This window comes from Stylophora pistillata, chromosome 13 (assembly GCF_964205215.1).
Source record: "Stylophora pistillata chromosome 13, jaStyPist1.2, whole genome shotgun sequence".
NCBI lineage: Eukaryota > Metazoa > Cnidaria > Anthozoa > Scleractinia > Pocilloporidae > Stylophora > Stylophora pistillata.
The window spans coordinates 8,628,635-8,771,218 of NC_142531.1; the positions used below are offsets into that span (position 1 = coordinate 8,628,635).

A 142,584-nucleotide genomic window follows, 5' to 3' on the forward strand; every position below is an offset into this window, starting at 1 on the left:
ATATCCTGAAATTAACTTTCCACCAATCTTCCACGAAATCTCCTTGCAAAAGGCTCTCAAACCAGAACTGATTTCGCGGCCATGCCCACGCGCGTCTAGCTCGTGTGGTATTTTTTAAAGCAATTTGGAGTAAAACCATCCGTTTTCGCCTCGAGCTCTTGAGGTGTTTTAACATCAGCATCTTACGAAATCTTGACGTTTCTGTTTGCAACTCTTGAATTAAGAAATAAAAAGCAATGGCCACGAAAGCCACCACCTTACTTAAGCTTCTTGAAGCGAGCATGGTTTTAGAATTTCCCGCCAGTTCGATTTCATGACGTAGATAATGCAGATAGCGGGAGTGTTGACAGATCAACTTGAGTTATTTGAGCAAATGTAAACACTGGACGAATGTACCAAGGTCAAGTAACTTGACCTTAGTAAATTTTTACCTTGGTAAAAGCTCAAATGTAAACACAGGGTGAGTGGTTGTGAGGGTGAAACGTGAGAGTGAATGGAATGCGCTCGGAATCTTCCTTTTGTGGCGTTTGTAGTGCTGAATGTCGATCAATAAGTTGGGCGCGGTGGTAACCCGCTTGGACGACTGAATCAGGGTAACCACGTTTATCGAGAAACTGGCACATTGACTCTGATTTTGTGGTGAAAATTGCATCATCCAATGATCCAGTTTTTAATAAATAAATAGATGTAAAAATCTGAATCCCTCACGTGGAGTCGAAGCTCCGTGACCTTCGGATGTAGGACATGTAGCGCTCAAATGCTCAACCACTAAACTACAAATGCTCTTCAGTGAGCTTTAAGGCATTTACTATAGTTCTGTTCAAAGCTCCCTGCTGATAGTGATAACAGAACAACTAATTGCAGCAATTAAAGCTGAATTACGAGTTGTTTTACAAAACTGTGCGGGGGACCTTACCAGACTGCTAGTAGCAGTTTACAATCATTAAAAGCACATCTAACAGTTGCCCCCTCCCCCCAATATTCCCAGTAAACAGGCCAGACCACAACACAGTAATCTCGTGAGTGGGTTCTTTAATGTCTCCTGCCTAACCAAATTAACTAATTAATAGATGCAGGAGACGGGACCTACGGTTTATTCGTCCTTATCCAAGAAGACTAGAATTTCTATCCGTTTCTTGATATCATAGAAAGGTAGCACATTCTCCTCAGTTATTTTTTTAAGACCTTGAGTGTTGGTCCGGCCGGGGCTCGAACCCTCGACCTCCCGCACAACAGTCCGGCGCTCTAACCAATATTGAGCATACCGCTTGGTTGTCTCAAACTATCCAAACTTAAATCCTTTTGTTTCAAAATGAAGTAAAGAAATACGGCCCTAAAGGTACTCTCTATTGACTGTAACCGAGAACATGGGTTACCACTGACGTGCAATTAGTTAGGAAATTACCATTTGTTATATTTTTTCATGTTATGCCATGGTCGTCAAAATTCAATATTAAGCTGACATTATTTTGTTTTGACATTGATTATGGGTGACTCGACACACTAAGTTGATAATTAAACAATGAAACTAGCTTAAGGATTGTCAAACCGGTGTCATTGTCTCCATGACTATCTATCTTATCTCGGCATGTCGTGTCCCGGCTATTATCACGTACATGAATATTGTATATTGCTGTTAAAAACAACGTATCACGTTGACATGTTTTGAAAGACGCGGTTGAATTAACCTCAGCTATCGCAGCCCTGCCATCCTTCGTCGAACTGTAAAACAGTTACCTGACTCGATCCAAATCTGCAATTGCGATAGGTTTGTCATTCAGCTCAGTGAAGGCGACAAAACAAGTTCAGGCAAACATGAACAGTGATGTTAACGAGGTTATGCTAAAGAGTGATCCCAAACACCGCGAAAGGTGAGTCAAAACAAATTACCCTTGGCGAAATTTAAAACATGCAAACGGAAATTTACAGGAGCTTGAGCTACAAAAGCGAGTCTGTGAAGACGCGAAGACGTGCATTTTAAAATAAAGGAAACTTCAAGGGTTCCGAAAAGGGGAGGGCGGTAAAATTTCTCATCGGTAAAATTTCGTTTCGTGTCAGATGGAGACAGGAGTACTGTTTGCCTTCTAAAATAGTGTCAAGGCGGCTTTTTTCAGCGCGGTCCTAGTGGTAACAAACATTTTCGTTTGGTTGATTTAATTACGCCTGTTTACACAGTAAGCAGAGGACTTTGGACCAAATTATTTACAATAGCCAGGACTTGTCTGATAAAGCTATGCAGGTGATTCCGTAATACAGTAAATGAACTGTTAGTTATAAAACATTATTACCTAACCACTCTGAAGATGGAAATTCGAGCCGATTTCTATCATCGCTAACCTGCTAACAGTGATAGTTGATCGACAGGGAATTAAATTGTTCTGGGAAACCGTGCACAATTACCAACAGATAAAGTGCCTAATAACAATACAAATTGAATTGCAAATTTTGTTTCAAAGTAAATGGCGACAAGGTTCTTTTGTACTCGAAAATATTCCTGCTTCGTGTGTTCACTTCAGCAAAGAGGAACAAACAATTGTGTTATCAATAAAGATTTAGAAATGCAAAGACTAGCAAAAACTAACGATAAAAACCAACGTTTCGGTGTCATCATGACGCCATTGTCAAGGAGAAATAAAAAATAAAGTTTGTGGCAAGGTGTAACACTAAATTAGCATAAATATGTTACGAGCTAATTAAACAAATACTTTTGCGCGAATTGAATCGCTTTGCACGTTCAGAGTGGGTTTTAAGTCTCTGATGAAAAGCATTTCGTTCACCAAACAATCGAACTTGTTACTACACTTTTTCAGAATGCTAAAACGTTTCAGTAGGTCTTTCGGGACTTCGCTGTGCCGTTCGTGGTAGTGTTTATATATTGAAGATGCCTTTCGTTTATGTCCACCCACACGTGTGTGTAAGTGTCCACACAGACGCCCAAAGAACCAATATCCATTGTTCGTGTGGTCACACCTTTCAAAGATCAGGAATCAGCAAATTATGTTTAGAAAGAGCTCAAGAATCTTAGCATGAAGGTGCAGACAGCTGTCCAGCCAGTAAAGTTGGCCAAGATCTTAAAGTACGAGAAATCAAGCCACAGATTGTCAACCAACAACGCGTCGTTTATCAATTTCAATGTGACCTGTGTGATGCGGGTTATGTGGGCTATACACGCGAACACTTACACACAGGCGTGGATGGACATAAACGAAAGGCATCTTCAATATATAAACACTACCACGAACGGCACAGCGAAGTCCCGAAAGACCTACTGAAACGTTTTAGCATTCTGAAAAAGTGTAGTAACAAGTTCGATTGTTTGGTGAACGAAATGCTTTTCATCAGAGACTTAAAACCCACTCTGAACGTGCAAAGCGATTCAATTCGCGCAAAAGTATTTGTTTAATTAGCTCGTAACATATTTATGCTAATTTAGTGTTACACCTTGCCACAAACTTTATTTTTTATTTCTCCTTGACAATGGCGTCATGATGACACCAAAACGTTGGTTTTTATCGTTAGTTTTTGCTAGTCTTAACAATTGTGTTGACAAAAAAATGGATTTAAGACCTGATGAACCATGGAATGTTATGTTTGAAGAGAACTGTGTTAATTTAAGATAGGATTTGTCCATGGTCGTTAAGATCAGAGTTTTTCGTTTGTTTCAGTATCATTAAGAGCACAAATCTTGAAGAACCCCTCTATGGAGGGGAATACTGGACAAAATTGTTATTAGATCGTGTGCGGTGAGGCATTATTCTTCGTTTTCACGTTACGTCACCGCTAATTATGCAATGGCCTGTGAACCGGAAGTTGGCCATGCTGGTGGACAAGCGGCCAGTGGCGTAGTGTCAAAACAAAGGAGCTTTAGGTCAATTTCAGGTCACGGTTGTTGAAGGTCTTTGTGTTTTAAGCACTTAATCAATGGGTTACATTTGTGCAGTGAAGAATTGCGGACATAACAGTGCAAGAGATAAAGGAAGATTTAAATTTTACCGGTTTCCGGCGATAATATTGAACAAGGGAGAAGAAATTCGCAAATTGAGTGAAGCCAGAAGAAGACAGTGGTTCGCGAGTATTCTTCGTTTTCAGCCACGTGACCAAATTTTGTAAGGTAAGTCGCGACCGCCATGCTGGTGGACATCTGTTAAAGTAAAGTAAATATGGCTTCGGCAGACGCGCCTTCGAGCGAAAGTGTTCCTTTTTCGGAAAATTATGGCAGTCTTACCAGTTGTGCTAAGGCCAGGTATCGAGTAAAAGTTCTTATCTGTGGATTTGATCCATACACGTTAAAAAATCTGAGTGTAGCGAGGATGTAGTGGATTATCCTAGCGTGGAATATCCTGACATTGTGAATTATCCGGTACTCCAGACCCCGTGGATAACCGGGCAGCAAATGAAGCGTATAAGTCATGTGTGGGGCCAAGAACAGAGCCTGACGGAGAATGGATTTGCCCTTCATGTGCACCATGAAACTGATGTGCAAAAATTTGGAATTGTTGGTATAAAGAAATGTTGTTGTTGATGATGTCCAAAGTTATTCAGTTCTTGCATTTATTTGTTATGATACCTTTTGATTACAACAGGAACATTTTTTAAGCTACCTATACAAAAAATGTTAACCCCTTCATTAGCCACTTTAGGCATTTTTATCGTTGGTTGAATGTTTTATTAGTATTAGGTGTGACGATATTGCATTGTCTTAGCGTCCAATCAGATTTCAGTATTTACACGTGCGCGCCAACTTGTTTTGTCTCTCTCTGGTTTTCCTCGCCATGGCCGCTTGTAAGTTGTTTGTGAGTTCACAACGTTCTAATTAAACGAGTTGAAGTTTGAGAACGTGAGCCAATTCTTTATATTAGGAACCACCATAATTATTAATAACTACACAAATTTAATTCAATTCCGTTGACTGTAAGGTATAGTCTCCCTCGCAGCCGTTTTTTTGGATGTCACGCAACGCTTCCCAAAAGAACGGCTGCTGACAACCGAACTACATTCCTTTCTCATTGTCCTTGCGGTTTGCTCGCGGTCTATTGAACAGACCAATCACATACCAGAAAATCTGAATGACGTAAGGTTTCACGCGAAAATGTGGATGTTGGGAGAAACACTGAAGAAATTTGGCGATGAGAGCTCGAAATGTTTCACATGTTCATCGTTGTGCCCTGGTAAAGATAGAGTATATATTTTTGGGAAACCTTCTCACAATTTCGTTGAAATTATAGAATCTACGTTTAACATAGACGTCAACTGCTACGCCAACGACACGAACGCTAGATTGTTTGAGCGGTTGTTAAAGTTTCAGCGAGCAACTTAGAAAGTAGAAGAACCTAAAAACTGAACTGAAACTCTTTATTCGCACTATTTCAAGAGGTTACTACAGAATATAAAAGTCAGAATATATAAGAAACAGTAAATTACATCAATAATCAAAAGGAAATACAAGACGCCTTTCAATCTAGGCCAAGGGTTAAACGCTTGCTTCGACCTACAGATGGAGATCAGGAGGAAAAAAACGCGTGCTTGCCGTCAACAAACCAGGCGATGCTTCGAGAACACTGCAATTTAGGTCGGCCAACGTCTCCTACACTACTTGTACTTCTTCATTTGCCAGTCGGCTGCTAGCTGGAGCGAACCCGATTAGTTATGTCATGGTTATGTTCGTGGCTTCTTATCGTGGCCTGAATTATCGAGTGTTTCCGCACTTTGGTACAACGCAACAACAATAACAATAATATGACCACTTTCATCGGTAACATGGTCAAACACGAGCGGGAGTGCTTGATATTAACGATTTCCCGGATCCTGTAGGCAACTTAACAAAAACATCTTCTTTCTCGACTAAAACGTTTTTAATTGCAAGCTTCTGGTGAGCTTTAAGCTTGAAAATTTTGAACTTTGACGACGCTTTGCGAAAAGCTCCTTCCAGCACCGCCATTTGTCTTGTGTTTTCCACATGAGGATCGCGATAGAAAACGAATCTGATTGGACGAGTCTCAAAAGGTGAGTCTGGCGCGAAAAGGTTCCTGAAAATGGAATCCGAGCTATGATTGGCCAATTCGGAGAAAGGAATGTAGTTCGGTTGTCAGCAGCCGTTCTTTTGGGGGAGCGTTGCGTGACATCTAAAAAAAGCGGCTGCGAGGGAGACTATGTAAGGTATGGATTAGGCCTAAAAGTTATATTTCTAAACTTAGAAACTCCTTGAAGAAGAAATTGTTCCTGAATTAAACATCATATTTTCCCAATGATACCTGATAAAATATTGATACTCCCACAAAGGGTCTAAATACTCTAATTAAAAGGCATAGACACTCTGATATATTAGTAAGGGCACAGCAAGTTACTGCAATTTTGTCTATTGGAGCCAAGTCATCACCTTGCCGAGCTGTCACCAGCTGAATAGGGAGTATTTCTTGCAATATAGTGTACTTTCTGCAGACAAGACCAATCACCCTTTCCACGTGGATTTGGACATAAGCAATTTTTCTGGTTTGCTCCACTTCCTCAGCTGACAACTGTTTCTTACCTCTAGTAAATTTTGGTATATGAAGGTGAGCTTGATAAAGACTAACACAGTCAGCAATATCAAAGCCCCTGCCAGCAAGCACTATGTCCCCAGGTAAAAGCTTTCTCTACAAACCAGACTTTTCTGTGAGATATTTGTCACTCACTCTCCCACCCCATGCCTTTGAAATGAATGAGATAACACCTTGTAGTGTTACACCAATAAGAAACTTTATAGTATTGTGATGTTTATAATTAGACCAGGTCATTGCCCTAGCAATTAGTGTTAAATCCAATATTAATCAAACCAAGAAAGTTATTGACTGTAAAATCCTTAAACATCGATTCGAAAATGTTTTTCTTCAAAAACCTATTTCTACCCGAAAAGCCACGTGGGACAAAGCCACCGCCAGGCAGTTCCCAGATGGTCACAACAATTAGGCTCGATGGTCTTTCCATAAAGATCTCAAAGCAGTTAATGATGACTGCCACTCTTGCAAAAATTGTGTTGGAAAACTGCAGGCATGGTGGCTTGCAGTTCCTCATGCTTTTGCCACTGGATTAAAAACTTTAGTCTGAGGGACACTACATGTGTCCCCTTGTCAAAAATTCTTGATGTGGTTGGCACAGATATATTGGAACGAAAAGCTAAATCCTACAATGGAGAATTGAGTTTAAGTCTAATTAAAACTAAGAGAAACTCTTGAAACTGGCTAAGTGCATCTTGGGTGGTTATTTTTATGCGAGGAGCAATAATATTAAAAACATGCATTAAAAGGGAAATGTGGGGACTCCTGTATAAAACTTGGCTTTTTCATCATTATTTGTAAAGCTTTCCATAGTTAACCGAAGAGACAGTAGTTGTCCCTTTGTACTGCTTAGCTCATCAGTGATGTGTTGCAAGTAGATCTGCTGTCTGTCCAGTTGAGCCATATCAAGGTCAGTTTGGTAGCATCCCTCTGACAAAACCTTTTCTTTAGTCTGGCAAAATTGGTCATGTTTATCATTATCATTACAATCACTGTTGTCAGCAAGGTTAATGGCATCATCAATTGGACATGAACCTGAAGTGCCATAATCAATGGGACATGACCCTGAAGTGCCATCCTCAATGGGACATGACCCTGAAGTGAAATCGCTTGTGCGTGCTGCCATAAAAAATATAAATGCATCATATGTCAAGTGTTTAATTTTATTTAGTAATGGCTGTATAAATATTCCAACATAGGCTTGTAGGTGGCACGAATGAAAGGCCAAAAACAGGGTTGCTGTTGGGTTTCACCAACATCTCTGTCTTATTAAATACAATACTGTCTACAATTTGAATTAATTGAAATGAAAGGGATAATATTATTCCATACAATATTTCCGCTTGATTTCATTCTTCTTTCGAGCACGAGCATTTCGATCAACTGCAAGGGAAACATTTTTAATTTTGTCGTGACCAAGATTTATGGTAGGTGCCCAGTAATGGTTGGTGGTGTCCAGGAGCTCAGCACGTTCTCCTACAAGTAAACATTTACGTATGATGCACGATCCTCACAGTAGAATTATACGTATCTAATACCGCAGTTCAAAATATATGAACTTCATATATACATTGTATCTGAAGTAAACATTTATTAATGTCCTATTTCTTTCACAAAATTTCTGTGTAACGATAACAAATCGTTAATTTAGGTCATTTTGTCGGACAATTCGTAAGAAATAACTTGGTTATCTCCTGATAATTCACGCAAATTCAAAGGTGAAAGACCATACGTGCGAACATGTGCTCGAGGTGATTCGCTATCATTTGGTTCGGTCGACAATTTTACTCCTTGTGGAAGTGAAGACTGATTCCCGAGAAGAGATTAAAAATTTTACCAAAGTATTTCACATTATTTACTGACCAGAAATAAAATGATTGCTACAAACGCGAGAGTTTTCAGCTTTCTCAGTTGTCGTCAAACTCCTTTCTGTAAATACTCGCGAAACACTGTCTTCTTCGGGCTTCCCTCAATTTGCGAATTTCTTCTCCCTTGTTCAATATTATCGATGGAAACCGGTAAAATTTAAATCCTCCTTTATCTCTTGCACTGTTATGTCCGCAATTCTTCACTGCACGAATGTAACCCATTGATTAAGTGCTTAAAACACAAAGACCTTCGACAAGCGTAACCTGAATTGACCTAGATCCCCTTTGTTTTGACACCACTCGATCGGCCGCTTGTCCACCAGCATGGCCGACTTCCGGTTCACAGGCCATAATTAGCCGTGACGTAACGTGAAAACGAAGAATTTACAGAAAGGAGTTTGACGACAAGTAAGTTGAAAACTCTCGCGTTTGTAGCAATCATTTTATTTCTGGTAAGTAGATAATGTGAAATACTTTGGTAAAATTTTTAATCTCTTCTCGGGGATCAGTCCTCACCTCCACAAGGAATAAAATTGTCTACCGAACCAAATGGTAGCGAATCACCTCGCGCACATGTTCGCACGTATGGTCTGTCATCTTTTTGAATTTGCGTGAATTATCAGGAGATAACCAAGTTATTTCTTACAAATTGTCCGACAAAATGACCTAAATTAACGATTTGTTATCATTACGTAGAACTTTTGTCAAAGAAATAGGACATTTTGCACGTTACGTCCTTGCCGCCATGTTGGTAGACGTAAACAATAGATATCTCATCAGCTTCTTTTGTTCGTCCAGCAGCATTTGTTCCTTTCACCATTGTTACCTTTGTCTCTAGAAATTGGTTGCAAACCAACTATAAATGTTTACTTGTAGGAGAACGTGCTGAGCTCCTGGAAACCACCAACCCTGACTGGGCACCTACCATAAATCTTGGTCACGACAAAATTAAAAATGTTTCCCTGGCAGTTGCTCGAAATGCTCGTGCTCGAAGGAGGAATGAAATCAAGCGGAAATATGCTGAGATAACTTCCTCTAGTACTACCCAAGACACTGGTGTGGAGGAGGTTATACAAAGCAGCGAGTTTGTCGAGACTGAAACACCTTGTAAGTGTACTTTGTCATGACCCAAAGGCGGTCCTAAAATCGCACACTTGCTTTCATTTCAATTAATTCAAATTGTAGACAGTATTGTATTTAGTAAGACAAATATGTTGGTAAAACCCAACAGCAACCCTGTTTTTGGCCTTTCATTCGTACCACCTACAAGCCTATGTTGGAATATTTATACAGCCATCACTAAATAAAATTATACAGTTGACATATGATGCATTTATATTTTTCATTGAAGCAAGCACATGCAATTTCACTTCAGGGTTATGTCCCATTGAGGATGGCACTTCAGGGTCATGTCCCATTGATGATGGCACTTCAGGTTCATGTCCAAATGATGATGCCATTAACCTTGCTGACAACAGTGATTGTAACGATAATGATAATGATAAACATGACCGATTTTGCCAGACTGAAGAAAAGGTTTTGTCAGAGGGATGCTACCAGACTGACCTTGATATGGCTCAACTGGACAGACAGCAGATCCACTTGCAACACATCACGGATGAGCTAAGCAGTACAAAGAGACAACTACTGTCTCTTCAGTTAACTATGGAAGGCTTTACAAATAATGACGAAAAAACCAAGTTTTATACAGGAGTCCCTACATTTTCCCTTTTAATGCATGTTTTTAGTATTATTGCTCCTGACGTAAAAATAACCACCCAAAATGCACTTGGCCAGTTTCAAGAGTTTCTCTTAGTTTTAACTAGACTTAAACTCAATTCTCCATTGCGGGATTTAGCTTCTCGTTTCAATATATCTGTGCCAACTGCATCAAGAATTTTTGACAGGTGGACACATGTAATGTCTATCAGACTTAAGTTTTTGATCCAGTGGCCAAAGCATGAGGAACTGCAAGCCACCATGCCTGCAGTTTTCCAATGCAATTTTGGCAAGAGAGTTGCAGTCATCATTGACTGCTTTGAGATCTTTATGGAAAGATCATCTAGCCTAGTTGCAAGGGCAATGACCTGGTCTAATTATAAACATCACAATACTATAAAGTTTCTTATTGGTGTAACACCACAAGGTGTTATCTCATTCATTTCAAAGGCATGGGGTGGGAGAGTGAGTGACAAATATCTCACAGAAAAGTCTGGTTTGTAGAGAAAGCTTTTACCTGGGGACATAGTGCTTGCTGACAGGGGCTTTGATATTGCTGACTCTGTTGGTCTTTATCAAGCTCACCTTCAGATACCAGCATTTACTAGAGGTAAGAAACAGTTGTCTGCAGAGGAAGTGGAGCAAACCAGAAAAATTGCTAATGTCCGAATCCACATGGAAAGGGTGATTGGTCTTGTCTGCAGAAAGTACACTATATTGCAAGAAATACTCCCTATTCAGCTGGTGACAGCGCGGCAAGGTGATGATCTGGCTCCAATAGACAAAATTGCATTAATTTGTTGTGCCCTTACTAATTTATCAGAGTCTATTGTGCCTTTTAATTAGAGTATTTAGACCCTCTCTGGGTGTATCTATATTTCATCATGTATCATGGGGAAAATATGATGTTTAATTCAGAAACAATTTCCGGTGCAAGCAGTTTCAAAGTTAAGAAAGATAACTTTTATGCCTAATCCATACATTACAGTCAATGGAATTGAATTAAATTTGTGAAGTTATTGAAAATTATGGTGATTTCTGATGCTACTAATACCTTCAACCAACAATAAAAATGCCAAAAGTGGCTTATGTAGGGGTTAATTATAAAAGTTCCTTTTGTAATCAACAGGTGTCATAACAAATAAATGCAAGAACTGAACAACTTTGGATATCAATTTCATGGTTCACATGAAGGGCAAATCCATTCTTCCTCAGGCTCTGTTCTAAGTCCCACACATGACATGTGAAACCACTGGATTTCCCATTCAGGTTTGTCACAACCAATTAGCTGACTTTCTTCGAGAAACTGCTTGCAATAGCACCAGACACCATCTTCATCACTGTCTGTTACTGGTGATGCTGTGGGTTGTGGTGGAGCATTTGAACATGTAAACCATCTCCCTAACAGTTCTGGGAGTACCCCCTTCTTGTAGAAAAGTATTACCTTGGGAAGTACCCTGTTCCAAAATTTTGTATCAGGTAATACTCTCTGGATAAACAAGTCCCATTCAGTCCAGACAACAAAATCACCATACTCTAAACCAGTAACAAACAACTGACACTGTACTTAGTAGTAATATGGGTGACCCATAACCAAGTTCAAACCACCTCCATTTTCATTACAACTGAGACGAAAACTGCTGTCTCTTACAGCAATACCTGGTGTAGTGTTCTTATACTTGTAAGGACATTTGATTTCACAGAGTCCTTTGCCACAACACTCACAATAAACCAGCCCATCAGGCGAAGCCCCTGAAAAAGCCCATTTTTGGTTTGCATGAAGTCCACAGTCTGCCACAGACAAGTAGAGATGGTGATTGGCAATTGAAAATTCATAAGCTTCTCGGGCTTTACTTTCATTTGATATGCCCCATTTAGTTGCTGCATTAGAGAAACCGTGTGAACTGGGATAGCATATTGTCTTCATGAGGCTCTTTGATGGTTTCTCTGGATTCGTCGAGCAAGCAGCCTTAAACTTTGAAGCAGTCACTCGTCCTGCCCTCTGCTCAAACCAGACTTTACTGTTTGACTGGCCTCTTGTAGATTCTTCTATGTTTTCTGCTTCCTCTGCACTTAGTGTTAGCTCTTCAAATGCACTTTTTGACTTTTGGAGCAATTCCTGAAAGTCATTCTCCAAATTCTCATTTTTGAATAGCTCTGTTAGGGGTTTTGGGAGGGATCTGGTCTCAGGAACAAATGCAGCATTATGAGGTGCAATTAGTGAGAGAATAGCAGGTTTGATCCCGCATTTGGAGATGTCAAAAAAAGTGAGCTTGTTCATCAGACGTTTCTGGAACGTTCTCTCTAGTACGGTCGGGGGTGGCATATGCCTGTTCTCCCAGAGTAGCGTGCCGCTTCTTAGCGGAGGAAAGATCCATCTCACAAAGTAGGAGGTAAGGAATTTCCTTCACATATGAAGGCAGTAGCCATTTGCTTTTTTCCTGCGTACACGTAACTGAATCTCGCATTCTAACTCCTGCATCAACAGCAAAAAGAAGAGCCCCTACATGTGAGCAGGCCTCACAAAGTCCTGCCATGCAATTACAGTGCGCCATGCACACGTTTCCGTCCTTTTCAGCTAGGAACCATGTCTTCAGTGGGGTTTCTCTGGCTCGTTGTGAGTGATTTACTCTCGCCATAATAACAACTTTTTCCGCTCCAGCTACTGGTTTGCTGAGTATTGTGTTGACCCAACCAGAGATGAAAAAGTTGTACGCGTCCATAGACTTATACGCTTTCATTTGCTGCCCGGTAATCCACGAGGTCTGGAGCACCAGATAGTTAACAACTATTCACCGAAGTGGAGGTGGTTAGTGGTGGATATTTACCGAGCCGCGAAGCGGCGAGGTAAATATCCACCGCTAACCACCGACACTGAGGTGAATAGTTGTTTTAGTAGATACTAAAACAGTGAGATAATATACACCACCGTCGTTAATTTGAGTGATTTCTTCGCTTGTCACGGATGCAAACCGGGGCGCCATTTTTTCCCGAGTTGCTCGGAGGTAAATGCGCAAAGGATGTTCGGAGTTTGACTAGCCAATCAGAGCACGCCTTCAACGCTATCCACTGTTTTAGTATATACTAATTCACAATGTCAGGATATTCCACGCTAGGATAATCCTCAAAATCCTCGCTACACTCCGATTTCTTTAACATATATGGATCAAATCCACAGATAAGAACTTTTTCTCGATACCTCGCCTTAGCAGAACCGGTTAGACTTTCATGATACTCCGAAAAAGGAACACTTTCGCTCGAAGGCGCATCTGCCGAAGCCATATTTACTTACATTGTAAGTATAGATGTCCACCAGCATGGCGGACGTGACTTACGTCGCAAAATTTGGTCACGTGGCTGAAAACGAAGAATATCGTACTGCATGGTTATGCAGCCGGAGGTACTATATCGTACCCGATATGTTGTCTTATCGTAATGGCGATGCCATTATGTCGTACCACATGCTGCTATATCGTGCCCGATAAGAGTTTGGGTTTTGGTCGAGGGTCGAGGGTAAAATGTCGAGGGTCCGAGAAAAATGTCGAGGGTCCATAAAAAACTAAAAATCGTAAATTTTAAAAAAATTAAATGTCAGAGGAAACTCTGACATGTTGTGACTTATTGTTTTTGTATCCTTTCACGCTTCATTTACACAGCTTCCACAAATGCACCCGCAACCGCAAATAAATAGATGCCGGCTGATCGGGGTCAAGGTTCACTTTGTGGAAAGCGTGACTAAGCAATTCGTCCAGGTTAACTTTGTGGAACGCGTGACTAAGACATGGGTCGCACTTAGCAAAGTTTGGTGTGAATGTGGTCAATTTGGTGTAAAAATCTGTCATCGGGGCACATTGCCTAATGTGACCCTAACTTTTCCAGTTCGCAAAAACTTTGAAAACCGGCCAAAACATCAAAGACGCTGTAGTGCTTGGGTGGGGCAGGTCACGATAGATTTCGGAAAACTCGGGCTAAACAATAGCTATCACAGCGGTAACTGTCATCGCTTGTCAGTAAACAGCAAACGACTCGACTGGTCGCGGAACTGACCAGGCATATGGCGCTCGAAGTAATCTTCGCTGACGTCGATTTCTCGCTCTCATCATAGCGGCAGTCAAAACAGTTAAACAGGCGTCAACCCATCTTTCATAGATCATACGAAAGACAAAAAAGTGCTCGTGATTTAACTGAATAAGAAGAATAAGCATCACCGTGATCGTTATTAACAATGCTTCAACGGGACGCATTTTTTTAACGTTTTTTTTCCTTTTTCAGCTCACTGAAAAGTTTCTCAAACATGACATAACATCGAAAAGATATGTTCCTGTCGTGCGCTAATGGAGAGGCTTTTGGCAACGTCTGACAAAAGATTGACAAGAAAAACAAATGCTTGATTTTTTGTGATTTTTATCGTTTGTGTGTTTGAGGATTTGTGTTTGTGTTTGTAGTTTACTTCTCTAGTAAGCGCTTGAGGTTGACAGACGTTTTGCCAAACGTTTCTCTTTGGTATTATTTATGCCAGAAGGCACACTTGATTATGAAAACAAGCTGTTTTTAATACAAGCCATAGTCGAAAAGAGAAGTAAAACTGGAGAAGCTTTAAAAGTAGAGATTGAACGACATATTTTAACGATTACTTCCCAACTGACCGACTAAGATCAATGTAGGAAATGTACTGCAAAGGCTATTTTAGTAATACATTTAACTGAAACGAATCCAGTACTTGATAACAAGGCGTGTGCAGACTTAAAGAAAACAAGCTCTTGTCAATCAAAGTGGTGTAAAAACAAGAACCTTCTACGGAGTTCCAAGATCAATATGCTAAATCTCCTTACTCACTAGCATTCATTTCTTGGAAGGTTAGTTCTGAGAGTTTTAAGTCAGATTGAAATCCCCGAGTTCATTATGATGTCAGGAGAAAGAAGATTCATAACACTCCGAGTATGGGGTGAAATCATGACAAATTCGACTAAAACTACAGTAACAGCAGCAGTAAAAACTTCAGTTTCGGTTATGTGCAAAACGTTTTACAGGATCAGAGGGAACAAATGTTAAAACATACCATCGATCAAAATGAAGAAAAAGTGAACTCAAACAACAAAATTTGTACGTTTTTCTTGTCAATCTTTTGTCAGACTTTGCTAAAAGCGCCTCCATTAGCGCATCTCTGGTTGCGAAATCATTTTTTATTTGCTGTTACTCAGTTGGAGTTTTTTTGCTTATGACTTCACGGTGGATGAAAACCCAGAAACTGCGAGATTTAGGCGCTTAAGAGAAAACCATATTTCGATGGACGAATTGCTTGGTCATGCTTTCCACAAAGTTAACCTTGACCTCGATCAGCCGGCATCTATTTATTTCCTGTTGCGGGTGCATTTGTGGAAGCTGTGTACATGAAGCGTGAAAGGATACAAAAACAATAAGTCACGACATGTCAGAGTTTCCTCTGACATTCAATTTTTTTAAAATTTACGATTTTTAGTTTTTTATGGACCCTCGACATTTTTCTCGGACCCTCGACATTTTACCCTCGACCCTCGACATTTTACCCTCGACCCTCGACCCTCGACCAAAACCCAAACTCGCCCGATAATGCTACATCGTATCCGGTGTGTCGTTGTATCGCAGCGCAGATGCCGTCTCATCGTACCTGATAATGCTATATCGTAGTCGATAATGCTATATCGTACCCGGTGTATTGTTACGTCGTAGCAGTGATGCCGTTTCATTGTACCATATGCTGCTATGTCGTACCCTGTAATGCTACATCGTAACAGGCGATGCTTTATCGTACGTCTAACTGGTCAGCGGCTTACGGTGAAATTGGCGCGAAACTGACATCACGTGTTCTAGAACGCGATCGTTCTCGATTTTTACTTCTCTTGAAACGCGGTATTGGACAAGTAGAGATTTTTAGCTTAGGTGTGTGTTTCTTTCCTCTAATCTATTGATATGTCAGATCAAGATCTCATAGCAAGAACCACATCTATATTAAGAGACGCATTAAACGAGCAATTTAAGAAGGTTCTTTCATTTGGAGGGGTTCTAGATGTTCTTCAGCGATTTCCATTAGAGGCCTTTAAAGAATTAACATACAGTAAAGAGGCTGTCATCACCCCTGAAGACTTTGAAGGTGTCTTTGAAGCAAATCTTTCTACCTAGGGTTTAAATGTAAGGGTAGCAGAAGAAGACATCTTGCATAACTGGGAAAATTTTATTACCAATGTGTTCAGGGGAAAGGTTTCCAAAACTAGTATAATACATTTCTGGAGACTGAGAGTACAAGGTGATTACCACAGGGTCGTATCACTTGCCAGTTATGGGATTAGAACATAAAGTACAAATTGAATTTGAACATGAACCCTAAGAGGGCGAGAGTTACAGCAAACACTTGTGGGCCAGTTCTAACTTTTCCAGTGTCACCTAGATACAGCTGTGATTTGAAAACATTTTGTAAAAACTTGGCAGTAGATATTACCTCATCACCAGGCTTTGGATTTGTTTAGCCAGTTTTCATTGGACAATCTTGATTGGCCATCGTCAGAGTGAAAGACAAAATGTTAAGTAGGGTATTGAAAAGGTAAAGGGAGTAATAAGACAGGCAACAACATTTTATTTCTGTTATTGCTATCAACCAACATGCATTAATGGAAATTGGATAACAATATTCAAAAACGTTGAAAGCTTTAAATACCGGCTCATTGCCTTTATGATGTACGAGAGTTGGTGTGTGATAATACTGTTTTTAAGTTGAGAGAATAGTTTATCAACAACAAGGCACTTTTGAACTTTCTGTTGTGCTGCATTTAAAATAGTGTTATGATGTTTTATTTTCACTAAGTTCTGGTTACTTTACTCTGTGTATAAGTTTCATTACGCTAGAAGTTTCTGTGTTGCAAATGGTAGCTGGGCCACACCCACTGACAGCTTTTACAACCTTAATAGACTGCTTGTTACCTGGCAGTTACAAGACAGGCTTACAAAATTGCAACTGTAAAATTCAGGTACCCTACTTGCTATGGTTTGGACCTTTTAATTGATTGCTGTGATAATGGGTGCATGCATGACTATTTATGAAGAGAGAACAGCCAAATAGGTGTAAATAACAGTCATTCTATCACAGTGTTACGACCATATGCGTAGTAACGTTTTGTGTGTTTATTATCCAATCCTTTAACATTGGATCAGTTTACTTGTCACAATTGCTGAAGTTTATGACTGGACCCTTTCAGCCACAAATGTACAGGCACATATGTAAAGATCTATCCCATACCCTTCATCATGGTCAAGTGGGTTTACATGCTCCAGTAAGTCTTGAAAATCCCTGTCTGATAACGGATTTGCAATGTCTGGCACAACAAGTTCTTCATTGGAATCTCCTTGTGGCAGTGGTCCTTCCCATTCAATTCCATATTGACTCCAGTCCTGGTATATGGAAGTATTCGAGCTGTTCACGAGGTATGTCAAATTTTGGTCTCCCCTTAAATCCTGTTTTCATTACTGGAAGCGAGCTTGAGCAACAAATTTCCTCATCCTTGTCAAATTATAGAAAGCATCCGTTGAGCCTCAAGTAAATACCTGAGAAGTGAATATTCTAAATTGCCACCTACTCTCAAGAGCAGAGCACCAAGCCAGTCAATCTTGTACCTTGCAAAGTCGATGTTTACGATGTAATCCCTGCTCTGCAACTTGTTTATGACATCATTCAAGACTGCACTGATATTCGTGGAGACCAATTCAAACGGAGACTGGTGTTGGCCTTCCATATCATTGAATAAAGGCTGATGGTTTCGAAAGAAACTGTTTGGGGCTGCGTCGGTGGGGGTAACGAAATAACTTCGCTATATAAACAAAGTTGAAATGGTAAATTGGCCATCGTAACGATTACAAAAGCTGACGTTTCGAGCGTTAGCACCGACGAAGGGCTAACGCTCGAAACGTCAGCTTTTGTAATCGTTACGGTGGCCAATTTACCATTTCAACTTTGTTGATATATCCAAATTACTTCCATATCATTACCTTTTTCACCATTTACAAGAATAAGTCTTTCCCAGAAAAAGCACGGTAAGCCACTCCACGAGCCTAAAATAACAACCGCTGACCTTTTTATCCTAGTGGTCACGTGACGTCACTTCAAGTGTAAACCGCTGACTAGTTAGACGTACGATAAAGCATCACCGGTTACGATATAGCGTTATTGGGTACATAGCAGCATATGGTACGATGAAAGGGCATCACTGCTACGACGTAACAATACACCGGGTACGATATAGCATTATCAGGTACGATGAGACGGCATCTGTGCTACGATACAACAACACACCGGATACGATGTAGCATTATCGGGCACGATATAGCAGCATGTGATACGACATAATGGCATTGCCATGACGATAAGACAATATACCGGGTACGATATAGTACCTCCGGCTACGTAACCATGCAGTACGATATAATGCCTCACCCGCACACGATCTAATAACAATTTTGTCCAGTATTCCCCTCCATACCCCTCCTTCAAGTAAAATCAAGTGTATCCCCCATCGCGTGACAATTGAAATATCTTTTTTGTGTCTGTTTCTTTCTTTATTTTATTTTTGAAGAAGGGTTTTTCTCCTGTTGCTTCAATGTTTGAGGGCCTGACTGTAAACATGATCGGCTGAATTACACCTTCACCGACGCTTTGGTTATTTTTTCAGTTTTAATCGCAAATTTTGCAATTGATACTACCAGTACGCCAAGAGTATGAGTCACATGCTGTGGAAATAGGGTTAAAGATGTCGATAACAAGATAGAGAAGCGAAAACCATGCCACTGTAGATTATTGTCACGGTAGCGTGATTTTAAAATAACGCAAACATTGGTTTCTTGAATAAATAAACGAAAAAATAATTATTCATAAAAAAAAAAACCCGTCACATTTTGTTTGCGGTCATCCACATTTGGAAACACAGCCAAGGTCATTCGTGTCGATGACAAGATTAAGAATTACCGAAGCGCCTCAAAGATGTGTTCGGTCTAGGTTTTTTAAATATTTTATTTAATCTTAACTAATTAAATTTTAAAAAGAAAACAAAGCTTGAAACTCATCCAAAAGTTATTGGGGACATTATGCAAGGACAAATTATTTGATTTTTGCCGGCAACCAAACAACTGTCATAGTTTATTTGTTCACTCGAGCATCACGGTCAATTAACCTGTGTGCTTCTGCGCCCTACCCCTCCACTACATAGGCTATTTAGCAGAATACTACAAATCGTAGTCTAGAAAGATGCTATGGTGCCTTTTCAGGGTCAATAAATTTTACAATTAAAAATTCGGACATCGCTTGTGTATCATTCATCACGACGAATGCGCAGTGGGGGGAGGGGCGGGACACCTATTCGATGAAGGCGAAAATGCGAAGATTCGTGACATTAAAAAATAGTTTCAACTGCTCGTGAAAACATCTCGCCACGCTTCGTCTCGGCCCAGAGACTCATCAGATAACTTTCGAAAGTTTTTTTTCGCCCACTCTTAAAGCATCATGGTCAAAGTTTTGTAGCTCCAACCACGAACTACTTTTCTAATCTCACTAGTGATCACACGTTACTTTTATCAACAGATCGTCCAAGCGACGAATGATTATCATCCTCGTAGTCCTACTTCTTGTCGTGCTGGCCATCGTCGTCACACTTGCAATAGTTTTCACAAGAGATAAAGACTCCAAGCCGGACATTTCAACCTCGAAGCCCATCCTTCCCCCTCCTACTGCACCCCCGGGGGCAGATGGCCCCTACAAACATGCCGTAGTTGCATCGGATGCTGGTCCTTGCTCAGAGCTGGGCCGTGACATTCTTAAAAGAGGAGGAACGGCAGTGGATTCGGCAGTCGCTTCCTTGTTTTGCATCGGAGTATATAACATGCATTCTGCTGGAGTTGGCGGCGGTGGGTTTATGGTTGTGTACAAAAAGGAAACAAGGTCTGTGGAAGTGATCGACTTTCGTGAAGAAGCACCAGGGAAAGCCAACAGAACGATGTATGTAGGAGGGAAATTGAAATCTAGAATCGGTAAGCTACGCTTGTACAAGAAATTTTCCTTATTCTCTTCCCTTTCAATTTCGTCTTATTTCTTTAATCTCCTTCACAACCATTGTTTGACCTCGTCACACAACTTGCTCTCTACCCTACCAGAGAGCGCGTTGCGTGACGAAACCAAAGAACGGCTGAGAAGGAGATTGTACCTCTTCAGTGCCAAGTAGATGATTATAGGAGATTTTAAGAGCAGTACTAACCGTACATACCACCTGCCTCTTTCTCCATCCAGGCGGAGCAGCTGCTGGTGTACCAGGTGAGGTGAAAGGTTTTTATGAAGCTTGGAAGAAATACGGCGGTAAAATACCATGGAAAGACTTAGTACAACCAAGTATCGACATGGCCAGGGACGGATTTCCTTTTGGGTCTTCTGCTTACTATGGTGCAACGCGGTCAAGTGTACAGCCGCTCCTCAAGGCAGATCCTGGGTTCAGGTTAGTTGGAGGAACAAAGAACATCTATCAATATCTTTTTTTTTTTTACGTGGGATAAGCTTCTGTAGAATTAGGGTTTTTCGTGAGTGGGTTGATAGAGGAGACTGAGTATCCTGTTAATGGTGGATTCCTTGCAATTACAAGAAGCTTTAACACCATTCCTTAGAAACCCACTGCCTTTTACAATCTTAATAGTTTTCAGTGGTAATTGTATGGATGGGACAATGTCGCACTCTTGTCCTTCCGCATGATCTGTGCTCTTTTAGAACCTAAAGTCTAGGATGAAATAAGAGTGCGTCTCTTGATGACGTTAGAACCGGAAGCTATACACCAGAGGACTGGGCTGCGTACGTCTTTGTAATTAGTATGGTAATCTGGCTCTGATTGTTCCATGGCGAGATATCGCTTTCCAGTGGATATGTGTGACATAAAAATTTTTATCTGATGTATTGTTCCTGATGTCCTGTTGGTTTGAATTTTGTATCTTTTACCTGATCTTCGATCTTCAAAAGAAATTTTCACCATCGACCTTGAATATGGGCAACTCGTCTCTTAATAAGGACAACAATAATATACCGTCGAAATTCGTTTTCAATTTTCTTTTTTTGTTGAAGGCAACTCCTATTCAATAAAGATGGCGAGCTAAAGAAACTTGGAGAGATTTTATACATGCCGAAATTTGCACGAACCTTGGAACGAATCCGAGATAATCCGGAAGATTTTTATTTCGGCGAACTAGCTAAAGATGTTGTACAAGACGTCAAAGATGGTGGTGGTATTTTCACTCTGAACGACTTGAAGAACTACAAAGTGAAATTCAGGAAACCCATGGAAGGAGTATTTGGAGAATACTCATGGTATTCTACTCCACCCCCGGGGAGTGGTGTGGTGTTAAGTTTTATCCTCAATATCTTAAAAGGTGTGTCAAGGCATGGCAGGGGAAGGGTGAGGAACTGTTTGTAACAAAAAAAAAAAAAAATCTGAGATCGTTACTGCTTAAGTTTTTCTTTCATATACACATGTTACAGTTTGAAGTCTGTGCCTCTATCCCGTGTTTCTTCAAGCTTTCCCAAGGTTTTTGTTTTTACCCAGGATTGTAACTCTCCCCCGCCAACAACGTCCATAACCAAACGTTTTGAGAAAGATTCAAGCTTCCCCATCACTTTTTCTTCTTTTTCTAGGATACAATATGAAACCTGGGGATCGGAATGGAATAAAAAACTCGACCTTGACATATCACAGAATTGTGGAGGCTTTCAAGTTTGCTTACGCTTACCGAGCATTACTGGGTGACCAGGACTTTGCAAATGTTACGGAGGTAGGACAGTTCTGTGACTCATCTGAGACAGGTACCTCGCGTTGCCTTGCTTAAAATCATTAATCAGCTCTCTTTATAGTTCCGATGAGTCCAAAGAACAAATCTGGTAGATCTGAGATCTCCTTTGGATGCTCTACCAACTGAGTTACCGATAATCCTCTGGCGAACCTGCCATGTGCTAGTTCCTGATATTAACTCTGAATTTCTATCCCACATCTCGCAGATCGTCAAAAACATGACAAATCCCGACTTTGCTGAGTCCATCCGCCAGCAGATTTGGGACAACCAGACATTCTCCAATTATAGACATTACGGTGACTTTTATCACAATTCAAGTCATCAAGGAACTTCACATTTATCTGTTATTGCAGAAAACGGCGATGCTGTCTCTGCCACCACTACGATAAATCTTTTGTGAGTATCCGATGTAGTGGAGGTTTCGAATATTCAACGGGGGGGAGTGGAAGGTGGGGAAAGGTAACAATATGCTTAGGCTGGTAGCCTGGCCTCTTATTCCTATCTGTCCTATCAACGAAACGGAGGTGGGGATTCTTTTGTTAACGTCCGGTGCCTCTCGTAATTCGTCATGAGAAGGTCCATTGGAACTCAGATGGAACATTTCATTAAACACCATAGATAGTTGTCTCTTCGTAACGCAAGCGTCATGATGTTCAAATATCTTCTTTTTCTCTCTCTTTTTGTCCTTCTTTTCATTCTCTTTCTCTGTTTCTATCTTTCTTTCTTTCTTCTGTTAAATTCTAACTCACAGCTTTGGGGCAAGATATCGTTCAACTCGCACAGGCATCATTTACAACAACGAAATGGACGACTTTTCCACTCCTGGTAAGAAAAACGCGTACGGCGTTGAACCGTCCGAGTCCAACATGATTGTGCCCGGGAAACGGCCCCAGTCCTCGACCGCGCCTTCGCTATTTTTAGATAAGAACGGAACTGCTCGTTTGGCGATTGGAGCGTCTGGTGGAACTAAAATAACAACTGCCATCTCTTTGGTAAGGTAATAACTAGTTACCTTTGTGTGATTCTCTACTCTATAGTGTTACTGATATCAAGTCATGTAAAAAGACAAAGAAACAGAATCGCTCCTGAGCTCGTTGCCCATGGTCTATAACAGTGAAATGTTGCGGCTGATGTCACACAGAAATTGTATTTTCTGACTTGGAGCAAATTTTTGAAAATAAAAAAATTTGGCTGCTAACTAATTCTTGTGATTTTCTGCTAAACATTAACAATATTGAAGGACATGAATTTTTTTTAAAACTTAAGTAATCGTTGAGCAATACACGGAAATTAAATGATGAGTAGATGATATTTCAGTGAATCCTGCGAAAAAATGTTTGAATTGACACTTTGCTCGGAGTGTTCATTTGACGGTTCATTTCACTTTTTCCGGTTTGTTCTTTGTGCGAGTTTTTTTCTTCCTGCGAGAACATATCTTTGCAGATCGAACACGATCCGAAAAACCAGATCATGAGAGTTAAAGCTTTGATTAACCCTTGAATTCCCAGTAGTGACCAAATATAAATTTCTCCTTACAATATCAATACAGTTTCAAGCAGGTAGGTAAGGAGAGGTGAGAAAAATATCAACCAAGGGAAATTCTTTGACTTAACACTAAGTTCTCTTATCTAAAATTCTAAGAAATGTGAAGCAAACCGTTTGGAGAATCGATATTGAAATTTTGGGAGTGAAAGGATCAATACGTCACCATAGCTGTGTAATTCGCTACCAGGTCATGATGAATTACCTCTGGTTCAATCGTACCCTGCCCCAAGCTGTGGTCGATCCCAGGCTCCATCATCAGCTAATGCCGATGTATATCCGCATCGATAAGGACTTTCAGATGCCCCTCGCCATTCAGGAAGGACTACAGAAGCTTGGGCATGAAGTCAGGAATATCAGTGGTTACGCAGTAGTGCAGGCGGCGGCCACAAATGATGATGGGACACTGACAGGAAAATCTGACCCAAGGAAGAGTGGGTGGGCTGCTGGATACTGACAGTCTACTGTCACGTGACTGTATATATTAGTGTGAGTTAAGACTGAGTTTTCACGCTCGCTTTGTAAAAGGTCGCTTTTTTTTTATAGATGTGATCATTCAACCTCTTTTTTTGCTAGATAAACAAAGGTTTAAGGGGCAAACGTCTCATAGTTGTGATATCTTACTCATTTTTTCTTTTAATCTCGCTTGCATTTAGCGTGTAGATAACTACTGTTTTCAAATAGCCTTGATACAGATTTTTAGAAATTCGCACTCACAATTACCTCTTTTATATTCCTACTCAAGCACACTGTGTATTAAAGCTGATGGAATTCCTGTGGTATTTTCAACACACTGTATATAGCGGTCAGATTGAAGCTTCCGCGTTAACTTCAATTTAAGTCTTACTTATTTTGAAGGATTCGTTTGGTGTTCATTTAACCCATTGCCATCCAGTGCGTTGTTGACGAAACGCTCTTTTGGCTACATAAGTGCAAGTTTGTTATTTCCTCTCTTTTAAATGACATCGCACCACTTGAAATTGTCTCTATGTTCATAGTTCAAATAAATGGGATTTAGAAATGCATATTCCACCAGATGGCTCTTTTTGTCCACTGTTTCATAGTTTCATGAAAAAGTTTGAGAACAATTGAATGTGATAAAAACAATCTTGAATATCACCTGATATCTTCCTAAGTGTAATGTGGTAAGAAACGCACCCCTTAAAAGTGAATGGCAAATTGGCTGGCAATTCTCAGGATGGAAAGTGTTTTGTGAAATAAATACAGTTAATGGAAGAGCAAAGTGTCAAGGAAGGGGTCGGGGGAATGATTTTGAAAGTGCAAGTTGAAAGGAGAGTAATCTTTTTCTTGAGTGAGAAAATTTTTTTACCCAAGTAGCATTATGCAGATCGTATGATCCTCCGATGTATGAGCAAGTTTGAAGGCTGCTTTGAAACCTTTTGTGAATTTAAAGTATACTCAGAAATGTGGCACGGGTTTTAATTGAAGACGAGAAGAAATCAAGTGTACAAACTGGAGAAGATAAAAGAAGTGAGGTGTTCTGTTCTTTTTCGTCGCAGATTTGTTTCCTTGAAATACTGACTTGTAACGGTCTCTTAGAAGTGCAAATCATGCCGTTTACATATACTTTTTAGTTGGGCAATAACAAATTTAACTGTGTTCCAATTATTTACGTATTTTCTCATGCATTAATGAGAAATCGGTTTCAGGGATAAAACCGCTTCCTATCTGGGAAAAACCAGCAAAAGAGGGCCTTGATTGGTAGACAAATCTCCTTTTTCAGTTCCTGTAAAAGTGTAAAGAGAACAGTATGGAGAATATGCATACTGATATTAGGAAGTAAAGGGTTAGAGAAAGTTAAGCGACTTTCATTAACTGACCTGATGGTATTTTGAGGGAGGGAACTAAATTGGCAGGGCCATCCGACTCTTCCATTTAGCATTTGGAGCTAGCTTCTTGCGTATGCTTGTCAGACAGATCATCATGCAAAACATATACATACCTGACTGAGTTGGAAAGTTGGAATTTTTTCTTTTATGTATCATCATACAGTCGAATGAAACAAAAATCCCCACATTGCCACTCCACTCAGGATGCAGGACAGGTCAGAACTTTTATAAGCCTAATACAAACATATAATTTGATTGATTTTTTATGGAGGTTAAGTTTGGTTCCTTGTAAAAGTTAAATATCTTAACAAGTAAGGCACCTAGTTAGCGAATAGTTGTGCGCTTATTTATTCGTACAAGCCCCGCTGACCTGGAATAGTGATGAAAGCAGAACACAGCAGTACGTCAGTACAGTTGCGCACAATGCAGAAAAGCCGTGCTTTCAAGCTGTCAGGACCAAGTTGTCGTACAATAGCTATAAGAAAACCGTACAAGCGAGTAAGACGCAATGTTTGTAAACCTTTCGACGTTTTTGACAAAACTGTAAAAAATATGCTAAATCAATATGAAAGCTGTTATTAGATAAGTTTAGTGCACAAAATGTCTCAAGTTCTCTTTTTCACTATTTCCGTTCCCTTTCATGGATTTTCTACGAACTCTACTTTTTCTTCGCATATTTTTCGTTCCCTTTCAGGAATTTCAACGAACTCTACTTTTTCTTCGCATATGAAAATCAATCCTCTTGCGCACACCCTACATTTGACCGCTGTTTAGGAACCAAACGTTTTTTTTTTACTTGTGTTGAAACACAAACTTCTAGCAAGCGATTTGCCCATGGATATTTGAGTTGTGAAATAGCTGTGTAACGGGAAAATGCGGCAGTTTGGCGTTTACGAGGGGGGTATAAGCAACTCTATGCAAAGCGTTGAACAAGAAATAGACTGTAGATGCAAACGCAAGGTGAGTTGAATTCATTCAGAAATGTCGCACTGTTTATTTAGTTTTCAGATTGACTAATCACTGGTAGCATGGTACCAAAAATAACTGTACTTATTACACGACTCGGGCAGTCAGAGGGCCAATAACTAAGATCAACCAATCAAAATGCTCTGCTGCCGGTCCAATATTCTCTAAGTATTGGACCGGGCACTGTCCCGAATGGTCCCGAATGATACCGCACTTGTGTCCCTTTGAACTTCAGTCGTATAATAAATCTCTTATTAACCAAGCTTGCTCGGGACCGTACTGGAAGAATATCGGCCCTCGGTCTTTTTTGTACGGACCGAGCGCAGCACTCTCAAGACCTCGGGCCGATATTCTCCCAGTACGGCCCTCGCGCTCGGTTAATAAGATATATATACAGTTCTTCTAACCTTTCTATATTTTCTTGCTAATTCTGTCTGGAAACAAAGTCCCCATTTTCATGCTGTGATTTTTGTTCGGAGGGTTTTTCAGTGAATATTGTCGCTCAACACAGTTCTTTCGAAATTACACCAGCAACAAATGTTTTTTAACGGTGCTTCTAAGATTTCTGAGCTTTTATTCCTCTGCCTTTCCCAAGCGGCTATAAATGGCTAGTAATCTTTGCCGTGATTTGTCAGATTTCCATCGAAGAACAGATCGACCACTTTAGTAGTCACACATTCTCGCGAGTCGAGATGTCACGAAACGTGACATCTCGAGAACAGTTGCTAAGGAAACTGTGGTGAAGTGCGCCAAAATACACGCAAAATCCCTTGACTGTATTGATTTCAGTCAATAACAATCGGTATGTTATTGATTGTTATTAGTAAGGTGAACTTATGAATACCGCCACATCGTAAAAACACTAAAAAAATAATAATAATACAACTAAACAAATAAGATCTTAAATTGAAACTAACGCATCACCGCACAATACAGATGCTTCATTCACACATGAATTACATTCAGAACTGAAAACATACACTCGCTTGTGTCAAGTCGGTTTACCGTTCGCGTTAGCTACCGTTATATATCTAGGCCTGATGGATCTTTGATTGCCTATCATTGCATATGTTTTTCTGATTAATATCCTTGACAGAGTTTATTGATTTCAGTCAATAACGGTAGGTATGTCATTGATTGTTATCAATTAAGGTGAACTTATCAATTAAAAAAAAATCAAAAATCACTGGGCAAGATTTCTTAATGTCACAGTATTTACTATTTTATACATTCTAACATGTATTAAGCGGTCGGTTGTCAAACTCCCGAAGTTGTTTCCCCTAATCACAGTAATTTTCTACTTCTATAAGTAGTTGTGGCCTAACGTAACACAACGATTTACCCTTGACACATGACTGTAAGAAGTAATCATTTAAGTGTAAATCTAGAATTAGAAGTATCTCGACAATACTAATCAATCAACTTTAACGTAACGAATTTTAAAAAAACAGCTTGAAAGAAAACAACATTCTACGCAATAATTAGGCGCGGTAGCTAACCGCTGGCTGGAAAATTAGAGGCCGCCCCACCCATCGATAACAAGTACAACACTTTGGAGGGCAGTGGAAGTTTACTTGAGTCGAGACAGCGAGGTAAGGCTGATCTTCGTCGTGACTCAGTTATATCTGGATATTTTCGAGGACAGGGAGAGGTGTACACAGTGGAATTTTTACAAATGATTTGTCAGTCAAGAACAGATGTGAATTGTTGGCAACGAAAAAAGTTTCGAGCCATCTGATCACTTTTGAGACACCCGCCAATGGCGAGTTGACTGTGGTGTTCTGAATAGCGCTACATCGTAGAAACACTCTCAAAAAATACAACTAAGCAAATAAGATCTAAAAGTAACGCATTACCGCACAACACGCAGACGCTTTATACACGCATGAATTACATTCAGAACTGAAAACATACACTCGCCTGTGTCAAGTTGGTTTACCGTTCGCGTTAGCTACCGTTGCATATCTAGGCCTGATGGATCCTTGATTGCATATCATTGCATATGTTTTGCTGATTACTATCAATCTTAAATCCCTAATACCGTTGATTAAGTTTGACTCTCTGTTTCAAATACTCATCGGCTCATTGTGGAATTTTGTGACAAAGATGTGATACTTTGATTGTTGGAACGAATAGGGTCGGCAATTATTTTAACAAGGGTTCATTAACCAAGAAACCACAACAACAAACATAGTCACGTTATGCCACAGATGGGAATATTGACACAAAAACATTGCATTTCACAGTACTTACATCACTGCAATACTGCAAAGAGGGATTTTATTCTAGAAACTGCGGAATAGACTGAGCAACACCGCGAATCCAATGTCCTCCATCCGCCGTTAATGGTAACCGGACTCAGTTGGCTGGTGGTTGTTCATGACGCTCAATGAAAATAGAGGTGGCGGAGCCGCTAAAATGAGGAGTAGAGCATGGGTCTCTACTGTTATTCTGTCTCAAACTTTATGCGGCCTCACCACGTAAAGCTTGAAAGTGTAAACGAAACCGCTAGCTACACAGGCTGTCCATCAGTTTTTGAAGCAGGGCATGATTTCGAAATTCCAGTTAGTTTCTCTCTTGCATGTTGATTTTTTTCTAATTATTTTGATTTGGTATCTGAAGTTTGAAGTTTATTAATTCGTAAATACATGGCAGTTCTGAAACTGAATTGTGTATTTACGTTACAAAAATTAAATTATCTATCTTAATTGAAAGAATAAAAACAACAAACAGGGCATGAGACGCTAAAAAGGTTATCGAAATACGAAATTCAATAACTCTAACCTATAAGTTACCTGCTTTAATTAGAGTTAATGCGCTTCCTTATTGCATAAATAGGAAAGTTGCCATTACTCAAAATATAGTAATCGTAGTTCAGTCGGAAAGCTTCAAACCACTCCCCCTTTTTTTCTTGTTCATCAAATAATTACTGTACAGCAAACTTTTGAAAAAGTTGCAACAACATTTACTGACACATTTCTACCTTTCAATAATTTACTAATTTCAATAACATACTCTTTAACTCAATTACAAAATTTACTGCTATAATTTTCAGTAAATTGTCCAAACACTCCTCTACTTAAACTCAGGAGTAGATTCGTAACTCAGCGATGAGGTTCAAAATTCATAACGTTGGAAATATTTTGGGGAGTGATAATAGCTATAACTCTACCTTTGATGGAGCACTAGTACTTGGTGTTAGATGTCTAAACATTTTTATTGATTTGTAGCTCTTTCATCATTTTAACTTTAACATCAAAGTGTTAAGTTTCTTTAATCATGTCCCCCAATAGAGGTCATTAATAAGTCAAACTGAAAAATAAAACTTTTAAAATCTAATGCAGATTCTCTGACATTCCCAATCAGATAGGGTTGTGTTGTAGTTTCACTGACCATTCAGAAGGTTCTTGCCATGAATATGAATAGGTATCAGTTGCCTAAGTAGCTACATGCATAAATGTTGGATAAAGTAGATTCAAATATGGTAAAGCATAGTAATGTTATTTCTATTCAAATATCTGAATGCGATGGTTTCTAGAGTCGGACACAATTATTCGACCATCGCCGAACACTGCAGTAGAGACGGGAACATTAAATTCCCCCTTACTGTTTCCTTGGGATCCAAACTTTGTTAGAAACCTCCCGCTTAGCTCAAATACTCGTGCCCTGTGATTAGATGAATCACAGACCATCAGGTGTCCTGCCTTGTTAACTAACAAACAATAGGGTTTTTGGAACTCCCATCCCTCTCTCCCTTTTTTCCAATTTTGTACTGAAAATTACCATTTCTATCAAACACTTTGATAAAATGTTTATCTGAGTCTGACACTATGAGATATTTGTCATATTGTACATACTGCCAGGGTTTGTTGAAAGAATCCTTACCCCCGAATTTACTTCAATAATGGCCATCAGAAGAAAAACTCTTAATTAACTTGTTACCTGAATCAGCAACAATGATATTGCCATCATTATCTACAGATAAACCAAGGGGAAATTTCAGCTGATGTTCAAGATTTCCTTTAGCACCATACTGACTCAGGTACTCACACTGCTCACTGAACAATTGAACGCGATGTTTAATACCATCCACCACTACAAAGTTATTTTTCTTATCCCACGCTATCCCAGTACAAAAGTTAAACCCTCCCTATTTATTACCGTGGCTACCAAAGGATCTCAAGTAAGTTCCATCCGGCTACTGGATACCCGAAACATGTGGTTATTGACATCAGTGACTGCAATTTCATCGGGTTCATTCACTGCCGCTCTCCATGGAAAGTTGAACGAACCTAGTGGGTCAAAAGATAACACGGGTCTGAATTGTCTGGGTTTAACTTGAACCGGAAAGGGACTGTCTCGAACTTGTTCTTTTCGTTTACTTTGACTACTGCCCTGCATCTTCCTGTTTCTTTGGCAAAATAGCTGATCTTGTAGCTTCGTCACTCAGGACATGCTATGACTTCATGGCGGCCACTCGTCCTTTGAAATCCTTTTAAACAGTGAAGGCAGAAACTGTGAAAACATGGCAGCTATTTTGGTTCTATAAATTTGAGTACTACAAAATACCATTTTAGCGAATGATTTGTTTATGATTTCGCCGGATGATATGTTTAACTGAGTTGTCGCACTTTTCGTCTATTTAAGTGTTGCTTATAACGAAAACGTATAAAATATTTGTTAGATTTTGATGCAATCTTTTTATCCTCTGTAATCAAATGTTCATTATCTTTGATATACAGCTCTTTTTCAAATTCACCAGAAAAGAATAATCTGATGTCTTAGTTTCTTTAGTGAAGTATATTTGGGAAACGGCAGGCGATGCAGATGTTGCATCTCATTTATCGGAAATTTTCGATGTACGTTTATTCAGCAAGTCTGGCTACGTTTACCAATCGTAAAATATCATGTATTACAGAACAGTTATCTCTGAAAAAGTTGTGGCTACCGCTAGTTTATTCTGGATTCCAAAAGCTTTTGCGTGAGTCTATTTCTCATCGGAAATCTTCAAGTCCAAGCTGCGAAAAAAATACTTTGTCACTAACACTATCATTTGTGTCTATCATTTCTTTACTGACTGAACACTCTCTCAGGAAGCCCATTTAAAAGTTTTTGAAAGTCAAATTAGAGTAGTTCAGTAGTAACCGGAAGACTTGACTTAAATAGAAGTGGAACATTCAGCTTCCGTTTTCAAAGCTTTATTTTATTGCAGGTCTTACATTTCCAAGACTTGTTAGATTCTACAGCCCAGGGTGTTATGTTAACACACTTAAGGTGCCACCAGTCATTGCAGTGGTGACATTGTACATAGGCGTCACCAGTAGGAGGAGTAGAGGAGGGGATATGATTGATCTGGCGCGCGGCAGAAAATTCAGTGGTAAACAATAAAGACAATAGAGTTTTTATGTCTCGGAACTATCGGTCTGATAGTTGGCCCTTGGAAATTTGATGTTCTTAAATCTGGCATATTTGTTTTAAGAACATCAAATTTCCGCGGGGCAGCTATCAGCCGATAGTTCCACGACAGAAACACTCTATTGTTTAAATATCCTCCAACCAGACCATAGAAGAGGTATAGAACAGAACTTTGACATACCAAACCCTCTATAGAATGAAGCAATTTCGAAAGGAGCACTTTGAGAGTTCCACTCTGCTCTGAATTTTCTACTTGAGGAGATGTATTGATATGTTAACATCAGTTCTTGTTTTTTTCAACTTGTTTACTCTTAGTGCCACAAAATAAGTGTTTTAAATTATTTTTAAATATTCCTTTTTGGATTTTAGTGTTCCTTGCACAAGAACAACTTACAAATAATGACATATGAATTAGAACAAGAACAAATGACACTTGAATAAAGTATTCACATACTGTTTACTTGTCAATGATTATGTCTTGTTTTATTTCTGTTTAAATGAAGATGGGTGTTGTTTATCACCCCCTCCTCCCCTTCCCCCCAAAAAAACTTGAAAAATTTGCGGGAAATTTTATCCTGATCAATGATTACTGAGTAACCCATACCTGCAGTTTCATTTCTTATCTCTTTTGTTTCGCAAGCATTCTTCCTGTCTTTTCCATTTCGACAGTCAAAAATTTTTTGCCCCAAAACAAAATATGGTATGGCATCAGATTTCAATTTTTGATCTTCCTATATGACTTTGTGTGTTGTAGTTGATGGGTCTAACACAGAACTATAATTTAATGTCTGCCAACAAGTGATTTTGTCACTGGGTATTCTTAACACTCATAACGTGAATTCTAACCCAGTCTTGTAAAAATCATATTGGAGAGTTTGTTGAAACATACACTATACAAGGTCTGTTAAGCCCACAGGGGCTTATGGAACTTCAGACCTCATTGATGGGGGGTCTATTTGAAGGGGAGTAATAGAGAGGGGAGGAGCATAGAGGGGAGGGGGGGTGGGTGCTTCCATTGTAACCTAAAAACTCGCAATTCATCTTAAAATAATGAAATATCTTTGTTTGCTGAAAGAAAATTTAAATATAACAAATTGATTGGTGATGTATTGTGCAGTTCCTTCTCCCAGTGCCTTTGTAGCACTAGACCAACTGAGGATTTAGTTGGTTCCCTTTTATAGTAAATAGATGGGAGAATAACACAGAATTTGGCTTATTTGCACCGTCAGACTAACCGATACTCCCAAAGTTGTCATCCACCACCCAAAGAGTGAACGATGAGTTTGTAAACAACTCCCATTCTTTGACAATTTCGTCGATCTTGTAAGATTGGTAAACGTAGCCGGACTTGCTGGATAAACGTACACGAAAATTTCCGATAAATGAGATGAAACATCTGTATCGCCTACCATTGCCCAAATAAAGAAACTAAGACATCAGATTATTTTTTTCTGGCGAATTCGAAAAAGGGCGCGAAACATTTTTTTCAATACCGGAACCGGAAACCGATTTCGGAAGGGCACATTAGGGCGGTTTGAGCTATGGAAACAACGCAAATCCGACGTGCAGCTACTCGTTTCCATAGCTGAAACCGCCCTTGAGGTTTAGTGTCTTTGATTTCTTTTTTATCGGCAAAAATAAACCTTAAGCGACAGAACTATGCTGGATTTATGTTTACTAAGCCAGATGTTTTCTCTTGACTCAAAACACATACCAAGTCGACTTAAAATTTGTGCACAGCAAGAACATGGAACGTTCGGAGTCGTAAATCGTCGGTAGTTCGGCGCTAATTATGTTCCAGTGATTTAATTTCATTCCCAGGCACCTCACGTCCAAGGACACTTTGAGATATGGAAACAAGTCTGTACCCACGTTTCTATGACTCGTGGCCGCCATCTTGTTTAAAAAATTTGATTTATACAAAATGCATAAATTAGTAATGGACGTCACCGGACGACATTATAATCTCTCTCCCGCGCTCCCCTTGGGCTAAAGGGAAGAGACGGCTGAAATTCATACTAGGTATTTAACCGTTACAAGTAACAAAATGTTCAGCATAAACAAACCTTGCTAAGTGCAACAAAATTATGTAATAAAAAGATTTATCACCCTTAGCTCAGCATTCCTTTTACTGTCCCCTACCTTTCCAAACTACTTTCTTTTCTGTCTTCTCCTCTCCTTAGTATCACCACCCTCCTTCCCTTCCTCCCTCCTGACGTACTTACCATTCACTTTAATACCGCATCGATGAACGAAGAGTTAATGAGCAACCGACACCGCGCAATGTCACTATTACCTTACTTGAATTACATGCACAACTGCACACATTCCAAAGCCATCTATCACTCACGGTGTACTTTTCAAGTCGATATACTACAGATTGTCTCGGTCAAATGGGTCCTTGCTGGCACATCGTATGTTTCTTTAACAATATGTTCTCGTTTTACCTTCTACCCAAATCTTCTCATGCATTTTAAGGAAGTTTTGCTACTAAGAAGCGATAAATTTAACTTTGATAACGACGAGAAGGGTCGACGATCAAGGTTCAGTAAACTTGAAACCAAAACAACGTGATTTATTACGTAACGCCACACACTGGAGCTTTAACAAAACAAACAAGGCGCTTCGATCAGCACGATATCACAGTCACGGTTGGATTTAATACGAAAAATCACCAAAACAACTGAACATCAGTAGATATCACCACCATCAAAAGGATAACGGGACTAGTTGGTGGTTGTTCATGTCGCTCGATGAAAATGCATGAAGATGACGGAGCCGCTAAATCGAGGCGCAGAGCGTGGACTTCTTCCATCAATCCGTATCAAACCTTATGCAGTCTCACAGCTTAACGCTTCAAAGTGCACACAAACCCCCCGCTTCGCAGGCTATCAATCAGTTTTTGAGGTTGAGCATTATTGCGCTACGAACTTTCCATAGTGTGTTGGAAGAACATCCGGCTGGCTCAGTTGCATCTGCTAGGAGTGAAATACTACTTCTGGCGAGTAAATTTGGCTATTTGTTGAGGTTTTTAACATCTTACCTTCCCCTTCGAATAAATGTGGTGGATGCGCAGCTTCTCCAAACAAATTGGTCGCAAACGGAGAGTTTCAAAGCACTCCTCTTTGTTTTTGACAAGCAATTACTACAGAGCAATTACACAACGATTTTAATAACACATTTCTACCTTTTGATTATTTACAAGTTTGCATGATATCGTGAATTATGTAATAACATAATTTACTACTATTGTCATAAAACAGTCCATTCACCGTACTGGTTTAACTAAGGAGTAGGCTCCCAACTCAGCATAGTGTTGAAAATATTTCAGGAAATAATTATGGCAGCTGTAACAAAATCTTTTTCTTGGATGTAGCATTTATTGAAGCTAAATCCCTTTGTGTGATTAATGAGGAAGTAGAACTGAATTTTGTAGCCCTTTTGACGAATTGAACTTGATATCAAACAAAAGTTTTAAAACTTGTTTAATTAGTGACCTAATAGAGGTTACTGACTGGGCTGACTGACAAATCACATTTAGTTTTATGCACAATCCCTGAAATTCGCAATTTAATAGGTTGTGTTGTAGTTTCAGTGACCTTTCAAAGATTGTTACAGAGAATATGATTAAATTCCATTGAAAGCAGTTTCAAGTTTAAGGTTTTGTTAAAATCAATTCAAATCTTGTAAGGCATAGTGATGTTAAGGCTACTCAAATATCTGAATACGATGGTTATAAAAGTCCGACACAACTATTCGACCATCACTGAGCACTGCAGTAGAGGTAGGAACATTAAATTCTCCTTTATTCTCTCCTTTTGATCCAAATTTGGCTACAAACTTTCCAGTCAGCTCAAATACCTGAACTCTGTGATTGTTTCTATCACAGACCATCAGGTGTCCTGCCTTGTTAACTGACAAACAAAAGGGGTGATTGAACTCCCCATCTCCCTTCCCCTTCTTTCCAAATCTGTACAGAAAATGACCATTCCTATCAAACACTTTGATACAGTCATCACCACAGTCTGACACCATGAGATATTTGTCATATTGCACACAGTGCAGGGGACGCGTAATAGAGCCGTCACCCCCTATTTTATTTAAATAATGGCCATCACGAGAAAAGATCTTAATTGATTTGTTTTCTCTATCAGCAACAATAATATTGCCTTCATTATCTACAGATAAACCATGGGGTAAGTTCAGCTGGTGATCAAGATTTCCTCTACCACCGAGCTGGCTAAGGTACTCGCCCTGCTCACTGAACAATTGAACACGGTGGTTAGCAGTGTCCACCACTATAATGTTATTATTCTTATTACATGCTATTCCCCTAGGGCGGGTGAATTCTCCCTGGTTATCACCATTTCTACCAAAAGATCTCAAGTAAGTTCCATTACTACTGTATACCTGAACCCTGTCGTTACTGATTTCAGTGACCGCAATTTCATCGCGTTCATTCACTGCCACTCCAAATGGTTGTTTGAACGTTCCAGCAGACGAACCTTGTTGGCCAAAAGATAACACGGGTCTGAATTGTCTGGGTCTCACTTGAACCGGAAAGGGACTGTCTCGAACTTGTTCTTCGTTTACTTTGACTACTGCCCTGCATGCTCCGGTTTCCTTGGCAAAATAGCTGATCTTGTAGTTGCCAGTTTTGTTATCTTGGACTCGCACTTCCGTCGCACAGTCATGGCCTTGTTGATTTTCGATTTCCACCGTTACTCGGTCACGGTTTTGATAGCATTGTTTTCCTTCAGCGTTTCTAGTTGTTAACACAAAGTTGGCTTCAATTCCAACAATCGCTTCAGTGAGTCCCGTTCCTTCAGCAACTGATTGATCCGCTTTCGTCTCACTGAGAATCGTTTTTATTAATCCTATCCCTTCAGCGATTGCTTTTGTCTTCAAGGCTTCGTTTTCCTCGAAAATAAGTTCACTTAAATCTTCAAATTCGTAGTCGATCTCATCTCTCTCATCGCTAACTCTTTCTGGGAGTGATGTATCTTGTGATTCATTTAACTGTGCAAGCTCTGCGTTTGTGCTTCGCTTTATTAGTGTTTCAGTTTTTCCTACTGCTGTTTCGATCGTTTTCACTTTGTTTTCAATCTCGTTTCTTCGTATTCGTAAACTTTCCAAGGATTGGTGCGCTTGATGGTCCGCCTCATGAAAGATTTCCTGTTTCTTCGCTTCGATGACAACGATTATGCTCTCTGCAAACTGTTGCGCACTTCTTTTTACTCTGGCGAGTCGTGTCTGGATTTTATCACAGCTTTCGTCAAGTTTGGAAATTTTGTTTCTCATCTTTTGCGCTTTTTTCTTCTTGGAGTCAATCGCAGACATGACTTGCGATTTCTTTTCATTTGCCGCTTCTTCTAAGAGTATCTTAACATGTCCATCGTGAGTGGTTGCAACGCAAGAACTGCAAATGGCTTGTTTACATTTCTTACAAAAGAATTCCAATTCTTTCTCTCCGTGGCCCGGTCGTGGGCAAAATGCTGGTCGTTTTAACACATTCGTGATGTCTTGATCTTGAAAATCCTTAAGCGCAAGAACTCGATGGCCTTTATTGGCTTTGATTAAGTTATGCGCATTGATACACATGTCACACCAGAACGCACAACACTGAAAACAGTACGAACTGTGTCTGCTACTTTTGTCGCAGTTTCCACACTTCACTCCAGCACTATTACAATCTCTGATGGCCAACACATCCAGTAAACTGTTGATGCGAAAATTGGTGGGCAGATCGTGAAGATTTCCTCCAGGGACTTGACTTTCCCTTCGACATTCAGGACATGTTATGACGTCATGGCGGCCACTCGTCCTTTGAATTCCTTGTAAACAGTGAAGGCAGAAACTGTGCAAACATGGCAACTGTTTTGGTTCAGTAAATGTGACCATACACACAGAACAGGAAACTTCATCATGAAGATTGTCAAGCAAGGTTTTGATATCCATGATTAATGGCTAGAAACGAAGGCTTTCGCTACGCGTATCAAAAACGCCTAAAACCTTTTTCTTCTGAATGAAATGCTATTAACATTGACCAATAACATGCGATACCTGAAACTATACTTGATATGCAAGATTTCTAAGAATTGTGAAAGATCAGTTTGACCTCACACATTTAAAAGCTTAATGTTCAGCTGTAGACAGATATGTTTTCAGTCAGATGATGGACAGTTTTTCGTAAGAGTTGCTGACCTTCGGTATGGCTTTGACCGATCGTGAAGCTTAATTGACGGTGTTTGGGAAGAGCGTGATTTTAAAAATAAAAATTTTACCATGAATTTTAAGGTCGTATCTGTATTTATATGTGCTTTGTTTTGCGCAGAAGATAGGTAGTTACACGGGCAATGTAAAGAGCTACTCTGTAGGAGTTTATCTGTGGAGAGTTCACTCTATAGGGTTTTTTTTTTCGTTAAGCTATGACGTTGGACAGAATGAGCAGGATTTATTTACCCCCATCCTCTTTCAAAGCAGTAGGGAAGTTAGGCAGAGACATATTTTCAAGAAACCGACGGCGACAAGGAGAAGAATGCAACTTCCCGACATTGGTGTACCCGGATATCTACTAATCTACTAGAATACTTACATGTTATTAGAATTTTAAATCGATCAATTGATGCATATGAAAACTACCGTGAAATTTTACCGTGCGAAACGCCAAGGAAAAGACCTCTAAACTTCCGGTTTTCGTCTGCGAGAAAAAATAATATTTGAGTATATCCGGCTTCCATTCTCATGATGCTGCGATATCAAACAGAAAGAAAAGGACTTATTTACCCTTATCCTCCCTCAAAGCATTAGGGAACAAAGAGACACAGATAGGCGATGGTCCTAGATTGTAGTTCTCGTCTCACTGGAAATTTTTTTCAGCTGGGAATTAAAAGACACATAGCCGTCGTAGTGGTTTACATCATGACATTTCATATTTCAAGGTAAACCTGTCGATTTATCTTGGCTTATCCATCACTTCAATTATGTCATTGCTGTCCGGCGGTTTTAATTGAACAAGAAACGTAAGAGTTGCCCGGGACGTCGCCAGGAGAATCTCTATTATTTATCAAAGTTTAATTTCTTTCTAGAAACAATTAATGTGGTGAATAGATTATTCATCCACCAATCTCTCTAAAAAGTTGCGAAGGGGTTGTCACTTCACTGCGCATGTATGTAGTTGGATTATTTCAATTTGTATCACCTGAGGACGGGGAGAGGGTAGGCCGAGGAATGTTTGGGGGAGTCAAATGGTTTTTGGGAAAAAGATGGGGGATCAGTCGACGCAGAGTGTAAAGTGGTAGTTACTTTATCCGAAATTGAAATTCGCGTCTCGTTGTGAAATTTCAGCCCGCAGCTAGAAGGTACTCAGTGGTCTTCAAGGTTTTTACATTTACATGCTATTAGGTCGGTAAAATCATCAAGATATCACACCAACTGCAAAAATAAAGCAAATAAATAAAGAAAGAAAATAAGTAAATGAATAAAATACAATTATGTCAATGTTGAAAATAAAAATTAAATTACGAAAAATCATAAGCTATGTACAACTATCATTCAAGAAGGCTGATAACCTATGTTTAAAAATTTCTAAGGAAGTTGACGAAACAATGGTCTCAGGGAGGCAGTTCCAGTCTGTTATAGTTCTTGAGAAGAAGGAAAATTTAAAAACGTCTTTACTCGCATATGGCATGCGAAATTTAAATTGATGGCTTTCCCTCGTGCGACTCTCGGAGTGCGGTACTAAATATTCTCGATTATCTACAGACCACGAGTTAGCTTTTACATAAGTATTAACCGAGATTGCCTTCTTCTCGTTTCCAACGTGGTCCATCCTAAATCTTTGATCATGTCAGTAACACTAGCATACATTGATATTTCCTTTATAAAACTAACTAACTTCGCTTATTTGTTACGACTCGATTAAACAATAGCGGTCCAGCAGTGTCAAATAGATCTGACGTGAACGTGCGATACGATATTATCGAGTCGTTTACATGTAACTTACTTCTAGGCGTACATTCAATTTCTCTCTTTAGGTTTTTAAGGTATTTGATGGTTACAAGTAACAAAATATTCAGCATAAACAAACCTTGCCAAGTGCAACATATTTAAGTCGTGAGAGGATTTTTTCTCCCAGCCCTCAGCATCCCTTTCTTGCCGCCTTGCCTTCCCCCCCCCCCAGCAACCTTTTCTTTCTTCTCCTCTCCTTAATATTGCCTTCCTCCTTCCATTCCTCCCTCCTTACGTACTTACCATTCACTATTGACACCGCATCACTGAAAGAAGAGTTGATGAACAACTGACACCGCACTACGTTTTATTATCTTACTTGAATTACATACACGAGTGAACAAATCACAAAGCCATATATTACTCACAGTGTACTTTTGATCAAGTCGATTTACTACTGATTGTCTCAGTCAAGTGAGTCCTTGCTAGGACACTGCATGTTTCTTTATCAATTTGTTAATTTTCTACTCAATATACTCTGGCATTTTAAGAGAGTTTGGTTACTAAGAAGCGATAAATTTAACTTTGACAGTGACGAAGGTCGACGATTAAGGTTCATTAAACAGGAAACCAAAACAACGCGATTTATTACGTAACGCCACACATTAGAGCTTAAACAAAACAAACAACGCGCTTGGATCACTACAATATCTCAGTCACGGTAGGAGTTAATGCAACAAATTACCAAAAACTGAGCATCAATGCGAATCCCACTTCTCCATCCACCCTCAATCGGTTAACGGGCCTATTTGGTGGTTGTTCATGTCGCTCGATGAAAATAAAGATGACGGAGTCGCTAATTCGAACCGCAGAGCGTGGATTTCTTCCATCAATCCGTATCAAACCTAATGCAGCCTCGCAGCTTAACGCTTCTAAGTACACACAAATCGACAGCTTCGTAAGCTATCCATCAGTTTTTGAGGTTGAGCACTATTGCGCTACGAACTTTCCAGGGTGTGCTGAAAAAACTACCGGTTGGCTCACAGGCAGCCCAAGCTCACTACTAGAAAAGCGGACGTGACTCTTACCGTGTTGCGCAACGTTTTATATTTATGAAGGTTTGTATGGGATGTTATCGGTTTGCCTTAAAAGAGAGCAAAAAATGTCTTGTTTTGAAATAAAATGGGCTTACCTGCTAAAAGAAAGCAGTTTGACACCAACATAGCGCTAACTCGCCGAAAACGCTTCAAAATGGTCGGAGACGCTAGGAATCAACAAAGAAAACAACAAGGCAATAAGGTAAGCCCATTTTATTTCAAAACAAGACATTTTTCCTCTCTTTTAAGGCAAACCGATAACATCCCATACAAACCTTTATAAATATAAAACGTTGCGCAACACGTTAAGAGTCACGTCCGCTTTTCTAGTAGTGAGCTTGGGCTGCCTGTGGTTGGCTCAGTTGCATCTGCCAGGAGTGAATTACTACTTTTGAAATCGTTTTCAGAACGACCCGGTTCTGATAAGGAACTCGACCGGCGCCGTGTAAACGAAAGGCGTAATCGCATCGCAACCGATGCGCTTACAAATGAAACCGTGTCCGTGTAAACAGTGCCTTATTGAGCTTTTGTAATATCTTAGCTTCCTCTTTGGATCAACATGGTGGATGGGAAATTCTCCAAACAAATTGATCGTAAAATCAGTAGGAAAGTCTCAAATCACTCCTCTTTCTTTTTGAAAAGCAATTAACATAGAACAAAGTTTGAAAACAGTGACAACAACTTTAATAAAACATTTCTACCTTTTGATTTTTTACAAATTTTTATGACATTGTGAATTAGGCAATAACATAATTTAGTATTATTGTCATAAAACAGTCAATTCACTCTACTGGTTTAAAAAGGAATAGGCTACCAAGCTTGTAACAAATTCTTTTTTTTGGATGTAGTTCAAATTGAAGCTAAATCCCTTAGTGTGATTAATGAGGAAGTAGTACAAAAATTTGTAGCCTTTTCATCGTATTGAACTTGATATCAAAGGAAGTTTTAAAACTTGTTTAGTAAGTGACCAAGTAGAGGTCACTGACTGGGCTGAATGGCAGACCACACTTGGTTTTATGCGCAATCTCGGAAAATCGCAATGTAATAGGTTATGTTGTAGCTTCAATTGCCATTCAAAGAGAATATGTTTAGATCGCTTGTCGAAAGTAGTTTCATGTTAAAAGGTTTGATACAACTAATTCAAATCTTGTAAGGCATAGTGATGTTGAGTCTATTCAAATATCTGAATACGATGGTTTGAATAGTCAGACACAACTGTTCGACCATCGCTGAGCACTGCAGTAGAGATTGGAACATTAAGTTCTCCTTTACTCTCTCCTTTTGATCCAAATTTAGTCATAAACTTCCCACTTAACTCAAATACCTGAACTCTGTGATTTTCTTTGTCACAGACCATCAGGTGTCCTGCTTTGTTAACTGACAAACAAAAGGGGTGATTGAACTCCCCATCTCCCTTCCCCTTCTTTCCAAATCTGTACAGAAAATGACCATTCCTATCAAACACTTTGATACAGTCATCACCACAGTCTGACACCATGAGATATTTGTCATATTGCACACAGTGAAGGGGACGGGTAAAAGAACCCTTACCCCCTATTTTACTTAAATAATGGCCATCAGGAGAAAATATCTTAATTGATTTGTTACCAGTATCAGCAACGACAATATTGCCTTCGTTATCTACAGACAAACCATGGGGTAAGTTCAGCTGGTGATCAAGATTTCCTCTACCACCGAACTGGCTCAGGTACTCGCCCTGCTCACTGAACAATTGAACACGGTGGTTAGCAGTATCCACCACTATAATGTTATTATTCTTATTACATGCTATTCCTCTAGGGCGGATGAATTCTCCCTGGTTATCACCATTTCTACCAAAAGATCTCAAGTAAGTTCCATTACTACTGAATACCTGAACCCTGTCGTTACCGGTTTCGGTGACCGCAATTTCATCGCGTTCATTCACTGCCACTCCAAATGGTTGTTTGAACGTTCCAGCAGACGAACCTTGTTGGCCAAAAGATAACACGGGTCTGAATTGTCTGGGTCTCACTTGAACCGGAAAGGGACTGTCTCGAACTTGTTCTTCGTTTACTTTGACTACTGCCCTGCATGCTCCGGTTTCCTTGGCAAAATAGCTGATCTTGTAGTTGCCAGTTTTGTTATCTTGGACTCGCACTTCCGTCGCACAGTCATGGCCTTGTTGATTTTCGATTTCCACCGTTACTCGGTCACGGTTTTGATAGCATTGTTTTCCTTCAGCGTTTCTAGTTGTTAACACAAAGTTGGCTTCAATTCCAACAATCGCTTCAGTGAGTCCCGTTCCTTCAGCAACTGATTGATCCGCTTTCGTCTCACTGAGAATCGTTTTTATTAATCCTATCCCTTCAGCGATTGCTTTTGTCTTCAAGGCTTCGTTTTCCTCGAAAATAAGTTCACTTAAATCTTCAAATTCGTAGTCGATCTCATCTCTCTCATCGCTAACTCTTTCTGGGAGTGATGTATCTTGTGATTCATCTAACTGTGCAAGCTCTGCGTTTGTGCTTCGCTTTATTAGTGTTTCAGTTTTTCCTACTGCTGTTTCGATCGTTTTCACTTTGTTTTCAATCTCGTTTCTTCGTATTCGTAAACTTTCCAAGGATTGGTGCGCTTGATGGTCCGCCTCATGAAAGATTTCCTGTTTCTTCGCTTCGATGACAACGATTATGCTCTCTGCAAACTGTTGCGCACTTCTTTTTACTCTGGCGAGTCGTGTCTGGATTTCATCACAGCTTTCGTCAAGTTTGGAAATTTTGTTTCTCATCTTTTGCGCTTTTTTCTTCTTGGAGTCAATCGCAGACATGACTTGCGATTTCTTTTCATTTGCCGCTTCTTCTAAGAGTATCTTAACATGTCCATCGTGAGTGGTTGCAACGCAAGAACTGCAAATGGCTTGTTTACATTTCTTACAAAAGAATTCCAATTCTTTCTTTTCGTGGCCCGGTCGTGGGCAAAATGCTGGTCGTTTCAACACATCCGCGATGTCTTGATCTTGAAAATCCTTAAGCGCAAGAACTCGATGGCCTTTATTGGCTTTGATTAAGTTATGCGCATTGATACACATGTCACACCAGAACGCACAACACTGAAAACAGTACGAACTGTGTCTGCTACTTTTGTCGCAGTTTCCACATTTCACTCCAGCAGTATTGCAATCTCTGATGGCCAACACATCCAGTAAACTGTTGATGCGAAAATTGGTGGGCAGATCGTGAAGATTTCCTCCAGGGACTTGACTTTCCCTTCGACATTCAGGACATGTTATGACGTCATGGCGGCCACTCGTCCTTTGAATTCCTTGTAGACAGTGAAGGCAGAAACTGTGCAAACATGGCAGCTGTTTAGGTTCAGTAAATGTGACCATACACACAGAACAGGATAGTTCGTCGTGAAGATTGTGAAGTAAGGTTTTGATATCCATGATTAGTGTTTTTAAAGGAAGGCTAGAGCTGGAGCTTCATGTATATAACAGGCCTCAAACAAAGTTGTCTCAGTGTAGCTAAAAAGCTATTAATATTGACCAATTACATGAGATGCCTGAAGGCATATTTGATATGCAAGATTTCTGAGAACTGTCAGTGTAAGATTAGCTTGACTTTATACACTCAAAGGCTTGAGCAGCTGTAGACAGACATGTTCTTTATCAGGGGATGGACAGTGTGTCACGGATGACCTTTCTTATAACTCTTACCAATCCCGAAGTTTTTTTTAGGTGTTTTGAAAGAGCGTGACTTTTAAGAAAAGTTGCGTTAAGCTCTGAGGTCAAATCTGTGATTTATTAGAATTATATGCCGGCGCAATTTGGAATTAGCCATGTAGAGAGAAATTGGTATTTGACTTTATCAAGCGTCGTTTTTATGTAGCTACGGTGTTGGAACATTGAATCTGAAATTTTTATTCTCATCTTTCTCTAAAGCAGTAGGGGCAAAATTCCCGAACGTATTTAGATATCACCAGCCCGATTTGAGCACTAACAAATACCATTTTTATCGAATGATTTATTTATGATTTCGCCGGGATTATGACATGTTTACTTGAGCGCGCTGTTGTCGCACGTTTCGTCGATTTAAGTGTTGTTTATAACGAAAACGTATAAACGATGGCTATTTTGTTTCTCAAAGTGTTGATAACTTGGTAACACGACTTTGTTTTGTCCAGTTTCGTCATAAATCATGCTCGTAATTAACAAACTGGACTCCCCCTTTGCGGTCGTCCGATTTTTTGAATGACAAGTATGATTCCGAACCGAATTGGACTCTACTCACTCCCTTTACTTGTAGTGAGAAGATACGATTTCAACGGGGACGGCGACTAGAGAACGCCAGATAAAAAGAAAACCTTTTCTCTTTCGGTTTTCTTCACCACCTTAAAAATGCGACGATGGCATTTTCCATATTGAAATTAAGGAATCAGTATGGAAATGCCATAGTTACTTTATCTAAGACTGAAATTCGCGTCTCAACATATGAAATTTCAGCCAACAATTTATAGGCACCCAGTGGTCTTGAAGGTTTACTCATACATTAATATTTCCTATATAAAACTAACTTACTTCGCTTATTTGTTAGGACTCGATTAAGCAATAGCGGTCCAGCAAATAGATCTGACGTGGACGTGCGATACGATTATCGGGTTGTTTACAAGTAAGTTACTTCTAAGCGTACATTAAATTTACCTTATAGATTTATAAGGTATTTAACCGCTACAAGTAACCAAATGATTAGCATGAACAAACCTTGCCAAGTGTAACAAATTTGTGCAATGAGAAGATTTATTCTCCCTTACCTCAGTATTCCTTTTACTGCCCCCCTGCCTCCCCCACCTCAAGCTACCTTCTTTTCTTTCTCCTCCTCTCTTTTATATCACACCCCTTCCATTCCTCCCTCCTAAGCTTGACGTACCTACCACCCACTATTAGCATTGCATCACTGAACGAAGAGTTGCTGGAACACCGACATCGCGCAATGTTTTATTATCGTACTTGATTCACATACAGTACTGAACACATTACAAAGCCATATATCACTCACGGTAATCAAGTGGATCAAGTCGATTTACTTGTATTTACTGCTGATTATCTCAGTCAAATGCGTCCATGCTTGCACATCGTACGTTTCTTATCAATATGTTCTCGTTTTACCTTCTAACCAAATTTTCTCAGGCATTTCAAGGAAGAGTTTTGCTGCTAAGAAGCGATAAATTTAACTTTGACAAGGACGAGAAGGGTCGACGATTATCAAGGTTCATTAAACTTGAACCCAAAATAACGCTATTTATTACGTAACGCCACACACTGTAGCTTTAACAAAACAAACAAAGTACTTCGATCAGGATAATCTCACAATCACGGTTGAATTTAACACAAAAAAATCACCAGACAAAGTGAGCAGTAGTAGAAATCACCACCATCAACCGGTTAACAGGCCTAGTTAGTGGTTGTTAATGTCGCCCGATGAAAACAAAGACGACAGAGCCGTTAATTTGAGCCGTAGAGCGTGAATTTCTTCCCTCAGTCCCTATCAACCTTCTTCAACCTCGCAGATTAACGCTTCAAAGTGCACGCAAACTGCCAGCTTCGTAAGCAATCAATCAGTTTTTGAGATTGAGCATTATATTGCGCTTGGAACTTTCCAGCGTGCGCTGAGAGAACTTCCGGTTGGATCAATTGCATCTGCCAGGAGTCAAATAGTACTTCCGGTAGGTAAATTTGGCTATTTCCTGAGGTATTTAGTATCCTAGCTTCCTCTTCGAAAAAGTGAGGTGGATGTGGAACTTCTCCAAACAAATTGGTCACAAATCAATCGGAGAGTTTCAAATCACTCCTTTTTGATAAGCAATTACTAAAGGACAAAGTTTGAAAACAATCACAACAACTTTGACAACACATTTTTACATTTTGATTATTTATAAATTTTAATGACATTACAAATTAAATAGTAACATAATTTACTACTATTGTGAGTGATAACTGGCTAATTTACTACTATTGTCATAAAACAGTCCATGCACTCTACTGGTTTAACAAAGGAATAGGCTCCCAACTCAGCAAAGTGTTGGAAATATTTCAGGAAATAATTATGGCTGTAACAAAATCTCCATCTTGGATGAGGCATTGAAGTTAAATCCCTTGGTGTAATTGATGAGGAAGTAGAACTGAATTTTGTGGCCTTTTTAATGTATTGAACTTGATATCAAACAAAAATTTTAAACTTGTTTAATAAGGAACCTAATCATGAGAGATTATTGACTTGTCTGACTGACAGATCACACTTGGTTTTATGCACAATCTCTGAAATTTGCCATGTAATAAGTTGTGTTGTAGTTTCGGTGACCATTTAAAGATTCTTACAGGGAATAAAATTAAATCTCTTGTCAAAAGTAGTTTTATGTTTAAAGGTTTGATAAAATTAATTGAAATATTGTAAGGCATAGCGATGTTAAGGCTACTCAAATATTTGAATTAATACGATTGTTACGATAGTGAGGCACAACTATTCGACCATCGCTGAGCACTGCAGTAGAGAAAGGAGCATTCATCTCTCCTCTATTCTTTCCTTTTGATCCAAATTTGGTTATAAACTTTCCAGTCAGCTCAAATACCTGAACTCTGTGATTGTCTCTGTCACAGACCATCAGGTGTCCTGCCTTGTTAAAACAAACAACCGGAGGTAATTGAACTCCCCATCCCCCTCCCCCTTCTTTCCAAATTTGTACAAAAAAATTACCATTTCTATCAAACACTGTGATACAGTGATCAACATCAGGTCTGACACCATAAGATATTTACCACATTGAATGCAGTGAAAGGGGAAGGTAAAAGTACCCTCATTCCCGAGTTTACTTAAATAATGGCCATCAGGCGAAAATATCTTAATTGATTTGTTATCTCTATCAGCAACTATGATATTGCATACCAAATGATCTTAAGTAAGTTCCATCACTACTGAATACCTGATCCCTGTTGTTACAGACACCAGATACTAAAATTTAATCGCGTTCATTCGTTGCCACACCCCATGGACCTTTGAACGTTCCAGCAGACGAACCTTGTTGGCTAAAAGATAACACGGGTGTGAATTGTCTGGGTTTAACTTGAACCGGAAAGGGACTGTCTCGAACTTGTTCTTCGTTTACTTTGACTACTGCCCCTGCATCTTCCCGTTTCTTTGGCAAAATAGCTGATCTAGTAGCTGCCATCTTTTATATTTTGGACTCGCACTTCCGTGGCACGGTCATGGCCTTGTTGACTTTCGATTTCCACTGTTACTCAGTCACGGTTTTGATGGTATTTTTTTCCTTCAGCGTTTCTTGTTGTTAACACTAGGTTGGCTTGAATTCCAACAATTGCTTCCGTGAGTCCTTTTCCTTCAGCAGTTGATTGATCCGCTTTGGTCTCAGTTGTAAATACGCGGCCGATCCCTTCTTGTATTGTTTTTGGCTCTAAGGCCTCGTTTTCCTCGTAAATAATTTGACGCAGAGCTTGAAGGTCACAGTCCAGTTCTTCACGCTCATTCTCGACTTCTCTCGGGATTATTGTGTCTAGTGTCTCGTCTAACTTTGCATGCTCTGTATTTGTACCTCGTGTTCTAAAAGTGTTTCAGACTTTTCTGCAACTGTTTCGATGATTTTGACTTTGTGTTCAATATCGATCCTTTGTTTTCGAAAATGTTCCAGAGACTGTTGCGTCTGATGCTCCGCTTGACTAAAGATTTCCTGTTTCTTGTCTTCGATAACAGCGATCATGGTTTCAGCAAACTGTTGCGCGCTTTGTTTTACTTTGGCCACTTGTGTTTGGATTTGACCACAGCTGTCGCCGATTTTAATTAAAGATTTTTTGTCTCATCCTCTGCGCTTTTGCTTTCCTGGACTCAATGGAGGACAGGATGTGCAATTTCTTTTCATTTACCGCTTCTTCCAATAGCCAATAGTACCTTAACATGCCCATCGTGAGGGGTTGCAACGCATGAAATGCAAACAGCTTCCTCGCATCTCTTACAAAAGAATTCCAGTTAATTGTTTTCGTGGCCCAGTCGTGGACAGAATGCTGGTTGCTTTAACATACCTTCTAAGTCTTGATCTTCAAAATATTTTAGCGCTAGAACTCGATGATCCTTATTTGCGCGGAATACTTTGCACGGTGATACACTCGTCACACAAGAATGCATGCACAGCACTGGAAACAGTAGCCAAACTTTTCACTTTTCGTTTGTCACGCAGTTTCCACATCATTGACTCCAATAGAACTGCACTCCCTTATAGCCAATACATCAAGTAAGCTGTTGATGCGAAAATTTGTGGGCAGATCGCGAAGATTTCCTCTAGGGACTTGACTTTCCCTTCGACACTCAGGACATGTTATGACAGCATGGTGGCCACTCGTCCTTTGAATTCCTTCTAAACAGTGAAGGCAGTAACTGTGCAAACATGGCAGCTTTTTTGGTTGAGTAAATGTGACCATACACACAGAACAGGAAACTTCATCATGAAGATTGTCAAACAAGGTCTTGATATTCATGATTAATAGCTATAAACGGAGGCTTTCGCTACACGTATCAAAAACGACTGAAATCGTTTTCTTCTGATTGAAATGCTATTGATATTAACCAATTACATGCGACGCTTGTAGGTATATTTCTAGGAATTCTGTAAGATTAGGTTGAACTCACACAGCCAAGGCTTAATGTTTAGCTTTAGATAGGTATGTTTTCAGTCAGATGACGGACAGTTTTTGGCAAGAGTGGCTGACCTTCGGTATGGCTTTGACTGATCGTGAAGATTAATTGACGGTGTTTGGAAAGAGCGTGATTTTAAAAAGGAATTACAGGCATGATTTTTATGGTCAAATCTGTATTTAAGAGTGTTTTGTTTTGCGCAGAATATAGGTAGTTAAAGGGGCAATGGAAAGAGCTACTCTGTAGGAGTCCATGTATAGAGAGTCTAGCATTTCATTCTCTGCGTTTCTGTTTTCGTTAAGCTACGATGTTGGACAGAATGAGCAGGATTTATTTACCCCCATCCGGCATCCTCCTCCAAAGAAGTAGGGAAGCTAGGCAGAGACATATTTTTAAGACAACGGTGGCGACTATGAGAAGAATGCAACTTCCTGACATTGATGTACCCAGATATCTACTAATCTACTAGAATAACTTGTTATTAGAATTTTAAATCGATCCGATTGGTGGAAATTACCGTGGATGAAAAAATCCGTGCGAAACGCCAAGGAAAAGGCTCCTTAACTTCCTGCTTTTGTCTGTGAGCGAAACTGGTCAGAGCGTAATTAAGACGCTCTGACGAGGGACTAACGTTCGAAACGTCAGCTGTTTAACTCTTTACGGTGGCTAATTTACAATTTAAACTTAGTTTATAAAATTATACCAAATTACCTTGTTACCCCCACCGACGCAGCACGACTGTTTCTTTAGAAACATACCCTCTTTATTCATTGGTATTTGATAGGCGATTGTCCAATATGGTAGCTCTCGTCTCAATATAAATTATTTCAGCTGGGGATGAAAGGGCACACAGCAGTCGCGTGGTTTACTTTCTTACACAGATTAATCCACTTATGTATCTAAAAAATTGCGAAGGGTTTGTCACTTCACTACGCCTATGTTTAGGGGACGGAAGTAAGGCACCAGCTATTGTTTCAATTTGTATCGCCTGGGGGCGGGGAGGGGGTGTGCGGAGGAATTTTTGGGGGAATCAGGTGGTTTTAAGAGGGAAAGATGGGTGATCGATCAGTCTATGCAGAGTGCAAAGGAGGTGGACTATAGAAAATTGGCTGTCAATTAACAGGGGAGGATCATAAGGATATTACAGAGCCTCAGGGGGGGATCAGTTTAATTTTATCGGGACACAACCAAAATTGGTCCCCTCCCCAGGGGATGAATTATGACCGGCTCCTAAGTCTTCTCTCGCTGGCTACCAATCTCGTTTCCCTCTGACTCCTTTGCACTCATATTCTATGCCCCTTCCCCATTTCTTCCTGCCCTCTTTTCCTTTTCTTTGCCTACTTTTGCACTACCTCCTTTAGCTCTCTCTCTCTCTCCCATTTTTTCCCCTGCTCTTTCTTTTCTGGTTTTATCTCCCATACTGTCTAGATTCTTTCTTTAAACCATTCTCCCATTTACCCTCCCTCAGTCCTTGCATCTTTACCTCATCCTTCCTTTGTTCTTCTCACTTCGTTTCCCCCTCTCCTTTTACCTCAAGTCTCTACATCCCCTCCTCCCTCTCCTCCTCCTTCTCATCCTACCCCCTCCTCCCTTAACCCTCCGCAGCGCCTAGACCCTACCCATTTCCTTCTTTCCTCTTTCTGTTCCTTCCATTCTCACAACATCGATCCCCTTTCCCTTCCTTCCCTTGTCTGCTTCGCTCTTCCAGCCAATTGCCTTTAAGTGTATTTATTGTCAGGTAAGGAGTCAGAGACTCGTCTTTTTTAAAGTTTGGTAGAAAATTAAAACAAGATGGTCATCATTGTGATCGTTGTCGTTGGATTATTTTAACAATGTCAAGTTTTAGAGAAGGAGGGAGGGGTACCAGCGGCCTTAGTTACCAGTTCTTTCACGCTTGATTGCGAAACTGAACGGTGCGTCAGATCGGAACAAAACGGAACTGTGACCTGTGGCAGCGAACAATTCATCAAATTGCTTCTTATGGACGTCATCCTTTTCTTTTTCAAGGAGTCCACTTGTGTTTAGTGTGAAATTGAATCACTCTCGTAGGGAATACAAAGCAAAAAACTCGCAGATCAGCGTTTCGATCGACAATCGCGGCTTATAGTAACTTCGCCATTATTTGTTTTGCAATTTTCACTTTGACTGTACTGAACTTGACAAGATATCTCGACTTCTTCTGTCCTGAATTCGTGGAAGAAGTTTTCCCTCGTGAAAGGTGAGTCATTTTAAAACTTAGGAAACATACGGATTAAGTAGCTACACAAAGTGGTTACAAGGTGAAATGTAAACTTTTATCTTAACATATTTGCCGACAAAAACAATGCAATGTTCTGTCTGTGGGGTTTTTGGATATGTACATATTCATTTAGAATATTGTTCCCCAGTTTACGTTAGCATTTACACGTAAGTGTAAGGTTTACTTTGTAAAATACACTTTTTATTGAAGATATGGTGGCAAACTCACTGCGATTAAATGTTCGAATTATCGCCGTGGATTAATCCCTTATTTTGATCAGGTGTCATGGCAACTTTACCCGCAGTTTTACAAGAAACATTTCAATAATTGTTGTTTTACTTGACGAATATATCGAAGGTAATCGACTAATTTTTATGTAAGGAAAAAGTATGCAAAAGATTAGCAAACAAAGTTATCCAGTCATTTTAATATACAAGAATTCCTGGCAGATGCCATTTGATATGAGTGAAATTTTTGAGAAGAAAGAGTTTTTCTTAAAACTTCAAAGGAATGAATGCCTATTTTTCTTTGGAAATTACGTTGGTTTTCAAGATCCAGAGAGAGAGATGAACAGGAGTCACCAATATTTATTTAACATTTAGTTGTAGATCATCAAGGGGACCTAGTTGTGTTCCTTGCTTGAGGTCCCATCTGGCTAGGGTCAGACAAATATCTATGCGCATTTTTGTGCCAAATGGAGGCTACTGTTGATGAAGATGTTTGGACGTGTAATATTGCTGAGTTGTGCCTATTTGATGAGCCTGTAGGCCAAGTCAGAGTACTAGCAATGGGTAAAAACACTCAGCGATACTATACAGCAAAGTGTATAATAAGTTACTTATTATCAAACTGCTCTATTTTATGTCCATTTCTTATTAGCCAGGAGATGCAAAACAATTCTGTCAAAGAGGGCTTTTCACAACACCAAATAACCAACAGTCCAAGTGACTGTACACCATCACAGGATATTTGTACCTAATTCATGTTTTTTTTGTACTCTTGTTAGCGCAATTGGATGATAAAATGATAAACCATTCAGTCTGTGTCAAATTCTCAAGCTGCTTACTCCAAAATTTTGTACAGATTGTTTTCGTTGGCTTGATATTTATCAGTCAATTATTGTTTTTTGTTTTTTGGACACCAGAGAAAATTAAAGGTTGGCCTAGTTGAATTTGGAGGCTGTGATTGGAAATATTGTTTTAAGTGACTTGAAACTATATTTAATAGTCTTTGTTATTTCCATAAGGTCGTAGTAGTAGTCTTTGTTATCCTATAATTTGTCACATGAACCCAAAGTTTAGATAAAAAATTAGCATGAACCACTTTTGAGAGGGTAAAGTGAAGGCCTTTATTTGAGTTTTCTTTTAAGGTGATTCCTCAGTATTGCTTTGCACATCCTGCACTGCACATAAAAATCATGTTATCAGGCGATTAAGTATGCATGCATTCCAGGAACTTAGTATTTTTCAATCAACGAATTAAGTAAAGAGGTACAATGGTCTTTAGCTCTTGAACAAGCATAGTGACTTATATTTTTATTGCATAATTTTGGGGTACAAGTTACCCCCTTTAAGTTGGAGAAATTAGAAACAAATCCATCAAAGGGAAAAAAAAGATTGCTTAAAGTGTGCATGAATCCTATTATATACTTGATGATGCAAATTATGACCTCGAAAGCAACAACTTGAGGAATGTTTTGAGTCGATTTTGTTTAAAATGTGTACTTTTTCCTCAAATTATATATCAAGCTGTTTGATACACTCAAGGCTTTCTACCTTTTAAGTTTTTTTTTAAGTGTTACAATAACTTTAAAACCCTTGCTTCCACATACAGTAAAATGTACTGTGAACTGATGACATGACCTACATGCTAAGTGCTAGTACAGGCATAAATGGCTTAGGATTGGCCCTTTGTATCTTTTAAATGAGCATGGTGTCCTAACTTTTTCATTGTTTTTTTCAAACATGGAAATTGGAAGGGAACATTTAAGGATTTAACTTTAAAAAATTTGTTTGATAACTTTTTTTTCTGAGGAATCATCTAATAACTTCCTGGGTTATGTATTTGGATATGTGTGCTGAAAGTTCAAAGAATATACAACAAGAAAAAAAGAAAGACTGATTGCCAGAGCCTAATTATTTTCCTGCACAGTAATTTACGATGAAACTACTCTGTTGTTGATTTATATGCTCATCTTTACTTTTGTGATAAGTTTTTGAATATTCAAATTAGAAAGAGCACCACAACTTTGACTTTTCAGTAGAGTTCTTTTAAGGGGCAAATTTAGCAAATTGCATAAATTTCAAAAGAAACATACAGGAATTTTGTTAACGCTCTGTGAAAAATGCATGGAAAACATTTTAAAACTTTACAGGAAAAGATAGGGAGCATTGGGAAAAAAGTCAACATTTCATGAGCCCCAATGGAAGACATCTTTTGTTTTATTCATTCTTAAAATTTAGAGAGTTGTTGCTTTTAATGTTTTTTTTTTTCACAAAAACACAGTATATTAAGTAAACATGATTAGGTTTTTGGACATCTGAAACACTGATAGGGACCCCTCTATGTGGGTATGAAGGAACAAAGTATTGGAAACTAAATTTTTGCACTGACAGTACGTAGAACCTCACTGAGTTGTTGAAACTTCAAATTAAGGGAACTGAGAACTAGTCAGGATACTTGGGAATTTGAATTAGGTGCTAAGAACTGACTGAAAAATGTAGATGTCTACCTTCAAGGGAAATGCTATCATGCTTGATTTACATTCTGGTGGGAAGGTTGAGTCCAGGAGGCCTCAAAATTATACCAAAGGAGTTCTCAGACTGGTAATGTGTTTAATTACTAGATTATCCAGGGATACGTGTAGCATCAAATTCAATGACATTGTTTTCTCTTACTTTAGCCCAGCCTGATAAACACAGTCCTGAACAGTCAGCTTAACCTTGCTTATGGGTTGTGGCTCTTCACAAGCTACCACGACAGGTAGGCTAACTCTCCTTTTTCTGAAAGAAACAATTATTCTGGCCTGAGTCTCATTATCATTATGTGTTCAGAGGTGGATACCCTCTATCTATGGAGGATCTTGCATTTTCTAGAAGAGTGGTAACTTGTTGATGAGGGCACTTGAGAAGTTAGATGTGATACATTCCCAAAATCTTAAACTTAGCTCTTGTCATGGCCTAATCACGATGGGTTTTTGAGTCTTTGATTTAGTTGCAAACGTCTTTCATGACAGTGTGATAGTGTTTTAAGTATCTAGGCTAGTGCAACTACAGTCTCCATTTCTACAAAACAATGGCTTTTTGTTAAAGTTCTGTTTTTTGTTTTTGTGCAGCATTGATGGGCCAACTTGTAATTTTGAACTACCTGAAATCAGCTAATAAATTTTTAATGATATTGGCCCAATTAGGAAACGTACTGAAATTTTTATTAATTAATTATTTTTTAATCCTTGAACTCCCTGTAGTGATTAACATGTAATGTCTCCGCATAATATCCAGCAAACAGGTAATGAGAATACTCAAGCAATCAATGAATCAAGTTTGTCTTTACATGAGGCATGGTTACCCAGATGCCAGAGCCAGAGGCACATGTATGAAACATAAGACACACCCACCCCAGGGGAGGACATCCACCACACAGTAATCTCATGCGTGGGAAATTAATGTCTCCTACCCCTAACCCTGCAGGAGACGGGGCCTGTGGTTTATTCATCCTTATCCGAGAAGACTAGAATATCTATCCATTTCTTGATATTCTAGAAATGTAGCAAATTCTCCTCATTTATGTTAAGACCATGAGTATTGGTCTGGCTGGAGCTTGAACCCTCGACCACCTGCATAACACAATCCAGCGCTCTAACCAATTGAGCTAACCAGGGGGCGGTTCAAACGGTTCGAACCTATCAGGTAGAAGTTGTTATCTTGATCTAACACCAAATTCTTGTAATTTATTTACAATGAAATGTGTAGCAGCTAGAGGGGAGAATTAACAATCAGATCTTGGGAGTTAAAGGGTTAACTGATTATTTGAGTTAATGATTATAAATGAACATGTATCTCATTAAAAAAAAAAAACAACAACAACAACAACAAAAAACAAAGTGTTTACAGCTGTTGACTTGTTGGCGAGCAACCTTGATAATTCTCATTTTGGAATCAGGTACCAACCCTGATTTAGTGGATTGAGTTGTCATCAGTAACAGAAAATAATTTCTTAATATTCTGTATATTAATTTTTTTCCAACTGGATTTTATATAAATGGAATGTTGACTGTTTGATTTAACACAAACTAATGAAATTTCTGCAATATGAAGGGAATTGGAATAAAGTTCCTGAAGTCCTGCGTGAATTTTTAGCCCATTGCAGGTCTTATACCCGCAATGCTTCGTCATATCTCCCAAACAGTTTGCCAATTACAACAACTTGTATTCGTCTGGGTGGAGAGAAGCACTGTATGCTGTAGGGGTCTTGTCCAAGAATAAAGCCCTGTAGCCATTAACCCCTAAGAGTGATTGTTATCTAATTTCTCCACACAGTATTATTGCTGAATCAAAAGTAAAGGTCACGAGAATAAAGGAAACGATTGCCATCAAATTCTCCTTGTCAACACCATAAGAAATGGTGGAGAACATAGATACCCATGTTAGGGTGCAAAAGGTTATTAGACTGGTGAGGGTGTCAACCCAAATCTCATCTTTTCTTTGCCTGCCTGAAATTGGTTAAAATTGGATATTTTAGTAGTAGTTTTTGTCTTTTGGAAGAAGTGGCAGTGAGCGCATTCAACTTCTGATAGACAGGTGCAAGTTCAAGACCTGGTCAGGTCATTTTGTTGTGTTGTTGGGAAAGACACTTTACTTTCACAGTCCCTCTCTCCACCCAGGGATATAAATGAGTACTAGCAGACTGTTAGGGAAGCCTGATCAAATGCTGAGGGAAAGGAGGGTAGGGGGGAGGTACCTTACAATGTACTGGCATCCCATCCAGGGGAAGTAGCAATACCACTTGTTGTTGTAAACAGGATAAGCTCCAGCTGCATGGATCACTTGACCTCTCTCCACCAAGGGGCCTAGATGAGTATGAGCAGACTGTTAGGGCCGGGGAAGCCTGATCAAATGCTGAGGGGAAAGAGGGGGGATACCAATGCTACAGAAAACAGGGATAAGCTCTGGTTGCATGGAAGACTTGGCTCGAATGTAGACTTATTCTTTTATCTTATATCTTTGTCCTGCAGTTTCTCCGCAGCCTGCTCCAAAATTGAAGAGAATCAAAGAAGAGGATGAAAATGGTTGGTCAAAATAAGAGCACTTGCTTTCAAACTTTCAGCTCAACATTGTACAGATATAACCAGTCCTTTTACAGCACTAGGATTTTAAATCCCTAAAGTTAAGAGCTTTATTTATCCTCTAACAGAGCTTGTTTTTAATTAATTTTTCCAGCTCTTCAGTCGATTTCTAAACGAAGTTCATCCTCCCGCTCTTCAATAAAGGAGAGCAATGGGCATGCTCAGAGGATAACAGAAAATGGTGGACACGGTAAGGAAAAAACGTTTAAAATCAGCCCGCTAACAAGAAGTGCTACTATGCGTAACGCGTTCAACATGCGTCCAACAAGCGTCCATTTCGCGGTTTTCCAGGCACTCGGTCAGAGGAAACGTGCGAAAAAGCGGAGCGTGAAGAATTGACACCTTTAATCGCCTGCTTCTATTTCGCTCGTCTGCACTGACGGAGAGCTTAGAACAGGCTACGGTTTTCTTGAACCGTCCAAAACTGCTTCCTAAAAGGTGCAGTCATTAAATCAATTTATTATATAGCTGAGAGCGCACGTGGGCAATATGAAACGAATCCTGTGTTGTGATTGGCTACCCGAGCGAGCAAAATGGGCCCATCTTGCCCGCTCGGGATTGCCCGCTTTGATCCCGCGCAAGAAAAAAGGTACATGGAGCGGACTTGCAAAGTTCGTAACTGGACGATGTCGGTGATGAAGTTGCAAAAAGCGGCAGAAGAAAGTCAAAGCAACGCAAACACAAACGACCCTCGTAGATTTATTGTGCCAGAAACACAGGTGGCTTTCTTTTTTAGCATTTTTATGGATCTCGACCTCGTCTCGGTCCATAAAAATGCAAAAAGGAACTTGGCCGCCATCCAGTTATCTTGACCTCAAGCTTGGTCAATAACGCGTATGTATAGACTGACACAGAGTAGGAGTGTGATCTGCGCATGGGACGCGAAACTGTATGTTTACTCACCAAACTTGCCACTCAATCAGCAGAGATGCGCTCCTTTGGATCTCCTAGTTAACAATTATTCCACGAGCGCGCGGTGGATATGAGATGAGCGCCGATTTGGCTATAATCATCTCATATCCAACAAGCGTGAGTGGAATAATTGTTTTATTAAAAACGTTAAATTAAATTATTAAATTTTATTAAATTTTTAGCTCCCTTTTAATTTTAAGCTGACACGTACGCTTACCATATTTGTAGATTATGGTATATTGGCTGATATACCATGATGGCTAAGCCAATAAAAAGTCTTGAATTGCATTATCCAATAATCTAGTTTTTAATAAATGGTGTTATTCTACCTTTTTTCCCATTTTACACCATCGATTCGCTTGAGTAATGCCTTACCTCCTAGTGGTGAAGCTGTAAATTTGAAAACGGATTTCAATAGTTTTTAAAAAAATTAACATGGCTGATTTGAAAGATTTTAATAAACCCTTACATTTTCGTTGTAGGAAAAGAGTCCTCTATTAAGCAGATGCTTAAATCTGCGTCTCCGCCATCCTCTGCCAATGGTCATGTTTCTCGTAGTGATTCTCCAAAGGGAAGTGCGAACAACAATAGAGACTCGGAGAGCACAAGTAGCGAAGAAGTTCATGAAAATGGTGGCACTGATGGTCCCGATAATACTGAACTATCCCCTGCTGAAGGAAATACCGGGTTGGATACAACAGATGCCACAGACAATGTGACTCAGTCTAAAAATAGTGTTAGTTCCGTTCAAGAAAACCAATGTATTAAGGAAGAGCCACAGAAGGAAGGGTCGCCTACTTCGGATGGTGACGCGTCTCAAAGCAAAGTTACTGTAAATGAGGAGAAAGCTACCGAGAACCAAAGTACAGGTGTTGGTGAGAGAGGTGTTCTTACTGATAGAGGAAACGAAGATTCACCTGAAGTTGTTAAAGACACCGTCGATGAAACCGGAGACGTTTCAGCAAGGGACGAAGTTGGTGAAGGGGTTGCTCAGATCGACTCAACGCAACAAAGTGAAGCGCAACAGAGAGTCATCAGTGAAGTCAGCATATCTGGCAAGAACGAAGAGGATCCCTCACAGGATGAGACTCAGGGTGTGAATGGAAAATTTGCTAACGAGGATAAAGAGGCTGCGGAGACTGACTTAATTCAGCAAAGGGTTGCCAGTGATGCTAGTTTACCTGTCGAGGTGGACAATACCGTCGCAACTAGTCAAACCAAGCGTTCCAGTATAGCCTCAAGTCACCACTCCACCTTACCTTCGGATAGCGAAGTAAATGCTTTAATTCAGGAGTTAGATTCCGTATTACCTACTCCGGCAGATAACACAAAACACTCTGATGCGAGTGAAGTCACAAAAGAGGATCCTTCATCGCCCGGCGGAGAAGACAGCTCAGGTGATAACAACCTTGGGCACGACTCTATGTCCGCCCCTGTCGAAGCTACGGAAGCAACAGAACCTTCTAAAGAGGATTCCGTGCTTGAAAATAAAGAAAGTGCAGCCCCTCTTGCCGAATCAATCGACGATTTTACGTTGGAGAGTAACAGTCCGATTTTTGGACGTATATGCACCTTGAGCGCGAGTGTCCTTGTAGGCTCCCTAGATAATCCACAAGGGGAACAAAATGTTACACTAACCGGATCTGTGTACCGTGTGCCCAGAATAGACGGGGGTGCGACCGCACCTAAACCGGGGGAAAAAATCGGGATCATTAAGGGGGACGTCACCTCAACACCTACCGATGATGAATCCAGTGTCCAATTAGCTACCCTTCGAGGAGATCTTCTGGCCGTTTCTGGAGAGGCAGCGTCGCAAGGACATGTCGCTACGGCCTCAATAGATGTTTTGTCTAGTGCGACTGGAGAAATAATAGCAACCATAACGGCGGATGTTGCTCCAAATGATGATGCAGACAGTCCGTCGGGTGTCATCTCTGGAGAGGTCCTCGGCGCTTCGGAAAATGGATCTTACGACGAGAAAATTGGAACCTTGGCGGGAAAAGTTGTGGCGTTGACATTTGATGATGATACCGTTTCATTGTCGAGTGCAGATGAAGAACTTCTGAAACTCCGGCGAGAGAGTTGCTTTATCTGATTCGATTGGGTAGAAGTAAGATTCAAGAAAAATCATGCTTCGTCTTTTCCGCGTAAACTCGGAAATCAGAACGGTTTTATTTTTGTCCTTTAAAATGATAATATTTGACGTTTCTCCCGAAATATTAAATTATTCTCTTGTAAACTTGGGATCATACGTGCAAAGTTACTTTTTCCTAGTCTCCGCGGAGTAATTAATTTTATCATTAAGATAACCGTTTAATTAATTTTGGAAAAGTTAAGAAGTGTTTCAAATTAGTTTTTATCGTAGGCGAGTAGCACTAAATGCGCGAGGAATATCCACACACGACATTCAAGAATGTCTGTGAATTATGTTCTATTATTGCAACTTATCGTTATATTTATTATTTCCAACCACGAGCGGAATACGAATCGAGTCAGGTTGGAATTGTACTTATTAAATACAATATCGACCGAGATGGTTCTGAATTTTGTTTTAATTGATTGCCGTGCCAAAAAATTTGGAAATTGAATTGAATGAAATAAAGAAATGAATTTCTCAAATTCTTCTAATCATTAGAGAGTTTCTCTTGGAATGATTTTCACACTGGGCTCTAGTTCCCCAACTTTTACTTTCATTGTCACTGTAGATGGAGTGTCCAGTCATATCCAAAATGTTAAAACGGATTCGAAAAAGAGGATGGGATTGTGGCCTACCATTGTCAATTTTCATAGGTTCACGATTCAATGCAGTTTGGGATAAATAATAATAATAATAATAATAAAGACTTTATTTTACGAGGGTAACACATAATAGCATAGCTAATAAACTTGTGGCCCTCACTCAGAAATAATTACAATATAAAAACTAGTATAATACAATATGAAAATAGAAACTAATATAATATAATATAATTACAAGATAAGTAAAGAAACTAATAAAATGTATGAATATATACAATATAACTAGTAAGAATGAAAAAAAGGAAACTATACACAAAAATGACTTAAAAATTGTTGCTGCGAAAAAATATTAGTCCACATATTGTGCTTGAAGCACCTTATGCTGTCCGCCATCCGTATGCGTAGTGGTAACTCGTTCCAAATTTTGGTTCCGGTGACGAGAAAGGTGCGCCCACCTTCAGTTTCCCTGTTATATCTGGGGCACAGTACATTAAAGTTTGAATAGCGCGTAGTTCTTGAATGTCTTGAGTTGTTGATCGAAATATGCTCGTTTAAATAGCAAGGTAGTGCACCATGGATTCGTTTAAACATTATCGACGCTTTGTCAATCTTACACTTCTCGTAAAAAGGAATAAATCAGATTCAGAAAAATTTTTTAAAGGTTAATTAACCAAATGGGTGCAGTCATTTGAGAGAGTCAGTGTTTAAGATCCGTATGCTTTTTTAACCCACGTGGATATCTTTTATCCGTTACACATACAACTATGTGTGGATCATTTAGAGACGGGTAACTTCCAGTCCCCCTCCCCTCCCCCCTCCCCCCCACCCTCGTGAAAGATGGTAATGGTAGTAATAATAATTAGTGTTTCTGACAGTATAAACTCTACTGAATCCTTTCCTCTTTAAAATTGCGAGAAGAAGAATAACAAAAAGGGTCTAAAGAAACCCATGCGAGGGACAAGGTTGACATAGGGGCCGCTGTTAACGTTTACATAAATAGAGGCCTACGTAGCCATCAGATTAATTTCCAAGTGCTCCATGGAAATGGAAGACCACCTTCTACGCAGGTTAATAGAAACAAAAATATGTGGAACCATTTTATAATTTTTTGTTAGAACAAATTAAGGGAGGTAAAACGGCTGCCAAAAGTATAAAAAAAAGTCTTCACCCCTCCCTCGTGCAAATAATTCATTCTGCTAAGTGACCACGTGATACTGTATGATGCCAGGCACTGGGTACGATAGTGAACGTAAACATGGCTGCTTTGGCGGGACGGACAAATTTATCAAGAAGATTCAACTGTAATACTCCGTTGTAAATTGGTAAAGTGGCGATTTATTGTCCTTTTTGGAATTTGACATCACTAGGTAAAGTAAAAATGGTTTAGCTCAAATTCTGAGGGCAAAAGACCCTTATTAAAACGAGTACAAGTCGCACTGAGTCATCGTTTAATAGCTGGTGGCATGTTATGAATGGCTTTAGATTTAAGCCTTCTCTTGAGGCGTTTCGAGCAAACAAGGCCATTAAAGCACTCAAGGGAGACGAGAAAGAAACGTCACCCTTTTTTTTTGGCAACAGTCACTTATTTGCTACTTGAGCGTAGGCCGTCACTAACTCGTTTATCAAGAGAAAAGGCTCTGTACATAGTGCACCAAAACTCGCCAAGTTGTTTTAAAAACCCTTCGAAACCCTTCAGAAGTCATTTTTAGAGAAACATGGGAAAACGAAGTAGCTTTTAGCTCACACCGCTTGAAAGGAAAACTCTGTCTGAAAGCAATTTAAACATCAGACAATTTGATTTGTACAAAATGATTTATGGTAAATGTTTTGACATTGTTTGACGATAACATTCATTCACTTTTTCTCAGATACAGTGTCCTGGAAACTCCTTTCGTTGTCTTTGTCGAGGATTTCGTCAAATAGCTAGAGTAAGTATTATTGTATAACATCAGAGAGATTTAGTAACACATACACGATCCAAGCACATGGCAAAAATTGAACTTTGCTGCCTGCCATGAATTCAATGATAAACATTTGTTTATGTCAGCGTTTTCATAAATTCTCAAATGTGTAAACTCTGTGATAAGGGTTTTCCTTTAGTTCTTGCTGTTTGTTTCACGAAAAAAAAAAACGTTGTTGCGAGTATCATCAATTCGAAATTGATTTTTTATTAATCCCAGCCACAATGTTAAGAAACATGACCTGCTCCGTACTTCCCTTTATACCCGTGAAGCTGTCTGTTAAAATTGTTATTATTCAGCTCGATTGCCATGTGAACTTGCTGTAACCATCGTTTCTTCCTAAAAGTCATAGCAACACCCATGCTTTCCTTCGCCGCCTCATGCATGTCTTGTCCTGTAACTCTGCTGTACATGCGAGTCAACTGCAGGCTCAAATCCTCGCTGGAGTTGGCTCGGCGACGTTGGTTGGCGCTGTGAAGGCGTTTAGGCGTTGAATGAAGGGACAGAGTTCTACGGCGTTGCTTGAGAAGCATGCCGTCAGTTTTAGAACTCTTCACCGATTTTGTTGCCGAGGAGATGTCTATTCTAATATGATTCAAACTTAAATCATCGCTGGGTGGTTTAATGGGCGGTATTCGATCAGCTGATTCGTTTGTTTCTTCTTTTAATGTATTTTTTGCTTCATAAGGCTTTTTTTGCGAGCTCACTGCAACCTCTTGCGTGACAAAAAAGTCGTGGGCACTCTGATTTCCGGATTCATCGATAATTTGAATATCAATATTTTTGTCGCTTTTGTTTACTCCGACCAGGCTTGTGTTTGTTGAAATCAGTGGCATGCTCTCCCGCTGATCAGTTTTTGTTTCACTGTCTGTTTGTTTTTCCTTGTGATGCCTCGACGACTGGCAGAAAAAGACGATTTCGCTGTCTTCTCTCTCTCTCCATCTGTACGCTTTATGTTGATTCGCTGTGCGTCTTTCTTGATTCGCATTCTTAATTTGCAACTTGTGTTTTATGGAAGTTTCCAGTTTCGAAATATCGCCATGGCTACGCAGTTTCGAAACTGACGGTAACAAGCAATCCGCACAAGTCGCTCGGTCGTTGTTCGATTCTTCGCTCGATTCGCTTGAATAGTTTCCCGAATCGGCACTGTCGCCTTTTTCATGAAAACTCATAATTTCGACACTTCCCGAGGAATTACCATATTTGTCACTGTGTATTGATTTCAAACTTGTACCACTTTGTCCACCTGCCGTTGGCTTATTTTTCACACTCTTGAGTTCCAAAGAGAGCTGTATCTTTGAGGTGCCAGTTTGCATATTCTCCCCGAAGCCGTCAACTTGCACTTTTTGTCCCACCACGGCACTTCGGTACGTTCTATTTTCCATTGCCAGCAGAAGGGGGTTAGGTGAATGCTTATGGAAGACAATAGCTCTATCACGGGCGCGTTCGCACCATTTTCGCACGCGCCAGTATATTCCTAGCGTCAAACCGCATGTACTTCGAGAGCGAAACTGCTCGGCAATAAGCAGCTTGAAACACTCGGTTTTCCTGTACCTTCGTGCGATATTACACGGTGTCAGACCGTGTGCGTCCTTGGCAAGGATGCAGGCGTAGTTGTGGTGGATGAATTTCTGTAGACAATTAAGGCTGCCGTGTTGTGCGGCCTCGTGAACTGGCGTCTTTAAATGATCCGGATGCACTTCCTTGTTGCACCACTCTCGCACAGGATGCTCTCCGACCGGCTCGTCGCATCTTGCCCCGCTCTTGATCAGTTGAGTGGCGAGTTGGGTGTAATTGAAATGAGCCGCAATGAACAGCGCTACCCGAAGCTGGTACTTAAAGACTAATGGATCGTCGTGAATACTAACCATGTGTTTTATGGTCGGTGTTAACTGCCCTGAAGTGGCAGATTTAAGAAACGCACCCCAGCCATTCCATATTTCCAAACGAATCGTGTCTCCGTAATCGACGGAATATTTCTTCAATGGGTGACAGTCATACATTTCTTTTCCCTCCAAGGAAACGAGGCGGAAAACGCTGACGTGTAGCCCTGTCTTCTCCGTAATCATCGTTTTAAAATGTCCCACTTTTGTCTCCCATACATCAAACCATTCGGTAAACTTAAGCGTTTCGTTCAAATGTGAACAGGTGACACTAAGATAAGTTTTAACATTTTCTAGCAGTTCGCATCTCAGTGTTGCACCTGGCGGAATACTAATATCCGTGAAAACCCAATCGTCTTCTAAATTCGATCCCGCGTAATTAATCGCCATAAGCATGTCGTTCTCGCCATCTTCGCTTTGCACCGTGTCCAAATCGAGTTTCTTTCGAAGAGTACCTTTTATCTCGCTCACTGTTTGCCCAACTTCTACGTCTAGTAAATGTCTAATCCTGTCGAAAAGCACAAAAATCCTCATCTTGTCAACTTTCGCTTGTGTCCGTGGTTAATCAACAGGAAAACGCAATTCTCAATTTGCCTGTATCTAGGCCCACAAACATCTGTGTACCCAAATAGCGTTTCATCACCAAGAAGCGACGCTTCAAAAATCGCTCTAGGATATTAATATTTCATTGCAGTTCAGCGAAGCTTGCCTTTGTGACGTGAAGAGGTTGATAAGCCGAAGAAAGTGCAATTAGCAGCTTAAATAATTAACACACACTACCAACCAATCGCGCCAGGTATTTAGACAATTTCATGGGTCTTTGTTACTTAAGCGAGAAATGCAAATTCAGTATAGAAAGAAAGGATGTCGAATTATTTTACCATAACAGAAGTTTTACTACTCATTGTTTAAGGTGTTTAGCAGGTTGGCCGAAACCGCTCTTATCACTTTGGGTAAAATGTTTTTCAACGGCTCGTTTAGTTCGTTATGATATCTTCAAACTGTTTGTTTTCCTCCTCAGACTTTAAGCCATAATATAACGGATCTCTATCGTACATTCTCATCGTGTGTAAGCTGGTAGTTTTGCGCACTTTCAAGAATAGCTTGCTTTTGACAGTCATTAAGACAAGATTAGTTTCCGTTCACTTTATTAGCAACAGATCTTTGCGACAAAAGGGAGAGCTTTGCATTATTAAGAACGATTGATCATTGTGTTTGCTCACACAAAAGCCTTTTCTAAAGCGGTGTCATTAAACTCGATCGAAACACTGTCTGTCAATGAACCTATGTTAATTTTATTTGACTGTTAAGTTTGTTAGTTTGTGTAATGCTAAGATAACCTCGAGTTATATCCGTCTCTGCGTCCATAACTGCGAATTTACGGCCAGGGAAATACCTTTTCTTTTTATTACCTCGGGGAAAAATAGATAATGTTGTGTCAGTAAAATTTAAAACATTACGCACCTCACGCAACGATTTACAATGCAAATTTTAAAAATATTTAAGTACCTGCTTACACCATGTATTAAGCGTCAGTGATGTGCGAACGACTCCCGCTGACTTATTAATGATGATCTTTGCACGGTACTCAATCTTTTGAACATGCGTGGTAGTTAGCTAGCACTGCGAGTAAAAAATAACTCGCCCACCTGCTGACTTTGAATTAATTTTCTATTCGCGTTTCATAGCTATAGCATTCTGAAATACGCTTCGAAGCAAATATTTTTCTTTAAAATAAAAGCTTCATTGCTTGTACTCCATTAGTTTGAAGTGTTATGGAAAGGTGGAAATTGTTCAAGAACAAAAAAGAAAAAAAAAAGAAAATAAAAGAAAGGGTAGATGAATGTCTTTACCTGAAGAAACAAATAGTTCAAGTTTCAGAGCCATAATCGCCCAACTGTGTTCGCAATCGGAAACTAAGAAAACTAACGCAGTAATGATTTGTTTTCTCTCAAATGAAAATAAAGTCGTGTTTTTAATTAAATTGGAACCCGAAAACATTCAGGACTCCCGCGAAGCTCCAAAGGAGACTGTTGATAAAATAGGGAGGCCGGTAGCACTGAAGCACTTATTAGGCGCCTTGAAATTGTTACAAACATCTCGCCGAGTATAACCACAAGGAGATCGAGCAATATTGCAACAACAAAAAAATACTTTGGATTATTTCTAAAGTTTAGATATAACAAAATGAAGGAACAGGCTTTTTATGCTGCTACAACTCAGCACAGAAGTTGGGTTTAAACCGCATAAGAAAAGAAACCCGACTGGGGGGCCGCTTGTCGTTCATTCTCAGGAGTAATGTTTTGTGGATTTGTTTCTTGTTGCCAAGTCACTTTTCTTGGCGCCTTTGAGGTTGCCGATCTGAAAAATGATGGGAACCCTAACTGAGATAATCACAGCAAGGAAAACTTTTATTTTGAATTGTTAACTTGGAGACAAACTCATCCAAAAATCTGTTTGGTATATGTCATGAGTGAAATTGACGTAGAACTACGCCCTTAAAACGAGTTTCTGTTACCTAAAAGAGATTTTTGGGACAACTTCTGGTAAGCAACCTCGTGATCATTAGACAGGACTGCTTCCCCTCCCCCCATCGCGGGATAAATATTCTATATTTGGAGATGCCACGCAACTCATTGTACACTATTTCCAAGAAGTAGCTGCCTAGGAGATATAGGTAATCAGTAAAGAAGGACTTTAGACAAGATCTCACTTCCAACCATTTATTTATTTATTTTAGCTGCCCTGCAGTTTTACAACACATTACATTTTAAATTATAATTTATTTATTTATTGAATTATTAATTCTAAATTAATGTTATTCTTAAATAACAAGTTCTTTAAAATAATCTTTAAGCTTGATCCTCGATACTTTCATTTTTTACCAAGTAACGACAGTACTTACGTTTTAAAATTATTATTTGTCTTGACTAAGGTATCAATAACATGAAGCAAAAATAAATGTCTTACAGTAAATAACAGAAAAGTCGAAACGGGATTCGCACTTATTAAAGCATTAATAAATAGCGGCAGTAGATTTTGTTTGTGTTTTACCGTCCTCCATTCTCACCGAGTCTTGTCATTTTCTTCTTTACTACGATGACTTCTTTGATTACTTAATTAAGCCATTTTGTGTCAGGATGTCTTGAAATGGCTTATTTTAAACACTGGATTAAATGAAATTTAGGAAAGTTTGAGGAAAGTTTTTGAAATTTTCGCTGCAATTCGACAGAGAGTAAACGACGAAAGCACACGATTACCATGAAAGGTGCACACGAGAGCCGACCAATGCAAAAAGGTGTGTCGAAAATGCTGCACGAAATTAAGCGAGAGTACACGACAGTCGGCGAGGGTGCACGAGAGTCAACGAGAAGGCGCAAGAGAGTAGACGAAAGTACACACGAGTCGAAAATGATACAGGAGAGCAAACGAAGGTACTAAAGCGTCGAACAAAATGCATGATACTCGATGAGGTTACACTAGAGTAGAGAAAAGTAGACGAGTCGAAATTGTTGCACGGCAGTTAACGACCGCAATGCACACGCGAGTCAAAGTGATGCACGAGCACACGAGAGGTAGCGAGTGCCAACGAAATTGCGTTTGTGAGTCGATGGATACAAATGATCGCGAGATTGCTGGAGCGTAAACTATAGGGGATGAATGTACAATAATTTGGAGATCGACTTGCTGATTATCGTGCCTTAGACAAAGTGCTATGATGATATATAGAAACTGAAGTGAAAAAACAATGACTAAACAAACAGAAAGAAAAACAAATCGTATTTGAAAAATAAAATAAAATGAACAACAAGTTCTTTCTAGAGTCCCGTTTCTGTACATATGTTCTCTGTCGCCGTTAGGCAGCAATCTTTACACAGCGAAGAGCCACAACTTTGAGTGACATGCACTAGTTATACTAGAGCAGATGAACAGGCAACATTTTGGAAAACATCTTGAAATAAAAAAAGGAAAGATAATTATTTATCGCATTCAACTGACTCTATTGAAAGCTCAATTTTCACCATATTTACTCAATGATTATTGAATTGCTCGACCTAAAGTCGTGATCATTTAATACTTACGTTTTACACCATTTCTCCTTCAATGACAAGAGTATCACACTTAGGTGACGAATTCAAAAGCATTGTTTCTCACTTATTTAAAGATTTAAAATCACATTTATCTCACACGATAATTTTGGTAATGAAGTTGATTGAAGTTCACTGTGTTTACCAGGGTGTACACCCACTTTAAGGGTGCGACCTACAAGCTTTGTAGAATTTTATTCATTTTGATTTTCGCAAAATTGGAATTTAAATTGCTTTTTGAAATCCTTGGTGATTAAAAAATTGGTGATTAAAAAATTTGCTCATTTTAACTTTAAAAGTTTCTTATACTTTTATTTGACCAAAAAAAAAAATTGTATCCACGGTTAAAAAAACTTTATCGAGAACGCGTAGTTAAGTGCCATTGCCAAATGATTTTAGATTTTAGTTGAATCAATCACTTGACCTTTTACTGAAATATTTTTGAAATGTTCCACTTTTTACGGCTACCAGAACAAAAGCTTAGTCGTTTTAAACTCAGTTGACGTGCAAGTTGCTTTTAGATTGATTTTACTGGTCCTAAGTTAAAGGTGGAGTGGCTAGATTCGTTCTGACTGTGCTGTTGTAATATTCACCTTCACTGCAGGTTGTTTTCAACAAAATTCTTGTTCGATAGTGACGTTCCACATTCTTTATTACGCAGCTTTTAAAAATTGGTCGTTAAGGGACAGCCCTGCTTTGGAAGACCTGTTTTTTTCAAAGTTAATCATTACTTGAATTGAGGGATTTTCTGTGTAGCTTATGAAATCACTGTTGGATCGGAAACCAATAAAAAACATAGACAAACTTACAAAGGCTGTCAAAATTTCCACATGACTGAACTATGATTGGCGGAGATTGGCGGAGCCATGACTTAAAAAGATGTCACTAAAATTATATCTCTAGTCCGGACAAACTGATGTAAAAACAAACGATTAAAAAATGTAAAATATTCCTACATTTTGATAAAGCTTAAACGATTTATATGTAGTAATTAAAGAAATCTGAACATTTTCAGTTAACCACAACCATAACTATTTGGTCGTTTGTAATAAACATTTTAAAGTCGAGCACGCTTCCCGTCCGCGAGTAGACTAGGACTGAATTAAATAAAACATTAACCATTCATCTTAATATATTAATATAACTATAAATTACGAATAATTCTATTAGAAGTACATTTATATAATTTACTTTGCCTAAAATATTGCTGCCATTTTTTCTCTAATAAAATACTCTACTAATAATATCGTGCGTGCATATATATTTTCTTCAAGGCGTTAATTAGAGGTGAATGTTATAAAATAAATCGTATATAATTCAATCATCTCAAACTGGAAAATCGAGAAAACGAATAACTTTGTGATGCAAAATACATATTTTAGGCGTGTGGCCTTCTCTGGAAACCTCCAAAAACAACCTACCATTTGTACAGGTAGCCTTTCGTTACGAAAGAACTTATAAAGCAAAAACTTTGTCAAGTAGTTACACCTCCTTCATTTTGAAGATAAATAAGGCATATTAACAATATCCTATACCTATGCACTGAACAATAAATTTACCCTATCTAGCGAAGATATTTTTCAGGCGATATCAAACCTGTTTCTTTCGTAACTCAATTTTTTCATTATCGCCTGAATCAAAATATACGTCCCCAATTTTCCATTCACTCATTTGATATTCTCCCATTCATACCAGATCAAAATTCCGAATATTCCAACCAAATAAAACTGCTGGTTCCCCACCGTGCTCATCTGAGACAAAGGTAAAGTCACGTAACTCGCTGCGCCCGGTTCCTCAAGTTTCCGCCCAGCGGGCTAAACCCCGGTTTACCAACTCTCTGTTTATCAAGATTGTCTGAAAAGTTAAACAAGATTCACTCAGATAACTTTATCGGTGAATGCATTACTCAAAGTGAAAAATTTAATGATTGATCAGCTTGCCATGAGTCAGTTAGTAGTGAGTGAGTCTGTCAGTCTGTCTGTCTGTCTGTCAGTCTGTCTGTCTGCCAGTCTGTCTGTCTGTCAGTCAGTCTGTCTGTCAGTCTGTCTGTGTGTGTGTCTGTCTGTGTGTCTGTCTGTCGGTGTGTGTGTGTGTGTCTGTCTGTCTGTCTGTCTGTCTGTCTGTGTGTCTGTATTTCTGTCTGTAAATCTGGTTGTGGGTCTGTCTATCAGTTTGTATGTCTGTTTTTATGTCATTCGCTTTTATGTCACTTCGATCTATCATTTATCTGATCAGAAATTGGGTCGTGTTGACTTGAAATTGATATAATAAATAATTTGCTCGCTACAATGGAGAAAGGTGTATTCTGCTTAAAAATTGTACCCATAACCTTTCCTCCATTTTTAAAGTGTCTTGCATTTTGGAAGAGCAATTGACTGAAACATAAGCTATGTTTTGGAGAAACTGAGACGGCAGAAATTGACAAAAAAAACCAGAAAAACAAACAGGCAGTTAAAGAATGAAAACAAAAAACAAAGGGATACGTCAGAGATACAGTATGATACAACGGTTATTTTGGCGCACTCAGGTTCTAGTTTCTAAAGTTATCTTTGGACTCCTGCAAGTAATTGAAATCTTACTTCTCCTCAAATTTCATTTAATTATCTTGTTAAAAATGGTTTTCAGAATAAATCAGGTCGTCAGCTAGAGGAGGTTATCTTGTTTTGACACCAAATTCTCCCAACTAAATTGTAAGGGAATGCGAATTAGCTCTAAGGGAAAGTTAGTCATCAGATCACCCTTAAGTGTGTACCTGCTGTCCTTGCACAAGGTACAGTTCCAAGCATGGCAAACCGCTTCTGTGACCAACAACACGGGCAGTTAACACAGCATTCATTGTTAAATCCTCCAGAACTGCACTGGCCACGCTTGAAAACGTGTCTCCTGAAACAGGTTATAAGTTGGTCAGTACATGATAAACCTGTACAATACGGGCAAAAAAATAGTAAACAAGCAAAAAATAATCCTTTCACTCCCATGACTTAAGTAGCAAATTCTCCCAGCTGCCGGTCAAAGATTTCTATCATTGAAGGTCTGGAATTTAAGCGTTAGATCGATCAATTTTCTCCACTTGATAAATTTCCTTTATCTCATCACCATTCTGCTTGAAATGGTGTTGATATTTTTAGGGATAGTGCTGGAATTATGTTTCATTGACTTCTACCGACAACCCATGAACACCACTAACCTTGAAGAGGGATCACGTTTGCAAGGTAGCATTCGATAGCTTGAAAAGGCAGCGTCAGAAAATCAGCCCTGAAAATTAATCAACAGCATTAACAAGTGGGAAATTTCTCATGTTCACAAATCTGTTCGTAAAGAGTTCACTGACAAAGGACGTGATTTAAAAAAGCAAAATGTTCTCTTTTTTGAAGGGTTAGAGTCGTTAATTAGCAAAATACAAAATAAAGATAATATTAATAACAGTAATAATAGTAATAATAATAATAATAATAATAATAAATAATTATAACATGTGGAGGCAGTGTGGCCGAGTGGTTAGAGTGTCGGACTTGTAATCCGCCGGTCCCGGGTTCGAGTCCCACCCTGACCACTGGATCTGTTTCACGGGAGCCCCGAGTTCAGATCCTTGGCCACGCTTGTAAATAGCCAACTGGTTTGCCTCCGGCCGGTTGGGGTTCTTAATGATGTTCTTATTGATGTTATGTTCAATTTAGACCATTTGTTTCATTTGTTTGCAAGGACCACAATGGAAACTACTGGTTCACCAGTAATTGTGTAATCCTAAAAAAAGACTTTTTTTTTTATTTTTTTATTTATAACATGAAAACCATCCTCTAAGATAGAAGAAAGACAAACACTTCACTAAAACTGATTAATGAATTCTACACATCTACTGAAACAGTTAAATTTTCAAGGGCAGTAATCCATCGACCATTATCCACAAGCTCAAAATCGATGTGCACAGATTTTTACGTGTTAGCAAAATCTTCTAATAAAGTTAAAAAAAAATTAATGAAATGGAATAAAAGCAAAACATTCAAAGAATACTGATCATCAAAATAAAACCTTGGCGTTTTTTAATTCATTTATTTTATTTCAATTTTTCTTTCTTTTTTCGTAATGTAATGTAGTTCGTGTGATATTTTGAAGTGTTGCTATCATGCCACAATAAAAAAAAGTTAAACCTAGGGTAAAGGCTGACCAGACAAACAAGACAATAAATACTAAATAAAAGTTAAAAAAAGCATTACAAAAGGTTTACCACAGCATTGTCTTGAGATCACCCACGAATAGACCGGACTCTAGAAAGGCTGGACTGTCAACAAAACATTCCTACCCCGTCCCTCCCCTCCCCCAGCCCCCTAAGTCAATGGTTTAAAACCTATGACGTCATACATACGTCAGAAAGTGAAGTGTAAATGGTCCTCAACAGAGTACCGTCACGTTATTTTTAGTCTTATAAGAGTGGACAAATATATACATCCTTCTTCAACAAAACATGTTGTATTGGTTGAGATTGAGCTTCTGCTTTCATGCCGGGGCGACAATTCTTCCGCATCAACTACTATCAAATGAGCAATTGACAGTGTTACCTCGCACTGGTCAATTGTCTCTAAGAGTCTAAATTCCGTTGTGAAGCCTTTTTTTAGCCAAAGATGTGTTTTCGCTAATAAACCGGAAGAAAGTCGGCAGTTTGGGGAGCAAAAAGCAAAACTAAAAAAAACCGCCCCCATCGTACCTTCAACTCTCGGATTTCAATAACAAGTACGTGCTTCAGCAAGCCTACGTCAAAATATTGGGCTTTCAAATAAGAAAAGTTTCGTTCTCTCTTTGACTTCCGAGTTGTTCTCTATCCATCACGATATGACACTTCATTTATTTATGTTGCAGCTAAGTGATTTGAAATTCAAAATGCTTCTTGTATTGTCTCTTTACTTTGGTACTGAAAGCATTTTTCTTATCATAAACTTAACATATGTTTACTTTTAGGTATCAAAATATATATATATGTTTCTTCCCGCTCTTTTCGATTTTCACTTTAAATTATTTTGGACTAATTATTCGTTTGACATATACAAATAAAAGTTGAAATAACGTTAAAGCTCTCTTTAATTTCTGCTCTACCATCGATTCTTTATTTTCCTACATTTAAATTGTGACTATAATATTTGGTAGAAGAAGCCATCATGTAAAAGCCCTGTAGTTTCTCATGGGCTTCCTCGCCTTTTTTAGTCTTATTTTTTTACACTAACAATTTGATAATTTAATTTATGGCAAAAGAAACAAAGCATAGAACATTAAATTGTCGGAAAATCTTCACTATTATCCATAAAGTTCTTTTAGGATTAAAAATGAGCTATTTACAAGGCAAAAACAATTTAGAAAGTTAAAACCAAACATTTTCGACACTGGATAAACATCAGGATAAATAAGCACACTCCGAAAAATGGTTAAGAGCTTATGCTATTTTATTTCTTCTCGCTGGTCAACATAGGGTTTGAGAGTGTGAAAAGTATAATATTCCACACTTTACATGAATATATTTGTCTAGTGTTCACTGATTTTGACAACCATTCGAACCCGAACAAACTTCGCAGATTAGTTAAGGAAACATTTCTTTTATACTACCATGCTAGATGTTGCACCAGCTTTTGACGTCCACTATCGGAAAGTCATTCTCCGAATATCATATCATAGGTATCCTAGCAGGCTATTTCTGAGAATTTATGTTACTCAGTTTAACGAAAAATCCCCTAGCTGATAATTATCTTCATTCTCATTAGCAATTTGCTTGACGGCATGTCAACATCCAGAGAAGAATTCACTTGCTGATCATACGTGAACTATCGATTTTATTGATCGTGGAAGAACTGAATCATCTTTCGCAACAATGTTCATGTTTCTGCCTATTTTTTTTAATTAAAAGAAGGCTCTCCGCGCAGTTTACACGTAGGCGATTACATCAAGACGATAGTGCACAGAGCACGAATAGTTAATTCTCAAAAAAAGAAAAAAAATGCGTAATTATCCGCCGGCTTTGCCAAACGATATCATCGAGAAGAACTGGTGTTTTAAAATAGTATGAAGTGGGAGTCATTAACCAGAAGCATCTAAACCACCTGTCATACATAATAAATGGATTCTAGGAAAAAGAAAAACGTCAACGAAACCCATACCAAGGCTATTTTCGCTGTTGAAATGCGTTTCTGTCTAATGACTACGAAGCAACTAACAGCGAAACGATTTGGAAGGAAGCGAATCGTTAGGGAAGAAGTACAACTTCGAGATGTTGTTCCGGCACACGAGGAATTTTTTAAAATAAATCACCATAGATGAAAGCCAGTATATCTCCGATGTAAATAAAAACCCTACCTACTTTAAAACTCGTGACCACAGAGCAAGGGGGTGTGTGTTTTAGCAACGCGCGCACAGGCGAATGACTTATTCAGAACCAAATTGTGGAAGGCGTGGGAAATATCATTATAACTATCTTTCCTTTACGAAACGCCGCAACAAAAACAAAATTCAAACTTTCTATGGACACAGAAGTATTTACAGCTTTCAAGTAAACCAAACGGAGGGAAAAAAGCCTCAGAAACTAGAATCACAAGTCTTCATGAAGTCGAGGGTTGAACAACATGGAAATAGCAAGAGCCGTTTATGTTAAAGTGGAAAAGGAGCCTTATTTACTTTTTCCTTCCAAGCATACAGGTTTCAAATACAGTGCCTAAAAAAGAGTTGGCTAAGTTTTGTAAAGAAAGATACAAATATTGATATCTGAGTTTTATCAAGCCTACTTTAATCGGAATGAAGTGACAAAACATGGGGTGTTAAATTAGCCCTTTACGCACAATACTCATGTTTCAATTATATAAATATTATGTAGAGAGTAGTTTGCTTCGTGTTTTCCGAAGAGAAATGTATAATAAATTTCTTGAAAAGATTAAGGTTTCGGCTTGGCAAAAGTTTGAACCAAAATTAATGACTGACCATTGCCTGGCTGAGATATGCAACTTAGTAAACAGAATCGCTTGCTCACCTCAATTGTCGAAGGCTCGACGCAACAATCCTCCCATATCCTCCATAATCCAAATATTTAACCTCCACTTCGTCTGGATTACCAGTTGGCCCAAGAACCTGCGCCCTGTACCAGCCGTTATAGGTGTATGCTGGCGCTGCACAGCACGAGCCCACCACAATAGGTTGTGGTAGAGGAAGAATCAAAGGTGCTGTTCCCTGCCCGAAGCATTGCAACATGTTCTGGTGAAGGTCTTGAAGCTGTCTTTGCATGAATTCGTCATGTAACTGCACGAAAAAGTGACCGGCATCAGCCACGCTTGTCACCACCACATCGAAGTTAGCAACGCTCGGAAGCATAGCTTGAACGAAAGGTACGGCCTGTACAGGCATGGCAGCGGTCACCATGGGCTGAACGTGTACAGCGTTTGCTGTACCGTTTACAGCTGAGTTGAGCCTCGTCAAGGGTACGCAGGGAAACTTTTCATGAATAGAATCCAGTGCACTTTGAATCTGTGCGGCGTTTCCTGTAACTGAGATGATTCGATGCGTGGAAACTTCGCCTGGCGACTGTGGAATCAGTCGAATTTTCGCTCCGGATTTTTCGGAGATCACTCGTACGTTTTTGCCTTTTCGTCCTATCAGTCTACCGCACAAAATCTGGGGGAATTCTATCTCCCACACGTCTTTGTCGCCGTTGTTTGAGCTTTTTCGCGATCTTGCATTTTCTTCGCCGAGAGGTGGAGTGCCATTGTTGAAACCTTCCGTAAAACTCAAAAGAGTGCTACTGTCGACGCTTCCCTCGCTCGCTGATTCTTCTCCGCCTGACGATTCTTTGAATTCCGAACCCGTCGACGGCTTTGTTTCCACTCCGGAATCTTGTTGTGTACTTTCTGTTGTGCTTGGCTGTTTTTCCAGCCGGTAACGGTGCAATTCTGAGGCTTCCGTATCTACATTAAACTCACTAACTTCGCTGTTCTCGCTCGATGCACCCTTCTGTTTGCCCCGAATTATTTTCCCCTTGTCCTCGCTGTTTACATCTGGTTTTTCTTCAAGCTGCTCGAGTTCTTCTGCCTCCTTGTTCTTCTTTTTTAACCATAGAAAACTTACGATGATAGTGATAGCGGCTGGTAGAACAAGGGATACAAACAGTTTGGTAGAAAACTGCATATCGGCCAACCTAAGGACAAAGTATTGAAATAAACTTAGCAAAAACACAAAATGAAACGAACGGATGGGAACAGTTGACCGCTAAATTTCGTAAGCTGAAACCCCCCTTACGAACACAGAAACCCGCTTTCAGAAACATTACAATCTATTTTGACTTTTTCTCCAAAACTTTAAAACTTAACGACCTTTTGGAAGGCAAAGAAGATGCGTCCTGTTTTAAAGGGACGTGAAAATTTGCATTGGGCGTTCGGTAACTACTAATTATCAACCTAGGCCTTGCAAATATAGTTGTTTTACCAAAAAAGTGTTTCACCAAACACTCGAATCTAAACAAAGAAATGATTCTTTGCGTTTCTAGCCTGGTTTCGGTCAAGATTTCCGCAGTGAGCGTTAATCTCACAGCCCACGAAAAACTACGACACAGCTTATGAAACCCGGGTCTTCCGACAACATGAATGCACGGGCAATGCGTGATATAAAATTACCTTGGTACGTTTTTATCGAGAAGAACTTGTATGAGCGTAGCCACAGGAACTTCTTAGGTCATTCATGTAATGTGTACGCAAATACTTTCTGGAATTATTGTTGCAAAATCGTTTCCGCAACAAGAAAATATCCTCGGTTTCGATGGAAAGTCCGCTTCTGTGACATGCGCACTAAACCTGGGTTAAGCTCTTACCTAGACACTAGTAGATGCCTTAAGATGGGAGTGAAAGAGAGTTGGAGTTGCCTCTAGTTCAATATACACTGCCTGTCCAACGATTAAATCTGGCTGTAACTCTAAAATCTTTCAAGGGCACTGCCTAAGTGCTGGACGACTCGAATTGAGCAAAATGTCTGCACAATTCTATTATAAGAACTGCTGAATGTTCTATGTCGTTTATGGGGCCCACACTTGAAGGTGGAATAAGAGTAATGAGTTCAACAGCGACTGCAAATGTCTAGTACAATAAATCAACTGAACTGTCACCACTTAACCAGGGGATAAGCCGACACTACTGTAGCTCTCTTTCCCACGAGATACTGGAGACATTTTACATTCACGTGCAGGTTTAACTACTGCCTTGAGTTTTAACCTCAAGTTCTGTGAAAAACACCAAAGAAATAATGTGGTACTGGAGCTTTCTTTGTGTGTTTTGGCGACATGGTTCACGGTTTTTTTTTTTTTTTTCTTCCTTTTTTTTTTTTTTTTTGTACCGTAGGTGGTTTAAATCCATCCTGGCGAAAAAAGTATATAATTGCTAGTGTTTGGATTAATTGTTTTAGGTACCACACGTTTCGATCGCTTTATTTTTCCTTTCCTTTTTTCCAAGTGTATCCAAATAAACTGGCACATAAGCCACTCTCTTCAGTTGTTTGTTGTCCACAATCAGCGCTCAAAGCCTGAGGAAATAGCAGCTGCAAAAGCGGTTCGATCCGGAGAGAGCTGCATGAGTGTTGAGTTGTTGTTTGTTTTTTTTTTTTACTTTCAATGCTCAGGCTAGACGAGGACTTAAGTTAACAAGCGTTCGCTTCTTGAAATTAGCGACGTAAATAACAAAGTTTGAGTTAAAGCTGCTCTTATACTTCGCAAGAAGGTTAATTTAAGATAGAGTTCATATACCTAATGGGAAAGAGGACAAGTATATTGCAAAAGTGGTCGAAATAGCACAGCTCAACAAATTGCGTTTACCAGATAAACACAATTCTCAGAAAGTACTTTTCATTCATAACAAGACTGGCGAGGAGACAAGCGCACCATTAAAACAAATTATTCTAAAAAATATTTTTTGACGAGACTTTGGCCATTACTGTGTAGTGTTGTTACGCACTTTCCTATTCCCAACTGTTTACCTTTACTGCAATGTAATTTGACTTTCAAATGATAAATATGTGTCTTGTGCATTTTAACTGTACCTCGAATGCATCGTATTTCGTTCTAGCCCAGCGGGCACTTCACGTAGAGGAGCCATTTTCTGCGCGCGTTTATTCCGGTTCCGTGGCCACGATGCACGCTTACCCATTATCAGTTAAGACCCGTCCTTGACAAAACGTTGAAGGTCAAAAAAAATGCTCTCTGAAAGACGGACTTGTTTCTTTAACTTCAGATGTGCAACTGTTCCGTCGATAGAATGATTGGGAGAATAACAACTTTGTATGCGCAAAGCTAAAACCGGGCATGCTATTTTGATCTGAGCAGGTGGATTTATGTGACGAGCTTAAGGGCTGGACAACAAGGCTGCAATTAGGCTTTCAAGAAATGCGTGAGCACGGCAAGTTTCAAATCAGTTCCACGTCCTAAAACTTGTGTGTGGGAATTAATTTGGCTGATTTTACCTCTATAGAAACCCATTTGGCCATCTCAATTTCGCAACGTCTTTTTAAGAAAATTATGTTGACAAAATTTCAAAGCCGCTTCCCATGCACCGTTGCACTATCATGTAACGTCGAGTCGCAGTCTCCTTACAAATGGAATCTACGGTACACTTGTTCAGCACGAATCTACCTAAAAACCAACATATGTCAACTACATATGAACACCAGCGCATCGTAAGTAACGTTTCTCAAGCTACAAATCCTAACTTGATTGTTACCGAGGGTGGATTAATTAAGACGGGGGAGACACTCACGCACACCTACAAGAAATGTAGGAGTAGCAAATGCAAAGTATCAAAATCAAAAGACCACAGCATTGATTTCATTGTGAACACGAATTTCTCGGACATTTTTACTTTTGAACTTAACATCATGAAGACTCCTTTCCTTTGCTCAAAGTATAAAATCCGACAATCTTAGCGTGAAACAAAGTAGGAGTAACTTTACCTCCAGGGAAAGAGGTTACACTTTGTTGTTGACCGGTTAGATATTGCTGTCTCGAAGGATATAGTTTTTTATCCTGTTGGTCTAGACTTGAAGATCATTTTTCACCGTGGGTCTTACATTGGGTGACGTTTGTTCACATTTTAGAAATGAGGTGTGGAAATGGGTAAGTTCTTTAGCAGAAAGAAATGCTTTTGCTATCATTCCTCTCTAAGAAATTTGGTTCCTAAATTGAAGGCATTGGCAAAACGTTCCTCCAAAAAAATTGCTAAGTGCTTAAGGCAGTCTTGCCAAAGTCCCCCGAAAAGTTGTAAATTAAACTCTAAATACCCTCCTAGGAGAGTTAATAAAAACACCTGTACTTTACTACTGCACTGGTTCAGTTTTAGAAGGACCTAGAATGGGGTTAATGTTCTAAGAGACATACCCCACACTCTCACTCTATGTTGTTCCACCTTGATGGAGTTAGTCCATCCCCGGTTTTTCCCCTTGACAGGTTGCCATGACACACAATTTACATATGTCAAATAAGACCCCCTTGATCAAAGGAGTTATTGATATACTACTAACGTATCATGCCCAGATGACACATCACTATGAGTAATTTTCTTAGGCTTTGAAATATGTCAACCTATATGCACCCAATTAAACGGCGCTTTTACAACAAGTAATAAACGCCACTTTCAAAAGCCTGTCCACCTATACAATGCCGACTGTAAAGAGGTTTTACGAAACTAGAACGGTGCTCTAAAGAATCTTGCTATGGCAAAAATTAGGGCCAACTTCAACTACCGGCTCACGATTGGAAGGTCGACAAAAACCGTTATGTAAGCACAGTTACTTGTGGCAGAGATTACTGTAATCAATTTTGTGAAATAAAACATGAATTTCGTGAATCGCCCTTGCACTTTCTTCCTCGCTGTTACTTGTTCGATGATTCTCACAGTATCGCATGTGGGTTTAAAAGCTACATTTTCTATCTACCTGGATTTGCGGAGATGAGTCTTTGACAAAACTTCTTCCTCGACATCCATCGAAACGGCGCTCGCATTCCGGTAAATTCACTCAAAAACATTACCCGCTAGCGATATTACACTGGAACAAAACCGTCACAAAATAACATCCCGTTATTGTTCCTCTTTTGTATTGAGGGTAATTGAAACGGGAAGAAAGGAAAGACAGGAAGTTTTTAAAAGGGAAGGGAGGGAGTTTGTCGGCATAAAGAGCAGAAACTTTCCCTTTAAGATACTGACCTTATAAAAGTCCTCAAGGAATAGACAATTGGCTATGAGATACGTGTTCTGTTTGGTGAATTACGCGGAACAGTCATATACTGTTTTTGACATTCACCTACACCATCCATCACTCGATGTACCTTGACGGCTCCAGTGAGTGGAACTCCAACTTCCTTAGCTATCACTAAGACATCCCGTTTATTTAGTCTACTTCCCACAGCAAATTAACTCATCAAAAAAATCGCGTTCACTTTTAAGCTGAATTCTTACGTTGGGAAAGTACGCTCTTTTGGGTAAAGTTTCGTTGACATTTTTTCCTGTTTTAGCGATTTTATTACAGTAACTTTCAGTTATCGAACGTAGAAAGATATTGCGGAGAAGGGAAAATACTCATAGTTAGAGGTTGCATAAAACTTCCTTCTCAGTGATGGTTTCGATGAATTTTTATTTCAACGAAATGCGACATCTTAACATCTCAAAATGAAAGAACTAAAATTAGGCAGGGTTGAAATATTAGATTTTTTTAAAACAACAGTTCCAATTTCCTCAGTCGTTACCACGGGAAAACCACGGCTAATATCTTGGTTTCAACCTCAGGAAACCAATCTCTCGGATTTAATTTGATCAAGTCGGTTTTAAGGCCGTAATGATGTAACGTAGCAGACTAAAAACATTTTCCATCTTAATTTCCACGTGACAGACAGAAACTCTAGTACCCACGCCTTTCATAACACGACACAATGGTTTCATGCTCCTTTGTTAGCAACGCTTTAAGCCGTGATAACATGAGTGCAGCACGAAAAGATCTGGCGTACGTGAGGATCAGAAAAAGAAACTTATGCCCACGCTTCAAATAACTTGACACTGTTGAGTCATACTCTGTTGATAGAAACACTTCTTGTCGTCTTTACAGCTAGTTTCCATACGAACTACATTTTTACCAAACAAGGAAAAAAATTCTGTAGAAAAACGTTACTAGAAAATGCAGAAAGGGGTAAAAAAGAGAATTCTGGGTCGACCTTTCACTTTCAGGAATAAGTAACAGAATGGGACGCATGAGAAACACGGAAGAAGAAATTACTGTACAACGAGAAATTGTATCATGTTGCTGACACTGTTTTAATAGGGAAGTTACTGAAAGTAACGAAAAACGTTGAAAAACACGAGAGAACAAAAACAAAACCTCTATAACAACAATGGGAGAATGAAAAGAAATTTCGACAAGGTTTATCCGTCGGAAATCTGTTCGTGAAAACAACTTGGCATATTTCAAGAAGTGGTACGGAAAACATGCGAGAAAAAACTTTCGTAAAAAGCTTGCGAGTTTTGACAGGCCGAAACGGTGTAACTGAAAACACAGCCGTTCGCACGGAGAAAAAACCTTTTTTGGTACGTGTTGTTTCGTCTTTATCATTTGCGGGGTAAAGTAGCCTCGCTCCCTACATGTGCTTTCAGTTGTGGTTCAATTGGTATTGACGTCTAACCTACATCTGAGAAACCCGAGTCACAGTGTGATCCACTGATGTCTTTTACTAAATTCTTTAAAGCTTCACTTCATGCATTTTACTTTCAGAACAGTTTCCTCAGTTGTAACTTATTATCCACAGGACAAATGTGATATATTTTCATAAATTACTTGCGAGAACATTTCGATCTATGCAGTTTTCTTTGTCATTGTTTGCATTGTTTGCATTGTTTTCTTTGTCATTTCCTCCTACGTCAGTTTTCTGTTTTTTTTTTTTGTTTTTTTTTTAGGACTATCGGGTGTGTAGTCTGCTCTCTAACTTTTTCAGACCACATTAACGTCACCTTTTCAACACAAGCCAAAAGACTTTTAAAAATAGTGCTTGTCTGCGGGCCTCTTAAATCTTCTCCGTACTTTATCGCCCTTTTCCGGTTTGATTTTGTGTTCTGTTCCACTTTGGCTTATTTGTACTCGGCTCTTTCAAGCGTTTACTGTACGAGACTTTTTACTGTACAAAAAACAACGTTACGTGTCCGGAAGAATTCCACTCAAACTACTGCGGTTGGTTTCACCAGGTGAATACCCTCTCAATCTTTGACCGCAGCGAGGACGCGTTTCGTTGGTTCTTGCGTTTAGTGCCTTAACTAACGCCACTTATGTTCCTTCAATAACCCTGTAAGCCCCTGAAGGTTCTGGTCGACACACTTCTCAAACGCGAAAACTACAGGGACACATTGCGTTGATTCATTCCTGCGATTAGCACCGTTATTACTGCCACTTAAATGTTCTTTAGATAACCATGTAAGATGTTGTGGGTTCTGGTAGGCACGCGTCTGAAACGCGATAACCAACAAATATTTGAAGACGTATTGCGTTCAACATTAGTTCATTCCTACGATTAACGCCGCAACTACTGCCGCTTAAATGTTACTGAAATAAACCTGTAAAAACCTTGTGGGCTCTGAAACGCTACCGCTAACAAATTTACGACCGAGAAATGACAGTTACAACGATTAATCCTAGAAAAATTGTTTGAACGCAGAGTAATCGCACACTGACGACCACCTTCCTCTGCCTACGAAGATGAAGCGAACCCGCAATAAGTTAATAAACACAAGTAAAGCGACCCAAGCTATCTCCCAAGCGCTTTTAAATACGCGAGGTCTAGTGGCTGCCTTCTCCCTCCCTACCTAGAAAATCTCGTTTCCTCTTCGCACTCAGAGGGTCATCATTTAAAAAAAAAAAAAAATAATAATAATAATAATAAACAATACTTTTTTTCTCTCTCTCTCTCTCTCTCTGTTGCCTTTCCCAGGCGTGAAAGCATAAGCATGGAAGAAAAAAGGACGTAAAACGACCATTACGGTACTTATGTTTATCTGAGAACTGCCACAGTAAAATTTGTAGCTTACTTTACAGTCCGCTGGTGCTTATATCATTTGTATAATTACAATGTGTAACCGTTTCTTTGAATATATTCTCAACTGAAAATACTATTCTGAGAGTTGTCTTCATCGACATCACTATCATCACTTTAACTTATTTAATTTGCTTCATTACTTGGTGTCAGACGTTCTGAATGACTAATCATATTGTTATCATGCAACATTGTTGTTGTATTCATCTTACAAGATTCAAGCGGAAATATTTATGAGCATCATTCCTTTGAATGGTCGCAGAAACGTGAAATTTCTTTCTCCGCTTTGTGCAAAGTGTTTTATTAGAAAACGACCGATACTCCATGAAACTTATTCTTAAGAAAGGACGGAGAAATTAAACAGGAGGTCGAAATCCGCTAGCCATCTTTATTTGAAGAGTTCATTTGCATCATAACTGACACGAGCCAATACATGTGCCAATAAAGAAAAGCTTAACAAAATTGCCACGCCGTCGGATTGTCAAGTACACCGTCCACTTTCGCAGCTGGAGTTTATAAGGAAAGACATATCTTCGTCCTCCCAACTAACGCCTTCGATTGGTGACAGATATAAAGATTCTTGTTTAGCATCTGTGTTACGATGTGTCCATGTTTTAATAACCGAGTTTTCGTGCCGGAAGTTAATGTCCATTAGACTATCCCAATACATGCAGCAACTACTGCAAAATTACTTTAGAACTTGAGATTGCTCGCAAACTGGGCGAACGCTAGGTTAGTTCTACAGTTACAAGTAAGCGGACGTGTGTAAATTTACGGATATAACGAGTAGTAGAGATAAAACCGTATAGCCGCGAGTATTGGAACTGTCATAAACAACATTATTTGCTTCCGCTACTTCGTTCGTTAGACGGAAAGTAAAACTGTCGTTCAATTCTCTCTAAATTTCTCTCACTTAACTTAACTTTACCTTAAGAACGTGTACAGAAAGTCCTCCTCTAAACAATACCACTGCAGTTGCCATTTAACAGTCGGATAATGCCCCGACTTCTATAGACGATTTAAGAATTCTCTAGATTTTAAAAAGGCTTTGACGGGTGCCATTGTTTGCAGCTGGAATGATTCGAAACAAGGAAGTTGAGTCATCTTAGTGACAGAAACCTCTGATAAGTTCCTCGATATGATGTCTTGTTCTAGATTTTCCTGCTACGCGAGGTCAGTTTACAAAGTGTATTATAAACGCATTAGATAAACATTTAAACTATTCCTAGAGGGGAAGTTCTACCTGCATCTTAACAGTATCAAGCTGTTTTTTCAGTTTTTAATATCGTGACAATTAAAAGGAAGATCTCTAAAAATAACTTACAAACAAAAAATCTTCTAAGACAAAGAAACACCGCTGAAAAAGTCGATTTGCGAAATTTTAGCGATAAGCTAAAAATTCCTAAGTGTCAAAAAAACTCTTAATCAATTTTAACCCGGACTTCACCCACCGACCTATTATTGTTTTCCCAAGCTGTTTAAGGCCAATTTAATTCGTCTCAAACGCCATGCTACAACGATTTTATTCCTTATATAGTTGTTAAGGCATCACAAGACATGTTGTATAAGATTTACTGAAACCTACCTCACACTTCGGCTTATTCCGGCTTCAAAGTCCCTAAACGCAGTGCTGTAACACGCGTTGTGTAATCACTCGTAACAGTAGCGGAACTGAAGCATCTTTTGTCCGTAAATAATCTAAAAATAGATTACATTTCCGTCAGTACCACACAACATGCATGTTTAGCGTGAATAACTATACATTCTAACCACCAAATAAATGAGGCGTATCATTTTATTATTTTCAGTAAGAACGTATAGGGTGAGTGTACTCGCGCGGAACACTCGAGTTATTTTCTCGGCTTCTTAACGTTCCGCGCGCGTACGCAAGGTTTTGCCACAGTTTCAAGTACTTCTACCATAGACGATTTCGCCGCACTTTGTATAAGTTGAACATAAGCAAGTTTATATGGTCTGTGAACAATGAAACTCTTTACGCTGAATTGATAGCTTCCGGAAAGGTATCCGATAGCAAAGTGCTTTTGTTTTAATATACTCTTTTGGAATACTACGTGCGCAACCTAAAATGTTGGCTGTGTAGACAACTTGTCAAAACGTAGTAAAAAAAAAAAAAATTTACCGGGCGTTAACTCAAGCCAAAAGCAGGATGCTTGCATGTTAATACTAGATTTAAATTGTGACACTGCATAATAGTTATAACTAAAAATAATGATTTGAAGAAAATTCTTCAACAGAGACGTGAAATTGGCTGATTCAAAGAAAACCACCAATGGCATACTAAATAGGCAGTTTGACGCATTTTCGTATTTGTTTTACGCACGATGTTGGGGTAAAACCATTTTCTCGGAAATTGTTTAAGGAAGTCCTTGAGAAAGCATAAATCGTATGAATGACTGAAATAAGAAAGTCTATTTAAGTCAATTGACACTAGTAAAAAAACTTAAACTGTGATTCTAGACCTGCATTTTAAAATGTTTCTTGCTTGGTGGGCTGTTCGTAAACCAATAGAAACTCGTATCAGCCAATTACTGCCTCAAAATAGAAGTGTAGACCAATTCCACTTTTTCTTTCTCAATTTGACATTCAAGTTTCTCTTCTTTTAGAAATTAACAGTTTTAAATCAAAGTTTGGGTCAGCAAATGGAATGTTTAAGAAAAGAGCTTTTACAGATCTTTGCGGTGGAAAGTGAAGTGCAGGAAAAATCCAAAAACGTTTTCAATCCATTAAATAGAAGACAGGTTGGAGCAGAACAGAGGGTTCAAGCTGAAAGTAAACCCCAGAAAAGGTCATGTGTTCCTGTGCTAGCTACTGTGATCAAAATGTCACTTAGCTCTGAAAATTTTGTGTTTAATCTCGCAATGTCTTCTGAATTAATGATTTCCTTTTTTCCTCCTCAATTTTATCCTTGATGTTGCAAGGAAGAATTCCATTTTGTTTGCTTGTGAGACTACCTCTCTCCACCCCAGGAGTCTAAGCTAGATGGCTGTTGTTTCAGTGTTGAGTACCTGGGTTTGGACTGTTTGAATTTATGTGCAGGGGGAGGGGGGAGGGGGAGGGGGGAGGGTGGGGTTGAAAAAAAAAAATGAGAACTCTGATGATTCAATCAACAAACTTAACTGACATACAACACTAATAGTTTGTGAATCAAAACCCCAAAACCACAGTGGGGAGGGGTCAGTGCTCACATCATTGCACCATCTCTGCTCCCAAGGGATTTGCATTTTTGGTTAATTTTTATTGCACTTCACTTACTTCTTTCCAATTTATAGAAAATTAGTTCAATGCAGGGCTCCACATTTATTTAACAAGGAAATCCATGCCAGCATAAAAGGTGATTAAAGTCTAAATTCTCCAGGTCCCCTCCCACTACCTCCCCCACCAACTATAGTTAGGTTATTCCTCTACGAGTTTCCAACTCAAGATAAAAGAAGCTATTCACATTCAAAGAGAACAACCTTCTTTGAATCAACAATTACATCATGTAAATCTAAAGCTATCCCTATAATTTTCACATTGTCACGTTTTTTGTTGTTACTAGCTTAATTAGCATGTACTTATATATTCAACTTGTAACGCTTTGTTAATCAACTGATGACAGAGGTTTCTGTCAAAACATGTCTTTTAAACTCAAAAGTTTTTTCGTTTTCTTTAATGTAAAGGGTTAAATATCAAAAGAAACTGTACCTTCACTCTGTAACGGGTTTCCTCCTGATTCAAATCTTTTTAGTCCAGCAAGGTTTTCCACTGTGTATTGGAGACTTTAATCTTTCTCTGAAAAATTCATGGCAAATGTTTATGTTAGATAAGATTATTTGATGTTCATTCCCTGTTTACCTTACTTAAAGGGGTAAAATTTGTATGAAAGGGCAGAGTTAAACTTGAAATAAGAATTAAGTTACTGTACAGCAAACTCTAGTCGCAATTAAATTGCTTTTTGATACAGCAGTGGAGGATTCCTCCAACAATAATCACAACTTCCTTTGAAAAATGACTGAGATAGTACACACACTCTCATTGGTTCACTTGATAGTTGTCTTTAGGCGAGAGTGTGTTGTGATAATTTGGTTGTTCAAAACATGATCAACCTAACCCAGGATTAGCGTAAATTTTTAATTCAGTTTAATGGCTTTGTAAAGGTATTTTTCTTTCTTTCTTTTTTTTTCCCTCTTAGTGTCAAGTCATGCTGAGATAAAACCCAACAAACTTAAGCACCTATACAAGTTCTTCTACACAACAAATAAAAGCCATGGTTGATGTAACCCCCTTTTGAACAACCTGGCCCAAGAGCATGATATTTTTGATAAATATGTTATAAAGGCAAAAAGATGAGTTTTACTCCTTTTTTATAGCCATTGGAAAAATTATGGGACGGGAAGGGGGTCACTCCAAACCTTTGACAGCATCTTGGGTTTGGCTTTGGTTTGTAGAACTGTCTTTGATTCTCCCCTCTCCCTTGCCTACCCCTCCTGATGTTTAGATGGGGCTACCTAGACACTGTAAAAGTCCTCATGCCCAAATATTATTTCTCTTATTTATATGGAGTATTTTAAAGCAAAAATATTTTATTTCTAATTTGTTGAGCAAAACTATTTATCAGGATAAAAAACCTAAATCAAAGAGTCACTGTATTGCTAATAAAGGCATCAAGCTAGCAATGTAGAAAAAATTTCATCTGTGTAGATCTTATATACGACGCAATGAGCTGTAAGGTAAAATTTTATATTATTTAAGAAAATATATTTCTAGAGGTGGGTGTAAATAGGTGTCATAGGGATATTCTAATAATGCCATTTTAGTTGAACAGCAAAGAAATTTGGGAGCATGAAGAAAGTTTAAACTTTATCAGCCATTCTGTGGTCAAAGTAAATTGTTTGCATCTCGCATTTTTTTTTCTCTAGTATTTCTAATCTCTAATTGCATAACAGTCTAAGTTTCTTAACTTGAAATCTCTTCTCGAGGTGGTCGGTGGAAAGTCGAATTACACTTTGACAATGACCTCCTTGTGATACTTATAGGGCTGTAGTGCAATTTCAAGTAAGACAGAAAGTTTCTCAAGTAAAATCTCTCCTGTAAACCTGAATCAATATCCCGAATCAGCTGGAATAGTATATTAGTTAGCTTTAAAAAACTGCGGTTTGTTATTGTATACAAGATGCAAACCTTGTAAACATGGCAACTCCTCGTCTTCAAAAACAGTTGTGCAGTTCTATACATTATTTGCATTTTCACATACATAAATGCTGGTTAACTGTTGTGCTAGACATGACGAGTGACTACATCATTGCAGATAACTTATAACTAAGAGTAGGTAATTGAAGGCATGTCTCTTTTCTGATCTTTTCTTAAGCTCAGTAAGTGTCTGCTTTAGGATTCTTTTATGTGACAAACAACTTGAAGCTTCTCTAAATATATTTATGTCAAGTAAATTGTTAACAATTTGAACCTACTGTTGTAAGCCATAGCATCTGCTCCAAAACATTGATACTTTCAGCCTTTGGAGGCTTTTTTGATTATTTTTTTGATAGATAGCCTTAGATAATACATTAGTTGATGTACGTCAATCTTCAAAAGTTCTCTTAGGGGTAATAGTCAGCCAATAGGTTTGACCAGTGCAATGATGGGGGAGTGCCACATGTTCACTGGCTAGCTGAGATCTGTATGAAGAACAGGGAGATATCTAAAAGCAAGACAATAATGGCTGACTAATTCCCTACAGCAGAAGTAGATCACTGGTCTGCTATAAAGTATGTTCACTGCTAACATATATATCTCTATAGTGATACTTCCCTTTGTGAGTAAGGTATGCTATGTTTTGTTTTGTCTTTTGTTCTGCTCAAGACAGGAAGACTCTGTCTGACTTTTAGTCACCTCACATTACCATGAGAAAAGCCTAAGGAGATTACAATTTCCTGCTTTGTTTGCCCAATATCTTCCTGTCCAACTGTCATTTATTTCTGCCAATCAAAATGTGGTATGCATCATAATACATGAAAATGTTATTGAAAGTTGGTATATAATTATCTTAAACAGGTTTATACATTAATTTCACTGTGTATTAAGTCATATTGTCAACATTTAAACCAAGAAAAGGTGTAATATGCTATTTTCCCTTGTTAAAACTCAGCTTTTCAAGATCTCTTTGATTGAAAAAGTCTTGTGAAATGAGATGAAATTTTAAAGTCTTACTTCTTCATTTCACAAGTACATGTACATACTAGCCTTCACAATGAATTTTTTAATCAGCAGTAACAACAGGAAGGACTTCCAACAATCAACATTAATGGTATTAATAAATGAAAAATAGTCTTGCTATCATGAGAACTGAATTATTCACCATAATTTCTTAGGAAAAACTCTAAAAAGCCATCCAATATGTGCATCAGTGCTTCAATAACACCATTCAACTTCGATCCTCAATATCTAGCAGAACCCACTCAACTCTTTTATCAAATATTTTTATTTCATGATATTAACAAGATGTCGAACTTGTGTTTATGTTAAGAAAAAAAAACAAAACAATAGCAGGGTTAAGCTGTTAGTTTCAATCGAACTGACTTCAAAAACGATTACGAAGCAGGGTTTCTTTTCAATTTCCATTTCTGCTTATTATAGACTTGCAATCAGCTGATTTCTCAAAAAAAAACAAACAAAAAAAAAAGAAGGTATTTGAAGACGGTAAGCTCTTGGTAAAACGCGTTAATATTCAAAAACGTATTACGAAATGTTTTGAATTTATTTATAGACTACTACAGGAAGTCGTAAATCCCAACCACTGTATTAGCTAAGTTTACGAAGCTCAAGGTTTAGACATTTTACCGGAATTCCGCTGGTCTGTTATTATCTGACACTTTTGAATATGTACCTTGTAATATCCCATGAGAAATCTCTCTGACCTTTGCAAGTTATTTTGTTATTTTTGGCTTTTGACGAATTTTTAGTGCGCATTTTCCAAGTAATTTAAATCAATGTAAATAAAAGCACGCCGTTCTGAAGTGATTCAGTGGCATTTCGAGTTCTCTTACGATCGAAGTGCGGCTGACTTACATTCTTTTGGTGAACTACGAACTACACACATCGATCTCTGAACTTACTTGACAATTCTTCGCTGTTTCTCTCCCCAGAAGGCCTTCTACCGTCGGTTAAAAAAACCACAACAATCCCTTGAATCAGCGATCAATGAGAAAATTTCGCTCGGGTATATAATCAAAGTTTGAATTTGCCGGTTAACTGCTCAAAAACTACGAAGCTGTCACACGATCGAGTACCACAACACAAGATAACTCTCTCTCTCGCGCGCGAGTGAAAATTGTTGGGATTCCTCCCATCAAGGCTTCGATCTCGCAATAAAGAACATCCTTTCTCGAAACCTACAACGCCTTCTAGTAAAATTCTGTCAAATTTCATTCATGGTTGAGTATACAGCAGAGTTTTTTGTGCCCACGTGCAACTCCCACGCGAGAATTTATCCCATAATCCTTAAGGCGCGAGTCTACCTCCCACGCGCAAATATGGCGAATAGATTCTTCACTCTCACTTGTATCACTAACGGTTATATCCTCCCATAAAGCATGAAACAGACACAAAAAATCGGAGCAGAAAACAGAGTTGAAAGGATAGCTTCATCGCCAGACAGAACCATTTAGTAAACTTGCTGAGGCATCGCAGAAATTTGAATAGCTTCTATTACAACCCAGTTCGTTTCTGTTTTTGGCGCTGTATTTCTGATTAATCGTGCGAGCAGGCTAATGGCAATTACGGCTTGGTTTTTATTCTTTCCCTTCTGTGGGAAAATAGTGGCTTAGATATTAATACACCCAACTCATTATTGTCGTAAATCATTTAAATAGGTTATATTTCAGTCGCACGAAAAAAATGTCTATTTAAGATAGTTATTCCGGCCATACATGAATCTATTTTTCAAAAACATCCACCTTGGCCTTCTGAACGCCGACTCTGGAAAAACGACCTCAAATGCAGCCTACATATCCCCCCAACTGACTAGTGTGTTGCTGAGTTCGACTTAAAAATCTTTTTAACAATATCTTGTTTTTCTTCTGCTGTTAGCCGCTTGATCGGGATGTGACGGCTGTCGTTCGATTTTTCTTCCGCTTTCCTTGTAAAAATACGGAAATCCTCTCTAGCTATGGAACTGATCTATGAATGCACACGTGCTAATGTATAATTTCATTGATTGTTAAGTGATGTTTAAATTATGACTCAGTGCATTACGTTGCTTGGTGAACAGCGACTTCGATTCACTACTTGTCCTGTTTGAGTGAATTTCTAAGCCGAATCGCTTTTCTCAAAACGCGCTATTTCACCGCGATTCACATTATCTTCAACCTTATCCAAGGAACCTATTATATCAGTCAAATCTCCAACTGACATTCAAATGGCTGCTACCGAGAGGTGGTTAAAAGACTGTCCCACGCTCGTGCGCCCCAAATCTCAGCCCACAAGGTTTTTTGTTTTTTTCTCGCTTCGTTTCGCCGTTTTACGTGTCAGTACAACCGGTGCCTCAAGGCTTTTTCAACAACTCGCAAACTGCATCTGCATCGGCTCTATACCACCTCATGTGGCAATTTCTGATCACCCTTTTTCTTAGCGTTTAAGTTGGAAAACTGATAAAAGAAAAATAATTCCTCATGGAACATCCTACATATTTTAATCTGCTCTTTTCGCTTACAAATGAAATTGGAAAAACCTGAATAGCGCAGAAGGCGAAAATAGCGATCCGTTGATTATCTGAATTGTGTTCGGCTCGTGTTATGGCAACGATATTTTTCAAAACAGCTACAAATGAGGGGCTCAATTAATTTTTTTGGTCAACAGGACTTGAAATACCGACTGTCGACTCGTAACCTGCCACTATCGTTTTTACTCACATCTATTTGACACTGTATGTAAAATGCTTTCAGACCGACATGATTAATCTGCTTTCGATTGCGATTGCGTAATCATTTTGTGGACGACCTATATTTGACCCGACCGCTTACAGTTCGAATTTAGATCTTGATAACCTTCAGGGACACCGGCCATTTTGATCTTCACTGACTGACTATAACAGCTCTTCAAGCTGACAAATGGTATTTTGCCGAGTTCAAAAACAAACTCAGATTCAAGTCCCTAAAGCCATCAGCGAGAAAATAAAAAACCGTTAAACTCGTTTAAAACTGAACTAACCGCGTTGTTTGCGGTTTGCGATTAGAAATTTATTTTTAAAAACTACTAGTCTAAGAGTAATTAGCGATAAATTTGCCTTAAAAGTCCTATTTTGGTTTAAGAATTAACACAAATAATAGTGCCAAAAAATTATGACAATGATTTGAATTAGAACAAAAAAATTTATGTTAAGTCGACTACAGTTCCTTGATTGCCGGTCGTTGTAGTGGATCATGCAGTAGTATGCGACCTTTGATTTTGCTAATTTCTTAGCCTATATATCTGAACTTCCTGTTTCTTTACTATTGCAGATCAAATAATGTGATATTGTTCTCGGCAGGCAGCCGATTCGCTTGCTGCAACCCATGAAAAATCTAGCTTACCTTGTGTAGACGCTGAACCTTCGCCGTTCAGCTACTGACTCTGCTGAACTTCGAAAACTTGTGATAAAAAGTGCTTCATGTCATAGAATAAAAGGTATGTGGGTTTGCCAGTGAGGCGTGTGTGGAACTGTCATATAGATGTTTGTGTTTTAAGATACTTGAGTTTTTAATCACATCTTGCATGATCTTGGCTCGTTTTAAAATAATCCCACCACGATGAGTCAGTGCTTTAGCTATAAGTCATTGAGAACAGCCCCCTTAACTATTTACGACACTATAACTCAGGCTGGGTTTCAAAGTGCGCGTGCGCACGCCTCTGCCTCACGCCCAACATGTTTGCACACGTCAGATGTTCTGTGTTGGCTGCTACACCAACGTCACGATTTATTCTGGACCAGTTTTTTGATACGTAGTACTAAAGTTTGCTTTGAATTTTATTGAGACATCGAGTTGACACTTTAAATACTGGTTTACGAAAACAGCAACAAGTTGCGAATAATTGTGGAAGGTGTGAGGATGATTGAGGATGTGCGAGATTGAAGCAGATTGCATGAGACGAGGTTTCGAAAAGTCAGCGCAGAATTTTCCAATTTGCAACTATTCAAAGTGCGATCGAGGATGATAGCGAGTAAAATCATAGAAATACAGTGAAGATGTCGCTATCAAAGAGTTTCTCTAATAACCATACAGTCGATAAACTATGACGAACCATGAAAAATAATTTTCTCAAGTAACAGGGGCTACTCAACCAAGGTCAAAGCTATTTATACATTTGAGAGATATTTTATAAAACGAAAACATGTGATAATTATTCTGTTTTCAAATTTACGGTCTGTCGTAGCGGATATCATTTTCAAGTTTTATCAGTAGTGCTAAGGAGGTAACTGCTGTAATTTTCGATTATTAATTGATTTAAAGACAAAAAAAAGCTTGGAAGTGATGAGTCATTTAACTTTTCTCATCGTAACAATTTGGTATACAAGGTTGTGTAATCATTTGTTCCAAAAAGGTTAAAAATAAGCGAGTACTTTTCCGTCAAGAGTGACTGTGATGTACCCCATAGACGCATATATTAACAACTTCTTTTTAAAAATTCAGTTGTAGCCCCTATCTCGCTAGGAAAAACCTGTAAACTTTTCTAAAACTTTCATTTTAAGTGGTAGTTTATCTAAGACATCGAAAGTAGGAAAGTGTGAACAAAAGTTTGTATGAGATTAGCTAAATTGAAGTTGCGTTGCGGAATAATATAGGAAAGGTAAGTGACTGCGTCATTTATGAATATACATATACTTTATGTGGGTTTTTTACGTGATATTTCTGAATGAAAAGGAGTATCCAGCGCCCTTTTCCATCCCACATAGTTTACATTAAAAATTCCTTTTCGTGCCTATTCAAAATCTATAGCAGTTATTTTTTTTTTTTTTCGCATTCGTCTGGCTTAGTTGTCCATTTTCTGTGGAAATGAATAATCTTAATTAAAATTAGCTGGTATTGGGCTACCTAGGATGTAAAAATCTGAGGATTTTTAAATATCCAAAAGGTCATCGTCATTTTCTTCTTATAGACGACAAGCAACGAAAATGCATTGTTTTGAGTTTACAATGGCCGGCCACCCGTTGTACGTATCTTGAAATGTAACCAAATTATACCGAGAAACGCCTTAGAATATATCTATATATATATATCTTATTAGACGTTTTGCTACGTAGTATCGCTGAGAATTTTTACGAGTTGTGCCGTATTTTGACGAGCCCGAAGGGCGAGTCAAAATACAAACGACGAGTAAAAATACTCAGCGATGCTACACAGCAAAACGTCTAATAAGAGATTTATTATCCAACACGCCAAATTGGTATTTCTGTACTAGCGAATTTCGCGGATATTTCTGGAGTACAAATACCGCGTGATATTTGTACTTGTCAGTTTCGCACGTTATTTGTACGCTACGAAGCACAGTTGGATAATAAACTAATATGCTACTTCTTTACTCATCTCAGTATTTTTCTACACATGTGTTTGAGAATATTGCCGCTGATGACATTCTATTCGAATCGTTTTCTAATTAGGCCTATGGGTTTTCTTGATATCCTAGAAATTTCTCGATTAAAATCCAACTCTGATCACCAAACGTGACTTTCACGGTCAAGCCGACACAGATTAAGTTGATTCTTAAGGGAATAGCGCGCGCAAATTAGAAACATTGGTGCTCCCGCTCAGGCCGCACCAAAATGGCCACCTTTTCTTTGTGCCTTAAAACGCCCACCAAGAATTATTTGAGAAAAAAGTTATGGTGCGAATATCTAGTCATTAGTCATGTACACAAAACTATGTCTTTGCGATTTCATATAGACGGTGCCTCTTACTTAGGTGCAACTCTGCTGTGAAATGGAAATTAAATTGTTTCTATTGATGTCTATGATGGGCAGTCTCTTTCGCGGTCTTTCTCCAGAATGTCACGTTATAGCATCACGTGACAGACCAAAGAAAAGCTGCCAAGGAGACCATCGAAGATCCTTCGCAGACGTAGCCTTTTTGCATGCTCTCATCACCCGCCGCCTCGAAAACCCGCAGCCTATCTTCGCTACCTGTGCCGTCGGGCCGATGAGAGCCAGCGTACTCGCAGGCCATGAGACTACATATTGGAGTTGAGAAGTTAAGAGCCAGGAAACCTGGGTAAGGAAGCACTTAGCAACGAATGCATCACGTCTAGTTTGCCATTCTGAAAAGGGAATTTCAGAGTGGCGTTGTCTGTTCTCAGGCGACGAGGTCACTCTAAACCACCGCATGCTATTAACATGCAGTTTGATAGGTATAGAAACAATGATCTGATGCGTAGCTTGCGTTAGTCATATCGCCCTGTAAGGTACAGTGACCTATTTTTTCACTTACCTCGGATCTCTGTACTGTGCAAAAAAGCAAGGTGTCTTTAACATGCCCAGATATCTCATGTTACTCTTAATTCCAAGGAATTGCCGTCAATTCATTTTTGTAACTAAAACCAATTTTTTTAAAACGGAGGTGTGCGCTGCGTGTAGCGCTGGTGTAACAGAAAGAGGTCTTTAACAACAAATTAAGAAAATTCAAAACTCACCATCAAATTCAAAGTCACACCAAAGACCTGCTACCTGTCGTTTCTAAGGCTCCCTCCGTCAAAATAAAGATCTTTTCAAGTCGTATATTTAATATGAGTTCAAGTCATAAATTTTTCAAGTCTTCGATTGTGGGTTTATCACGTAGCAACAACTAAACACATTTATTTTCATGCGTGGCATGTTGCGAAATTCTACTCTTTCACAATATTTTCTCTACATTGACCCGAGTCTAAGTTTGTCTGAGCTTCAGGAAGCGTAAAGAGAGAGCAGTTAAATGGCTACTGCGTTTGACAATACCACTTTAACGATGGTGCTAATTGTACAGTTTAGTAAAGATCGACGTCTATGGGAAATGCACTCATTAAGGTACATATGGAATACAATACATGTTTTTGATTTGATTACGAGACTGCTAAGCTACTATTATGTATTATTTGCACTCAATCCTCTGAATTTTGTAATTTCATTTTTGTTAAAACGCTTTGTTCTCACACTCGACGAAAGCAATTGCTCAACATCACTGCAAAAGGTCAAGGCAAAGTGCATGCGTCAGACACATTATGTTTTTCATTTAAAGTCAGGTTAAGTTCACAAAGGACTGTTTAAAATATCAACATACGACTGCATCAGTCGACAGCGTCAAACCTGATTTTCATTACTGTACATGCGCGGTGATCCAGACCTGACTTTTTCTGCGGTTGAGCGATACGTTTTATCACGTGAGTAAATTATTTGCCATAAATAGACTTCGAAAAAGATCTTGGTCTTTAACTTTCTTTTGATAGCAGAGAATACGAGTGCTAAATAATAAATAATATCTTCTTTGTATGCTTCCTAACGTCTGTAGTTTTGTCTCCTGGCGTTTGTGCCTGCATGCACTTATGTGCGTTTGAGTACCCAAATTTCTTTGTAGGATATGCATTGTTGTATCTTGTCGAAAGTTAGAACTCATAAACTTTACAGCCAGGTCCTTTGTTCTTTTATATTCGCGCTTTGTTATCATTTGAGACTCATAAAAATATCCGTGTATTTTCAGACATGGAAATTATCTCCAGACAGTCACGATTAATGCAATTTGTCAAGCTTTTATAATGGTTTCAGCTGCTTTAAATCCAAGAAGTATACGACTGTAAATGAGATTTGCCGCGAGCGCCTTATTATGCTTGCGCAATGGTTGTTAACACAGTTCTTAACTTATGCGCTTATACATATGGTTACTTTTTTTTTAAAGGTCTTGTATCGTGGTTTTGCATTTGAAGCTCATCCTGTTTCGGATAAAAAGTGATAAGATTTCTCAGTCAGGTTCTATTAATCGCACCTTACTCCCGTGAGAGCCGGTGAAATAATCCACGAGAATTAACTACAGGCAGTCATAATTAATACAATTTCAGGCTATTTATAGTCCTCTCAGCTGTTCTGGATCTAAGAAAAGTAAGAATTCTAACGAGATTTTTCGTGGGCGCGTAATTACATTTGCGCAATAGTTGTTAACTAAATAAATCAAGCAGTGTTCTCGGAGTAAATGTAATTTTTTTGTTCACAGAAATGCTCCGTCCTTCAATGAAGAGAATCGATAAATTTTATTTCAATTATTATTCAATGAATTTCGAACTCGATAATACTGTAAAATTCAATGAAAACCTGTTAATAGGGCTTCACTAATAACAAGCGAGGAGTTTCTGAGCTCAGTCCCAGAGACTCTAGCTATATGAGCGAATTCTCAACTTAAAGCAATCCGTTTAAAAGAGGAAAAAATTAGTCATCTAAAAAAACTGATTGATTGAAGGGAAAAAATTGTAACTAAATTAACGCTTTTCCATTCGCCTGCACGTTTACTTCGTTAAAGGGAATCCCTTTTGTTAATTGAAGCAGTTCCGAGATAAACACTTTACAAATATAGCAATGTTTTTTAATAGACAACGATGGAAGCTTGGATTGTATATACATAGGTCGCCGGAAAGGTGGATGCGTTTGTCTCTGTATTCTTTTTTCTGCGAGAGTAATTGGTTCCAGTATCTTCTCAGTATTTAGCTTGTAATTCTTGGTCTACCTTATTTTGCATCGATTCATTTTGTATCGCATTAGAAATCGAGATAATAGACTGTGTAGTAAGTACAACAAGCTGCTAACTTCTTAGCTGTCTATGTTCATGTCTATGAGGATATGGAGTTTTTTATATGAAGATTAAATTGGCTGCGTTACGGATTGCGCTTCTTTGAATATAACTGAATTTTCACCTACTCGAGGTCGTCATTTACAATCGGTGTTGATCTATGGATCCATCAAAGTGCGGTAAGAACAAAAAAGTAGCACACGGCGCGCAGCTGAGTGTCTTACTGATGTTCTTATCACGTTTTCACGTACGTCTTCTGTAATCTATTACTGTACAGACCCACGGCAACATGGAATCTATTTGTTTTATCCATAATAAAAAAAGCAAAATGTTGGTAACGGTGACGTCATCTATGCGTTTTTCTTCCAACAGATCGTAAGTAAGAAGCTATCAAACTGCGTGTATAATGAAGCTTATCATATAAAACTGGTTGATTTGTTACGGCATGAGCTTCTGGTCGCTGCATGTTCCGTAAATCTCAGAAAATTTCATCTGTTGAAGGGCATGATACACTACACCCTTACTTTAGATTTCACCCAGATGAAATATCTCTTTTCTTTCTCGTTCTAAAAGAGCCTTTGCTTCCTCCTTTCTTTATTGCAAAGGTCCGGCTTATAATAGTTCAGTTCAGCGTCAATCCACAACTGCGCAAACTATGCACAGTGAGTTTGCCGTCACTTGTTATAACGTTATAACATATCCAACGTAAAGCGCGCGCTCTTATTGGTCAGCTCAGTGTCTACTATTTTCATGCGCATGGGTTTACGCTCCTGACATGAGCAAATGTCTTGACTAGGTTTCGTGCGCTAGTTTTGTCTGGTTACGTGTCACTTTATATTGTTCAATAAAAGGGAACTCTTTTGCTACAATGTATCGATGTTACGTTGTAAAACAAGTGATGAACACCACAGCCTTTACTATTGAGTTATGGATACACGTGGGAAGTTTGCTAAGCACTCAAAAAGCTAGAGTTACTCTCGGCTGTCTCCTCAAGCGATGTTTTCGCTTCTTTTGTGCATAACAAACCTCCCGCGTGCATCCATAACTGTACGCTGTGGTGTTTAACATTTGTTAAACATCGAACAACATAGAAAACAGTTGTCACCATAAAAAAAAATGGACAAAAAGGGCAATAAGTGACTAATGAGTATCATCCCACAGTTATCCTCATAACTTGGGGTTCCTGTGGAAAAGCCCAAATCTAAAATAATTACCCTGCGGTCGTCGTATATCTTCCCAAAAGGCACTTCCGACTTTTCTGTGCAGTCTCTGATTATCAGGCTCCGACAATAAAAAAAATGCTTGGCCTTTCGGTACGAGAAAAAGTAATTTACGGCCCTCTGAAGCAAACAAAGCGCGATCATATGTCCTTCCTCGATGATCGAGGCCTTTATGGAAATACTCTTTGAAGGAAGCTCGACTTGGTCATAGGTATGGCAAACGCAACCTCGTTCCCAGGGTCTCTCATCTTCTCGCCTCCTGGAGGGAGAGAAGAGGCAGAAAGATGAGAGACCCCGGGAACGAAATTGTGGCAAACGATGTCATAATCATTACGCTCGAGTCGCAAAAGAAAACGTTCACATAAACTCTTTCGCTCCATTTCCATTTTACACACACAAGTGAAGTCCACTGCAGCCTCTTGTTTGCTGTTCTTTCTACCTCAACAAATTACCTTTTAATTGTAGATAGCATATCGTATCATACAGAGAGATTGACTCCGTGTGCCATGTTAATTAGGGCAAAGAGACGCGAATTTACGTAATGGAGAAGCAAACCGTGACTTATGAAGGTGTCAACTATATATAACTCTGACAAAATTTTATGATCGCTCCACACGAAAAGACAGTGTAGGCGCACTAGAACACAGAATTATGCCCTGAATGATTGTGGCACAAATGCTACAACGAAAGTCACTTCATATGTACTGCGTACAGCAGCAGCATTCGTGAAGTTCGAACACTCACTTCATTATTGAACCGTGAACGTTGTTGCTTCTCAGTTGTCTGATGACCTTAACACAGCATCCCCGCCAGAATCATCTACTTCACTCAGGGTTTAGTTTTGAAACGCTACAAACCTGTATTATAACATAACCAAAGTAAAGCGCGCGCTCTGATTGGTCAATTTAGCGTCCCCCATTTTCCCATGGGTGTACGCTGCTGACGTGAGCAAATGCAAAGACTATTTTTCCGCGCGCGCTTGTTTTTTCTGGTCGCGTAAGATTTGTTAAATAAAAGAGAACTCTTTAGCTACAATGTATCAATGTTATGTTATAAAACAAATGGTAAACACCACAGCGTACACTATTGAGTTATGGATGCACTTGGGAGGTTTGCTAAGCACTCAAGAAGCTAGAGTCGCTCTTGGCTATCGCCTCGAGCGACTCTTACGCTTCTTTCGTGCTTAGCAACCTCCCGCGTGCATCCATAACTCAGTGGTGTACGCTGTGGTGTTTACCATTTGTTAATTCTTTTCAAACGAGAATCCTTATTTTTGGTAATTTTGTTTTTTTTAGTTTTACCATTCTCTGACTGTCTCTTGACCTGGACGCAGGAGCTCCTCTTTATCCTTTAGAAATCTGCTCTATCAAGTCCGCTCGATAATTGCGTCAAACCCGTTGTCTTTCGGTATCGAAAAGCTTTGATTTCTCGTGAAAGTATCCCTCCACTTCGAAGTAGGAAAGAAACTCGGCAAGACTTTTGTGGAGATTCAGGTGACCCTCTTTATCACATGTTCAGTGATTTTAGTATTGTAGGTTCAGTAATTTGCGGCCGTATTGTTACCCGAATCTTAAGGGGGAATTTCACCTGAAAAAGCACACTTTTTGTACCAACTGTGGCAGAGCCGGTTTTAATTCAAACCATAGCAAACTATGTATCACTGCAAAGTTTAAGAGTCAGACAGTCTGACCATGCCGAATTTTGTGCTGTATCAGCAAAAAAGAAATTGATACCTAGCTCCCAAATGTACCACCCGCAGTGCAAGACCCATAGGTACTTGAAAAAAGATTTCTCCTCCAGAACTTAACAGAAGAATAAACGTTTTGTGCCATTTCATAAAATAAAAACTTATTATTGAAATGAATGAGGGATTTTTAAAAATTGTAAAATCCCATCACACAGGAGTTATTTCTCGTTAGATGCTAAACACAGGGGTAAATAATCATTGGTCATTTTTTGCACAGCAAGCTTTGGGCAAATTCCCTCATTTATAACAATTAAATAAATGAGACCTAATTCTCCTGAAAATTTCAGGTTAATAACATAAATCCTTCTTGAGATACCTTTTCTCAAAGGTGAAAAATTTATCGTTCTGGGAAAACAGACTTAAGGTGTACAAAAGATTACAAATTACAATTGGTCATAAACGATGATATCAATAAGTCAAAATCATTCAACCGGTTTGCGGTTTGTTTCTAGAGGCCTAAGGTAAAAATCAGAATGATTCAGCCTCATTGGTCACTCCTTCGAGTTCACGAAGGGCTTCCTCTCCTCTTATGCGAACTTAAGGCAAGGAGTACCTTTCACTCGCATTATACCTGCCCCTCAGGGCTGTGGTCTAGTAGCGCCCGGTGGTCCAGCAGCGCTCGGTGGCCCCTGACGCCTTACTTTTGCTCTTGGACGACTAAGGAATCTTAGCTTTTTCATAAAAAGCAAATGCTGGGCACCCTGGATTTCACAGTTTCAGAGCATTGGGCTCCCTTCAATTTTTCTTAGAGCACAGCCTTGTACCATGTTGTAACATCACTTAGCTCAACTAAATGTGTAATCCTTGAGGCAATGCATTAAAAACCGGAGGCATAGAAGCAACTCGCCGGTGCATCAGATAGAATTAATCAGTGATTTTATCCAGTTGTAACTCACAGTGCATCATATGAATTTAAATCAGCATAGTTTATAGCAAAACGTAACTCAATTAGGTAGTCGGTAAAACATCGTTTCAAATAAGAGTAAATTTACAAGATTCGTTAAGTTGAATTAATCTCATTTTTCACGAGACTTGTCTAACTGAGAGTGGTTTAATTGAGTCTTTGAGAAGCATTCATCGTCCAGTCTATCACAGGTTTGGGTTTATGGGCTCCTTTTTTTTTACCTGGAGTTGGTTTTACGCAGTGAAGGCATTTTACAATAAATCTACTTCATTTCAATTGTGGTACGCCTCTTCCTACAGTGTCATGTCGCATCAAATTTGAAGACTGGAGAAAATTCCCAAAATGATGAGCTACTTGAATACCTGACTATAAGCATGTTACATTACGCGTAAAAAATTGCAAGAAAAAAAAAAGGCTTTTTTTTGTTTTCATTCGCGAGTTAAGAAAACTCTTCATATTTATTGTTTCGAAATATTCCATTTTCGCGGACCACGTTTTCGCACATTTTTACACACAGGCGTATTGAGTCCCCCCCTAAATTCTGTAAAGAAATGAAGTCTACACACAGACACCGTTCTCTGCTGTATTTTCGATGATTGGGGAATATAGCAAAAATTTTGGTGACCAATCAGAATTCATGTTTCCAGTTATTGCTACGGAGGTACGTCTTATGACCTTGTCATGTTGAAGTCTAGAATTATAGTTTCTATTCCATTGACTACTTGTAAACCGGAGAATAACTAAAAGCCGAAATTTGTAAGATTTTTCCCTCTCCCCTCTCTCTCTCTCTCTCTCCCTTGGGTCCTTATGTACTTTTTGAAAAATGAATCACATTTCAATATTACTTAAGGACCACGTGGAATATGTTATTCAAGGCAACTAGTTGATTTTATTTGTTTTTTTGTCTTTGCACATTTACTTAATCTCCTAACCAATTCGAAAGAGAAATTGTGGCATACCTGTTCTGTATCTTCCACCGATAAAAGGGGGAGCCTAGCTCAATGGCACTGTTTTCCCAAATTGTTCTCTACACTCAAAAAATTACATCAAAGCGGTCTCTCCGGTCAAGGACGAACCATTTCTTTGAAGGTCATAATATCAAACAGCTGATCCGGTTTTGATCAGAAAAGCGAGGCGGTTGCGCAATGCAGGTAGCTTTTATGGCGAGCATAAGTCAAGTTTGTTTATGATTTCCTCTTTAGGTGACACAAATTTATGTCAGTGTCTCAATTAAGGGGGAGAAAAACACAAAGAAACACTATCGCAAGCAATAGCACATGTATGTTTAGTAAGTTTACCTAGAACCTGATTTATTATCAGGTGTTCGGATGGATTCCTAACCGATGTATCAGTGAAAAAAGTCGCTATTCGACGGAAGAATTTTATCACAAGGCCTCTCCAAACAGCTACCGATGTTAAATAATGCGGTGAATAGATTACCCACCGCCTTCGTGACTAAGCTGATCTTCTCTGCTACCCTGTTGCTAAGTAACGGTTTGTCTGAGAAAATCTTCTCGCCCATGTCAAGCCTGTCAAAGTAGCTGTGTAGTTTTATCTAAATGTCGCTTGAATCAACTACTTATTTACATTACTATTTTGATCATCGTAACTCTGAACCATGCGCGTAGGCAGCGAGAACACGGAAGAAAAGGAAATAAACGCAAAATTATTTCAACACTTCCTAAAATTGCAAATTTGAGTTGGAAGAATATTTTCTTTTGAACTTTCACTCGCAAATTTTTCGCAAAATTTTACACCTAAGACCAAAGATCAATGTAGAAAAATACAAACAACAAAAAGGAACGAACATAGTTAAAAATGAGGAAGTTCAACCTCGTCATATACAACATGCAAAATTGAAATTAAAAAAAGAAATTAGTTATGAAAAGTATGATCAGATGTATTCTGCAGTGGAGAAGTAGCGACAAGGCTATGAGAACCTAAAATGTACGAGACGATTTCGATGGATTGCATAATGCGATCCTTATGATATGAACTTATTGAGAAAGAAGGAGGCCCGTACGGAAAAATATTTGGCATGAGGTCATTACATACGAACAAGCGTAGCGAGGTCAGTGCTTCATGACCAAGTGCCAAATATGTTCCCGTCTGGCTCGACCAAACTCAGTCAAATGACCGTCGCAACTTCTTTTTCTGCCTTTCTCTCTTTAATTGGTGGGGCCGTACTGTTTTTTTGATCGCGTGCCGCCCTGAGCTGATACGGACTGATTCTTATCCAGTGTTTTTCAATAAAAGTGCTCACGAGATCTGCGGATCTTTAGATAATATAGCTAACGCTTGATGCCGAGACATCAAATTATGGTGATGAACTTTAAGACTTAATTTACATAGTCGACTGTATCATCTTGATCAGTTGCGAATTTTTTTAAGACGATTGCGACAATCCGGAAACCAGGCTTAACGAAGACTCAGTTCTTTGCAGACAGTTGTCGTTTTCCTTATCTTACAGGTTACAGGTCGTTTGGCTTCGGGCCCGTTCCTTGAAAGCTCTGGTAACTTTACGAGCCCGAAGCCATATTTTAAGATCAAAATGCATAGTGTAAGGAAATAGAAATGTGCAAAAGTAATTTTATATCTTTTTCGTTTCCTGATATCTAAACGTTTGAATTAATGACTATCAATATTCCAGTCTCGAATGAAATAATGGAAACCAAAAGTCAGTTATTCTGGCGCGTTAAGGTTTCAGCTCCAGGCAGTAAATAATGACAAGATATGGTATACATCATCGTGAAGCTATAAAATATAGTTTTTTAAAAATGTTGAATGATGACGTGAATTTGTATCTTTTCTTATACTTAATCGTCATCCAATTATTACGAAGCAAAAGAGTATTGTGAAAGTTTACGTCAACATAACATAACGGGGGAAACGCGTCGACTATTGAAAAAATTTTGAGTGACGGTGATGAAGCCTCGAAGAAGTGACACATGCCACAAGTTTGATGTATTCTGAGGTTAATGACTAGTTGTATAATTTGAAATGACACTGACATGTCCGTTTGCTAAGTTATCTCGTGGCCCACGCTGCAATGTATTTAATTTCCGGTTTGTCCGGTCCAAACTAGACGCACGCGCACAGCTAATGCAGGAAATGTGCGCGTTGCCAGAGAGACGGTAGAGTTTGACCCGCGTCCCAGTTACTCAAAAGTTTCACCTCTTACTTTGCTTTCACCCCGCGTCCCAGTTTTCTCAAGTTTCACCTCTTACTTTGCTTACCTCTTTTTTAATCTATACATGAATCAAATAGAAAAAAACATTCTAGTATCTTTGTGTCACATTAGATGCAGATTTAGATTACAAACATCTTTGAGCTTAGCTCCACGTGGTGTATGAGAGAAGGCTCGATTTCGCTACTTATTCGAGTTCAGTCCTCTCCAACAAAGAGCAAGAAGCTTTGGCTCTTTTCCTAAACAGCAGTAAGTTAGAGTATATTTCAATTGAGGGCCAATTGAACCAAAACAAAAGCCCGTGAGTAATCACATCAGCCAATCAAAACAGGAAAATGTCGCAGGTAGCCAATGAGAAGTCAACAGTAGACTTCCGATCCTAAAGCACGGGAAAAACGCTGGTGACCAAGTCGCGGTTGGTTTTGATTCTCGAATCTGATTGATCGAAAGGATGGCACGACGTCCACGAGTTTTCTAGACCAATCAAAGACCATCATGCAGTAAAATCAAAAACAATCCTGGACTACTTTCGCCATTATTTTGAAAACTGCTCTTTCAAGCCTAGCGTGAGAGTAACCTCGCTTGGAAAAAGAAGAACCACGCTGAAGGCGGCGGACACATGGTACTAGCTAAATACACGATACACATGTGGCAATCGAGCAGATCTGAGAACAGATAACGTGGGAGTTATGTTTCCAATTTCAAATCGAGGTCAAATTTAATTTTTGACGGCGGAGGTACAAAAAAGTTTGGATATATGTGGGGCTACTAGTTTCTTATTACGTTTGATCCAGTGTTGCCAGATTTTAATTTAAATCAGCTGCGAAAAAAGTTCATACGGAGTGAGAATGATAGCTGAAAAAAAAAAAAAGATCATCACCTTGTCATAGGTGACTGATCAGCGAAAATTACTATTTGTCTAGAATGAAAACATTTTGTTGATTCAGTGTTCAAATAATCAACTGATACAATAATGATTTTTCCCACGCTGAGTTCAGAAAGTTTATTCGTTATTATTTTTTAAACATCCTCTACGGCGTGGCTTCTGAGTGATTCAAAGTTAAATTTTCAGTTTTGAACGAACCTTTGTAAACCTGCTGTTTGACGCGCGACTGAGATCATATTTTCTCTAAACGCTAAGTACGCAATGAAAAGACAAAGCATTTATGGGTTGGCATGTCCATTTTCTTTGTGCGGAGGGTCAAAGGAAAATCCATTTTATACTGGTGGTCTAAAATTTGATTAGTTGGCCAGAAACCCGGTAAACTTAGTAATTTCGACAAATCAGAATTAAATCATACGAAAGATTCTTTGAGAAAGCTCCTAACTCCTTCAGGTTAGCTAAGTTTTGATCATTGCATTTTGTCTTTCAATTAGCCACAGAGCCCTGCACGCGACTTTTTTGATAATTTACTGGTTGTTTTCTGACTGATTTTCAGGAAAATTTAATTACAAAGGCTTGTTTTGTCTTCTCTTTTCTGTTGTATGGTCCTCAGTATGATTTTCGTTCTCCGTTTCCACGCTTTGATCTACCAGAAAATGTGATATAGAATCTCCCTCACTCGTTAACCTGTATGGTCAGAATTTGTAACGTTCTCGATCCAAAACTCAGTCGTTCTTTTCATGATTGACGCATAAATTTTATCAATTGACTTCTCTGCGAGTTGCACGCTTTCTCTTCTTGTACCAAGCTCAAAAGTTGGGAAAATATCTTTTCGATTTGGTCCCTTTTACCTCATAGAACAGAGTTCTATTTCTTTTATTTCATTCAATTTTTCATAATCTCTTCCGACGCCATTTTGCATTTTCAACTCTACGTTTTCCCATCATCTCAAATTTAAAAAAGTGAGATTGTATCTTTAAATATTTTTCGACAAAGGATTATTCAAGATGACTTATATATATTTAAACATGGCTCCCACCTAAAACTATGTGAAGACTAAGACCAAGGCGCAGGCAGTCTCATCACAACCTTGTTCCCAGGGCTTTTCCTTCGAGAGTTGCGATATCCCAACTTTTTAGGGAAAAGCCCTGGGAACGAGGTTGGTGTTATTACTCTTTTCGGATAGGGACCGGTCATTTATTAGAGAGGGGGTGGGCTGGTGCATTTTAATTTTCCTATACATAACTTCCCGTGGGCCTGTTCTTGCCACTGCATAACATGATGTGCCCCTCCCCCCCTTCGAATCTGTACATGAAACAAGATGACCCGCCCTCAACCACAGAAACAATTTTAATACAACTTAAATAAAACTCACCCAACTATTTAAAGCAAATACAGCGAAAATAAGAGAAAGGCACAGAAGAGAAAAGCTGGACGAGAAGAAAAGAATTTTGGTTTAATCTCCAAACTACTGTCCGGATGGTGAGATTCCAGTTAAGGAAGTCAATATGGCCGCTCTTATATCTTTAAAAGGTCTTAAAAGGGACACAAGTTTACTGGCTTAGGCAAATGATGGAAAGAGGGCTAACAAGTGATTAAGCTTGTACACTAACTAAAGAGTACTTGCCCTCTATCAGCTCTTCAAACAGTGAATCAGAGGACAGTTATACTGAGTAATACTGCGTAATACATGAAGTTTTTTTTCCAATATAAAAGGACTGCTATACACCATGTTATGTTGGTTTGCTATGTCATCATTTTGATAATACATCATATTTGACTTGTTGTTGATTCCTTCAGTGTTCTTTCTTTTTTGTGGAACGGAAATTGGAATGCACAAAAATACATGGCCCCTCAGAAATGGTTGCACAATTTTATGCAGCCCCCCCCCCCCATTTTCAGGTGCACAAAAAGGTATGACCCCCACCCCATTTGCACCAGCCCACCCCCCTCCTAATAAATGACCGGTCCCTAAGTGCACATTCTGAGGCAGCAGGTACCGCTCTCACCCTAGCACTTGGTCAAGGCAAAATGTTTTTCTCTGTTTTTGACTAGAAGTAGTCGTCTGCTTATTTCAGATGCTCCCCTAGGCGACAGAGCTGAATAACGTATACGCATGCGCCAGGTTTTGCCGCGGAAACACGGATTTTGAGTCGTTCGCATGGTTGATTTCCTATTCTGTTGCTTCGAGGCGTCGTTTTCCTTGCCGCTTTTCTTTTACAGAACAACCTCCAAAAATTTGGTACACTCCCTAAAAATTTTCAAATATTAATTTTCTCTTTTAAACCTTTGGAAATAGGAAAGTGCCTTCGACGAAAATAGAGTTCCTCGGTTTCAAAGGTCAGCCCTTATTATTTTCCGCTAATTTCGCTTCATTTTAGACCTAGGACACTTGAGCCCGCGTTGTTGACGGCATGCCCGCTGACGTAGCCTTTCATTATTGAGCTCTGTCCCTCTAGGCCTGATGGCATGAGAACAAGAAATCTGACAGGCATGGGGTTATTCACAATCGTAATATGCAAGTGACACACATAGGTACGTAGTCTCTGCTGAAGTCAAACGATTCAATTTACTTTCTACGAATTTTCGCAAAAAATAAAGAACAAACCATACACTATGGTAAGAGAAAATGGCTAAAGTTAAAGTTTCTTTACCTATTTGGACCATTAACTATTAAATTAACAAACTAATAAACTATATATCGATAAAAAGAAGCTGTGTGTTGGCACAGTTTTTAAACTAAAAGGTTTCCCAGCAAAGAAGCAGCAATAAATTACTGGTATCGTTTTTTGTGTTCCGTAGTTGTTACTGTCAGCTTGTAGGCCAACTGGTAAGTTCACGAGTAACTAGTTGGCCCATTAAGATTTACTCTTAACTTCTCGCATTTCCAATATAGTGAAAGGAAAATTTGAATAGATAAACTGATATGGAAGAGATAGAAATCTTGATAGATCTTGGCACAGCTCCAAATCCATTTAGTTGATATACCAGGAGGGAACAGTTGCCAATAATTTTTGTGTTTTTTTTTTCCAGGGCTAACACACCCTGTTTCTATCGAAAGTTAATAGGAGTCCTTCTTCTGAAAAGCTCAGCTTTTCACAGAAAGATGCAACCGATCGGGGCTTAATCTTCCAATGCTAAGCGTTGCGGACTGAAGGTATTTTCCGTCCCTACTAACGATTGCCGGGGGAAAGGGAGGGTGGGGAGCTGGAGGAAAAACTCAAATTCTTGAAAGATTCCGAACTTGAAAATGGCGGGAAAATATTTTTCATACGGTTAGTCAGCGGTATGAGGTTGAGCCATAGGGAAACTTCTTGGTTCCAGCGGTTGTTCCCATTTGCAACACGGTAGCCATTTTCTAACACTTTCGCTTTGTTCGTTGGACTCTCTTAACACCTTAGATTTCGGTAATTTTTATAGAGACCTAAGAGGTCTGTCATCACTAAACCGCATCAAGGACTTTGCCCGTTATATTTCCGCGCGATCTATGGCCGAGCGTAGGCGAAGCACCCGACAGCTTGCACGAATCACGGCGAGAGATCCCGAGGTCAATCCGTCAATATTGAACTCGTGGACTGTTGTGAAATTACGGCAAGAATTAAAGAGAAGAGGATATCCCACAACAGGCTTGAAAGCAGAATTGGTAATTGACTGTATTATCTGATTTGCACATGTTTAAATGTTGTTCTCTGGATAGACTTCTCGCTTCTACGCTTTATTTAAATATTTCTCATTTGTTTCGTTTCCGCTGTACTCATAGATTGCACGTTTAGAGAGTTTAGATGTAATACCCCCAAACGAAATGTCCGAAGAATCTACCAATTGGTAAGCAGATTTCCTTTGTTTTGGTCTTTAAAAACCATTATGTGATTGTAATCGTACAATTTATCCCTATGCATGTAATAGAGAATCTTTCATTGCTACAAATAGAAAGAGGTGTAATTTACGTTTTGTCTTCCGATCATCATGTTCTGCCAGTATCCGCATACGTGTTCAAATCCGGCATACTAGTTAAGGAAAGCTTGAATTGCTTATCTACTGCTACATGTGCGGTTAGAAGAATTCTCTTTTCTGCGGGCAGATATTTGTCAATTCATTTTATACTTTTTTTGGTTGCAAGTGTGGCTTATTCCGTATTTCCACCTTAGAGAACTGGAAATTAACAAAAATTAATAATTTTCCGACGAAAGTTAGTCATGACATCCACGTGTTTGATTAGCTGTGCAGTGTTTGCGATGTGTTGTTCTAGAGTTCACTCAAAAAAAAAATCGGCTGATGAAAGGTTGCGTATAATTCATAAATCACCTTGCCTGGCTATAATCGAAAGTCTCATTTTCAGTGTTATCAGAAATTTATCATATTTTCATCTTGTCCAGGCTTTGCTAATTTTTTTTTCTACCCATATGTGATGATGTCATTCGATTTTCTTTGCCAATTTTTACTTGTCTGCAATTTTTTTGAAAGGTGAGAGTTAGTTTGCCATGTCTATGTTCTTTTCATCATTTAGCTGACTTCTGATTTTTAACTGCAGATTTCTATTGGACATCAAATTAACATTTTTGATGTCGGAATAAATCATTTAACATCGGTGTCTGAGAAAACATGCTGCGCTAACGACTTCTTTAAAAATCACTGTTTACATCTATTGAAATCAGGCAACATCTGAAAAATCTCTCTGGTGTGTAGATTCCTGAGACATTACTGCAAATTCATTTCATAACTGAGTCTGTCTCTTGGCTCCAGCAGCTCTCTTAACCCAGCCATTATGTGTTGTCCTCTCACCTTGTCTCATACCTTGGTTCTTGGGCAATGATTCCAATTTGCCTCTATTTTTTTTCCAGTTCTATATTGTTTAGTTCTTGTTCACTTGTGAATCAAGCTGCTCTTCCATATGGTAGCTATGATAAAATTCTAACACAAGGATCTAAGATCTTCATCATCACTTTGAATGTGGCAGTAATATGTATTGGCTCTTACTTTCAGCATAAGGCAGGACTTCAATTTTGAGGGTTTGATAAAAAAAAAATAAGCATTATTTTCAGGATATTTAAACTACTTTCCAATGTCTTTCACTTTCTGAACTCTTCAGTGTATTTTATCGTTAGGATCTACCCAATATCCTCTTAGAGTACAACTAATGATTACTGTATCTTAAAGATCTGCTGTCACAAAGTGAAATAAACAGTCTTTGTCTATCACAAGTTTTCTGTCTCAATATCCCTCAGTATCAGTTCATTTTACAGTTATCAGATGTCATTGATTTTTTGATCCTGAAAGAAATACCAAAACACAGGATGAGTGCAGAAATGTATAATATATCCAGTCATGCTGATATTGTTTTTGCAGGGTGAGATGTCTGTACCCTGTGTACCATTTTAATGTTTATTTGCATGTAGGATCTTCATATTATTGTTTAGTAATTCTCCCATATCAGTTCATCTCTAACTGTCTTTTGTTTGTTTATCTCAATGTATTTATTTGTTTATTTTCAGTAAGCAACAGACCTCCTCTGCTAATACTGGAGGAGCAAGGCATAGGGACAAAATGAATCAAGGTATCTAGAGTGAGCTTAACCCATTAACCCTTGAACTCCCAAGATCTGATTATAAATTCTCCCCTCTAGCTGGTACACATTTCCTTGTAAATTGGTTACAAGAATTTGGTGTTCAGTCAAGGTAACAACTTCTACCTGATGAGTTTGAGTATTCTCATTACCTGTTTGCTGGATGATGTATGGATATTATAGGGAGAAGTTACAGGTTAATCGCTTCTGGAAGTCAAAGGGTTAAACCCTAAGAATGACAGGCATCTAATTTCTCCTTACAATATCAACCCTGAGGGGTCTGCTTTAGATCACGAGAATAAAAGAAATGATCATCAAGTAAAGAAGCTCTTGATTGTTAAACAAATTCTCCTTGTCAGCACCTTAGAGTACCTTATCTTACATTATACATACTGATATTGGGGTGTAAAAGATAAAAACCCAGAATCAAGTACTGACATTTATTATCCAACTACACTTCGTAGAGTACAAATATCATGCGGTATTTGTACTCAAGGGTACCGGTTAAACAGGTTTTCTCGCATTGCACAAGCGAAGAGTTGAATTGTAGTTATGAAAAAAAATGGTGGACAATTTGAATCATATTTCCAACGACGAAGAGTCAGAATGGCTGCAAATATACATCCAAGTTTATTAGATCAATCCAATGAAGAAAAACAGTTAGAGGACCTGGAAATTTCTTCATTTATTGAAGAAAATAGAAACAGCAACATGACAACACGCTAATTCCATTCCGTTTCGCAAACTTCTGTCACACACTCCCCATAAATAAATATCCGTGAAATTCGCCCGCACTGAAATAACAGTTTGGTGTGTTGAATAATAAATAACTAATCAGACGTTTCGTTGTGTTAAGTATCACTGAGTATTTTTACTTGTTAAAAATACTCAGTGATACTACACAACAAAACATATAATAAGATATATGTATGTCAGTATTCAAAGAGACAGAGTGAGGTAGTTGAACCTTCACACCTCCAATGTTTACGTGTACATGTAAACTCTCCATACTTCTTGCCATATGTTTCTTGTATTCTTATGTCTGAGAGTTTGGAGTTATATCAGGCAGTATTCCAGTGTTTAGTTTTTCTTACTGTTTAATTTATCACCCAATCATTCTCAGAAGACAGAAGTGGTCCCTAGAACTAAGTGTCAAGCTTGGCTTTAAGTTGATTTTCAAGACCTCTTTAGTATGGAAATGATGATGAGTTGTAGAAAAAATGGGAAAGAGTACTTACTAACAAAGTTGTTTTTAAAGCACAACTTGGGATGAACAGCTGGGTAATATAATTATCTTCTCAAATTGAGCTTCATTTTGAATCATTACTTATTACATGACTTGGGAAGTCAGAGGGCCAATAACTAAAATCAACCAATCAAAATGCTCTATTGCCGGTCAATATTCTCTCAGTATTGGACTGGGCACTGCCCCGAATGATACCGCACTTGTGTCCCTTTCAACTTCAGTCGTGTAATAAATCTCTTATTAACCAAGCTTGCTTGGGACCGTACGGGAAGAATATCGGCCCTCGGTCTTTTTTGTACGGACCTCGCTGTGCTCGGTCCATACTGTCAAGACTTCAGGCCAATATTCTCCCAGTATTGCCCTCGCGCTTGGTTAATAACTAAGATATAATTATATACACGTACAAGCTGAATAAGGAAACTTTTCACTTTAGGGCAAGCCTTTGAAACAACTGTGTATTTATTTATATTTATTTTTATTTATTTATTCCTCCAATCCCTAAAGAAGAAGAGGGAGAAGAGAGGGGCACGTCTAGATAAACTAATATTGTGCTCCTTAAAGTTACAAGACTTGAGTTTATTTAAAAAAGAAAAGAAGTAAAGAAAAATACTTCGGTAAATTATGAGGAAGATAATGTTTCACTAGTATTGAGCAAGGTACCAGCACAAAAGTGCTTTTCTTAATATTTTTTTAGACTGATGGTTTGTCCCTGATGAATTGCAGTATGTTATTCCAAAAGAAACGTCCAATAATGCTGGGACAAAATCTCCTAAGATTAGTTCGAAAAGAAGGTATGAAGATTTGATTGGATGATGCACTGCGGAAATTATAATTATATAGCTCAGATACTAGTGAAACAGGTGCATTAGGAAACTTTCCATGGTGGAAATAATCATAAAAGAGCATGTATTCAGTTTAAAAATGTCTGGAAATTTCAAAGGTGTAAGGATACGTTGTGCGGAGTTATTGGTTCTTTTAAAGGGACATCATTTCCAACACAGACTGCTTTATTTTGTAATTTTACGATTTGAGACAGTGTAGCATTATAATTATTTCCCCATAGAGTGCATGCATAAGTAAGGAGTAATGGAGTAATACAGACTAACAAGTGTTGCTCTCGATACATAGCGCTTCAACTTAACCATTATATTGACATTTTTTCTGATTTTGCCACATGTGTAGTCAATGTGGTTATGCCAGGTAAGGTTACAATCAATATACACACCAAGATATTTAACACAGTATGACTTCTCTAAATGAACGTTTACTACAGTTAATGGTGGATATAGATTGTAACTTTCCTTTTGACGAGGCATAAAGATAACATACTTTGTTTTTTGCCAAATTTAAAGTCAACTAATTGCTACAAAACCAGTCATAAATGGCTGGCAAAAGATTGTTGATTTCACACAATGATCTATCAAGATCAGTTCCAGAAGCTGTTAAAGATGTATTATTTGCGTATAATGTAGTAGAGAAAAAAGTAGAGCTCTTTGGAAGGTCATTAATAAAAATTATAAACAGCAAAGGCCCTAGAATCGATCCTTGAGGCACACCAGTAGAGATAAAATATGAATCAGAAGCAACACCATTTACATACACCTGTTGTTTCCTGTTACTTAAGGTGGCTGGTACCAGTTTTCATCTTTTTGATGGTTTGTAACTTTGAAAGAATACAACAAAAAGACTAACCAAGGCCAGTTGAACACTTTTACAGGGTTGAATTATGTAATCATTAGCTTTCCAAAATAGGTGTCATTTCGTCACTAGCAGTTTCCATGGCAATGCTTTCAAAGGATTATTCAGATGAATTTTTTAGCTTATGGCTCAAATAATTTGAAAACTAACCTGGTGACGTGATTTTTCTTAGTGATTGCTTTCAGCACTTGAAAAGGAAAATGCACAAAGATTTTAAAAAAATTATACGGAGCGGAATTTCAGAAAATCTAGAAAAAGGCAATTTTCACGCATCGCAAATTTCCTTCTGTAGAGTTTTCTAGTTTTTTTTTTCTGATGATTCCTTTCAACGTTATTATCATATTGGAACAATAAAAAGAAGGGGTCACCGGACTTGTTTTCATGCAATGGCTTTCGCGAGTTTAGCAATTTCCTCGCATGTTCTCACGCATTTAGAAATCTGGATTCTATAAGATCGACATTTGCTAATGATCTGTTATAGCCATCACTGACTATTGCGTGTGTTCTTGCGAGCACCTACGATCTGATTTTTACAGACGTTTGCTGCTTAGAAAATCATTCAGTAGCTGTCAAAGACAGCCTCCCAGGCTCATCTTAAAGGACCTACTCACAACTTCTGGCTATATTATATTATTTTCCTTGAAGCTTCACAGTCTTCTTCCACTTCAGGCAGATTATCGTTCTCTTGATTTCTCCTTTATTCTCCATCGCAAGATTTCATATCGGTTGGGTATTTTGTTTGGATGTGAAGCAACCTTTATGTCTCCGAGAATAGTCTTCTTTATCTTCATTTCTGTCTCCTGCATATGCAGTGGCCTTTCAACACATCAAATACACGCTGTTAGGTAAACTTCTTACAAAAGTACATAGAAAAAAAAAAGCCACACACCGCCATCTTTCTTTGTAATTTTTGTCTTTTAATCTCGCACATTTCTCTCATGCATGACGCAAGAGTGATCTGTTCCCCGTGTGAGGAAACGAGTACTAGCCGCCTTAAAAGATTGAAACCAATTGTGTTCTCTTTGTTGTAGACCATAGAACTTGAGTTTATTTAATAATAATATTTGATGGTTTACTGTATCAAAAGCTTTACTCAAGTCCAGGAATAAGGAAACCACATAATGATCTTGATCAAGAGAAGAGGTTATTTCTTCAATAAGATCAATTAGACAGTCATAGGTTGTGAAACCTGATCTAAAGCCATATTGTTTTGGGGAAACCATCTTTTTTTGTCGTAAAATAAGACAGGAGCTGATTAAAAATACATTTCTCAAATATTTTACTTATGGAAGATAGAACTGAGATAGGTCGATAATTATTACATATGGTGCGAGAAGCTTGCTCAAAGATAGGAACAACTTTTGCAAGTTTCATACTGTCAGGAAAGATACCTTGGTTGATAGAAAGATTAAAAATGTATGTTAAAGGGCGGTATATTTGAAATACTGAAGTTTTTAATAAAAATGGATGAATCTTGTCACACCCGTATGACTTTTTTATATCAAGACTTTCTAGTAGTAAAAATATCTCTAATTCAGAGATTTGTGAGAAGCAAAATTGGTTTTGTTTCTGAGAGAGATAAGAGGTTGCGCTCTTAGATTTAGGTAGTTGGGATGCTAATTTGGAAGGGATATTACAGAAAAAAATTGTTAAGACAGTTGGAAATAGTTAAAGGTTGTTTGTATTGTTTATCATCCATTAGTAGTTTTTCTATGAGAACTTGGCCACTTCTTATTTATCAATAAATTTATATTGTCCCACATCATTTTCGTATTGTCTGATTTGGTTTATTTATATGTCATTATAAAAGCAGTCTCGGTATATCTAGTTAATAGTAGCAATTTTGTTGCGATATTATTTATACTTGTTTAGGAAGACATATTTTCAAGTAATAAGCCATTTTTTATATAACTTATCTCTAATTTTCATGGACTTATTTAAACCAGAAGTAATCCATGGTTTATATGCTTTGTGTTTAGTCTTCGCTTTTTTAAGCGGTGCATTTACATTTACTAACTTCGAAAATGTGGAGTAACCAGGTAGAGCTTTCGTTTACTTCATTACATTTGTGAATAGAATCCCAGTTCTCTCTTTGTGTAAGTTATTCTGAAAAAGTTGTAATTGAATTCTACTTGAAATGTGTGTTTGCATCTGAAAACTTATCAAAAGTCTTGTTGAATGGTGACCTAAATGTGGCCGAAACCTGTAAAGTAAACAAATTCAGAACTACAATGTAGTTGCTTGTACAATAACATTGCATCAAGCATGGTACCAGTATACAAGCTAACTTTTTTAAAAGCTTCACAAAGAATTTTTTCCACAGAAAATGACCATGTGGTAAAAAATCAAACAATGCCCATCAATGGAGTGAGTGCTGGTATACTGACAGAAGATGAGATGCGAGCACAGAAGAAAATAGATCAGAAAAGAAGACAGGGAATTGTACTTTGGCGACAGCCCATTGTAACCTTGACTTATTTCTGCTTTGAAATGGGGATTCTTTTACATGATTATAAGGAAAGGTAAATGCAAAAATATTCATTTTTAATTAATGATTATTAATTTTTGCTGCTCTGGGAAACATTTTTAATTTGTATTTTTTTCGTTGTTTGTTATTCTTCCGTCCCACAGTGCGAGATCTTACATTTACACCTAGATTTTTTTTTTTTTTTTAATTTTCATTGCCTTTAATTTGTCAGTTTTGAGTAGTCTTTTAATTGTTTAATTCTATACTCTGTCATGCGCATGAAAGTTACATAACTTGGGAGAGAATTTAATTCATGAGTTAGTATGATATTTAAATGATTAATTTTTGATTTTGTAATTTTGCAGAGTACTGAAACACAAAAAGACAGTCACATCAATAGTTCTCTTCTCAGTTTTAATGACTCTGGCGTATAACTTGGATGGCTCCCATCAACAGGTAGTATAATTCAGATTTTTGAGTACTGTGAACTGGGTAGAGGTACTATTTAACAATTATTCCACGAGCACGCGTTGGATATGAGATGATAGATAGCCAACGAGGCGCGTAGCGCCAAGTTGGCTATAATCATCTCATATCCAACAAGCGCGAGTGGAATAATTGTTTTATTAAAAACGCCCCCAAGAAATTATTATTTTGTGAGAAGAAACCGGATTTTTTAGCTCCCTTTTGATTTTAAGCTGACGCGTACGCTTACCATATTTGTAGATTATGGTATATTGGCTGATATACCATAATGGCTTAGCCAATAAAAAGTCTTGAATTGCATTATCCAATGATCCAGTTTTTAATAATAGAAATTAGCCAAATTTTCAATGGAGTTTTGAGAGTAAACTAGGACTGCTTTGGTTTCCCTCTGCCTTTGTAACTGGTCCAGAAAAGTAGTGCCACCTTCTCAACTTACATTTATCAAAATTGAAACAACAAACCCAATCACTATTTGGGAAAGATCGTAAGATTATGTACTGGTAACTTATAACTTGACCAGACTATTCAAAGGAGAATCAACTTTTTTGTTCAGTACTGTGTGTGAGCTCTTAACACATTTGCTGAATTATTTAGGCCAAAGTGTACAATGGTCAATGCAACAGGTGTCTGTAGTAAACATCCCAGAATAAATTGATGTGACTCATCCAGTTTGAAGTATTTTTTTTTATAACTTATAATGGGAACTAACTTATAAGGATTGAAATTTCACAAAAATTCTCCAAGTCATAAAATTTTCAACAAAATTGTGCCTGTTTTGTGAAGCTCCTCATGAAGCTGCTCTGTTTTCACTCCAGTTTGTAGTTTCAAAAGTTTTGAAAATTACACAATAAAATTCTCAGTGAAAGAAACAAAATGGACTGGTTAGGGTGCCAGAGTCTGCTTCACTATCTTTGAATTTTGACTTTAAAATATGGCTTTGGGCTTGTTAAGTTACTTCGACTTTTGAGAAACAGACCCCTGGACCTGATTGTTCAAAGGGACTGGATAATATCTCACCGGTGGACAGCGCAGTTTGTTTTGTTGACAGTGATCTGCCCTTTGAACAACTGGGTCCTGGTGTTGAGAAGTACAGGCATGTAAAACTACTTTAAAAGAAGCCTTTTAAGGTGAGTTGTTATACTTCCTATTTAAATTGTAGACCTTGGGTCAGTTGAAATCAGTGTTGTTCTGTTGGGCCTACTGGGTTGGTCTTGGCATTCTTTCTTCTGTTGGCCTTGGTACTGGACTGCATACTTTCCTTCTGTATTTGGTAAGTAAGCATGAAGTTGATAAATTATACTTGATATTGAAAAGTCTGTGCATTTGCATTATTTCATGGATTAACCCTTTATCAGAGGAACAAGGTTATAACCAAGAGGTAATGCTTGAAATACCATTTTAAGAAATATCCTATGGTGGCTGATTCCTATAACAACTCATTTTGATAAAAAATTAATTAGTTATCTTGGATTATCCTTACATTGCAACATCACAGTTTATTTAGAAACTTACCTCCTCTATTCATCTATGGATTATTTTTATAGTTGTTTTTTATCCTCTTCTATTGTAACATTTTGAATTTATGAGCTTTGAATGATGATTAATCATCATCCTAAAGTTCTAACTCACATTTGTTTTGCCTTTCTTTTAGAATCTTATTTTTGATTTGTTTACTGTGTCTCTTAGACATAAAGTAGAATTTTAACTTCTTACCTCCTCTTTTGTCACTGGTCTTTACCTAGTGTTCTTTATACCCAGCTCACATCTTCAAATCACAAAATTTAACTTCCTTTTCATGATATTTTCAAACATTTTTTTCTCCAAAAGGGACCTCACATTGCATCAGTTACTCTGGCAGCCTGGGAGTGCGGCACTTTAGACTTTCCTGAACCACCCTATCCGGATGAGTAAGTCATTTTAGTGCCTTTGGTATTGAGTAAATCATTGATGGTATCAGATTCTCACATTCTGCATTTAAATTCTGAATTTTATTAATAAAAGTAACATATTTATGTCCTTGTCATGTAGATGTTATGTCCAATTGCCTCCTTTCCTGGGAATCATTGGAAAAAAAAACTATTAAATTTTTTCAGTTCTTTGTTTTGCAATCTGTGAAAATCTTGTACATCTATTCTCATCTCATATAGTTTGTTATTCCCATTTTGTTGTTTCTGACTTTTTTTGGTTTCATCCATCACTTTGGAGGTAAATTTTACAGTTGAAGGAGAAGCAGGGGGGATATCTGTAGAAGAGTAGGCAAGCAGATAAGATAAATTGAAGTTCACTCAGTCTTTTTGTTCAGTAGAATGGTCTCCAAAACTGGTAGCTGAAATCTAAAACTAGTAAATTTCCTCAGCACCAAAATAAGCATCCACAGTAGTTGATAATCATCACAAAGTTGATTAACTAGATGAATCTATTTTTGAGTTTAAAAAGCTGGTATTTCAAATGTATGCCCTTCACTCTGCTTGAGGCTAATGCTTGAAATACTAATTTTTCAAACTCCTGGCTTTTGTACCTACAATTTGTACACATTAAGGTGATTTGGGTTTATCAACTGAGTTGATAAAGTAAATGGGCCACCATAAAGAGTTTCAAAGCTGACGTTTCAACCGTTAACCCCTTGTCAGAGCAAATGAGTTAGAAGACATTGGCATCTATTCTTGAGTACATCTGCATACAGTTGACTTCTTTTCATCAACGGATAGAGGTACCAACAAAGATAATTAATATTGCTTTTAGAATTCAGTGTCCTGATGGCAATCACACATCCAGTGTCAACATGTGGACCATTATGAGCAAAGTCAGGATAGAAGCCTTTATGTGGGTAAGCCAGTACCAAATACTTCCAACTGTTTATTTCAGTGTCAAAATAATGTTCCATGAAGATTGTGTTTGTTTCATTTAAATTACTTCAATTCAGGGCACTTTTCATCAATTTGGACATCTTTCACTGGTTCAACCAATACTCCAGCCTGTTGACCCTATATAATTTCTCCTTACAGCATCCCCTCTGACTCAAAAATAAAATAGTGAGAATGAAGAAAATGATCCCTGACCAAAGGACATCTTGATAATTTGACAAATTCTGCGAGTAGATACCACAGGAAATGTGTACATACTGATGTTTGGGTGTAAATGGTTAAACTTGAAGAACTAATAAAAATAAATTATTATCTTTAACTTTATATTTTTAGGGTGCAGGAACTGCCATTGGAGAACTACCCCCTTATTTTATGGCCAGAGCAGGTAAACTGTCTAGTTTAATATTTTGATTCATGCTGTTTAATCAAGGTTTATTTCAATTTTGTATTTTTAAATGGTGCATACTAAATGAACAAATCCTTCAGGGGTTTATACAAGTGATGAAGTTATCCTTAAGTCACAGAGAGGGGACTTACATTGGTTGTTACGGAGTTGTCTTAATGCCAAATCGTATGGAATAGAGGTGGAGTGGATGACATATTCAGACCAATTACATCTTGAGAATCATGAACATTTCATGGGCCAACAAAACTATAATCAATGAGGATGGTGGAAAATTCACAACTTCTAGACAATTGAAAGCCAATAAAATTTCATTTTGTTTCCTTGGAAAAGGTCGTAAGTTGGTAATTGTAAATATCCATGAGGGCTTTTTTGGTAGATGTTGGTTTGGATGTGTTGAGTTGAAAATAACATCTGTCAGGTCTCTTTCTCTATAATTTCCAGCCTGCCGTAAGTGAATACAGTGTAAGTGAAATTTCCTTTTTAACTGACTTTCTTCTGTTTTCTTCAGCACGTTTGTCAGGAGAAGATCCTGATGACGAGGAACTGGAGGAAGTTGAAGAATTGGAGAGAATGACATCTCTTGCCAACCAAAGCCTGTGGACTAGACTTAAGAAAATAGTTCTTGATTTAGTTGAGCGTGTAGGATTCTTTGGCATACTTGTGTGTGCTTCGGTAAGTGGAGCCTGATCTTTGTGGGTCACTTTTTTCTTATCAATTCACAGTTGTTCCTTTCATTTAATGCGTGATCTAGCCTTCCAAACTGTTCTCAGTTTTTTTTCTACATTCCTGGGGCAAATGTTATCATGTTGACACTTCTTCAGTTAACATATGAGGGGCATCCAAGTCCAAAGTCAGTTTTAGAGGCTTTGTACACAAATGAGGCACAGACTATTCCTATGGCTTGATTACCATCTGAGATGGGGATTTACTGCTAATTTTTTTCATGAAATACCAGTTATGCAAGTAAGGGAAGACATGAGTCTTGTAACACCCCAGTTGTGATGAGATTGTGTATTATATCAAATGGCTATCTTGGATGCCAAGCTAGCTTTCTGATTGGTCCGTACCTTATTTGCATCTAGAAACTGGCTCTCTGATTGGCTCTGAACCAAAGTGCTCCTGTCTGCCACCCCTTAAGCAACATTTTTTTTGTCTTTTTTTCAACCAGGTCCTCAGGTAGCATTTAAAAAACTATGCATTTCATACTTAGAGGTCATTGGCTAATCTCTTGGCTTTTCATCCTTTAACAGGTTCCAAATCCTCTTTTCGACTTAGCTGGTATCACTTGTGGTCACTGTCTGGTACCATTCTGGACTTTCTTTGGGGCAACACTCATTGGCAAGGCTATAATAAAGATGCATCTTCAGGTAACAATGGGTCCTCTTTGTCTGTTGTTGGACTCTGTTTAGAGAGGTCTGGTCCTTTGAATGGCTTGGTCAATGTCTTTTGTTCTTGTCTATAGCACTTCACTCACAGTCCTCTCCTCACTCAGGAGCTTAAATGGGTACTGGTGAATTGTCAGGAAAACCTCATGAAATTTTGGGGGGAGGGGTAACCTTGCAATGGATCAGCATCCCATCCAGGGGGGAGTGGTGGTGGGGGGGGTAAGTTTGCAATGGACTATTATCCCATCTCGGGCGGGGGAGTGGTGGGACGGGGTAACCTTGCAATGGACTAGCATCCCATCCAGGGGGGAGAAGTGATACTTCTAGTTACTTCATGCTTAGGAAACCGGGATGAGGAGTATAAATGAGTCAGGGCTCAACACTAACAGTACCCCACTTAACAATTGGTTCATGCTTTAGCGTGCACTATCGAGTTATGGAGCACGCGGGGAGTTTGGAGAGCACGAAAGAAGCGTAAGGGTTGCCCGAGGCGATAGCCGAGGGCAACTCTAGCTTCTTGAGTGCTCTCCAAACTTCCCACGTGCTCCATAACTCGATAGTGCACAGCTGAAAGCATGAACCAATTGTTTTAGAACATAGCCGGTGGAATTGTGCATCAAATGCGACGCGAAAAACGGACAACAATATCAGTTGAAGCGAATCGTGACGGCGCTGATGCCGAGTCTCCTTTTCCTTTGTTTTTCTCTTTTTCTGCCTCATTTAAGAACTCTAGCCCATGGGAAAAGGTCGAAACATTGTCTTCGTTTTCGCAATAGCAGGCCGAGTTTCTGTTTGTATCCATTATTGTCGCGAAATGTATTACTTTTCCCCGCACTAGCAATGGCCGCTCGCGCGAAAAAAACATTTTTCTGGCGAAGTCGGATTTGCTGACGCTATCAGCGTGCACTATCGGGATTTTGAGCACGCTTACGTATAATGAATTTGATTGCGCGACTCTGCTAGCTATGTTCTAATAGCCACTAGTAGAAATTCAGTTTTGGCTACTGGTTTTCAATTTCCACTAGCCAGTTTGGCTAGTAAATAGACTGAAATCATCATAACATCTAAAAACACCTAAGATGTCACTAGCCACTTGGCAAGTAAGTTGAAAAGTTAGTGTCGAGCCCTGTTAGTACTGGTGCATTGTCAGGAGAGCCTCGTGAAATTTTTGGGGGAGGGGTAACCTTGCAATGGACCAGCATCCCATCCAGGGAGTAATGGGGGGTAAGCTTGCAATGGACTAGCATCCCATCCAGGGCGGAGAAGTGATACTTCTGGTTGCTTCTTGCTTAGGAAACTGGGATAAGCACCAGCTGGGTGAGCCAATAGGCTTGAGTACAGACTTTACCTTTCTTTTCGTTGTGGCTGGTCTGTTCCGTTCTGAATTTAATATAGAAGTGAATCTTTGAGTCCTTTCCAGGAATATGTGTTTTGAATTTGTTTTAATTTTTTTTCCTTTTGTGTTCATTCTAAAGGTGTTTTGTATTATATTTTTTCAGAAAACTTTCGTTATCTTAGCATTTAGCAAAAATTATGTAGAGGCTGTTTTATCTTATGTTGGGTAAGTTGTCATCTGTTTTTACTGACTTTTTACTGACATGTAGTTTAAAATTCTTAAATATCTTTCTTTGACTTTAGCAATGGTTAGGGCTTTTAGGACTTTTAATGTGGGCGAAACAGAGCGTGTTTCGATAGTGTGTCGTGAAACCAAAACCAGTGGAAAAGGCAGAGAGAATCCTTCCTTAAAACCTTCTTGATGTCACCCGTGCTGGAAGGAGAAGTGTCTCTTTTTTTGTTTGTTTGTTTGTTTGTTTGTTTGCTTTTTTTCTTTGTGAAATGGATGTTTGACTCTGATGTGTGTCTGCCTTTGCAGTGACATTCCAACTGTAGGCCCGTATATTCAGAAACCTTTCAAGATAGCACTGGAAAAACAAAAAGAGAAACTTCATCGAAAACCTGGTCAAGCAGCTAGTACATCGGTAAGCGGCTGAGTTTATACCACTATACGACAGAAATATGAACTTGTTTATCTTCCTTGCTGAGAGTTTTCTTAAACTGTTGTGAGTGAGTAACATCTGAACACTGAAATCTGTGCCCAGTCGTTGGCCAGACCACTTCCCGACTGTCTTCGTTGTGGATACATCTGAAGTGGGAACGCCGAGTCTGATGGGTAGGGTGACTGATGATGTAGTAATCTCCTCCTCCTCTACGATCCCATCATCCCTCTCTCTCCTCCAGCGCACTCTTGTGCTGCGCGCTTCAATTCTTTTATAACGAAATGATTAAAGCTTCCTGTCGATTTGTCAAATCTTTTCAAAAATAGTTTTCAAAAGTAAGACAGAAGATCAACTATATGATATAATTGTTATGTAACACACAAATGACATGGACCAATCCTAAAATTACGTGAGTTGATTGATCTGACAAATTCATTTCCTTTTTTCGTTCGACAGGAACCAAACATTCTGGCGTGGATTTTTGAGAAGCTTGTTATCGCCATGATCGTGTACTTTTTGTTGTCAATCATCAATTCTATGGCCCAGGCCTACGCCAAACGCTTAGATGAGCGAAAGAGACAGTCGCAAAAACCAGCTAAAGGAGAGTGACTTTTCAAAACTCATCGACTGTTCAAGAATATATTTGCCGCAAGCTTCTTTTCTAACCCCAATACACAGACACACCAAATATTTTACTTTGTGACTTGTTGTAGCGTGAAGACGAATGTTAATAAAAAAAAGAAGACTCCGAAGGAAGACGCAGTGAGCTGTGACTTTCTCTATACACACTGCCATGACTGCCGAGTTACAACGGCTTTACCTCGGTATCTTAACCTTTTACACCCAAACTACAGTGTGCATATTCCGCATACTGTTCTCAATAGATTTCTTATGGCGTTGACAGGGAAGAATTGTTAACCAATCAAAAACTTCTTTCGTTGTTGATGATTTCCTTTATTCTCGTGGCGTTAATGTTTGATTCAAGGGTGGTATTGTAAGGAGGAGTGAGCCTGCCAGAGATCAAATGAACAGCGGACCGAAACATCATCAGTCGTCACACGATTACATACAAGTTGAATCTGCTGAATTGGGTCAATTTCCAGTCCTCTAACCTTCCCAAGAATGATAATTATGATGGTGCACATAAGCTGTAGGGAAGAATCTTAGTGTGGCTACGCCCTGGGTTTGGAGTACGAGCACATGAAGATGTGCATGTCGGGTGTGTAGTTCGTTAAATAAGACTTGAGATGTATTCTTACTTTTTACTCCCCCACCCCTCCCCCCTCTTCGCTGTACTATTCTTCTTTAATCCCCTTGATTAATCTGTTTGTATATTGATATACCTTCCTGTTATACCATCCGTCTCTTTCAATAAGTTTCCTTCTTCCCCCACACCAAATTGACGCAGTACCCAGCATAAGTTCACACTGATCCTTTGAATTCACAAAGCCCGGACCTTCTCTGGAAGTCGTGATAATTATGTATTGGAAAAATTTGCATACCTATTGCCTTTCTGTTGCACCATACTTTTCATGATTTTTCGGTCAATGGAATATTTAATCTCGCACTAAACTCGATACGCGGCTGCGACATCAAGAAATGAGCACATAGTTACTTCTGAAATGAGAAGCAAAAGAAAACCATATCTGGAAATGCAAGCGAGTTGTTATCTAGAACGAAAACCTCGATGTCAAGGCCTTATTCGAGTGAACACAACCACGGAGAATCTTTGGACTGGGGGGGGGGGGGGGGGCAAAAAGGTGAGTTCTTGTGGGAGGATCTTGGTCAAAATTTACTCGGATCATAATAAAACGAAGTCTTCTCCATGGTGAACCGGTTGGTCTCTGGCCTTCTCACCGGGTGTACAAAAGGTAAGCACTAGAGTGCATCTTGTAACTTTAATTTTAAAAGAAATAGAGACGAATGGCAATAAGGCACTCCTATATGCCCCCAAATGTATTTAGGAAGTTCATCGGAACCACCTGCCCATGGCCACCCTCCGTCACTCCATATCTGCTAAACCTGCTTCTTTGGTAAAAGAGGCACTCCCCCTCGCCGAACGCAGACACCGAAGGTCTCTTACGTGTTTCAGTGTGTTTGTGCGTACGCGGAATGGAAGTTGTAACCGCAAAGAACGTGATATTTCCCCTAAGTTTCGTTTTTCATGCAATTTTTCATTCTCTAAGAGTGAATACTGATGCACCTATATCCAAACAGCTTTTCCTTTCGGAAAAAAGCCATTTGAATGGATTTACTCCTTGCATTTTATGATCTATTTACAGCTCTGCTATCATGTATAGGGGCGATCTGGCTGTGGATGTAAACGCTTTCTTTTCAGAAATCCGTCACCAGCGCGATTTAATTTCTGAAGTCATGCTCTAACGGCAAGAAACCGAAGTAAATGGAGTGAAAAAGTAACATTGTGTTTTCCAGGTTTTTTTTTTGTTTTGTTTATCACATTAATCACCATGTTTAAATTCCCAAATACACAGCTAATCATCGTCGCTAGTAGCTCATGGTGCATAAGACATTTTCTTGCTAAACCACTTCAGAAACAAAATAAGAGATCGGGAGGTTTGTTTACGTCGCAGAACGATTGTTTGGAAACGACTGCATGTCTACTCGTAGCAATCTCCAGTCTTTCCTTACATTTAGGTAGCTCGGAAAGCCGCAAAACTCTGGAACAAAACTTTATCTTTCAAATCGGCACTCTTAACCCCATAGGTATCAACGAATGCTTTTCATTCTACTAATTTATTCGTGTTTTCTCATCACCATGTTCCCACCAATAGCGTGGCTCCACTTTCTGCACATAAACTCACACGCAAACCAGAATTCCTCCATTCGCTCTGACGAAGGGCTAACGCTCGAAACGTCAGCTTTTTAACTCTTTACGCAGGAACCGCGGAGACCATTTTAAAGTGGTAGGGCTGAAAAACATGGACAATACAAACCAACACTGAGGCCGTGTTCGTCATTTATCTTGCACAGCTTTACCGAGCCTAGCCTCTGACTTGAGGCAAATGTGTAAGAGTAGACGCGTTTTATTACTTTGAAGTAGTATAATCCACGTTCTGTCCATCCCAATTGGAGCCCTAAAAAAATAAATCCCAGCAATAACTTCCGGTGGTAGGGCTATAGCCCTACCAGCCCCTCCCCACCCCCACCCCCCCCCACCCACCCCCGCGCGGTCCCTGTTACGGTGGCTAATTTACAATCTTAACTCAGTTGATATAACCAAATTACTAGTAGCAATATTCACTATGTTTTTGTTGTGGCTACTGCTTAGAAAAGGAGGCGGAGCCACAAAAGTTGTCGAGATGAGTGAGTGAGTGATTGAGTGAGTAAGCGGGTAACAATAAAATTCCGACTTGACCCGATTTTGACCCGATGTTTTTCGACGCTACTTATTCTTTGTTTCGATGTGCTACAGAAGACAATAAACATCTCAAAATAATATCAGGATGGAAAAAAACAAACCATTTCCTTGCAGAAAGATCTCGAAAGGTGTGATCTGCGCTTCATGTAAATTTAAATTTTCGAAGGGAGTGTATTTTACCGTTTGAATCTGAGACTTATGCCCAGTAGATCCAAAGATAAGACTTTTTCAGTTCTTGCCGTGACACCACAAAAGATGATAAACACCTCAAAATAATTTCACAATGGCGTGTCAGGCGTCACGTAATCGATTTGCAGAAATATCTAAATAGGTTTGACCTGCGCATCGTGGAAATTTTGAAGAAATATTGTCTTTATTCGTAGAGAGAGCATTTACCATTTGAGTCAGTACTACTGATTGCCCCAAAGAGCTGTTAAATTTGCGAAGCAATTAAGCAAGTCAAAAATTGCATTACGTATTTTAGAAGTGAAAGTTACTACAATATTTCTCAAAGTTTATTGGACAGCAAATCGCATGGCTTTCTCTTTGCAAAAGTCTTTGTTGGTTTGATCGACAGATCTTAAAATATAAATACACGGGGAAAGAATTCCAGACTTTTGTCCCCAAGAAAAACAAATGTAACGGATTAGTTGAAAGCCGACATTAATTGTTGTACGTTTTGTAGAAAATTCCGTAATCCTAGCACCTAAACTCTTTGGCTCCAACCTATTTCTCATTGTGTTTTGGTAGAAATTCATAACTTTTTCACAAGACAGAACAGTACACTAGCCTTACCGAGGGCAAAAGACTGGGGAGAATAATTCGATTCTATGATACGGAACGAAAATTTTTAATGAGGTGCCTACTAATGTTCAAAACTAGTGATTTTTTTTTGCTAAGGACGAGCCAAGAATCGCCTCCCGGTTAGCTTAATTGGTTAGAGAGCCGGATTGTGTTGTGCGGGAGGTCGAGGGTTCGAGCCCCGGCCGGACAAATACTCATGGTTTTAAAATGAGTGAGGAGAATTTGCTACCTTTCTATATTATCAAGAAATGGATAGATATTCTAGTCTTCTCAGATAAGGACGAATAAACCGTAGGCCCCGTCTCCTGCAGGGTTAGGGGTAGGAGACGTTAATTTCCCACGCACGAGATTACTGTATGGTGGATGTCCTCCCCTGGGGTGGGATGGGAGGGAAGGTGAGATTATTACATGGACTGAAGCGGCTGCAAGAGGTGCCTGATAATGCTGACGTCTGATCTCAACCTTATCATTGTAACTAGACACGTTTGTTTTTTAGAGTGTTTAAGACTTTCTTCTTTCTTCTTTCTTATTCTTCTTCTTCTGTGGAGCCAAAAGGTTATGGAGGTGCGCGCATATGTGAAGTGCTTGCTTTTAATTGAATATATTTGTCTCTTTGTGGCTACTGCCTAGAAGAAGCAAAGCCACATATGTTGTCAAGATGAGTGAGTCGGTCAGAGAGTGTAACAATAGAATTCAATTCCGATCTTGAGCCAATTCTGACCCGATGTTTCCCAGTGCTACTTATTTATTTATTTACTTTTTTGGGGGGGGGGGGGTGGGTATCTTGGTAGTTCGTCATTTGCACTCGATACACAGTTGAGTTCTCTCCTTTTGTGATTTCAGGCTTATAGCGACTAATAAGCTTATGTTTACAGTTCTTGCGTGGTACTACTGCAAACAGAGGAAAGCCGGATAAATATCTCACTATCTTTTCAAGATAACACTCGATTTTTAAGCAAAAGTTTTTCTAGCAAAATATCTCAACAGCTGTGATCTATACCTCATAAAACTTAGGGGAAATCTTTTTTATTTGAAAAGAGAGCATTTTACCGTTTAAATCAGCAAATTTTTTGAATCTCCAGTTCTTGCCGTGACGCCACAAAGGGGGGCATTATTATTTTCGGTTTTGGGGTTTTGGCTTTTTATTAGATCGTTTCTTGGTTTCTTTGCCAAAAAACTTCGGTTTATCCGGTTTGATGTTTATTACAGTTCGCTGATTTTCCGTTTTTGCAGCATTTGGTTTTCGGTTTTCGTCAAAAGTACTAAAGGGTTTTCCAATTTGGTATCCGATGCGGTTTTCGGTTTTTCCTATTTAGGTTCTTGTGTCTCCTCTATGCTCCACTTGTCACTACCGTACGGTTTTGTATGCGGTTTTCGGTTTTGATCGAATTTTTTAGCTTTTTTTTCTTTTTTTTTTCTTTTTTTTTTTTGCGGTTATGGATGATTTTTTCTACGGTTTTTGTGACGGTTTTGCGCTTTCAAATAGACCCCAATGCCCCCTTTCTCGTTGCTACAAAAGATGATAAAAATCTCAAAATAATTTCACAGAGCCATCCATCATCCATTGAATCGTCGCCGACTTCCGCGATCTCGACATTTCATTTAAAATGAAACTAACCACAATTAAAACAATAGAATAACGTCATTGACGTGAATGCTCTTTTTTCCTCTTATCAGCTGTTTATTCTCCAGCCTCTGTGACGAGTAAGTGTTATCCACTAGGATCCTGCCGATAATATTTCTTCACAACGCATCCGAGTCTTTCATCCGCGGCAACTTTCGAAAGAGGTCAGAAAGCTGTGGTAAGTTGATTTCTCATCTCAATTTTTGCTGATTGACCAACCAGTGAATGCATCTGCACAAATTTGTTCGCTGCGCCTAGAAGGCGATCGACTTCAGGTGGGACGCTAGCTGTTATGAACGAAGGCCGGCTGTAGACTGAACTCTAAAGATCGAAACCCGAAGACTTTCTAGATTCGTTTGAATTTTTCTTTTAGCGGCCAAATGACTTTCCCGGAAAACGTAAACATGCCAGTATAACTTATGAGGAACTTTGCAGAAAGATCTTCCATCTGTTTAATTAGTTGACGTATTTCGCGTTCTTTGTGATTATTAATGTTGGAAAGTACAACTGATTAAATAACGTGGCGTCGGTTCTATACAATTCGTGTTCGTTATCGAACATTTATCTCAGCGCACGTAATACTTACGAAACAAAATCCGGTCGATGCAATTAGAATAATTGAGCGATACACCCCGTTGATATGGATCGTTTTCAATTTCAGTTTTACTCAGAAATGTTTAATAAACTCCCTTTAAACATTGAGAAGAGTGAAAACATTCAAAAGTTGTGCCCCATTGCAATTAAGACATTTCTTTTTATCTTAACTTGATATTTTATCTAATATTTTAGGTCTTAATTGTGTTTTGGCTTTGTAGTCTTACGCTGTTAATGTAGTTTTAAAATCCTAGTCATATATATAAATAATTGAGAATTTTGATGTAATTTTATTTTTGAGAAACAGGGCCCCTATGGATACCAGCCTTGAGCTGAATGGGCTGCCCTGTGTGAAGAAAGTTTTACTTACTTAGTTACTTACTCAGCCAAGATTGCCTTCTACCGTCATTCTCTAGGTTACATCGTGTCGCATGAAAATTATTCAAGGCACTGAGATTAGGAGGGCGAAGCCATATACGCTGTCGAGATGAACGGCGTGAGTGAGAGCAACAATAGAATTCTGATCTGGATCCAATTTTGACCCGATGTTTCTCGGTGCTACTTATTCTCTGTTTCGGAGTACTACAAAAAAACAATAAACATCCTAAAATAATATCAGGATGGCGTGTGAAAAAAAAAAAAGACAAAGCATTTCCTTGCAGAAATATATTGAAAGGTGTGATCGGCGCTTCTTGCAAATTTAGAGAAAAAATTTTTTTTTTCGAAGGGAGAGCATTTTATCGTTTAAATCGACGGATTACTGCCCAGTAGATCCAAGAATAAGATTTTTTCAGTTCTTGCTGTGACACCAGAAAAGATAATACCGTTTAATCAGCAAATTAAGTAAATCTTCAGTTCTTGCCGTGATACTACAAAAGACGATTCACATCTCAAAATAATTTCACTGTGGCATCCGTGACCGACGCACTGAACGACTTATGTCGGAATTAAGGGCCGCTAAATTTGTGAAGCGAGAAAGCTGCGATATACGATACCTTGTTTCAGGCCCCATTCATATGATCTCTGGTACCCGTGACAACCTTCCCCACTAGTTACCCTGGTCGAGCTAATTTTTCACTTATTTCTCTTCAACATTCAGCTGACCGTTTACATTAGGTTGTGAACTCGTCTCGGGTAAGTGAGACAACTTTTGGGGGGGGGGGGGGAGGAGTTGTCTTACCTATACCTCAGCAGATAGGGTAACCCCGGTAGGCGGGACAATTTTTTCCGAGACGAGACAACTCGAACAGAAAATGTGTAAGCACGCCATAACAAGAGATCGTGCATTCTACAGCTAATCAATTCTCTTTCCTGTCGTCCGCCACTTTGTCGAATATACGACCTGGCCTGGCCGAACGGGGGTAAGCTGCTCTGTAAAGTTGTCCCGGGTGGAGGGTTGTCTAGGGTACCCGAGAAGATGGGACCTATTCAACAGAATGATGGAACGGTGGATCGTTGGAATGGCGGAATCTTAAGACGCGCAATGACGGTATATTCTAAAATGTGGAATATCTATACGGTATGAAACAAAATTTTAAGAAATCAAATTGCAATAAAATAAGAAAACTACCATCAGCTAACAGACAAAATTAAAAGGAGCAAAGGTAATCATTGTTGGAGCCCGGGGGATAGGGTAACCATGAGACTTTCAAGCTAGAGTTGCGCATCACGCCATATCGTGCGTGCTCGCGCGTGGGTGGAAAAACTCTTCTCCCGCACTGAATGATCACGCGAGAGACCAAGCCGCGGTAAAAGGGATGTTTATCCCTAGTTTACGGGTCAAATTGGTTTAATCATGCCGCCTTTGGTTAAAACCGAAAGAGAAAATTTAGTGGACAATTTGTCCCCATGAAAAACAAGTGAAAACTGAGTCAAATATTTTACCCATTGATTTCTAAGTGTTTCGCTTGCCCATGGGTCCTATGTGGAAACGGGAAAAGAGGAAACAGTGCTCAGTAATTTTTTGTTAATCATCTTTTCCCAAAGATAAGCTCTGACGAAAGTTGATCATTTAAATAACTAAATTTTAAAGAAAAACACGATGGATACATATCACGTTTCACTCAGAAATTAAGATAAAGTACAAAAATCTCTGAATTTTTATGCATTAATCCAATCACGCCTGTGGATTTGTTACTTGGAAACTGCGAATGAGAAACAAGACGAAAATGACCAAGAAATCTTTCGAGACAAACTGCTTTATTCAAAACATTTCTTGATGGACTGTTTGAAGCAATAAAACGTACAAACTTCTTACGTATACGAAACCCGTGCGTAAGATCACTAGACTATTCTCCATGCTTAGATCGTTGTTTACTTGAATTCAAGGTCAGAAAATTGCGTAGCGTTAAGTTGAAAATTCTGAGAAATTGTACATTTTGACACAAAATCTTCGATTAAACAACACTTTCCGGACATATCATATAGTTTAAACATAATATTTACCGGGCCGTGGAAATGTCAAATTGCCGCTAGGCCTCACTTGAAGTACTAAAGTTCGATGTCACTATAAAGCCATAATTTGCACCGTTTCGGAGAATCGGAGTGTCGTTGACTTGAAAGCTTATTCCTTCGCTTCTACGTTTTATTTTCCATGCATTTGTTCATCCTCTAAAATTAAATACTGATGCACTAAATTTCGAAACAGAATTTCCTTTCGGCGTAGGTTATAAACGGTTTCTTTTCAGAAACCATCACCATCAAATTTTAATTTCTGAATTCATGTTCTAACAACAAGAAACCGTGAAAGTAAATAAAGTGAAAAAGTAACATTGTGTTTTCCAGGTTTTTTTTATCGCATTCTGACAGTGTCTATATTCCCAAAATACCCAACTAATCATCGTAACTAGTGGTTCCTAATGAATTCGAAATTTTCTTATTAGACAAAAACAAAACAAGAGATCGAAGGGCTTGTTTACGTTGCAGAACGGTTGTTTGGAAACGACAGCATGTCTACATCTACTCGTAGCAATATTCACTGTTTTTGTTTGTATGACGCAATTATTGTCAAGGATAGTCTAAAATGCGTGACGTCATCCTTATATTTCCCATCAGGCCTAACTGTCATATTGGCGTTCTAGCGCGATCTGAGATCGGAGCAAGATTGGTGTCTGAACGACTTGCAACGGTTCACAGCTGTTGTGGATAACCTCAACCGCTAAAATCAAACCACACTTGATTAAATCATGGCTGAAGCTTTCAAGCGCCTTCTAGGTGAGAAACTGCAGGGCCAAGGAGCGAATGAGGTATCTACAGAGAGTATCTGTGGTGAAGGGAAGGTTGTCGGTTTGTACTTCTCAGCTCACTGGTGTCCGCCTTGCCGTGGGTTTACGCCAAAGTTAGCACAGTTCTACGAGAAGTATCACTCAGAGAAAAATTTTGAAGTTGTTTTTGTGAGTTCTGATAAGAATGAGTCAGAGTGGCAGGAATATTACAAAGAAATGCCTTGGCTTGCTTTGCCTTACACCGATCGTACTCGAAAGGTGAGTCAGCTGAATTTAATCAGTTTAGCTTTGACTGTGTATGCATAACATGTAACACCTAATCTATCAATCCCTTTACTATGTAGAATTTGCATTCGAAGTGTAGAGAGCTATTTTTATCTTTGAAAGTGTGTTGTTTGTTTACGATCGCTCACACTGTGATAACAGTTTCAGAGACTCGTCTCTGAAGAACACATTGCATTATGCGAACGCAACACAGAGTCAAGCCCCAAGCGATTAATGAACGTCATTGTTTTTTCATTTTCGGAGACGCGTTAATAATAATTTCAAGTTTATTCCCTAGTTTTTACGATGAGCGATTCTTGTAAAAAAATTTTCTTAGCGCTACTTGCGCGAAATTTTCTTAACGATATTTCTTAAATCTGGTCATGCATTTAAGGAATTTTGCCCATGCATAGCGCATTTTTTTTTCTGAATAATCCTGGGAACATCGCAGCTGCTTTTCTTTTTTAAATCATCTTTATTGATATTGGCTAAATGTAAGGTAGTTTGCTGAAGCCATAACAACATCTGTGAACATTAGGTTAGTCCAAACCTACTATGAACTTTACATGTACGTACACGACTTAAATACCTTCGACTTCAAATGTAATTTTTCAAAATTTTTACTTTTTTTAACCAATAGATTTTGTGAGCTTGCTTTTACATTTATTTTTATCTCAAGATGACTGATGATCACTAACCAATCTGTCTCATTTGAGTGGTTTTTTAACCATATATTACAAATATAATTATGCCCTTGGATTCATTTTTGCTCATCACCTATTGTTCACATGTTTCTGATCTTTCTCAAGGGCCCACCCACATCATGATTAAATATTTATTGGCACAAAGGGTAAGGTGGAAAAATGAGGTAAAAAGATCCTGAAAAAAAGATACTCTTGATTTGAGTTGTGTTCATTTTGGGAACTTTACTTATAGTTTGAAAATATAATTTTAGGATTGGCAATCATTTATCAAAGTCATTTGATTTTATTAGATTATCCATTGCCAGTGACCTCTTAGTTGGTGGAAGTCAAGGTTATTTTGACCCTCTTTGTTATAAGAGAATAACACCTGGGCATGCGCAGATATCAAATTTCTCTCAGAGTGCGCAACTTGATAGCTCACAAGGGAGATACCATGTTTCTTTTCACTATTTAACTGGAATTCTGACCAGGATACATGTGACTTTTAAAGAAAACTGCAAATGCATCCCAGAAGATGTAGGATCTTAACTCAGAACAGAATTCATTTAAATACAAAATTCAATTCAAAGATAAACAATTAACCAGTTTACTATTCCAATATACACAATGCAGTCAGGATGAAAGCCATGTGAAAACAAATGAAGTGAAAGGAAAATATTGATCCTTTAACTCCCTCTACTTGTCTAGTTCCTATTATCTACGTGTAGTGCTTTTATCAACTGTGTGACTCTGACATATGGCACATTACTTGTAACCTGCTCTTTGGATAGATAGATGGATAGATAGATAGACTGGTTTATTAAAATCACATCGCAGTAAAATACTGAATTGTGCAATTTTTACAAGCTGCTACGATACAAATATAAAATATGATGATTCAAATTTCTATTGAAAGTTCTATTACAAATGCTTTGTCTTAGCTGCTTGTACATTGTACGTTCTTTGGCGCCTTAAATTATAATGAGGGCTATGGGTTTCAGGAATTAAGTAATGTAGTTTACTGTTTACTTTGGTCAATAAACAGAACTACATGTTGCAACCTTGACCTTTGTTGCTCCTTAGACCTCATCGGTGAATAATTTGCCTTACTGTCTACCACACAACTTTTATGTTTTTAGTTCAGAAAATCTGGTACTGTATCAACAAACTAATGCCCTAGTTTGTATTTTTCTTATTTCTTGTCACTTGTCCGCTTGATATTGTATTGATGCTGTAAGGAGAAATTACATCTTGGTCACTCGTGGTATAGTAGTTAAAAGTTTAAATGGTTTTCTTCCCTTCTTCACCAGGAAACACTTTCATCAAAATTTAAAGTTCAAGGAATACCAACACTGGTCATACTGGATGGAAAGGATGGAAAACTTATAACAGACAAGGGGCGTGTGATGGTAACAGAGGACCAGCAAGCCAAAAACTTTCCATGGAGACCCAAAGGACTAGCTGATTTAATGAAAGATGTAAAATTGGTTAACAACAAGAAAGAGGAGAAGTCATTTGCTGATTTAGCCGGAAAAGTCTTTGGGTTGTACTTCTCAGCTCATTGGGTATGTAATGGCTGGTACATGTACATTAAGCATGGTGTGGTAAGGGGTCGCCTACTGTGTATTAGCCAAACATCTGTGTGCCAAAATCAGTTACAAGTAGTTATTACCTAACACTGACAAAAAGTACTTACCATTATTTTTTTAACATATTGTGCCATCCTTCTCGGAAAGTAGTAAGTTCTATGTTATTGTGTCATGTATGTCTGTAAACCTTACCCCAGGCCTGTTGCAGTTTTCAAGATGGCAAACTATCATGTACCCTGCTGGCAGAGGCATTTATTTGTTAACTTCCCCTACGGTCCATGTAAAAATAAAGTCCTCTGCGCTCGGCCTGTTAAATCTTTTTCGAGCATGCGCCTGGGAATCATCCAAGTTTGTGGATAGTCTGATTTGCAAAACCGGTCAGAACCTGTTTTAAACACGTTTTTATGCGCACGCATCCTATTTAGCTATATAGCAAGACCAAGTGTGAGCCCACAATCAGCCGAGTACTACCAGGAACTAATTTGTTTCTAAGCAACAGGCCGTGCATGCTCGAAGAAGATTTAACAGGCCGAGTGCAGAGGACTTTATTTTTGCGTGGACCGTAGGGGAAGTTAGCAAATAAACGCCTCTGCCAGCAGGGTAGGTATCATGACACTCGTAAGAAATCTTGTAACTTGTCCTGGTTCAGTTCTAACACTGGTTGTGATTAGACAAATCTGATTGGGTTTGTTGTTCCATTTTTGTTTTTTCCTGGTAAAGTTTAATTTTTTTTTTTTCAGGGCCTCACCTCTGCATTTTGACATTGTCATTGATTTGAACAAAATAAGTTACAGCATCAAACATTCGTACCTGTATGTTTACTCTGAACATAGCAGAGCGAATGTAAATTTGATGCTTATTTACAACATGTACCTTATTCCTATTCCTGCCCTGTCCTTGCCTGTCCATTACCAGTCTACAAACTCTGCACTAAGTCCTTCTTTTGTTACAAGTTTGGCATCAATAAGCGCTATTCATTAACCCCTCTGCATTTTACACCACATTGCTTTTTTTGCTGAATACTTGGCAACTATACAAAAGTAGGCACGTGCAGTTGTAGGCAGCCCTTTATTTATGGAGGTAGCTGAAAGTCAAATTCAACTCCCATTGTAAGAAAAAAAATGCAACTTAATTTGAAAATGAAAAAAATCAATTTCTTTCATTTTTGAACAGTGCCCTCCTTGCAGAGGCTTTACACCACAATTGATTGAGACATACAAAAAGGTCCAGGAGAAAGGAAAGGCCTTTGAAATCATATTTGTGAGTTCAGACCGCAGTGAGGAAGGGTACAATGATTATTTTAAAGATATGCCATGGCTTTCTATTGGGTTTGATGCAGAAAAGAAACAAGAGCTGACCCAGGTGTTTGGAGTGCAAGGTGAGACTAATACCCAAGTTATGTTTCTTCTGTTAAATCTTTACTCCTAATATCTGATTGTTCATTCTCCCCCCTACCTGTTACACATTTCCTTGTGAATTAACTGGGAGAATTTGGTGTTAGATCAAGATATCAACTTCTATTTGATAAGTTTGGGTACATTCTCATTTGCTGTTTGCTGGATAATGTTTGATTATTAAAGGGAGAAGTTACAGGTTGAAGGGTTAGATATTTAGAGGTACACATACATGTGCTCTTGGCCATCTTGCTGGCCTTCTTCAGCTTGCCTAAAGATTCAATACTTGCGGTATGCAGTTGAAACATTACGATTCACATTGGAAATGACTAAATTGCGACAAACAACTGTACTTCATTTCAGTGTATTCACTTTGATACATTAGCCAACCAATACATTTGCACACAATTTCCGAATGGTTAGGTCACACTCTGGAATCTAGAAAATGTGGTAATTAAGAAATTTAAAAAACTATTTTTTAATGAAAGAAGCAAACATTATATGATTTCTAGAGCATACTTCTCCTTTAGACCTTCACACTGCAACATCAGTATGCATGATCTCCATATTGTTCTCTATACATTTCCTAAGGTTCTGACAAGGACAACAGCCAAAGGCTAAATTTTGTTGGGGATCATTTTCTTCATTCTCCTGACCTTAATGTGTGATTTGAGGGTGACACTGTAAGGAGAAATTAGATGTTAGTCACTCTTAGGGGTTAAAGGTTCATTTAAATCTTGAGCTATCCAGTTTCCAATCAAAATCCATTCATGAGCAGTTTCTTCTGGTCTCTGCAGGCATTCCAACTTTAATCCTTTTTGATGAGAAGCACAAGATCATTTCTTCAAACGGTCGCAATGTAGTTTCAGCTGACCCAGAAGGAGAGGTAAGTTATCACAAATCAAGAATTAATTTTGTGTTCATCTGATTTTTGGACCCTATTTCTCTCCTGAAATATAACATGTGTATACACTTCATGTTTGGACCTGTATACACATGTAGAATTTACATTTGCTTTTAATATTTGATTAAGGCAGCTTACCACTGACAGTTGATGGGAGTCACCAGATACTATCAGCAAGATGATTACTAAATGAGTGTGTAATTGTTTGTCTCGTGTAAGAGCTCAGAACAAGTGGCCAAGTGCCCATGAGTAGACTGGGCTGAGAAATGTTTAGAGAACAGTACGAGAAAAGACAAATTGATGTAAGGATGTGAGTGGTTAAAGCTGGTCATTTATCACTGCCACTTTGTTTTGCAGCAATTTCCTTGGAAATTGAAGCCTTTAAATGTGATTGACGAACTAACAGTCTGTACTGTGAATGACGAGAAATGTCTGATTTATTTCACAGGTTGGTAAAATAAAAATTATAGATGTAGGTTAAGGATAGCTATGAATCAGGTTGAAGGAAATATTGGTTTAATAATATTTCCTTTTTATTAGCTAATATTAATATTTTTTCTTATGAATTTTGTGAATGACTAGATGTATTTGGTGTGTCTAACCATTTCAGAATTATTTGCATGGGAATACACCATGTATGTGGGGGCCAGCTTCTCTTCCAAACAGAAGCAGTAAAAAAAATTGCCATTTTTCAAATTGCTTTTACTAAGAACAGCTAAGAAATGAGAAAGTTTTATGATGTACTTGCAGAGACATTGTTTTGCTTATTAAACCCTCCTTTTAACCACATTCGTCAAGCTGTTTTTGTGGCGGTTTACTAAAAGTTTCCTTTTGTGCTCATGCCTAGTTGTTTCAATACTCTCCCATACAAAATCAGTGCTTCAAGCTTTACATCTAGCTCAATTGGCCAGCAATCATTTTTTAAGGCTTTTGCCTTCTCCTGAGACTCAACACTAGCACAAACAAGGTGAAAGAGTCAATGACAGAACACCAATAATGTTAATTTTACTCTCTATTGCTTTTTTTTTTTTTAAGATGGTGAAGAAGCCTCCATTCAAAGTGCGAAAGAAATCATCCAACCTGTAGCTGAGCACTGCATCCAGGTGGCAGAGGGAATAGATGAAAACCCTCCTCTGTTCTTCTTTTATACCAAAGGCGATGAGACATCCGACAGTCTGCGCGATTTCCTAGCACTTCCCGAGGAAGAGGATAACATTTTAGTGATACTAGATATTCCATCGCAACAAGTGTATATGTCTGAAGCAGAGGTGCTGACTAAAGAGGTTGTAGAGGCATTTGTTAATAATTTTCTTGATGGCAAACTAAAAGGCAGAAGTCTAAGGGGATAAGATACCAATCATATCTGGGTATTTGAGTTTCCACTAAAGTGTCAGAGAACATTTTGGTCTGTTCTGTTCAAGTGTTGTAAATGTAAGAAACTCATTCAATTACACCTCTAAGGATTTTTTTTTTACTTAATGATAAGAACATAAGACAACTTGAGTTTAGATGCACAATCTCTCTTTTGTTTGCACTCAGGGTTGCTGTCTTTGTTATGGTGTTTTTTTTGCTCTCTCTCTCTTTTCTGGTAAATATTAGTAATTGAGGACATTTTTTTGTGAAGGGACAGACTAAAATTGGATTCAGACATGACTGATGTGCACTTGTTCTTAAGCAGATTTGTAGTCCTGTCATCGTTTAACCCCCACATGTGTTGAGCACATTCCCTCTTGTTCCAGTATCGATATACTATCCACAAACAGGAGCCAATGGGGTGTGATCTTGACTCCATACTTGGAAGTTGTTTGTTGTTGGTCCCACCAGAGACACATATCCTCCAAACTTATTCAATAGAAGTTGTTAATAGGCAAAAAGAGAGAAATGTGCATTAGAATTTGGATTCAAAATAAAATGCAAAGTAAGCTAAGTGATATTTATGTGTTTCAAGTTTGAGAGGATTTTTGTGATGAGAGGGTGAGGTGAGTAGATTTTGTTGCATTTTTTCATGGCAGCTTTCTAAAATAACCATATAATTAACTTCAGTTATTTTGTTGTAGTTCTGTAAGATGTTAAGACAAACTGTACAGTGGATTATGTCACTTTTAGACAGTAATATAATTTATTAACTGGGCATGCATCACTATTTGTAAAAGCTTGGTGCTGACAGGGGTAAATGCCACATATTCAGGGTTGTGGTCTAGCAGCGCCTGGTGGCCCCTGGTACCTTACTCTTGCTCTTGGGCGACTCAGGAATCTTAGTTTTTTCATGAGAAGCATATGCTGGGCACCCTAGATTTCACAGTTTCAGAGCACTGGGCTCCCTTCAATTTTTCTTAGAGCACAGCCTTGATATTAGTGGTTAAATGGCACATACTTGTCACTTTAAATGCTATGTAATTTTATTTTGAAATAGTATTTACCGTAAGAGGGTGGATATGCTGTGTAAAAATGATCACGTTTTTCATTTTTTTAGAAGCAAAAACTGTTTTAAGGATTAATTTATTAGTAATAATTATAGTGCAGATGGTTACAACCTTCCCTCCCTCTTAAAATGGTAAACCTTGAAAAGTAACAATGAAGTCGAGCTGTGATGTTTGAGGTCTAAAGTGATACTCAAACACCTGTTGGAGTAGTTGTTCGATCAAGTGAATTGCAACTGCTTTAGGAAATTGTGTTCCTCCAAAATCCAGAAGATGGTTTAGTAATAAGTGACGATACTGTATGGAGTTACTCGTGAATCACTTCTGGAGTTAAAGGGTGAATGAAAACTTCTGGCAGCCTTTGGTTAGCAACCTGACTCTGCCTTGAAAGAGTTTTCATGTAGGTCGGACGATTCAACCTGTTTTTCTGTAGCATTTAAGTCACTGATAGTTAGATCACACTAGATGTAAATGACTTGTATAGTATCAAGCTATATCTGCACCACCCTCTTGGAGGGTCTTTGTTCAGAGTAGGGCACCGCACCCAAGTCCTCGGGATATATCCTGTACTGTTTTTCAAACTATTTCGTAAAATGTTGGCTTTCATACCTGCCTGTTAACCGCCTTGGAATTTCCAAGGGCCCTTCCTAGGATGGATGTAGATTATTTTCAGAATCTGTAGTGCGTTAATGACGCAACTTAGTAATTTTTGATTGAACTACATTAAGTTACTCATTTTATCCCATGACAATGCCAGTGTGTACGGAAATAGCCATAACCTCGTTGAGCAATAAAAGTGTGTTGAAGTAATTACCACAGTGGAATCTGTGCCTTATTCTTAAAACGAATGATTCCTCTAAGCGCTCTAAAGACTACAAATTGGCGGGTGATCAAAACTTGACCGGAACATACTTATGTGTAGGACAACCGAGGCAGGATTAAATTCGACCACCTGTTGAACAGAGGGAACGAGTGAATTATGAAATGAGTTACAATAAAAATTCTAAAGAGGTGGTAATCGCAGAGAATAATCGCGCATCGATATGTTTATAACCTGAGCTCACTTCAATAGCCCGTTTCCGAATTACCCATGGCCTCATTTTCAAAACGAGTCCTGGTGTTCATCCTTTCATATGATAACAAGGTTTCATTCACATGCAAATTTAACTCATTTTCACAAGAATGGTTGAGCACC

At 38.7% G+C, this 142,584-nt stretch overlaps 9 protein-coding genes, 1 long non-coding RNA gene and 1 pseudogene across 21 annotated transcripts; 5 read left to right on the forward strand and 6 right to left on the reverse strand.

The window, feature by feature from the left end:
* Window positions 1–1,578: 1,578 nt before the first annotated feature.
* Window positions 1,579–24,528, forward strand: LOC111332393 (scoloptoxin SSD14-like). 6 transcript variants are annotated; one of them, XM_088743341.1, is made up of 10 exons: window positions 1,579–1,871; window positions 17,350–17,575; window positions 18,233–18,399; window positions 19,722–20,167; window positions 20,424–20,625; window positions 21,240–21,544; window positions 21,807–21,943; window positions 22,167–22,357; window positions 22,713–22,953; window positions 23,603–23,738. In XM_088743341.1, the coding sequence occupies exons 3-10, from the start codon at window positions 18,341–18,343 to the stop codon at window positions 23,636–23,638; spliced, it is 1,617 nt and encodes a 538-aa protein (XP_088599467.1). In that variant the 5' UTR covers window positions 1,579–1,871; window positions 17,350–17,575; window positions 18,233–18,340; the 3' UTR covers window positions 23,639–23,738. The 6 variants fall into 6 exon arrangements, with proteins under 6 accessions (XP_088599467.1, XP_088599468.1, XP_088599463.1 ...); XM_088743342.1 differs by having other exon boundaries at window positions 1,580–1,871; window positions 22,713–22,958; window positions 23,694–23,832; XM_088743337.1 differs by having other exon boundaries at window positions 1,582–1,871; window positions 22,713–22,958; window positions 23,603–24,528.
* Window positions 8,951–11,273, forward strand: LOC148717486 (uncharacterized). The gene is made up of 3 exons (XM_088743622.1): window positions 8,951–8,984; window positions 9,278–9,508; window positions 9,753–11,273. The coding sequence occupies exons 1-3, from the start codon at window positions 8,951–8,953 to the stop codon at window positions 10,622–10,624; spliced, it is 1,137 nt and encodes a 378-aa protein (XP_088599748.1). The 3' UTR covers window positions 10,625–11,273.
* LOC148717487 (uncharacterized) lies at window positions 11,298–13,402 on the reverse strand (annotated as a pseudogene).
* Window positions 24,529–28,936: 4,408 nt separating the features above from the next.
* Window positions 28,937–37,748, reverse strand: LOC148717488 (E3 ubiquitin-protein ligase TRIM45-like). Of its 2 annotated transcripts, XM_088743573.1 has the most exons (2): window positions 35,576–37,748; window positions 28,937–29,958 (listed from the first exon to the last, which is right to left on the reverse strand). In XM_088743573.1, exons 1-2 carry the CDS (start codon window positions 37,690–37,692, stop codon window positions 29,826–29,828), a joined length of 2,250 nt encoding a protein of 749 aa, XP_088599699.1. In that variant the 5' UTR covers window positions 37,693–37,748; the 3' UTR covers window positions 28,937–29,825. The 2 variants fall into 2 exon arrangements, with proteins under 2 accessions (XP_088599699.1, XP_088599698.1); XM_088743572.1 differs by lacking the exon at window positions 28,937–29,958 and having other exon boundaries at window positions 34,887–37,748.
* On the reverse strand, window positions 30,020–34,264 carry LOC148717489 (uncharacterized). Its single transcript, XR_015994795.1, has 2 exons — window positions 33,877–34,264; window positions 30,020–30,811 (listed from the first exon to the last, which is right to left on the reverse strand). It is a non-coding gene; the product is annotated as an uncharacterized LOC148717489 (long non-coding RNA).
* A 3,694-nt stretch (window positions 37,749–41,442) lies between the features above and the next one.
* On the reverse strand, window positions 41,443–44,473 carry LOC111332398 (E3 ubiquitin-protein ligase TRIM45-like). The gene has a single exon (XM_088743766.1). The coding sequence runs from the start codon at window positions 44,200–44,202 to the stop codon at window positions 41,953–41,955; it is 2,250 nt and encodes a 749-aa protein (XP_088599892.1). The 5' UTR covers window positions 44,203–44,473; the 3' UTR covers window positions 41,443–41,952.
* A 6,877-nt stretch (window positions 44,474–51,350) lies between these two features.
* Window positions 51,351–61,198, forward strand: LOC111332390 (uncharacterized). The gene is made up of 5 exons (XM_022937710.2): window positions 51,351–51,671; window positions 54,595–54,674; window positions 56,926–56,979; window positions 57,131–57,226; window positions 58,431–61,198. The coding sequence occupies exons 2-5, from the start codon at window positions 54,641–54,643 to the stop codon at window positions 60,041–60,043; spliced, it is 1,797 nt and encodes a 598-aa protein (XP_022793445.2). The 5' UTR covers window positions 51,351–51,671; window positions 54,595–54,640; the 3' UTR covers window positions 60,044–61,198.
* Window positions 61,199–61,999: 801 nt separating this feature from the next.
* LOC111332395 (uncharacterized) lies at window positions 62,000–65,360 on the reverse strand. Its single transcript, XM_022937714.2, has one exon. It carries the CDS (start codon window positions 65,063–65,065, stop codon window positions 62,876–62,878), a length of 2,190 nt encoding a protein of 729 aa, XP_022793449.2. The 5' UTR covers window positions 65,066–65,360; the 3' UTR covers window positions 62,000–62,875.
* Window positions 65,361–67,238: 1,878 nt separating this feature from the next.
* LOC111332405 (A-kinase anchor protein 1, mitochondrial) lies at window positions 67,239–93,422 on the reverse strand. Of its 5 annotated transcripts, XM_088743270.1 has the most exons (8): window positions 90,799–91,147; window positions 89,586–89,661; window positions 87,392–87,478; window positions 85,272–85,384; window positions 75,623–76,780; window positions 71,807–71,874; window positions 71,372–71,502; window positions 67,239–70,473 (listed from the first exon to the last, which is right to left on the reverse strand). In XM_088743270.1, exons 5-8 carry the CDS (start codon window positions 76,768–76,770, stop codon window positions 70,414–70,416), a joined length of 1,407 nt encoding a protein of 468 aa, XP_088599396.1. In that variant the 5' UTR covers window positions 76,771–76,780; window positions 85,272–85,384; window positions 87,392–87,478; window positions 89,586–89,661; window positions 90,799–91,147; the 3' UTR covers window positions 67,239–70,413. The 5 variants fall into 5 exon arrangements, with proteins under 5 accessions (XP_088599396.1, XP_088599397.1, XP_022793463.1 ...); XM_088743271.1 differs by lacking the exons at window positions 89,586–89,661; window positions 90,799–91,147 and adding an exon at window positions 93,253–93,422; XM_022937728.2 differs by lacking the exon at window positions 89,586–89,661 and having other exon boundaries at window positions 90,799–91,156.
* A 16,306-nt stretch (window positions 93,423–109,728) lies between these two features.
* Window positions 109,729–125,268, forward strand: LOC111332389 (vacuole membrane protein 1). Of its 2 annotated transcripts, XM_022937708.2 has the most exons (14): window positions 109,730–110,041; window positions 110,159–110,223; window positions 111,891–111,952; window positions 117,229–117,427; window positions 117,738–117,828; window positions 119,018–119,128; window positions 119,686–119,765; window positions 120,601–120,685; window positions 121,056–121,107; window positions 121,637–121,800; window positions 122,379–122,495; window positions 124,013–124,074; window positions 124,387–124,492; window positions 124,967–125,268. In XM_022937708.2, exons 1-14 carry the CDS (start codon window positions 109,886–109,888, stop codon window positions 125,117–125,119), a joined length of 1,503 nt encoding a protein of 500 aa, XP_022793443.2. In that variant the 5' UTR covers window positions 109,730–109,885; the 3' UTR covers window positions 125,120–125,268. The 2 variants fall into 2 exon arrangements, with proteins under 2 accessions (XP_088598963.1, XP_022793443.2); XM_088742837.1 differs by lacking the exons at window positions 124,387–124,492; window positions 124,967–125,268 and adding an exon at window positions 124,152–124,380 and having other exon boundaries at window positions 109,729–110,041.
* Window positions 125,269–130,356: 5,088 nt separating this feature from the next.
* On the forward strand, window positions 130,357–142,205 carry LOC111332381 (nucleoredoxin). The gene is made up of 7 exons (XM_022937701.2): window positions 130,357–130,495; window positions 133,966–134,393; window positions 136,393–136,647; window positions 137,845–138,049; window positions 138,863–138,951; window positions 139,327–139,417; window positions 140,005–142,205. Exons 2-7 carry the CDS (start codon window positions 134,097–134,099, stop codon window positions 140,316–140,318), a joined length of 1,251 nt encoding a protein of 416 aa, XP_022793436.1. The 5' UTR covers window positions 130,357–130,495; window positions 133,966–134,096; the 3' UTR covers window positions 140,319–142,205.
* Window positions 142,206–142,584: the final 379 nt, after the last annotated feature.

Excerpts from the sequence above, each read along its gene's own strand:
- LOC148717486 (XM_088743622.1), top strand. The coding sequence starts at position 8,951 with ATGGTAGCGAATCACCTCGCGCACATGTTCGCAC. Across the intron at positions 8,985-9,277 it reads CCTCGCGCACATGTTCGCAC|GAGAACGTGCTGAGCTCCTG; the intron begins GTATGGTCTGTC and ends GTTTACTTGTAG. Across the intron at positions 9,509-9,752 it reads TGTCGAGACTGAAACACCTT|CAAGCACATGCAATTTCACT; the intron begins GTAAGTGTACTT and ends TTTTCATTGAAG.
- LOC111332393 (XM_088743337.1), top strand. The coding sequence starts at position 18,341 with ATGAAAGGGCATCACTGCTACGACGTAACAATACACCGGGTACGATAT. Across the intron at positions 20,626-21,239 it reads AAGGCAGATCCTGGGTTCAG|GCAACTCCTATTCAATAAAG; the intron begins GTTAGTTGGAGG and ends TTTTTGTTGAAG. Across the intron at positions 22,358-22,712 it reads ACCACTACGATAAATCTTTT|CTTTGGGGCAAGATATCGTT; the intron begins GTGAGTATCCGA and ends TCTAACTCACAG.
- LOC148717488 (XM_088743573.1), bottom strand. The coding sequence starts at position 37,692 with ATGGATATCAAAACCTTGCTTGACAATCTTCATGATGAAGTTTCCTGT. Across the intron at positions 29,959-35,575 it reads GTATTTGAGCTGACTGGAAA|GTTTCTAACAAAGTTTGGAT; the intron begins GTTTGTAGCCAA and ends GCTAAGCGGGAG.
- LOC111332398 (XM_088743766.1), bottom strand. The coding sequence starts at position 44,202 with ATGGATATCAAAACCTTACTTCACAATCTTCACGACGAACTATCCTGT.
- LOC111332390 (XM_022937710.2), top strand. The coding sequence starts at position 54,641 with ATGGGTTGTGGCTCTTCACAAGCTACCACGACAG. Across the intron at positions 54,675-56,925 it reads TTCACAAGCTACCACGACAG|TTTCTCCGCAGCCTGCTCCA; the intron begins GTAGGCTAACTC and ends TTTGTCCTGCAG. Across the intron at positions 56,980-57,130 it reads CAAAGAAGAGGATGAAAATG|CTCTTCAGTCGATTTCTAAA; the intron begins GTTGGTCAAAAT and ends TAATTTTTCCAG.
- LOC111332395 (XM_022937714.2), bottom strand. The coding sequence starts at position 65,065 with ATGAGGATTTTTGTGCTTTTCGACAGGATTAGACATTTACTAGACGTA.
- LOC111332405 (XM_022937726.2), bottom strand. The coding sequence starts at position 80,603 with ATGGATGTCGAGGAAGAAGTTTTGTCAAAGACTCATCTCCGCAAATCC. Across the intron at positions 71,875-75,622 it reads TCGAGCCTTCGACAATTGAG|GGCTGATTTTCTGACGCTGC; the intron begins GTGAGCAAGCGA and ends ATTAATTTTCAG. Across the intron at positions 70,474-71,371 it reads ACCTTGTGCAAGGACAGCAG|ACAATCTTGATAAACAGAGA; the intron begins GTACACACTTAA and ends TTAACTTTTCAG.
- LOC111332389 (XM_022937708.2), top strand. The coding sequence starts at position 109,886 with ATGGCCGAGCGTAGGCGAAGCACCCGACAGCTTGCACGAATCACGGCG. Across the intron at positions 119,766-120,600 it reads GAACCACCCTATCCGGATGA|AATTCAGTGTCCTGATGGCA; the intron begins GTAAGTCATTTT and ends TATTGCTTTTAG. Across the intron at positions 121,801-122,378 it reads GCATACTTGTGTGTGCTTCG|GTTCCAAATCCTCTTTTCGA; the intron begins GTAAGTGGAGCC and ends ATCCTTTAACAG.
- LOC111332381 (XM_022937701.2), top strand. The coding sequence starts at position 134,097 with ATGGCTGAAGCTTTCAAGCGCCTTCTAGGTGAGAAACTGCAGGGCCAA. Across the intron at positions 134,394-136,392 it reads ACACCGATCGTACTCGAAAG|GAAACACTTTCATCAAAATT; the intron begins GTGAGTCAGCTG and ends CTTCTTCACCAG. Across the intron at positions 136,648-137,844 it reads TGTACTTCTCAGCTCATTGG|TGCCCTCCTTGCAGAGGCTT; the intron begins GTATGTAATGGC and ends ATTTTTGAACAG.